Source organism: Rhinatrema bivittatum, chromosome 4, assembly GCF_901001135.1.
Source record: "Rhinatrema bivittatum chromosome 4, aRhiBiv1.1, whole genome shotgun sequence".
NCBI classification, from domain to species: Eukaryota; Metazoa; Chordata; class Amphibia; order Gymnophiona; family Rhinatrematidae; genus Rhinatrema; species Rhinatrema bivittatum.
Genome location: NC_042618.1, coordinates 146,335,136 through 146,479,314, shown reverse-complemented (window position 1 = coordinate 146,479,314; position 144,179 = coordinate 146,335,136). Strand labels below are relative to the sequence as shown.

At 43.6% G+C, this 144,179-nt stretch overlaps 1 protein-coding gene and 1 long non-coding RNA gene across 4 annotated transcripts in view; one reads left to right on the top strand and one right to left on the bottom strand.

Moving 5' to 3' along the window:
- Positions 1-8,580, bottom strand: part of LOC115090174 — an 18,128-nt gene extending 9,548 nt beyond the window's left edge. The window contains exon 1 of the long non-coding RNA XR_003856325.1: positions 8,283-8,580. This is a non-coding gene — a long non-coding RNA (uncharacterized LOC115090174). The remainder of the gene's footprint in view (positions 1-8,282) is intronic.
- Positions 8,581-34,573: 25,993 nt separating this feature from the next.
- SNX6 (sorting nexin 6) lies at positions 34,574-143,122 on the top strand. 3 transcript variants are annotated; one of them, XM_029598940.1, is made up of 14 exons: positions 34,574-34,710; positions 34,906-34,953; positions 46,089-46,193; positions 53,087-53,197; positions 53,807-53,928; positions 74,744-74,867; positions 76,114-76,209; positions 93,058-93,163; positions 101,855-101,930; positions 108,940-108,979; positions 121,997-122,083; positions 123,035-123,194; positions 136,919-137,004; positions 142,176-143,122. In XM_029598940.1, exons 1-14 carry the CDS (start codon positions 34,705-34,707, stop codon positions 142,227-142,229), a joined length of 1,221 nt encoding a protein of 406 aa, XP_029454800.1. In that variant the 5' UTR covers positions 34,574-34,704; the 3' UTR covers positions 142,230-143,122. The 3 variants fall into 3 exon arrangements, with proteins under 3 accessions (XP_029454800.1, XP_029454799.1, XP_029454801.1); XM_029598939.1 differs by having other exon boundaries at positions 34,903-34,953; XM_029598941.1 differs by lacking the exons at positions 34,574-34,710; positions 34,906-34,953 and adding exons at positions 47,685-47,826; positions 48,573-48,614.
- The last annotated feature ends 1,057 nt before the right edge of the window (positions 143,123-144,179 follow it).

Below are 144,179 nucleotides of genomic sequence, written 5' to 3'. Positions count from 1 at the left end.
TTTGCATGCATGCTGCTTCATATATATGCAAATATATCATGCACATTCATTAGGGATATCCTGAAAAACCAGGAAGATTGGTGTCCAAAAGGTTGGCTATCAAGCCTGAGCCCCCCAACACCAGAAAAGCAATAAACTACAGGCAATGGGGATATTTCCTGCTGGGTGATTTTCCTAGGCTCCTTCAATGCTGCTTCTATATTAGCAGAAATCACCTTTAATTGGGGCCAGATCTTATCACCCCAGTGACACATCTGCCCCATCAAGCTCCAAATGTCTCTCTGAAAAGACACCAGCTGCCCTTTGGGTACCACTTTGGCTTTTATTTATCAGACATATTTTGGATAGAGTACATGCTCATTTCTTCTAGTGAAATACCCAATGACACTATACACACTTTTTGGCAAAATCTGCACTAGATAAAAAGCAAAATTGCTTACCTTGTAATAGGTGTTATCCCAGGACAGCAGGATGTAGTCCTCACATATGGGTGACGTCACTGACGGAGTCCTATTGCAGGAAAACTTTCTGTCAAAGTTTCAAGAAGCTTTTGACTGGCCCTGTGAGGCCACTGAGCATGCCCAGCATGCCATGATATTCTCTGCCACAGGGGTCTCTCTTCAGTCTCTATGTAGCAATAAGCTTTAGCAAAAATAAAATTATAAACATATCGGACCCAACTCCGCAGGGTGGCGGGTGGGTTTCGTGAGGACTACATCCTGCTGTCCTGGGATAACACCTATTACAAGGTAAGCAATTTTGCTTTATCCCAGGACAAGCAGGATGCTAGTCCTCACATATGGGTGATTAGCAAGCTAGAGGCTGAGTCATTTTGTAGTGAAGCAACAGTGAAGTATTGTTGTTGAAAATGAGGCAGCTGAAGATCACAGCAGATTGGATGTAGAAGGAGTTGGAATTAAACTGGAAACAAGTTCTTTAAGAAAGATTGTCCATAGGCTGAATCTTATCATCCTTCTTTATCTAAACAGTAATGAGCTGCAAAGGTGTGAAGAGAACTCCATGTTGCTGCTTTACATATGTCAAGAATTGGCACTGAACGATAGTGTGCTACTGAGGTTGACATTGCTCTCACTGAATGTGCTTTACTCGCCCTTGGAGAGGAAGGCCTGCTTCTTCATAGCAAAACTGTATACAATATGCTAGCCAATTGGATAGAGTATGTTTACCCACTGCTTTCCCCAGTTTGTTTGGATCATAAGATACAAAGAGTTGAGTGGATTTCCTGTGGACTGCAGTGCGGTCTAAGTAAAATGCTAGCGCTCATTTACAGTCCAAGGTATGTAAGGCCCATTCTCCTTGGTGAAAATGAGGCCTTGGAAAGGATGTGGGTAAAACTATGGATTGGTTCAAGTGGAATTCCGTAACTACCATGGGGAGGAATTTTGGATGTGTACGGAGAAACCACTCTGTCATGTAGGAATTTTGTATAGGGTGAGTACGTGACAAGTGCTTGCAACTCACTAACCCTTCTAGCTGATGTAATGGCTATAAGGAAGATAGTCTTCCATGTGAGAAATTTAACATCACAGGAATTCATGGGTTCGAAAGGAGAATGCATGAGTCTTGTTAAGACTAGATTCAGGTCCCATTATGTGACTGGTGGCCGAATTGGTGGTTTAAGTTGAGTTAAACCTCTCATAAACCTGCTGACAAGAGGTTGTATGGATATTGGTGCATCTCCCATCTTGTTATGGTAAGAACATAAGAACATGCCATACTGGGTCAGACCAAGGGTCCATCAAGCCCAGCATCCTGTTTCCAACAGTGGCCAATCCAGGCCATAAGAACCTGGCAAGTACCCAAAAATTAAGTCTATTCCATGTTACCGTTGCTAGTAATAGCAGTGGTTATTTTCTAAGTCAACTTAATTAATAGCAGGTAATGGACTTCTCCTCCAAGAACTTATCCAATCCTTTTTTAAACACAGCTATACTAACTGCAGTAACCACATCCTCTGGCAACAAATTCCAGAGTTTAAATGTGCGTTGAGTAAAAAAGAACTTTCTCCGATTAGTTTTAAATGCTAACTGCATGAAGTGCCCCCTAGTCTTTCTATTATCCGAAAGAGTAAATAACTGATTCACATCTACCCGTTGTAGACCTCTCATGATTTTAAACACCTCTATCATATCCCCCCTCAGCTGTCTCTTCTCCAAGCTGAAAAGTCCTAACCTCTTTAGTCTTTCCTCATAGGGGAGCTGTTCCATTCCCCTTATCATTTTGGTAGCCCTTCTCTGTACTTAAATGTACTCTTACAGATGAAGTCTGGAGACCAGAGTCTGAAAGATGGCATAAGTAGTCTAGTAAATAAGTTGTGGGGCAGGAGAAAGGATCGATACTCTTTTGCATGCACCACAACGTGAATCCTTTCCATTTCGAAGAATAGTTCTTTCGTGTGGAAGGTTTACGTGAAGCTATAAGCACTTGAGATACATTTGTTGAAAGATCTATCTCAATCAAGCTTTCAACATCCATGCTGTCAGGGATAGGGCTTGAAGGTTGGGATGATGCAACCGACCCTGATCCTGAATTATGAGATTGGGAGCTACCCCCAGGTGAATTGGATCCCTGATCGAGAGGTCTAGAAGTGTGGGAAACCATACTTGTCGAGGCCAATATGGGTCTATGAGTATCATGGTCCCTTTTTCCTGTTGTAGCTTCACTAGAGTTTTGGTTATGAGCGGTATCGGAGGATACGCATATAGAAGGCCTGAGTTCCAAGGGCGAGTAAAGGCATCCTTGGCTGGCTGGTTTTTCTGTTTGTATAGAGAACAGAATCTGTCCACTTTGTGATTCAGTTGTGATGCAAAGAGGTCCATTGTTGGTTGTCCCCAACGTTGGAATATCCTGGTCACTACTAAGGGATCCAGGGACCACTCGTGTGGTTGGAACTGACAACTGAGGCGATCTGCAACTAAGTGGCCTGGAGAAACATTGAATGTGTTAGGGCCCAGTCCCAAATCTGTGCAGCTTCTTGGCAAAGGAGATACGAGCCCGTACCTCCCTGTTTGTTGATGTACCACATGGCTACTGTGTTGTCCGTTTGGATCAGAACGGTCTTGTGTGAAATGCAGACCTTGAACGCATGCAGAGCATAACATATAGCTCGAAGTTCCAGGAAATTGATTTGAAATATTGCTTCGAGTTTTGTCCAAGTACCCTGGGTTTAGAGATTTTTTATGTGAGCTCCCCAACCCAAGGTGGATCATCTGGAGTTAAAGTTATCTGTGGGACTGGTTGTTGGAAGGTTAGGTCCTTGCGCAAATTGTCCATGTTCGCCCACCAAAGTAGAGATGAACGTAGCTGGTGGGTTACTTGAATTGGAGAGGACAGTGGTTGAATGGCTTGGATCCATTGTGATCTTAAAGTCCATTGGGTGACCCTCATGGCTAATCTTGCCATAGGAGTAACATGCACTGTGGAGGCCATGTGGCCTAGTAAGGTTAGAAATGGATGAGCTGTTGCTTGTTTTTCGAGTGAATTGAGTGTGCCAGAAGGGAAAGTGTCTCTGCTCGATCCTCGGGTAGAAAGGCCTTTGAGAGGATAGTGTTCAATTCTGCTTCTATGAATTGAAGCAGGTGAGATGGAATGAGATGGGACTTTTGATAATTGATGAGAAAGCCCATGGAGTGAAGTAGAGTAATTGTTCGACTGAGAGAAGCCAGAGCTCCTTGTTGAGATTGACTTCTGATGAGCCAGTCGTCTAAATATGGAAAGACATGGACACTTTCTTTGTGCAAGTGTGCTGCTATTACTGCCAGACATTTGGTAAATACTCTGGGAGCCGAGGCGAGTCCGAATGGAAGTACTAGAAGTGCTGATGACCCACCATGAAGCGTAGGTACTTGCGATGAGGGGGGAATATTAGAATGTGAGCGTAAGCATCTTGAAGATCCAGAGAACAAAGCCAATCTTCTGTTTGAAGAAATGGAAGCATGGTGCCTAGAGAAACCATCCTGAACTTTTCTTTCTTCAGAAATTTGTTGAGATTTCTGAGGTCTAGGATGGGACTTAGGCCTCCGGTTTTCTTTGGAATGAGGAAATAACGGGATAGAATCCTCTCCCCTGCTGAGTCTGGGGCATGAGCTCTACTGCTCTGGCTCTCAGAAGGGTGGATAATTTTACTTGCAGGTGAATTATGTGATTTTCGCTTAGAAAAGAAGGTCTCACAGGAGAATCTTTTGGTATTGAGAGGAAATTGAGTTGGTAACCTCGAGATATTATTGCAAGTACCCATTGGTCTGTTGTTATTTCCACTCAATGATTGTAAAAGGAGGATACTCGACCTCTTACCGGAAGCTGTGGATGAGGATTGGAGAGATGGCTTTGGTCTCTGGGAAAAATCTCAAAAGTCAGCAGTCAGTCCCGTCTGTGGCGGAGGTTGAGGCCTAGCTGCCCTAGGTTGTCTGGGCTGAGGTCTTTGTTGCAGCCTAGAAGATCTGCTCCTAGATGTTGGAGGGTAATACCGCCTTTGTCGGTAGAAGGGTTTTCTAGGTTCTTTCCTTTGAGGCCTATGAGATGACTGTGTGGCTGGATCCTGTGGAATTAATGAGAGTTGTCGTAAGGTTTCGGTATGCTCTTTCAATTGAGCAACCGCATCTTGTACTTTGGAACCAAAAAGGTTATCACCAAGACAAGGGAGGTCAACCAATTTTTCCTGGACTTCAGGCCTGAGGTCCGAGGCTTTAAGCCAAGCCCAACGTCTTGCACTTATACCTGATGCAGCCACTCTAGATGCTGTTTCAAAGCCATCATAGGCAGCACGGACCTCATGCTTGCCCCCCTCCAGCCCTTTGTGGATAATTGCCTGGACTGCTTCTTGATGTTGTTGTGGCAATGATGGTATAAACTCCTGCATCTGTTTCCACAGATTTCTTTGGTATTGAGTCATGTATAATTGGTAAGAAGATATTTTGGAATTTAACATGGCTCCTTGATAAACCTTCCTTCCCAGGGAATCCAAGAATCTGTGATCTTTCCCTGGGGGAGTTGAGGAATGTGGTCTTATCCTCTTCGACTTCTTTTGTGCAGATTTCACCACCACTGATTGGTGTGGAAGCAGTGACTTTTGGTAGCCAGGAGCAGACTGCACCAAATACGTTGTGTCCATTCTTTTATTTACAGCAGGCACTGAGTATGGATGCTCCCAAAGCCGATGTTGTAGGTCCAGAAGGACATCATGGACCAGTATGGCTACTACTTGCTTTGGAGGGTCTACAAATTGGAGAACCTCCAATGTTTGTTGCCTTGAATCATCTTCTGTCACCAAGGTGAAAGGTATGGTGTCAGCCATTTCCTGGATGAAATTGGTGAAGGATAAATCCTCCGGTGGAGATTTCTTTCTTGGGTCTGGAGGTGAAGGATCTGACATGAAATCTTCGGACGAGGTATCTGTTTGTCCATCGTCCCAAGTATTGTATGGATCTTCTCTATGTGGAGATAATGGAGAAGGTCTAGGTGGACGAGGAAGCCCTGAAGGACCTGGTTGCAGGTCATCGAAGGGTATGTCTTCCGGCTGTTCTTTCTGAGGCATGGGAGGAAGAACACTGACTACCTCATCAAATCTTTTCATTAAGAGCTGATAGAGTGCCAGTTCTGGATGTCCTGGGTCTTCAGGTAAGCTTGGCATGGATGGTATCGGGCCCGGAATCAAAGACGGCGTCGGTGTCATCGATGGCCGTGCCGATGTCACCTTGGCTGGTATCGGTGTAGGCACTGGCATCGACGGAATCCTTGGCATCGGTATAGGTACCGGCATCGACGGAGTCGCTGGCATCGGTGTAGTCACCGGCTTTGGTGTAATCACCGGCATCGGTTCCGGAACCGGCATCGGTGAAGGCATCGGTGAAGGCGCCAGAATAGGCATCTGCTCCTTAAGGGCCTGGAGCACCGCTTGCCGGATAAAATCCGACAATTCCTGCGGAACAGCTGGTGCAGGCAGAGCAGCTGAACGCGGTGGCAGTGGAGGCGTCGATACCCCTTCCACAGAGCCCTGTGGAGGTTCGAGTATTGGTATTACCTCGGAATGTGAAGGCCCCGGCGTCGAGGGTAGCGGTGTTTCCTGTAGTTTAAGCCGCTTAGCGGTCGGTTCCTCCGGGGAGAGAAGCACCGCTGGAGTCAATGTATGCCGATGTCTGTGACGGTGTTTCAGCCGGTGTTCGATTACTGACCTTGTCGATGCCGTCGATGTCGATGGCGATGGATGATCTCCGGACCCCTCCGGATGACGTTTTTTCAATATTATTCTTTTTGAAACTCCAGCCGGAGACGATTTTGTTGATGTTGAGGGAGAAGGAAGAAGCTATAAGTGAAAAAGATGTTCCATCTTCTCTTGGCGAAGTTTTCTTCCTTTGGGAGTCATCTCTGCACATTTTGGGCAGGTTGAGACATCATGTTTGTCCTCCAAACAAAGGACACACTCGAGGTGTGGGTCTGTAATGGACATTGTCCAATTACAGACAGGACATTTTTTAAATCCGGTAGCCATTTTCTATCGACAGCCGTCAATGAAATGAGGGAAAATTTATGAGAAAAAAGTTTTTACTCAGGGAGTAAAAACGAGACTATGATTACTCACCAGCCAGTGGAAATCTAAGAGAGATCCCTTATGGGAGAAAAGAATGAGAAAATAAGTGACTTTTCAGTCAGCAAACTCTGTGAAAAAACTCACAAGGCTCCTTGCTCCGCGATGCTTACAGCAGCGCGGAAAAGCGAAGACTGAAGAGAGACCCCTGTGGCAGAGAATATCATGGCATGCTGGGCATGCTCAGTGGCCTCACAGGGCCAGTCAAAAATTTCTAGAAACTTTGACAGAAGGTTTTCCCGCAATAGGGCTCCATCAGTGACGTCACCCATATATGAGGACTAGCATCCTGCTTGTCCTGGGATAATAAGGTAGATTTTAAAAGTCTTGCCTGCGCAAAAACGGCCACATACACACGTAAGTGGGCTGCATGGGAGCTATGCAAATTTTAAATAACCAGGAAGGGAATGTACATGCGCCCAGAAAAAGTAGATGGAAAAGGGGCAGGGCCAGCACTGACTGTGTAACTCCTAAATTTCCTCAGCTGGTGTGCATAAGTTATGTGTGCCACTTTACTGCAACATGGGTGGGGGAGGGAGAGGGAGAGAGAGACAGAATCTTTATAAGGCTCAGTCTGATAATCTATATATGGACCATTGTAAGGGGGGCACTTTGATTTGGAGTGAGTTTTCGGGGGGTGGGTTGGGATTGGGGGGCTGTTGTTACAGACACATTCAGAGGTATCCATTGTAAAACTGACATCCGTAAAGAATTATAGCCTTTATAAATGATGAAAAGAAGTTGATTTGTACAATGCAGCTTGCAGACACTGCAGTGAACAAATCAACTCCTCTTGTTAGAATTTTCATCACTTATAAGGGCTATAATTCTTTACGGATGTCAATTTTACAATGGATACCTTTGAATGTGTTTGTAACAAAACCCCCCCAATCCCAACCCACCCCCCCGAAAACTCACTCCAAATCAACGTGCCCCCCTTACAATGGTCCATATATAGATTATCAGACTGAGCCTTATAAAGAGTCTCAGTCTCTCTCTCTCACCGGACTCCTGTGCCTAATGAAGAGCTGTAGCAAAGCAGCATGCATGAGACATGCACACGTGAAGAGCATTTTATAACCTACGCGCATAGGTTATAAAATAGCATGTATTTTTTTGGGTGTGGTGAGATACGCACATTTATGGCCCTTTCAAAATCTACTCAAACGAGTCTAGAATTGCATGCAAACTTAATAGAGCATGCTTTATGCCACGGGAAGAGGGGCTATGTGTCACAGCCACACAATTCTAGCCTTTTTTTACTTAGTCTAATTGTTTTTCTTTGTTTTGCTTTGTTCTTCTTCCTCTCACTCCCCACAACTTGCTCCCCTCCAGCCAAGTCCCCTTTCATCCCTTACCCTTCCCATCGGCCAAGACCCTCCTTACCTCTGTGGTTCAAAGTGCCAGTCAGGGTGGTAGAGGAGGACATGGCCTGAGGTACTGCTGCCCGCCTTCTCCTTCTGCCTGCCTGATAAGCTGGTTTAAGAGAGGTCGTGGCCGGTTGATCCAGTGGAAGTCTTCAGGCTGGGGCGACGTACTTCACTAGACTGCTCCACTGGTGGTTTTCCACCCCACCACTCGTGTTTTTCGCTTTGTCGCCTGAGTTACCAGTCTCCGCTTGTTACATCGGGTGTCATGGACGAATGAACAAACTGAAAAGATTGGAGAAATTACTTACCTGATAATTTTGTTTTCCTTAGTGTAGACAGATGGACTCAGGACCAGTGGGTTATGGGGAAAAGCACATTTTCATTTTCAGAAGATCTCGGCTAGCCTAGAGGACAGCGCTGAGTCTTCTTGTGGCCATAGGCATGACACATAACCTTCCATTGTCACGGGGACCGACTTATATTGTAACCCTCTGGAGCAGGCACCTAGCTATTGTACCTGAATTAGAACTCATCTTGAACACTGGTTTGGAAAGGCGAGCAATTCAATCTAAACTATGAATCTACATTACAACCTGTACCCATTGCACACAGCAGCAGCAGCAGCAGAGCTACTTTTCTGCGCTGTTTCTGTGCTGCAGATTCCAGGAATTCCATTGCCTTACATGGTGAAAAGGGAACGGAACTGCTGGTTTGACAAGTCTGAGCATTCTGGTCGGCAATTTGCTCCCCAGTAGGAGTCGGCAGTCGGCTTTTGGGGTGGAGGGGGTGGGTATTGGTATAGGATGAGCAGGTGCATGACCTGCTGATGATCTGCTCAGCTTATCCTTGGGGGATGAGTGGTCAGGCAGGGGAAGCTGTGTGAAATAACTGTGTGCTTGCAGGAGCTGCATACAAACTGGAAATTCTCTCCCTTGACTCAGTGTGTGCAAACTTCATGTGCTGCTGTTATCCACTCCAGTATGTCTAATCTTGCTTATATGAGGACTGGAACAAGGGAAAGAAGAGCAAATACTCTAGGACTAGTGGGGATATCTTTTCATACATTACTAGGATCCTTCGTTTTCAGTTTAAACCAATTTTCACCTTTAAATTCCTGGATTTTTTCCAAAGGTGATAATTGGTTTAAACTGATATTCACTCTAAAACTTCTCCAGAGCTGCAGATGCGTTTCAAAGCCTCCAGCCACTGCTGAAAGCCAATGTAGACCAAAGTGCCTGCTGTGTTTGAAGTCCCACTCTCCAGTGCTGCCCATGCCGTGTTTCAAGTCCTGCCTTCTCACCCCCCAAGCAGCCAAAGTGCCTGCTGTCTGGTGCCGTGAATGCATTTCAAGCAGGCCCTGTCCACCAGAAGCACATTTTTTTAAATCTGTTTTTTATTCAATTTTTCAACAGATAACACAAAGCACAATGTGGTTACAATAATATTGCTGATAAAAGTAAAAAGGATGTCATATAAAAATACAATAACCAAGAATGATCAGTTGCCACCCAAAAACAGTAATGTGTCCTTAAAGTCCAAAGAAATATCTGGAGTAAGAAAAAAAAATAAAAACAGAAAAACATTTGAGGTTGTCATTCCAAACAGACCAAAAGATCAAACAGCAGCCCTACGCCACTTCCAGTAGAGATCCCATTGCTGGTTGTACCATCTTCCTTTCAACAAGGAAGTAAGTCTCTCCATGAGAGCAATGTCTGCCAATGTCATCTTTCAAAAGTCCAGAGTAGGTGTAGATTTCCAAAATGAGACTCTCCTCAGGTATGCAGCAGCATTTAGCATGTGAGAAACTACGACTCATTATTACAGCCAACTCATGGTTGATCCCATCTGTTCAATAAACACAATGTGGCTGAAAAATCAAGCTGTTGGTTAATAAGCAGGTGAATAATTCTATGAGCTTCAGACCAAACACTTCCTACAAAACTGCATTCCCACCGCATGTGCAGCTAAGAAGCGCCCCTCCCATACCAGATGCACTTCACAGCAGGCTCCCTGGCCCTGCGTAAAAGCAGAACTGCAATGTTGCAATGCAAGGGAGCCTCAGAAAGCATGTTGCCAAAAGAAGGAGAAGCCTGGAGTCACCATGGGAAGGATGAATGCTGTTGGGGAGGGGGGGGGGGAGGGAGATTTTTGATGGGATGGAAGGAGAGAGAGAGGGGGGCATGTTAGGCAGGGGATAGGGGGTAGAGATGGGGATGCTGCTGAGTGTGTGGGCGGGAGAATCTGATAATATTTTATTATCCTGGCTTCTGTCCAACAAAATAAACTCTGATATTTACTTAGCAAAATGAGCCATTTTTTTCAGATGATTTTCTCATGTTTTTATTCTTAACATAATAAACCCTGATAAATTTGCAAGAGAAACAAAGAACGAATAAAGACTGAAAATGAAGGTCCCTATACATTACCCAACAGTGAAATAATGAATTAAATTTAACTTCACCTCGGACTGGAGGGTAATATGGAAAACACCATCCTCATTCTCTATGTGTTGTAAAAGATCAGAGCTCTCATTAGGCTGTTTCATAGAAAATATAGATAGCAAACATTTTTTTCCCAGATTCAGCTCGTCATCTAGTACACTGTGTTCAAGATACTATTGGAGAGGGGATCCCATGTGTACATATGGTGGCCATGCCATTACAGACGGTGGTTCTGGAAGTTAGTTCAAACACAAATTGCTTCAATCACAGAGCACTGAATCATCTAAGCTCTGTCAAATAGGATAAGTCTGTTCCTTGCTCTTCCAGGCAACTGATGGTGCAGTTAATACATAGGTTTTCAGCTGCCCAATTCTGGAAAACAGTACCTTGAATAGGGGTATGAAAATGCTGGATTTATGAAATAGTGTGCATAGAGAGGTGGACTATAATGAAAAAATATGAGGTCCTTATTGGAAAAAATGGGGGGGGGTTGGTACCTGAATATATATGTTTTATCATATCATGACTGCTTGTGGAAGCAGCTTAGACAAGTGGAAGTTCCTTTGTATTCAGAGTCAAATATGTATTGGCTACCTGTCATGTGATTATTCTGTTCTGGGTCTGATAAATACAGTTATTTTAAAAAGTGATGACTGGCAATGGGCCATAGCAGCTGGTGTCATTACTTACAGACTCATCATGCCCCATTAATAGTCCTGGTCATTTAGAGGGCAATTTTCGGGCTCAGGCCCGCCGGTACTTTGTAACCTGTGGAGTTTCCCTTTGAAAATCCCATGGCAGACTGGGGCCGCAGGGATGCTTTGCAGGTGCAAATTACAGAGGAGAAAGAACACATAGACATTTCATAAAGTGCTGAGCCACCCCAGCCTTGATACCCCGTTTTCCCACATGCAGGTGGCAGGTTTCAAAAAGAAATTTTTCCCTTAGAGACACAGAAACAGCCTCCTTCACATTTTGCAAATCCTGCTCCCGTTGAGGGAGCCCAAGCAAACCAGTTCTGTTCATCTGCATCCAAACCCTGCTGCCAGTGAGGAGCCCAAATGTCTGGTGCTGTGAGCTGTTTGCCATGCTGATTCCTCAGGACTGGAAACATGATTTGGTCTGTGCAGACGTCCGTGTATATCCTAACTAACTAAAACCAACCTTAGAATAGGGAGACAAATCCTAGTCTATTGGTTTGGGACTTTCATAATCTGGAGAAAAATCTCATTATTTAGCATGTATTTTCTGGATTATCCATATCTGACTGCACAGGGCTCTGAGGGTTGAGATGACAGACACTTACAGCAGTGAGGTACTCACACTCACACTAAGCCTCCAGCACAATCCAGTCAAATCACTTCACGCTCCCAACAAGTAGACCAGCAGGGCCATGGAATGCCCAGACTCAGTCTCTCACATCGGGCCCTCACCATACTCTCTCTCACGCTTCCCACACCCCCACTGCCATTCAGCTTTCCTGTTACTTCTCTCCAGCTCCTTTATACCACTTGCTCCCATCCATCATGTTTAATTCTTGCCTTATTCCCCTACCTATGGTGTTCAGTTATAAAAACTGAAATTCTCATGATGGTGAACACAGAAAATATTCAAAAAAAGATGCAAAATTTATTTTTAACTAACAACCAAGAATAATCTTGTCAAGAAGCAAACAAAAGAGAGGAAAAATCTTACAATAAACAAAGAAAAGAAAAAATGTCAAACATTCCCATTAGTCCTCAATCTTATTAGGGAAAGGAGAAACAAAGGAGCATAGGAACTCCAATTAGCAGAAATATTATCATGCAAAGGCCTATAATAAGCATCAGAGTATTTAATACCTATTAAGACTCAAGAAAAGAGTTGGGAATTTTATTTTGATCTAAGAAGAAACACAAGTGCTCAGGAGAAAGGAATTGGTATCTAAATCGAAGAGATTTCAGTATGCATTTACACAGATACCTAAGTAAAAATGAAGCCCCAAGCACTAATAGCTAGGATTAAAGTTTCTCACACACATCTTCAAGTAGGATTTTTGTTTGCAATTAAATGTACTGACTGGATTGACACTGGAGGTCAAGTACTAAACAAAACACACACTTCACCAGGACTCATTCATAGCTTGTTCTAGAAACCGACCCTGTAATGTAAAGTGTTCAATATCTATTTCTAAACCTTTCTATGTTTTGGTCTTTTATTCTCCTCTGATCTCATCTTTCTTCTATGTTTTCATTCTTGTTCCTGTCTCCTGAATTTCTCATTTTCTTCCTTGAGTATTCTTAATTTTTGCTATATTTTATTTAGATATATTACATTTTTCTGTCCTCTTCCTCCCCTCTCATATCCACTCATCTTATCTCATTTTACCCCTCTCACTCCCTCGCATAATCTCTTCCCCTATCTAAGCTAAGATTAATAAACTAATAAACAATGAAAAATTCCCAGGCAAAAATAAACTGAAAAAGAAGGTTCCTACTGACAGGCCAGGTTTAGATTATCCCCTGCCAAGTACACTTTCAGGCTAAAACAAATGACCGATTCTTTTCCTGTTCAAAGCCCCCCGAGTCCTGCTGTCCGTGTCATCCTCTGGGCCATGAAACACGCAGATACCTTTCTCACTCTAGGGCCTCTTCTTCCTTTGCCCAAGGTAGCGGCTCCAAAGGAAGGTGGCGGTTTCAGGGACCTGAAGCCATGACCTAACAATTCTTCTTCGATGTGGAATATAATTATCCAGCTTTCCAGGGAAGGGGGGGGGGGGGCATGCGATGAGGCAGGATATCTGCTTCTGGTTTAGATGAGCACCTCCTGGGTTTCTTTTATAATGCAGAGGCCCCAGTTTGTGTAAACCTGTGACTTTTCTTCAGTTCGCCATCTGGGTGCTTATGAAGTGGCTCCCAATTGGTAGGTCATGGCATGACAAGAGGGAACAGAAGGACCTGCTGGTCAGTTTATCAGTTCTTAGAAGCTGAGAAGTAAGGAAGGAAGCTATGTTATAGGACAGATACGAGAACATCTGAACTACAGAAAGTGAGCAGAGTGGTACAATTACAGAAGAACAGGGATAACGTAATTCAGTACAGTTGGTGCAACCCTACATACAGAAACAGACATCATGCAGAGGTATATAACATTTTGGGCAAATACTTTAGAGCCCCTGGCTTCTCAAATATAAATTCCCATCATTACCAATTCTACAACAATTCCTCCTAGCTTCCTTCTCCCGCAACTCCTCCTTGGACAATCACATCCACCTACAAATCTGTTCCCCTGCTGCTATTTACATTTCCCAAGGAAACTCCTTAAGAGTTGCAGCCTGACTGCTGCTCAGCCTTTTCAGATCCAAGCCTGAGATACACTCTTCACTTTAGATGGATTTTCTTAAGATGACTGAATTATGAAGATGCACTAATGGACAGTAACTTGGGCTAAAGCCTTGACGACAGGTATCACTGCTGACAAGTTTCATACTTGTGCTAATTCAATTCTTTTTTTTGTGTCCATACCACAACCAAATCCTGCACTACAGAACATCTCCCAATTCTAAGTTGTTAGATTTGGAGCTGACAGAAAAACATATGTACTAATAGAAGCTTTTAATTTAAAATTCTTCTTATTGTGCAGTAGAGTGATGATAAACAAATTTTATGACCAAAACTGGCAAGAAGTACTTCTCAGCCCTATAACTTTTGCATAGATGCAATTTCTTTCTAGCAAAGCTGACTGGCACCCTCTAGTGGTACTGGTGTTTGTATCTCACAGCAGTAACTTTAATCATGCCTCAAATACACCCTGGAACTCTGCTCCAGGACCCCACCCGAGTCAGAGGGTCTCTGATCCAAGACTCCCGAATTATAAGACCCTCTGCCCTTGAATCCCCACCACCCACTAAGCTCCCAACCTACCTAACTATCCACCACCCATCCACTAACAGGGATGTGCATTTGTTGGGCCATTCGTTTTATTCATTTAGGCCTTGTGCACGTATCTCATGAGTGGATGGTACGCACACAAAACTGATTGTGTACGCATAGTCAGGTAGGCACCCACATGTGCGCATACCAGAGGTTTTGTGCACGTACATGTCAATCGCAAGATATGTGCACAATAACTGAAACAAATGAAACTAATGGCTTAAAAAAAAAAAAAAAGAATGCATATCCCACCATTAACTCACCCCCAACTATCCTTTAAATCTCCATCCATCCTCTAACCCTCCCCCACCTCATACTTACATTGTCTGGATCCTCCTGACTTCACTGCCAGCCTTTTTAGTTTTATGCACACAAATCATAAGAAGTGCTATGCTGGGTCAGACCCAAGGTCCATGGAGCCCAGCATCCTGTCTTTGACAGCAGCCTATCCCAAAAAAGCAGTTCCAGCTTCTTGTTGCTTATTTCCAGGTTAAGTATTGAGTTTCATGAAGCCACCTCGTTAATAACCATTTATGGAATTTTCCCTCCAGGAACTTGTCCAAACCCTTTTTTAAACTCAGCTGTGCTAGTTACCTTTACCATATCCTCCAGTAACAAATTCCACAGCTGGATTATACACCAAATGAAAAAAATAATTTCTACAATCTGTTTCATATCTGCTGTTAATTGCAAATAGGATTAAGGGACTCTCCTTGAAAAGGGTAAACTGTTCCCTATTTACTTTTACCACCCACTCCTGATTTTTATAAATTTCTATAGTATCCCTTCTCAATAGTCTCTTCTTCAAGCAAAAAAGCCTTAACCTATTTATCCTTTCTTCAAGGGGAGCCATTCCATCCCTTTTACCATTTTTTTGCCTCTCTCTCTGTACCTCTTCTAATTCTGCTATATCTTTTGTGAAATGGTGGCAACCAGAACTGTACACAATACTTAAGGTGCAGTCACACCATAGCTCTATGCAGAGCCATTAAAACCCTCTCACTTTTATTCTCTATTCTTTTCTGAATAATTCCTGGCATTCTGTTTGCTTTTTTGACCACTGCTGCACACTGTACTAAGGATTTCAATTTACTGTCTACAATGAGTCTGAGATCTTTTCCTGGGTGATTACTATTAAAGCAGAACCCAGAACAGTGTATCTAAAATTAGGATTATTTTTCCCTATGTGCATCACTCTGTAATTGTCCATGTTAAATTTAATCTGCCGTTTAGATGGCCAGTTCCCCAGTCAGGGCTGGTGGAAGCACTAGGCGAACTAGGCAAATTAGGCATGGGCCTCGGGAGCCAGGGTCACAGGGGCAGCAGCCGCGGCACGCAGCAAGAGCCAGCTGCATAGTGACAATCTCACCGTCTCACGGTGGTGCGATAAATTAAATCAGGGGCTCGGCCACTCAGGGCAACTGACTGTCATGCTGTGCGCTGCGGCCCGAGCTGGAGAAGAGACAGCCGCTGCCGTGGTAGTGGCAGCTCAGCAGCTGCAGGTAGGATATTTTATGATAGCGATGAGCGACCGACCATCCGTCCTCATCCTCTACATACACTAAATGGATAGGCTCATCTTTATCTTCATGCTTATTTACACCTTCAATGAATTCTAATAGTTTAATAAAGCATGATTTTGCTAATCTGTTCTGGTTCTTCCCTGTTAAGCCATGTTTATCTATGTGACCAGTAATTAATTACATAGTAGTAATTAAAACTTCCACTATTTTACCAAGCATGGATGACATGCTCACTGGTCAGTAATTACTCAGGTCAACAATGAAGTCCTTTCTGAAAACTGACATTCAGGCCGATACAGTAAAGCGTGGCCGCGGTTATCCTGCTTCTAACCCGCTTTGTACCCACAATTTGGCCGCGTAAGTCCAACCCGCGATTCACTATCCCTTTTAACCCATCCTTACCGCTTCTTGAAATCAACGGGTAACCTTTTCCACCCGCGGCATGTATATGAGATGTAAACGATCGGATTAGCTATTCCCTCCAATCCAGTAACGTGCGCCCCGATTATCGCCTTTTTAACCTGCAGTTTTGCCGCGTGTTTAACCTGCTAATTTACCGCCTACCCTTACCCCCTGCGTTAGTGTGGAGCATCAGGCAAGCCCCAGCAGAGAGAGACGAAATTTCACGGGCAAACTTTCCTGTGAGGCTTCAGCAGCCCGGGGCGGATCGGGCGCTCCCCATGCGAGGCGGCTTCCAGCAGCCCCCGCCGGCGAAGGCTCCGGAGCTGCCAGCGCGCCCGCACGGGAGACCGGCACCCATGGACGCGGCCAGGGGAGGTGAGCAGGGGCTGGGGGAAAGTTTGCCCGATCCTGGCTCGGAGGGTGAGGGGGTCAGGCAGTGAAGCAATCATTTGCACAGGACAACAAAACAAACTGCACCAGCCCTTCTCTTGTATCCACTTCCTGGTACCTGTCATTTCAAATGTCATTTGAAATGACATTTGAAATGACAGGTACCAGCGCACCCAGGATACTGTATAGGCGCTGTATAGCGCCTATACAGTAAAATGGATTGCGCTTCATGGATGCGCTTTGGACGCGGCTTGCATTTGCATGCCATTTAAATACTATAATCGAGTGGTATGTGATCCGGACTGTGCGTGCGGCAAACGAGGTTGCGCCAGGCACTACCGCACTCTTTCTTCCGCGTCCTTACTGTATCGGCCTGATTGTGAGGCTGATGTAGTAAGGTGCCCTCAGCAGATCGTACTGTTAAACCCAAGGTTGTGCATATATTTTTTGCCACAAACTTTACTGCTGATATAACAAGTATTTCGCACAAAAAATGTGCACTTACAATGTGCGTATTCCTTAGTGCCCTCACACAGAAATACCATGCTAATGAAGACATTAGCTACTACTTTCCAATACAGAGAGATGCGCTGGCTTACCTTGTGTTTTCTTAGTGCTAGAAACTTAACATCTAGTCAGAAGTAGAGTAAAATTTCCAACACTAATGTTAATCTATGGAAGCTGGAGCCGGGACCTGTAGTTGGAATTTTAGGTTTAGGAAACATACTGGGGCAGATTTTATAAATCTGCGCACACGCGTGCTTTTGTTCGCGCACCAGGCGCGAACAAGAGTACGCGGGATTTCAATAGATACGCGCGTATCCATTAAAATCCGGGGTCAGCGCGCGCAAGGCTGCCCAAAATCGGCAGCCTGCGCGTGCCGAGCCGCTCAGCCTGCCTCCGTTCCCTCCGAGGCTGCTTCCTTCGCCCTCCCCCCACCTTCCCCTCCCTTCCCCTACCTAACCCACCCCCCCCCGCCCCTATCTAAACCTCCCCCTACCTTTATCACGAAAGTTACGCCTGCTTTGAGCAGGCGTAACTTTGCACACGCCGGGCCGGTTGCCGCGCTCCATGTTCCGGTCTGGGGGCTGGTCCAGGGGCCGCTGTCACGCCCCCGGGCCGTAACCACGCCCCTGAAACGCCGCGTCACTCCCGATAAGCCCCCGACACGCCACGTCACTCCCGGCACGCCCCCCGACACGCCCTTCCATGCAAGCCCCGGGACTTACGCGCGCCGCCGAGCCTATGCAAAATAGGCTCGGCGGCGCGCAGGGGGGGTTTGGGGTAGGTGTACACAAAAAGCATGTTTTCTGCACAAACAAATGTGATTTATGACCCAAAAAATGCTTTCTGCGCCGAACATTATTTGTGCACATATATCACTTTCTGCAGAGATAACATGCTGTCTGTTAAGACAAAAGGAAAGTTAGCAGAGAAAGGAATTTTGCCTGTAAAAGATAAAAAAACATATAAATAAGAATTGTTAACTATCTAAAATGCTTTTCAGCTGGAAATCAGTAGAGTTCCTAGAAAAATAAAATTTCGTTAATGTCCTCCCTCCACACTACTTTAAGAAAATTAAGTAACATTTAACTTTCAAAGGGATACTTTGATAAAATGAGGAAAATAGAAAAAAATAAAAGGTGCAGCTACAAAGGTTAGGAATTTACATCAGTCATGGTCACTGTTTAAAAATACTATCTTGGAAGCCCAGATCAGATGTATTCCATGCATTAAAATGGTGGCAGAAACAGACTACCAGCATCGTAAAAAGGTGAAGTGAAAAAAGCTATTTTAGCCAAAAGAACTTTAAAAAATGGAAAAAGGATCCATTCTGAATGTAATCCTCCATGTTCTTCAGGAGTCACCTTCCCAGACCTGGGGAGCACTGGAATGATTCTGCCTGGGTAGGGGAACTCTCAAAATCTCTAGGTAGCATGGGTTAGGGGGACAGGGACACTAGCAATGCCTATACTAGGATGAGAACATCTCACCAAAAAACTATTGTCCAGACACCCATTGTACTCCAAAAAATAGCTAGTTTATTTTAAAAAAAAGAAAAAGCTCAGCATGTGCATGCGATGCAAAGAGCTCCTGGCTCTCAGAGAACGAGTCCGATCTCTGGAGGTTAGAGTGGCAGACCTGGAGGAGCTGAGGCAGACAGAGAGGTATATAGATGAGACCTTCAGGGACATAGTAGCCAAGTCCCAACTTCAGACTGGCAGCCCTGGTGCTGCCTTGGAGGAAGAAGGTCTCATAATTGGAGAACATCAACCTGGTGCAGCAGGAAAGAATCCTGTAGCAAGGACCTGCTCTCCAGGTGATGCATTGTCCTTTCGCACTGAGGATATCTCCCCAAGGCCTACTGCCCAGGAGGGAAGGGTTAGGTCGGCCGTCATAGTTGGTGATTCGATTATTGGGAATGTAGATAGCTGGGTGGCTGGTGGGCGTGAGGATCGCCTGCTAACATGCCTACCTGGTGCGAAGGTGGCGGACCTCATGCGTCACCTAGATAGGATTTTAGACAGTGCTGGGGAGGAGCCGGCTGTCATGGTACATGTGGGCACCAATGACATAGGAAAATGTGGGAGGGAGGTTCTGGAAGCCAAATTTAGGCTCTTAAGTAGAAAGCTTAAATCCAGAACCTCCAGGGTAGCATTCTCTGAAATGCTCCCTGTTCCACGCGCAGGTCACCAGAGTCAGGCAGAGCTCCGGAGTCTCAATGCGTGGATGAGACGATGGTCCAAGGAAGAGGGATTCAGTTTTGTTAGGAACTGGGGAACCTTTTGGGGAAAGGGGAGTCTCTTCCGAAGGGATGGGCTCCACCTTAACCAGGGTGGAACCAGACTGCTGGCGCTAACCTTTAAAAAGGAGATAGAGCAGCTTTTAAGCTAGAACAAAGGGGAAAGCCGACAGTTGCTCAGCAGCGCATGGTTTGGAGAGAGGTATCTTCAAAGGATACTAATGAAGCATTAGAATTAGGGCATCCCGACAGTGAGGTTCCAATAATAAGAAAAGTAGTCCAAGTGCCTGTAACTAAAAACTCAACTGAGCTAAAAAATTCTAAACTTATCCCTATCAATTAAAAAGCAGAATGAAAATATAAACAAAAAACAAACTTTGAAATGTTTGTATGCTAATGCCAGAAGTCTAAGAAGTAAGATGGAGAATTAGAATGCATAGCAGTGAATGATGACATAGACTTAATTGGCATCTCAGAGACATGGTGGAAGGAGGACAACCAATGGGACAGTGCTATACCGGGGTACAAATTATATCGCAATGACAGAGAGGAGCACCCAGGAAGCGGTGTGGCGCTTTATGTCCAGGATGGCATAGAGTCCAACAGGATAAACATCCTGCATGAGACTAAATGTGCAATTGAATCTTTATGGGTAGAAATCCATGTGTGTCGGGGAAGACTATAGTGATAGAAGTATACTACTGTCCACCTGATCAAGATGGTGAGACAGACAGTGAAATGCTAAGAGAAATTAGGGAAGCTAACCAAATTGGTAGTGCAGTAATAATGGGAGACTTCAATAACCCCAATATTGACAGGGTAAATGTATCATCGGGACATGCTAAAGAGATAAAGTTCCTGGATGGAATAAATGATAGCTTTATGGAGCAATTGGTTCAGGAACCGACGAGAGAGGGAGCAATTTTAGATCTAATTCTCAGTGGAGCACAGGATTTGGTGAAACAGGTAACAGTGGTGGTGCCGCTTGCCAATAGTGATCATAATATGATCAAATTTGAATTAATGACTGGAAGGGGGACAGTAAGCAAATCCACGGCTCTCGTACTAAACTTTCAAAAGGGAAACTTTGATAAAATGAGAAAAATTGTTAGAAAAAAATTGAAAGGAGCAGCTACAAAAGTAAAAAGTGTGCAAGAGGCGTGGTCATTGTTAAAAAATACCATCCTAGAAGCACAGTCCAGATGTATTCCACACATTAAGAAAGGTGGAAAGAAGGCAAAACGATTAACGGCATAGTTAAAAGGGGAGGTGAAAGAAGGATCCAACAGAAGAAAATAGGATAATGCATAAATGTTGGCAAGTTAAATGTAAGACATTGATAAGAATTTGAAAAGAAGTTGGCCGTAGAGGCAAAAACTCACAGTAAAAACTTTTTTTAAATATATCCGAAGCAGAAAGCCTGTGAGGGAGTCAGTTGGACCGTTAGATAATCGAGGAGTTAAAGGGGCACTTAGAGAGGATAAGGCCATCGCGGAAAGATTAAATTATTTTTTTGCTTCGGTGTTTACTGAAGGGGATATTGGGGAGGTACCAGTACTGGAGAAGGTTTTCATGGGTAATGATTCAGATGGACTGAACCAAATCACGGTGAATCTAGAAGATGTGGTAGACCTGATTGACAAACTGAAGAGTAGTAAATCACCTGGACCGGATGGTATACACCCCAGAGTTCTGAAGGAACTAAAAAATGAAATTTCAGACCTATTAGTAAAAATTTGTAACCTATCATTAACATCATCCATTGTACCTGAAGACTGGAGGATAGCAAATGTAACCCAAATATTTAAAAAGGGCTCCAGGGGTGATCCCAGAAACTACAAACCAGTTAGCCTGACTTCAGTGCCAGGAAAAATAGTGGAAAGTGTTCTAAACATCAAAATCACAGAACATGGAGGGCGAGAGAGAAGGAGAAAGGAGGGAAGCAGCCTGTGTCATCTACCGCTGGAACTTGAGAGCAAAGCTCTGCCCCGACGACCAGCTGAGCAGGTATGTGACGCCGGAGGGCGAGGCAGGAGGCGGGACCGGAAGTGGCAATAACAGCAGCCAGATTCGCCAGATTCTGCAGGAGGTCGTTCAGCGAGTGTTCCCTCGCTGAACGACCTCCTGCAGTCGATCTGCCGGCGCCATTTTCCGTACGGAAACGATTCGCGGCAGGAGATCGCTCCAGGGCCCCCGCTGGACCCCCAGGAACTTTTGGCCAGCTTGGGGGGGCCTCCTGACCCCCACAAGACTTGCCAAAAGTCCAGCAGGGGTCCGGAACGACCTCCTGCGTGGAATCGTATTGGTCTATGGCCGCCGCCATTTTGCGGCGGCCATTTTGCAAAATGGCGCCGGCTGAAGACACCACGATTTAGGGTGCCGGATTTCCTGCTCTCCCCCTTCCCCCGATTTAGCTACGGACCCGGGGGTAATTTAAGCTACGGACCCCCAGGTAATTTAAGGCATTTGGGGTGGGGGATTTAATTTAAAGGGTCGGGGTGGGTTTTAGGGGGTTTTAGTGTGCCGGGGGTGGGTTTTAGGGTGTTTTAGTGTGCCGCTGGACCCCCAGGTAATTTAAGGCATTTGGGGGGGGGGGTTCAGGAGAGTGGGGGATTTAATTTAAAGGGTCGGGGGTGGGTTTTAGGGGGTTTTAGTGTGCCGGTTTTCCTGCCCTCCCCCTTCCCCCGATTTACGATTTTTTGACGATAAATCGGGGGAATTGGTATTGTATCGTGGCCCTAACGATTTTTGACGATTTAAAATATATCGGACGATATTTTAAATCGTCAAAAAACGATTCACATCCCTATCAGGGAGGACCTCCTGTGTCGGCAGAGGAGGCTTCCTTAAGCCCTAACATCGGGCTACCGCCAGTTCAAAGGATGAGGGAAAGTTTTCCTGATCAAACTGTGAATGAGAACGGAGACTCTGGTCTAATTGCGGGAAATTATCAATCCCGCAATGAAAGTCCAGATGGAAAAAATAACAATTTGGCTACCCCTCTAAACTTAGAAGGGGAAGAAGAAAAATTGTCTCAGGCAAGCCCAGTGATTGGGGAAAGAGATCTCTTGCCTAGTAGTCAGTTATCAGGCATCCTATCCCGTCCTGCGCTGGTAACTATGGACACTTTGTGGGATATGATGGCAGGCATGGATAGGTGCGGTTTCACCATGGAGAGATACAGAGGTATTATGACATTTTCCATTTTATTCACCATTCCCTTTCTAATAATTCCCATAAGAACATAAGAAATTGCCATGCTGAGTCAGACCAAGGGTCCATCAAGCCCAGCATCCTGTTTCCAACAGAGGCCAAAACCAGGCCACAAGAACCTGGCAATTACCCAAACACTAAGAAGAACCCATGCTACTGATGCAATTAATAGCAGTGGCTATTCCCTAATTATAATTGATTAATAGCCATTAATGGACTTCTCCTCCAAGAACTTATCCAAACCTTTTTTGAACCCAGCTACACTAACTGCACTAACCACATCCTCTGGCAACAAATTCCAGAGCTTTATTGTGTGTTGAGTGAAAAATAATTTTCTCCGATTAGTCTTAAATGTGCTACTTGCTAACTTCTGTTTGCTTTTTTGACTGCTGCAGCACACTGAACCGACGATTTAAATGTGTTATCCATTATGACGCCTACATCTCTTTCTTGGGTGGTAGCACCTAATATGGAACCTAACATTGTGTAACTATGGCATGGGTTATTTTTCACTATATGCATCACCTTGCACTTATCCACATTAAATTTCATCTGCCATTTTGATGCCCAATTTTCCAGTCTCACAAGATCTTCCTGCAATTTATCACAATCTGCTTGTGATTTAACTACTCTGAACAATTTTGTATCATCTGCAAATTTCATTATCTCACTCGTCGTATTTCTTTCCAGATCATTTATAAATATATTGAAAAGTAAGGGTCCCAATACAGATCCCTGAGGCACTCCACTGTCCACTCCCTTCCACTGAGAAAATTGTCCATTTAATCCTACTCTCTGTTTCCTGTCTTTTAGCCAGTTTGTAATCCACAAAAGGGCATCGCCACCTATTCCATGACTTTTTACTTTTCCTAGAAACCTCTCATGAGGAACTTTGTCAAACGTCTTCTGAAAATCCAAGTACACAACATCTACCGGTTCACCTTTATCCACATGTTTATTAACTCCTTCAAAAAAGTGAAGTAGATTTGTGAGGCAAGACTTGCCTTGGGTAAAGCCATGCTGACTTTGTTCCATTAAACCATGTCTTTCTATATGTTCTGTGATTTTGATGTTTAGAACACTTTCCACCCTTTTCCTGGCACTGAAGTCAGGCTAACCGGTCTGTAGTTTCCCGGATCGCCCCTGGAGCCCTTTTTAAATATTGGGGTTATATTAGCTTTCCTCGTCTTCAGGTACAATGGATTATTTTAATGATAGGTTAACATTTTTACTAATAGGTCTGAAATTTCATTTTTTGAGTTCCTTCAGAACTCTGGAGTGTATACCATCCGGTCCAGGTGATTTACTACTCTTCAGTTTGTCAATCAGGTCTACCACATCTTCTAGGTTCACCATGATTTGGGATGTCTATAAACTTGATGTAAAAGCTTGATCATTAGATTCACTCTCTTGGAGCAAATGGAGACTGAGCCTGCCAGATCATGTCCCAATCCTCCAACTTTAACTGGAGATCCAACTTTAACTGCAGATCTTTCTTCCACTTCTGTAAGAGGGAATGCATCCTATCTGGAATGCTGTCTATATCTGTTATGCAGTTATACAGGCGATAAACAGCTTTCCTCTTTTCAGTGAAATCACTTGAAAACCTTTCCAAAGTGCTCGGATTGCAAGTAATCCATCTTCTAGCTTTCAACCTCTCCAAGGCTTTTCTCATTTGCAAATACATGAAATGGGTATTATTTCAATGCAATATTTATCAACTAATTTTGCAAAAGGAATATCACTATCTCTCCTCCAGATCTGCTAAAGGAATCACAGCCCTTCAGCCTGCAAATTTAACATTTTGGGGAAAAAGGAACAGTAGGAGAGCTATGGATTTTTAAAAGGAGAGAATGCCGAGGTTGAAAGCCCCAGGTGTTTACATACTTTACACAATCTTTGAACCATGTGGGCTAGAATGGGGTAACTGTGAAACATATGCCTGGCAGCTGCAGATAATATAGGTAAGTCAAAAACAGTTTGCACTTGTTCCAAGTGAAGCCATCCACAAGATGGTTCAGGATTAAACCATTCACAGATGCAGGCCGTCCTTGCAGTCCAATAGTAACTTTCAATATCTGGTAGCACCCTGAAACTTAGGCCTGCATAGGGCAGCCATATTAATTCATAACACTTTATTTTGCCAAATGAAGCTCCCAATTTCTCCAATTAGAGAGGCAAAAATATTCTGTGGGACCAGACAGGGAACAAGCTGAAACACACTCAGTAACTTGGGTAATATACACATCTTAATAAGACTGATGCGGCCTGACCATGAAATGAACAGTTCCATTCAGTCCCTTAGAGCTTTCCTAACAGAGACTATTGTTGGACCATAATTAAGCGTAAAAAGGTGCCTCATGTTAGTCTTTATCTTAATACCTAAGGGGCTGATGCAAAACAGTGCACTGTTTAAGCTTATAAGGGGATTAGCGCGTCCAAAGCGTGCGTCCAAACCCCATCGAAACTAATGCATGCTGATGAGGCTATTAGTTATTCACACCAAATGTAAAAAAAAAAATGTGCGCCCGACCTGCACATGTAAAATTGAGCATCCGCTTTCCTAACCTGCGGACAGCCGACCTCTCCTGGGCGCCTGCTGCCAAGGATGTTCTAGGGGTGCGCAACTGACCCTAGCGCCTCTTTGGCAGCGTGACTCCTCATTTACATATAGCATCGCACACCCAGGAGAGGTGCCTGGGTACACGTTAGGAACTCTGGCGCTCAACACCGAGCGCCCACTTTCTGTGCTTATTTATTGCATCGGCCCCAAGTAAGGAAAGCCTCCAGGAACAAGCCTCGGAGGGAACGGAGGAAGGCTGCGCGGCTCGGCGCGCGCCGGCTATACGGAATCGGTAGCCTTGCGCGCGCCGATCCAGGATTTTAGCGGATACGCGCGGCTACTCGCGTATCTACTAAAATCCAGCATACTTTTGTTGGCGCCTGATGCGCCAACAAAAGTACGCCAAATTGCGCTTTTTGAAAATCTACCCCTATGTGCATATTTATGATACAGACCTTCAGAAACTTGAAAGGTTTTAATGATCCATGGTCATCAACAAACCTTTTCCATTGGAAACAATTTAGTAGAACTAGGGGTCACAATTTGAAACTCCAGGGAGGAACACTTAGAACCAATGTCAGGAAATATTTATTTTCTGAGAGGGTGGTAGATGCCTGGAATGCCCTTCTGGAGGAAGTAGTGAAGACTAAATCTGTGAAGGATCTCAAAGGGGCATGGGATAAACACTGTGGATCCCTAAAAGGCTAGAGGATGGGAATAAATAAAAAAGCTTAACCAGCACGGAGCGGCAGTTACTACCCTTAAGAGAAACATGGGGGTAACCTGCACGGAGCGGCAGTTACTACTTTGGGAAGCTTGTTGGGCAGACTAGATGGACCATTTTGGTCTTTTTCTGCCATCATTACTATGTTATCTATGTAACTCAAATGTATTTCAATTATGCTTATCTCATCTGTGTCATAGCATATAAAATGTACACAGACAATGATTCATTGGGGCATGTTTTATGATAATAGCCTATTTATCGCAATGTGCGCTATCTTAGCACTTCGCATAGGTATTACCACAAAGTGCGTTAACTTTTTCGCATATTGCCGTAATGCCACAATTATTGCATTTCCTACCTGCAACCACAGTTGGTTTCTTAAACAGAGTAATTCTTAATTGGCTGCTTGATGGACACGAAGCCAAATGTGAAAATCCTACCTAGAGTGGTGGAGTCACTGGTGTTTCCCCTGTAACTGGTAAGCATGTAGATAGCAGAGTTTGTGTCTTTACTCCTTGATCCATTGACCAAAGAAAGGAGGTATAATAGGGTGTAAGAAGAAATAGTTTGTGTTTTTAGTTCTTGATCCATTGGGCTCCTTGTGGAGGAACGTTGCCTCAGAAACAGAAGAGAACACAGGTGATAATCGGGGCAGTAAAATAATTTGCACACCCCTGTTGCTAAATGTTCCAGGAGAGAGGGAGAAAGAGGAAGAGAATGCTGGAAAGAAGTGGTGCCTGGAGGAAGGGGAAGGAGGACAGTGCCTGCTTTGGAGGCTGGGGCATATATATGGTGCCCTCTGATTTTTGGCTAGCAGCAGGGTCATGTCACATCTGAGTCTGCCCTTAAATGTACAGCAGTTAGAGGGCCTAGAGGCCTCTAACAATGAATCCACCAATAAAGCAAACAAAGAATTTTATTCTAACAAAATAAATAAATTTCAATATAACCCTAGAGTACTATTTTCATACATAAAAGACCTGACCAATCCCATTGAAACTCCCACATCAAACAATTCTTTCAATTGTAATACAATTGGACAATATTTCAAGGAAAAAACTTTAAACATTCTAAAAAACATATCTCCCCAGAATTCTAACCAAATTGGTACTACCAAGTAACCCTAAAGACCATTTAACCTCCTTTGACACAGTTTCATCCCTTGAAATTGAGGGTATAATTAAAAAAATGAACCCAGCTGCTCACCCAGTTGACCATATTCCAACAAAACTATTAAAGCAGTCACCAATATAGTCTCCAAACATATTGCCGATATAATTAACCTATCCATTACTGAAGTGAATGTCCCACACATTTTTAAATCTGCAATAGTGAAACCAATCACAAAAAAACCACAATCCAATTCATATGATCTTTCAAACTTAAGACCAATTTCTAATTTACCTTGTATTTCAAAAATTCTTAAGAAAGAAATTAACAATCAATTAACAGATTATCTTGAAAAGCAAAGTACCCTGTATCCGGCACAACACAGATTTAGAAAATATTTTAGTACCGAGACCCTTTTAACTTCACTAAAAGATATTATCCTCAGAGGAGCCGATAACAGCCAAACTTACTTCCTAATCATGCTAGATATTTCAGCAGCATTTGATACAGTTAATCATAAAATCCTTATTGATAGACTAAATGAAATAGGCATGAAAGACTCCGCACTGAAATGGTTTAACTCCTACTTAAAAAATAGAACCTTCAAAGTAAAATTTCTTGATAACGAATCACAGCCAGTCGATCTCCACTATGGAGTACCTCAGGGATCCTCTCTATCCTCAGCCTAGTGGTTGGAGCAGTGGACTATAAACCAGGAGACCAGGGTTCAAGTCCTGCTGTCACTCCTTGTGACCTTGGGTAAGTCACTTTACCCTCCATTGCCTCAGGTACAAAAACTTAGATTGTAAGCCCTCTGGGGATAGAGAAATACCTACAGTACCTGAATGTAAACCAGTGTGATATCTCAATTGAGATCAAATGTCGGTATATAAAAATAATAAATAAATAAACCCTTTTTAATTTTTATAAGCTCCCATTATGCAGAATTCTATCAGGCCTCGGTCTAACACATTTTGTCTATGCTGCCGAAGTTCAGATTTTAATACTGATCCAAAAATCTATCAACCGAACTCTTAAACTATGGGATATATACCAATCCGCCATTGAAAAGGTATTAACCCAAATGAATCTTTCCCTAAATACTAAAAAAAACTGAAATTCTATACATCTCACCTAAATTAAGCAAGACAAAAGAGCTTGAAATTCAAGAAGCAGCTAAAAATTACCCCATCTCCCTAGAAGCACGTGATCTGGGGATCCTCAGACTGTGAACTCTCAATGAAATCTTGCGTTAAAAAAAATCATAAGCGATGGTTATTTTAAATTAAATATCCTCAAAAGATTAAAACCCCTCCTATTCCCAAAAGATTTTAGAACTGTTTTACAGGCACTTGTCTTATCAAGATTAGACTACTGCAATTCACTATTTTTAGGCCTATCTGCAAATATTACAAGACCATTGCAACTTCTGCAGAACTCAGCAGCTAGACTTTTGACAGGAACTAGAAGATCCGAACATATCACCCCAATATTGAAAGAACTTCATTGGTCAAATACAGGGTCCAACATAAAATCTTGTCCCTAATTCATGAACCCTCTACAATGAAAAAATTGAATGGCTAACTTCATCACTTCATATCCACACCCCTTCAAGAATTACTAGATCAACCGGAACAGGGATGTTGCAAATTCCTTCCCCTAAAATTGCACATCTAAATAATGTAAGAGAAAGAACTCTCTCTATTGTTGGACCCCAACTATGGAACTCTATTCCACAGGAATTACGATTAGAAGCAGACATCAAATTATTTAAAAAGGGCATTAAAACTTGGATTTTTACACAAGCCTTCCAAGAGCTGTTAACATACGGGCGGATTTTAAATGCCCTGCTCGCGTAAATCCGGCCGGATTTACGCGAGCAGGGCCCTCGCGCGCCGGCTCATCTATTTTGCATAGGCCGCCGGCGCGCGCAGAGCCCCGGGATGCGTAAGTCCCGGGGCTTTTTTAAGGGGGCATGTCGGGGGGCGTCGCCAAATGACGCGGCGTTTCGGGAGCGTGACTAGGCGTTTGGGGGTGGGCCCGGGGGCGTGGCCGCGCCCTCCGGCACAGCCCCCGGGTCGGGTCTTGGCACGCCAGCAGCCAGCTGGCGCGTGTGGATTTACGTCTTCCTCCGGGAGGCGTAAATCCATGGATAAAGGTGTGGGGGGGTTTCGATAGGGCCGGGGGGGGGGAGTTAGGTAGGGGAAGGGAGGGGAACGTGAGGGGAGGGCGAAAGAAAATTCCCTCCGAGGCCGCTCCGACTTCGGAGCGGACTCGGAGGGAATGGAGGCAGGCTGCGCGGCTTGGCACGCGCAGGCTGCCCAAAATCGGCAGCCTTGTGCACGCCGATCCCGGATTTCATAAGATACGCGCGGCTATGCGCGTATCTTATAAAATCCAGCATACTTTTGTTTGCGCCTGGTGTGCCAACAAAAGTACGCGATCGCGCTATTTTTTAAAATCTACCCCATAATGAATTCAAACTACTTATTTTAATACCAAGGTAATGTATATATTTTTTATTTTATTATCTCTACTTTTACTATACTGCCTCTCTAATTGTTTAAATTTTATGATTATTTAGCCTACTAATTTTATTTTACTATTTTATTTATTCACATTATGAAACTATGTATCTACTTCCTTTCTTCTTTTGGAAATGCAAATATTTTTAAATGAATATTTGCTAACTACTGTAAACCGATTTGAAAAGTCAGTATATAAAAATTATTAAATAAATAAATAGAGGTGCTGGAATCACTGCCAGTCCATGAGCCTACTTAAAAGCATAAAGGATAACTAGAACAGGGATACAGTGCCCTTGGGCTAGTACTGTAAATGTTTGAGGCTATCAAAGCCTTTCTATTTGCTCTTCAGCAGCTTGTATAAAGTAGCTGCCATAATTACAAAAGAGAATGAGAAATAGAAACAGCCAGGGCAACGAGAGAGGGAAAGACAGACGACACAGACGGGTCAATGCAATATCGGTCTCTGAACTCAGCGCGCTGCTAAACATGCAGTTGGATGCGCATTTTGGATGCACTTGACATATGCCCAATGCAATATCGGAATTAGCACGCCCAAAAATGCATGTCCATACTGGCGTGTAGCTAATAGCAGTCATCACATGCACTCATCACCAGGCGCCGGCGAGCGGGGAGGCCACCTTCCATCTTTGGGCCCCCGCAAGAAATTAACACCAACATGAAAAAAGAAGGGAAAGGAACATCGGGAGGTGAGGGGAAATAGATGTGTGACTGTGAGGGAGATCGGGAGACCACGCCCCCCACCCCGACATCACTGAGAGCTTCGTCGGCAGTTGAAAAGCGCCTTACCACCAGGCGCCACGCGACAAAGGGGTTCTCCCCTTTGTGCACCCCTTCGTGCAACCCTTTGTGTTTCATTTTAAAACTCATTCATTTTTTCTGTTAAATAACCTTTTTTCCAAGTTCTTACCTTTATGGCTTGTTAACAATTTTAATTTAATTATAAATGTTCATTGTATTAGACTATGGAAATATATTTCCTGCTTTTTCTGTTTAATGTAAACCGGTATGATTTACATTTGATGTAAGAATGTCGGTATATAAAAGTTAAAAATAAATAAAAATGCCATGTTGATGAGGCTATTAGCTAGTACCTCGATGTAAAAAAAAAAATGTGTACCCAATGCGCACATTTTAACCCTTAAAAATGAATGCCAGCATAGAGCTGGCGTTAAGTTTTGAGGAACCCCAAGCCATGCTCAGAAAAGCAAAAAATACAGCTTTTCTGTGGTTCCTCCTACTTAATATTGTTGCAATACTAAGCAGGAGGAACCACAGTGTCATGATCCGCTATGCTGATGGAAGGAGCAATCAGATAGGAGTGTCAATCTGATGTATTCCCTAGGCGGACGTAGCAATCTGTTGTTATAGACTGTCGGAGATAGTAGTAAGTGGATCCTTGGGCCGGTGGCAGATGACCACGCCCCCGAGGGAAGATCCCGAGAGGGACCACCGGCTAGGCTTAGAGTATGGAGACAGACACACACTAGTTCTTTTATTAAACAGATCTTGAAACCACCAGAGATGGCAGTAGTGAGCTGAAGTGCCTGGTAGGGCTGAAGTCCCTCAGATACTGTAACAGCAATCCCTGGAAGGCTGAGCTGTTGAGAAACTGTAGACAATGAGTAGGTAGGGTATGCAGAGTTCATGAACAGAACTAGATGACAACACTCACATATTAGTCTCAGGGAGCTCAGGAGCTGGAAAGGATAGGCCCTTAAGGAGCGAGTACCTGGTTCCAGGGAAAGCTCTGAGAGAGCTATGGTAACTCACAATGATGTAGAAATGATGACTTCTAGGCAGAAGAGAATCAGCAGATAGTCAGGAATGAGGGCCCTCGAGGAGCGAGTACCGGTTCCTGTCTGTAACCTGAAAGGCAAAGAGAGAGCGAGGCCTCCGAGGAGCGGGTACCTCTGGTAAGTCAGAGGAGGCAGAGTAGCTTAGACAGGAACGGATTCGAGTCAATCTGAACCTTAGCCCAGCCCAGTCCAGTTCAGTCCTTGCTAAATCAACTAGAAGCGATATCAGAGACCTTTAAATATCGGAAGTGGATGACATCATCTCAGGGGAACGCCCCTGAGGTTCGCGCCCTTGCTGGTACTTCACTCGGAGCGCAACGAGCCGGCCCGGGGACGCCGGATGGAGATGGCAGGGAGACACCGCGGTAGCCAGCCATCCTTCAGACCTGGAGGGAGTCGCCACAGAGGTAAAGAGGGCGGAGTGAAGACGTCGGGCAGCGACGGTCGCAACACACAGAAAGCTGCAGCGTGAAAAAAAAACCTTGACAGTGGTCAGGGAAGCTTAATTTACGAGCTCCATTTCCTAACCCGTGGCTATGCACTTCCCTTTTACCGCACCAGCTCATTTGAGTATTATATCGAGCGCCCGAGAGAGGGGATGTGCGCATATTAAAAAAAAACATGCATCCAGGATGGATGCACGTTTTTTGTGCACATGATATTACAACGGCCCCAAAGAGTTGCCAATAATTAAAGGGTTTTGTAGTCACTGCTGGAAAAGATTGGGGACAAGATGGGGTGCTAAAACAGGCAAAAGACAAAACGGGAGCGTACTGCACGTTTTAAATCCCAGTGAACCACAGGAGAATGTGCAGAAAAATTGAATGTCCACTCTTTTTTTAAATGAAAAGGTAGTTTGAAGTTTATTGCGGCAACTCCACAGTGTAATACAAAGGGTTTGTATAATGAGTCCCCCGACACGGACCCGTGTTTCGCCACCAGGCTGCGTCGGGAGGGACGGGGAAGACAAGGCGTTTTTTTATTCTGAAAACGTATTCAACAAGAGTATCAAGATACTCTTGTTGAATACTCAACAAGAGTATAATTTATTCAACAAGAGTATCAAGATACTCTTGTTGAATACGTTTTCAGAATAAAAAAACGCCTTGTCTTCCCCGTCCCTCCCGACGCAGCCTGGTGGCGAAACACGGGTCCGTGTCGGGGGACTCATTATACAAACCCTTTGTATTACACTGTGGAGTTGCCGCAATAAACTTCAAACTACCTTTTCATTTAAAAAAAGAGTGGACATTCAATTTTTCTGCACATTCTCCTGTGGTTCACTGGGGTGCTACAACAGTGCCCATCTATGTTCATCCTAGCCGCCCCCCAAAAACATTCAGTTCTGGCTAAGCTCCTGCCAGAAGGGAGTGCAAGAAGCAGGGAAAGGTGGAAATAGCGTGTTGAAGGAGTGAATAGAAAAAGTAAAAATAAAGGGGGAGTTGATGTTGAATTTCATGCGGGAATTTGTGTGCACATATGCACAGGAAGGACAGGTTGCTGCTGGGCAGAATAGATGGGCCAGTTTGATCTTTTTCTGCTGTCTTAAAATATTTGGATTGGTGCCTAAGTTTTCTAAATATTTGAGTGCATTATTTTGTAACAAATCAAAAATATTTTGTAATTTTTTTTTAGTTTTTAATTTTTAAATTATTTATATTTCAAATGTTTAATTATTTAAAATACATTAAACTGATTTTATGTTATTATTTACATAGCACTTTTAACAAACATGCCTCTGTATCTCTACATGGTGCGACCTCATCTGGAATACTTGGTGCAGTTCTGGTCACCACATCTCAAAAAAAGATATAGCAGAAACAGAAAAGGTACAGAGAAGGGTGACCAAAATGATAAAGGGGACAGAACAATTCCCCTTTGAGGAAAGGCTAAAGAGGTTAGGACTCTCCAGCTTGGAGAAGAGATGACTGAGGGGAGATGGGACAGAGGTTTATAAAATAATGAGCGGAATGGAATGAGTAAATGTTAATCATTTGTTTACTCTTTCAAAAAGTACAAAGACTAGGGGACACACAATGAAGTTAATAGGTAAATACGTACATATAAAACTAATAAGAGAAAATATGTTTTTACTCAACGCATAATTAAGCTCTGGAATTTGTTAACAGAGGATGTGGTGAAAGCTATTAGTGTAGCTACATTTAACAACAGTTTGGACAAGTTCCTGGAGGAAAAGTCCATAAACCATTATTAAGACAAAGGGGCAGATATCCACTGCTTATTTTGGGAAAAGCAACTTGGAATCTATCTACCCTTTGGGATCCTGCCAGGTACTTGGAAACAGGATACTGGGCTTGAGGGACCCTTGGTCTGACCCAAGATGGCAAGTCTTATATTCTTATGTAAGTTATAGTTTAGGTGAGATATATTCTGTACAGTTTTAAGTAGAGCTAATGGTCAAAAAAGATGTAGGTGATAGTCCAACAAAAAAGTATCACCTACAACTTGTTTGTTAACTTTATTTTTACATATTGCTACTACTATACTTATCATTTTTACAATACTATTTGACTTACGCAGAGCTGTACAAAAAGACATAAAAGGCTATCTCTTTTCAGTAGAACTTACAATCTTACATATCCAAGCGGACTAATGCAGCAATCACAATACCTTACATATTAGGTGAAACCTATGTATTTAAGAACTCAGGAAATAGTATCTGATATGCATAGGCTTATCCCCAAACTTTAAGGTCCTAAAATACTGTATTATTAAATTCCAGCAAGCGCGTGCTTATTTTAAAGGAGGGTTCAACAAATTAAAAATGCCCTTATCAAAAGAGCAACAGAGCTTCAATGCGCATGCACGGGCTTCACGTTCCTATGGCAACCATACGCCTTAGATACAGAAATTACGATTTGCAATAAAGTTGACTCAATATTTCTTACCACCCTAAAGTAATTGATTAAAAAACAAACCCTGCTCGCTCGCTACAGCTAGGAAAAGCATTGATCAATGCAGAACCGGAAGCAACCTGTAATATTCTGGGTTGGGGGCGCATGCAGAACGATATGCTGTGCCTCCGCAGGGGCTGAGAGTAAACAGGAAGGAGAGACTCCGTCACGTAGCAGAAAAACCGCCCAGTCTGGGGGGGGTAAACTGCCTATTTGGCAACACCGTCTCTCTGCTCCAGCTCACGCGCAATTTCCCGGTCTCCAGGGCCAGCCATGCCGAGGCTTGCCGGCCTCGGTCTGAGCCCCGCCTCTTTCAGCCGTCCGCTCCCCGGCGCTGCCCAGGGTAGAGGCAGCTGGGAGGGGCCTGTCGTCGTCACATGATCTGCCACGCCGGACCCCTGCGCCGCCGCCGCTTCTGTCGCCTGCGCCCTGGCGTTCGGATCAGCCATGATGGTGGGTGTTTTCAACGGCTCTGAAAAGAAAAAGAAAAATAGCGCTAAAAGCCGTCTCCTTCTGCCTCTGCACTACCCCCACCCCCTCCCCCCGCCTCTGCAATAGCGTAAGCGGACAAATGTGCGTACCGTGACTAACGTCTCCCTCTTGTTCTTGTGTCTGTGCATCTGTGTCTGGCTGGTTCTCCCTCAGCAGGAAGGCCTGGACGACGGCCCCGACTTCCTCTCGGAAGAGGACAGAGGAGTAAGTGCCTCTTTCTACTCTTTGCCGCCGTCGCCCCTCTGCCCACCGCTGTTAACTGGGTCCCGGCCAGAGGAGGAGGAGGGGGGAATTGGTATCCCGAGTCTGCGGCCTCTCTGGGATGCCCTTCCCGCGCTCTCTCTCTTTTTTTTTTTTTAGGTCGAACGTGGCGTACTCACTGTTTGGGTTGGTGTCTTGTGTTTTCATCCTGGGAGGGACTGCTCTCCGCTCGCTGGCGTTGAATGAATTGGTTATTGTCACGGTGTGCCGGTGGTAATGGGGGGGCGGAAGTCTATTGTCCTGACCCTGATTGGGCATTTCCATTCTCCTGCTTGACATCTGGAGGAGGGGGGAGGGAAGAGATCGAAGAGAAGCCCCTCTGCCGATTATTGTGTGCAGTCGCTTATTGTGTGACAGTGCTACTGTATGCTGCTGTGAGTGAACAGACAGCAAAGCCCTGCCGCAGCACTATTGCGGTGAGTGTACATATCTTATTATGGAGCTCCTAGAATCCAAATTTCTAAGTATTTTTAAAATGTATGTTTAAAAATTGTGTAATCTATGGGGAAAGTGTCGTCCTTTATTTGCTAGAACAACCATAACAGGGGACTCTAATGAACAATCTAGCTGCGTGATAAGCTAGTATTTCCCTTTGATTTTAAAAACAAATTTTTTTTTGCAGTTTTTTTTTGTGATGATACAGAACTAGTTTTAAACCCCCAAGCAATAAGTAACTGTCCAAAATTGATACTTCAATTAGTTTGTGTGTGCCTGCTTTGTGAGTCCAAATTCATATCTACTCAATTTGTAACTTTAAATTACTTTTTTCACGTTTACAGCACGTGAAGAGGAAATAAAATAGACCATAGAATGCATTTTCTGCAGAGTTTGTCATTAAATGTTTTGACAGCTTTTGACAATGACTTGCCTTGCATTGACATTTGCTCAAGGAAATGCATTCTGAGTCTGAGATTCCTTCTTAACCTGCAATAACAGTGTGTATGTGAAAAGTGTTATTAACCTGTAAACAGAAATGATATGAACTGGAAGAGGCAAAGCACCTACATAAGAACCCATTTGCATAGTGACTTGTGTCTATGTGGAACACTTTTTATTTAAAGCATCAGTACTAAGCAAACAAAAATTAGATTTTCTAGCTGACAAAATCATTATTTTTATTTCAATATTTAGGAAATACTATTAAAGTTTGAAAATTTTGAATGCTCTTGTATAGCCTTGCTCACAGTCATGATCCTGAATAAAAGTGAGGTGGTTTGTTGAACACCATACTAGTATAAATTATGACTATATTGAAGTTTTAAAGTGGAGTAAGATTTTATGGGCTGTAATAAAAAATGTGCAGTTTATTCCAAAGAAGTATGAAAATATGCAACAGGAGAAAGAAGAAAGATGGACTATGAATATAACAAAGTGTAAGCAGTAGAGCTAAAAGAAAATGGGCAATAAATATTAGCCAGATTATGAAAATATTAACATTGTAAAGCAGTCTCCCTATGATTAGTCTGTTAGGGAGACCTTGCAGTTTTGTCTGTGTATTTATTCTTTTTATAGCCTACTCTGTTTACAGAATGGTGGCCAATGCTTTTCTAAAGGTTGTAATTGTGCTGCAATCCAATTTTTGTTGGATTTTTTTTCTTTTTTGGTTTAGAATTTTCTTCTATTCCTTTATACTTTCTCAGTTGGAACCAGGGGTTGGATCCAACACATGAGACTTCAGTTCCCCTCCTGACTCAGCTCGGCAGTCTAAAATGAGATTACAATGACAGTCCTAAACCAGAAGCCATAAACTATGGATGTCTCCAGAATCTGGTTACTAGGTATTGTTGAGTAATATCATGAAATGCCTTCCTGCCCTACGGAATGTGACTACTGCCTCTGCCGCATCTCCAGCTGGGAATGGAAGACCTGACTCAGGTCCTCTATACAACAGCATATTACCCATGTTATTGAGCCACAAAACCAGTCTCTGTTTAATGTTTTAAGGTTAATAGGCCTGAACTAGTGACTCCACTTCATATAGAATGGCATTTCCTAAACTGTTGTGACACACCTATCTTACTTCCCCCCCCCCCCCCCCCACTGTATCACAAATATTGACACTTTCTTGGCTCCTCACCATCCTCTCTTCCCTCCCACCCCTGACATCAGCACTATCTTCTGCCCACCCCCTGTTGTTTTCCCTTCCACCTACCTTCTTGGGTGGCCTCCAGTCAGCATGAGGAATCTGCTGCTACTTTATTACGTCTCCTATGCCTGCTTCCCTCCAAACTCAGAACTGCATGGGGCAGGAGTAAATGGCCTTGTGCAGTTCTGACTTGAGACAAAGGAAGCTGGCAGAGGAAGAGGCAGTGGCCGCAGCAGTTAAGGTTGCTGCTTGCTGATGATCCCTACCAGCGGGAGATTATAATGCTATGGATCTTGTGGTGGGAGAGGAAGAGAGAGATTTTGCTGGCAGTGGCAGCTGTGATATTCCTTCATCTTCTGGCTGCAGATGGCCAAAACTTCATGGCTCACAGATTGGGAACTTCTAGTTTAGAGGACTGGTGGAATGGAACTTTAAAATCTTTTGCCATATCTTTTATGCTATAATATAAATATAATTTTCCCCAAACTTCCTCATTGCTTGAGTAAAATCTTCAGTTCCCCCAACATTCAAGATTTTGAGAATACACTTGCCCACTTCCCTGGATAGAGTTCATTTTCTTGACTGAATGGGGTGCCAGGCAGGAGGTGGGAGAAGTGACTTTGTGCCCAGAAGCCAGAAGAGGTGGCAGAAGCATTTTTGGTTCTATTCAGGGCATAGGATGGAATGGGGATGGGGGATAGATACTGGAGCTTGGAAGGAAAGTAAGTAAGAGGGGGAGGGGTAAGAGAGAAAAAAGTGAGGGCTGTAGGATAGGAAGAGGTGGCACAGAATATGGTGCATGCATTTCATCCATAGCAAGTCCTGGAGGAATTTTATGATCCCTAGGAATGTTTTTGCTTGGTAGATTATACTGAATACTATTTTTAATATAAGTGAACATTGGTTTAGCCCATGGCTTTGAAATGCTTTAGTCAATATAGGGAAACCTGCTAGCTGTTTACAAATCACATTGTTGGTGGTTAGCATTACAGGTACAAAACTTACTGGAGCAATACTAAAGAACAATCTTTCATTTAGATGTGTTGGAACTTCATATGTTAGCTCACTTGTTAGTTGGTACTATAGGTTAGTGGCACTTAAGGAACCAGAGAAGTGACTGGAATGACAGCAGTAGCATAAGTAGTAGAAAGACAGTGACTAGCATGCTGGATTAATATGGTCCCTTGGGATTCAAGACTAGCATCTGGGACGATGGGTGCAAAGGATGTTGGCAAACCCTCTGCTAGCTAATCAAGGTCATGCTGGCATCCATGCTGTATTATAATTGCTGAGGGTCCATTGATTGTGTTCCACTTTAATCATTTTTTTTTAAACATTTAGCTTTTAGTCAGAGTTCCCATTAAAGTCACCAAGAGCTGTTTGTACAATTTACAGATTGTATAATGTGAGATTCTGAAAGCATAATTTTGTCAATGGTTGAGAGATTTTAAAAATTGTTTCCCAGAAAATGTTCTGTTCCCAATAAACTGGTTTAGTCTGTGAAACAATCATAACTATTTATACAGTCATGATTTTATGTAAAGATGGAAAAGAAAACAGTCAATAGTACCAACACATATTGTTTCCATCTGGAATGATTTAAAATCAGTTTGTTGAGGTATTAGATAATATCTGGACTGTGCCCCAGGCACATCTGCAGGGATCAAATATCAGCTTTTTTTTTTTCTCTCCTGGCCAGCAGGTCAGTAAGGGAGAAAAATGTACTGGCCTGTGTACAGATGCATACACAAATGGACTATTCACATACACATGTCTTTCTCCAGCCAGCCCTCAGTTACACACCCAAACTGATGCTACATTATCTTCTTTCTCTTCCTTTCACTTATACACATGTGCATTCTTATTTCTCTTGAGAAGAAGAAAACTCTGTGCCCCACAGTCAGCAGTGCTTCTTAGTGGTGTATCTGACAAGCCTGCAGCAATTGTAAGTAGAAAGGAGGCAGCATACCTGTGAGGTATGAACTAGACAGACAGCATTATCCTCTGTTGTCCCTTCTTTTTACCAATGCTAGAAAGCTTCCACACTGGGGTAACTTGCCAAAACTCTTCTGTCACTGATACTTATTTTTTATTTTTTTGGCCTGTCAGTTTTTCCCTTCTTCTTCCTGTCCATGAACCTTCATTTGCAACTACCTGGGGATTGTTTACCCTATTTTTGATAGATCCATTCTACCATATTGTTCTAGTCTGATCTTTGTAGAAGTGGTTCTGCATTTTGGAGCCATACAACACGGCTTCTGGAACCCTGTGTCATGGGCCTAAAATCCAGCCACCAGGTTTTGCTCTTGTAGATAGCCATGACTCCCTCCCCTGCAGGGACTGTGAATGCTGCCTTTGCAGAATTCCCAGCCCCTTCTCGTTTCTTATGCTGCCTGTCACTGTTATGCTGGCTGATCAGGCTAGCCCCTTGAGATGCTGGGCCACTGAATTTTGAGCATTGATCTAGATTTTACATATGCAAGTACATCTAAATACTTCTTATCTATCTGACTCTGACATAAATCACATGTTTGTATGCACCTTTCACATTTCATTTTATTGAGCGGTAGGTGTACTCTCTACTGAAACTGTGGGTGTAAAGAGTGTTGGAGTATTTAGATAAAAGGCAGTACTTTATGGAAATTGTATGTCACAATACAGTTTTGTGTAGATTAATGTAAGAATTTGATTAAAAAATCTGTTAGGATTAACTGATTTCCTGTCTACTGTACTGAACATTAAGGTAACAACTTGTAGCTTTTGAAAGGCTTGGCTGTTCAGGTCTCTGACTAAAAGTAGTTGGCCTATGTCCTGACATTATGTAGTCTCTTTAAGTAATCAAAGAAATAATTTTTGTACTTATTCTAATGTGTAAGAGCTGGAGCCTGTCTCAGGAATAATGCTAAGCATGTCAGTGGAACAGGAATTTCAGGCCTTCCCCCTAGAAAAGGTTGTTTGGACTCTGACTCTATCCTTTCTGATTTTTGTATTTGGCCTCCCACTTAAGAATACTTGCTGCTGAGTTATCATTTAAAGTAGGCTTGTGAAGGCAAGCATAAACTGTTAACATGTTTTATTTTATTTCCAACTGTGTATAATTAACTTGGCTTCACCCTGAGTGCACTGCTTTTACCCATAATGCATCGGTTTTGTTTTGCATTTCTGTGATGATAGGTTTTGAAAAGCTTGTTGCAAGTATGTGCTGACATGCATACTTTTTTTTCCCCCTGTGAGATATGGATAATTGTGTTCATTCAAACAAGATCACACAGTGCTTCATAGATTAATACTTTAGAAATATCTTTTCTCTTGGGTGAAAAATTTGACTTTGAGGATAACTTTCAAACACATGTGTGAAGCATATATAAACTTGTGAGCAGATATGTCCTACTCTCACATGCAAAATATGTGTGTATACTTTTATGAGAAGAAAAAGTATGCGTGTTCAGTGCATTATTCGTGGTTTCAAAGCATTGCATGTATTTACGTGAAAGCCTACATATATATGAATGTTGCAGAGTAGATACACACAGGTTATAAAATATATGTATTACATATGCACAGGTTATAAAATATTTGCTTGCTTCCGTAAGCCTACTAATTTTAAAACATGCACAAGTAATTGAAATTAATTACCAATTAGTCCACTGATTCACCCAGTTCTTCTCCAGGTCATTGAGACCTTCCTGGCTCTTTAGTCTGAGCTCGTCCAGTTTACCCTTATCTCCCAGTTTAATTAGGTGTAAAAATACGTGGGTAAGTTGGCAAATGTATATGCCTGACTGTCTTTAAAAGAGCAATTTATGAGCATGTGTCAGCCTTGCCCTGGATCACCCCTGCCCTGCCCCTTTTTTATGCGTGTATACATGCACATGAAAGTGAAAATACTGAATATGCAAGTAGAAGTTTCTTATATGCGTATATATGCTAATTTTTGTGTGTAAAATTTTTAAAATTCGCCCCTTTTTGTTTTTAGTGTCTAATTTTCATAAACATTTTCAGAGTGAAAGGCCATGGCCCCAGTTTTAAGTCTTCTCTCTTGCAACTCTGAGCTCTTTAAATGTTATTCATACTTTGTATCATTGTGATGCTTACACAGCTTTGATGGTAGTTAGCCCAGCAGCTGCCAGATTTATTGAGCTCTGTAGTAGGGAGAGGATCTTCAAACATTTACTGCTGAGGAATGAAATAATCACACATAGAATACGCACCATTTAGCAGATGACTGAATTATTTAAAACATATGTTTGGCAACATTGTTGCTTTAAATCATGTGGAAGTTAAAAGCATTTCTGGTCTAAGGATGATTTGCTGGGTATTGCTTCAGATAAGCTGTATAATGTCTTTTTGAAGAATCTGGATTAATGTCACTGTTAGTCATACTCCGGGACCCATTGAATAAAGCTGCACCACTTGCTGATGCAAATCACATGGCCAGTGAACCTTTAGTGTTCTGTTAAATTAGGTTTTATAGCTTATATTTTAAAATACATGAAGCTCTGACCAAAAAGAGACTCGCAAACACATGGAGCAACCTAATTCTATAACAAAACAACCCCCCCCCCAGGAAATACAATTTATGTGGAGTATTCGAAAAATCCACATACACGTTCTTTTGGTGGGCATGGAGGTTGCATCTTTGGCCCCAGTCAGGGCAGGATCAGGGGCGGATTGCCCTATCGGGGGATCGGGCATCCCCCGGTGGGCTGGTCGCTCTAATCACGTGATCTGCTGAGCACGGCTGTGACAGAACCACGCTCGGCAGACTATGTGGTATCTCCTGGGCCAGCCTGGGCGGTGAATCCCCGGGCCGGTTGTCTTTGGGAATCCGCCCCTGGGCAGGATAGAGAGAAGGCGACAGTAGGCATGGGTGGGAGGAGAGTGAAAGGGCTGGACGGGTTGAATAAAGAAGGAAAATTAGGGCATGATGGGGGAGGGAGAAGTCTTCATCTGAATAAGGTGGAGAGAGCCTGGGCTGCACAGGGGTTTCCAGTCACCAGGGAAGTAATGCACTTACCATGTGCTTCTGTCATTCACTCCCCTCAAAACAAATTGTTGGTAGCAGGAGTTCATGATGTGTTTACTTCCTGGCAAGTAAGTCCTGGAAAACCATTTTCAAACCCTAATTATATGAATATGGAGTGTATCTTTTTTGATATGGTAGCTTTCTTCTGTATCTTTTTGGATTTGCAACTTAATTGGGACCTGCCCCTATAATATGGGCAGCCGGTACTGATGGCCCCTCCCCTTGGCTCCTTACAGTTGATAACATTAGCCAATAACACTCACAGACAAAATTGGAGTTAAGGCCGCAGCTTTATTGCTAACATCAAATACCAGAACCAAGTTGCCATCACAAGTGCCCACCCCAAGGAATCATCTGCCACGCCCCAGCATGACGACGACTCCTTTGCAGGCCACCAAACCTGCAAATCTCCAGCGGCCTCCTGCTGTTAAACAGGGACCCCCACCACAGCCCCCAGCAAGGGGTCCCCCAGCCATGTGGCTGAACCCAGTCACATGAAACTAAGCCTTAGACAAGAAAGTCCGCCACCTAGTGGATTCCTTGCTCTACACCCGCCCCCAAAAGAATAATGGCTCTGGTAACTCTGCCACAGGGAGAGGGCAGGGTGGTCGAATCCACACGGCACAGTCACCCCCTACAATCAAGCTGCGACCTAAACAATGTGAAAAGTATATTCCAAGGCCTCCTGGATGGAATTAAGGAAGAGATCCTGTCCTACATCAGAAAGGTGAACGCCGTCCCTTCCGTACAAGCCGGGACACATATCCCAGGACCAGATATGTGGAACCTGTAAACCCCCATGCCTCGACAACCAAGACCCAATCTGTTTATTCAGTTTGATTCTACTGCGGCCCCAAATCCTTTGATCCAAACAGATAGGCCTTGGAATGATATCAGACCATAGCAAAGTTGTCTCAGGCAGCCATAACAACAGCACAACCAGATCCTTTCATACTGCATCCAATAGCTGCCTGGAGGACCAGTCCCCAGGTCATTGCCTCCAAGGTGAACAAGCAGAAACTCCGGAGGTGGCCATTTGGACAAAGACAACCACTCAAGAGGGAGTAGCTGGTTCCATCTCATTCCACGGAGACCAAGCCACTTCACCCGGACTCAGTGTCGTTCCAAACCCAACATCGTTGAGCCGAAAAGAGACCATACAGCCTGCATCTGTCCCCCTGTCCCCACCTGTCCCCCTGTGAACTCCAGCGCTTGAGAAGAAACAGAACTGCAAGGCGCACCCACTGCGGAGACAACTGGTACAGCAGTCCAGGATGATGAAACCGAAACAGTAATTGCAGCTATCGTTGAAGACACATTGATATCTGAGACAACTGGAACACCAGAAACTTCTGAAGAAAACCAGCCAGGTCTCTGATATTCAGGATTAACATAGGTAAATGACTCCACCCCGGAATCATTAGGAAGTACCTAAGGCATATTAGGAAATTAAGAAAAAACAGCAGAGGGGAGCAAAACCAGGATTAACGCGTGCATGAGACAGAGTATCTGCAACCGGCCCTGACCACCCAGTAAATCCCCGAACCCCATCCAGTACACCACTCCTCCCATTTAAATCACCTACTTTACCAGAAGGTGGTAAAGAGGAAACATTCCCACCAAAGTTCTCAGGAACAAGCAAAGTTGTTCCTGTGAACTTTGGGCCCTTGTAAGTATATAGACCCTGTAAGTATATAGACCCGGTAAGTAACCCATTTAAGCCTGTATATACAGACCTGTAAATAGCCTGTTACAGTTTTAATGCTTCTATTTCATTGTCCTCTGCTCTATGTATATTCCTCCCTGTTTCCCCTCCCCGTTGATTGTAATTTCAGCCTTTCAGTTACAATGTGAACCGGTATGATGTATGCTTACTAATGCCGGTATATAAAAGTTTTAAATAAATAAACTAATGTCCATGGAAAGAGGACATTGTGCCAGAGCCTGAAGCACAAGTAAGGATGGGGGGGGGGGGCTGGAGCCTGCCTGACAACCAGGGTGTTGACTGGTAACAAGAGACCCTGGAATCTGAGTCTTCCCCGTACCCATGGGGGCCCCCAGCAACGGGACTCTCACCACAGCTGCTCTGGAATCACCACCAGGCCTGGATGAAGCAGGAACTCCACTCGAAGTAGAAGTGGAAGGAGCAGGGGCTTATGCACGAACTCTGCCGCTCGCCGGCATCCTGAGACCAGCCCCGGTAACTTTACTTTTTCTTTAAGAAATTTAAAGAAGGTCTTGACTGGTCTCGAACTTGTGCACTAAGGGAAATGCTTCTACAGAGTCTGCTCTAAGAGATGTGCCAAAGAAGGGCCTAAAGAATGAGAGCAGGAGAGGCAGCGAAAGATCCGATCGCCATGGCAGCGTGAGCCAAAGGGGCGGAGCGGCCGGGTGCCACCCCCTTTTATAACCCCACCCAGTCGACAAATAATGCATTCCCTAGTGCATCGGGGCCGACCAACCAGACCCCGCTGGGTCCCGAGGGGTGGCCCCGACACACCAAAGTGGGGGGGGGGGGGCGGCGCTAACCGTCCCTCCCGTGGCAGACCGGAGGAGCCAGCCCGGCGCCCACACTATCTCGGGCCTCCAGGACTGTGCTCCTCCAGCCCTGCCACTGGTGCTGCAGTGCCTTGAGCTGCTCTCATTCGCAGATGCTTAAGAGGTTAATTTTTTAATCCTCCTCCTCGTTTCCTTCTTTGGGATGCAACAGCTAAACTAATCGTCTAGCTGAGAGGTACGTACTGCAGTTCATTCTAGAGCCTGGTTACATACAAGTCTGTTTTTGAGCCATTGGGAGGTGTTGCTATTGCAAGGTGATTGAGACTTTGTTTCTCCTGGAACCTGTGAAATACACCTCTCTGGCATCCCCTGTTTTTTTTTACTAAACCAAGGAGCGGAAAGTGGGTCAAGGAATCTGATGTCTCCCCCATGGCCACATACAGTCAGTGGGCCATCAGACAAACTCATGAAGTGCCTTTTTTATTTTTTTAGTCTTTTCTTCCAAAAGAGAAGAAGGGTTGTGAGATCTATGTCTGTGTGTGTTTTCTAATAACGTTTGTGTTTGGTGACCTGTCCACTCCAAATTTTGAGGATGTGACAGGGTGGGATTTTTTTGGTATGTGCGGGTTCGGGAAAGTAAGCTCTCTTGGTTCTTGGTGGAACACCATGTAAAACTAAGAAATTCATGAAGATTCCTTTTGCATTGAACTCCTTAATTTCTGTAGGAATAATATTTAAAGTTTTGAAAGCTCCTATTTAATTCTACTCCTTAGGGCACTATTGTGCTGATGTGTTATCCTGGGTGAAAAATTATTTAAAATAATTGGATGCCAGTCAATTTCTAGCAGCCAGAAAATATATTTACTTTTTTTTTTTTTGCTTTTATTGTGCTTCTTTATTTTTTTTTAAACTTTGAATACATTTCTATAATTTCAAATCCAAGAAATATTGAAATGCCATTGATATAAAATATCAACCACAAACAGAGCAAAAATTAAAAAAAAGAAAATTATATTCAGATATCCTATCCATTTCACAAAAACATCAGAGGACCAAGTTCTTAGCGCCTGGGATTTTTCCAGCCCTGCTTATCACAATACAGTGTAAGCATCACACTGTTTTAGGAGAGGTTATCTGCAGTATTTCAGGTTGTAATTGAGCTTTTCAGCAAGGTGTGTGTGTGTGTGTGTGACCTCCCATGAGCCCTTGCAGGAAACTGTGAAAACCTCTTCTTATTGTACTATTTGTAGGGAAGCTTCTTATCACTTAAGTTAATTTATGATTACAGAAATATAAAATTAATTAGGGCATGTACAATAATTTTCAAAAAATTGAAATGTATTTAGTCTAAGGGTTTTCCCTCTCATATATTCACAATTGTACATCATTAAATAATATCTAACCTTATAACTCATTTTCTAGTATGAATGTTCAGTTTTTCATTTCATATTAAATTTTCTTCTTTAGCCCAAAGCAATAAATGTAGATCTACAGACGGATGCCACTCTGCAAGTTGATATTTCAGATGCTCTTAGCGAGAGAGACAAAGTGAAATTCACTGTCCACACAAAGGTAAAACAGTCGTTTATTTTAACTATAGATATTGACTTCATTTAATTGGAAATTAGTACTTGTCTTTCAACCATGGTTTTGGAAGTATAATAACCACAAAGATAAGTAAAGTGAATGATTTTTCTTATACTATGAATATGGGGGTATTCTTAATGAATAGCAGATATGGCCACTCCACACTGATTTTTATCAGATTTGTAGTCCTGATTTATTCTTCCTATAAAATCCTCAGTTACAAATACTAGAATATTTTAGAAATTGGTGACTTAAATAGCCATCCATGATGCCAATTAATTCCAAGGTAAGTTTAGGAAACCCCTTCAGATAAGAATTTTGTCCCATTGTATACTGATTGGGAAATGTGTGCAGTGGTTGTGTTTAGATACTGGAATTTGTTTGATATAAGAGTTTATAAAACATTTATGTTGCTATCTGAAATTATGTGGTTGAAAAAATGTTTGATTTTACAATTTGTGTAGTGGAGGTATGTTTGAAAAACAGAGTTCTGATACAGAAGAACAGAATCCTGGCTTATAGGAAAACTTCATATACATAGGCTACTGTAACTTCGGAAGCTAAATTTTCAAATGAGGTCTTAAAGATTAATTTTCTCTTTAATCTCTAATTTTCAACATGTTTTGAAATGAATAAATTCAGTACTATAATTGTTTTTCTATGTGTGTTTAATTATTTTGTGCACTAATTTGTAAAGAAATTCGTGGCTGCTGTCATATTTATTAAGGAGTAAATTTTCAAAGACTTATGGTAGTTGCCTTTTATGGTGGTAAAATGGTTGTCATGTAAGGTAGCAGTATACAGGTAAGTGAATTTTCAGCCACCTTGAAAATATATGTACTATTGTAACATGCCACATTAAAAAAAAAAAAGAAAAAAAAAAAAGTGTCCCGGGGCTTGTCTTGCATGTATGCATGTAATTTACATTTTCAAAATATTTGTGCGTAGATAGCATGTTATTTTTACATCCCCGTTTTGCGTTGCTTAAGTGTATGCATGTATATTTAGCCACATAACCTGGTTTTCAAATTCAGTTTAGGAGAGAGAGTGCCAATAGATTGTACCCTTTGGTAAGCACTGTAAGACCCTAGTCTGAAAGGTCCCTTAGAGAATCAGCTCTTTATGTAGGGGGAAACATGCCCTAAGAGGTAGGGCAACTGTGTAATAAACGCACCCCAAATGCTTGCCCCCCCCCCCTACTACCAACCCCAGGCTCCAAGATTTGAAATCAATCAACAAAAGATCCAACATTTCAGCATACCAGAAAGAGATTGTGGGAGCATCACCCTTAACCCATCTAGCTAAAATACATCACCTCGCGATACAAAGCCCTTTTGCCAAAAGCATCACTTCTCCAGCAGAGCCAGTGGCATCATCCAAGAATAGACAGATGCCTGTTCTGGAACTGTCATCTACAGCTTAGTGTATGTATGCACTGTCTTTCTGACACCCCTTTGTGCTGTATTTCTGTGTTAGACAAAGAATGCAGAGGACTTTGACTACGTGTTGGAATGCAGCCAGCCAACACCCCAGACCCATTAGCTGATTGGTCTAATACATTCCCAAATCTGATGTCCTGCACTTATCTAGAAACAACACTCTGAATATGCTCTGATTGGTCAGTATGAAGGGTATATAAGGTTTTGCATATTACGGGAACATCGGGTGACTGGGTGATTATACCATTGTATAGACCTGTCGCTCCCCAGAACAAACTATCTCCTCGTGCTTTGTTTCGGTCCTTGTCCCTATCCCCTCTGTCTCTCTTTCTCTCATTAAAGTTTTATATTACATATTGTGCAGTGGTTTGTTTAGAATTAACATTTTTATGAATAAATTCCCTAACCTCTGTCCAGAATTGCCGTATAGACAAACACTCCCATAGACCGTGACTTAATGTGGCTTGGGGCTCTGAGCACCTTCAACATCCTGAACTTTCAATAAGCTTCATTTGGAATGCTCTATAAGGAGATATGTCTGTAGGTAACTTGCAAATGTTGCTCCCTAATCAGTATCAAAGGTATATTACTGTTGAGCATAATCAAACCTTCCAACAAATCATCTCCCTCCAAATCTGTCCCAGAGTCATTATTCTAGACTAACGCCAAGGTATCCAAAGTACAATATTTGGTGATAGAATGTAAATATATATATATTTTTTTAATTTATACTTAAGATTTTAAACAATACACTTGTAAAATCAAAAGAAAAATTTTGTATGCAAGGAAAACATTTTTCATAATCTTACATTATTTGTTGCATCAAAATTCTTAGTCCACATCATGGGAGGATATTTAGAAAGAAAAATAAATTTATAGAAATCTGTAAATCAAACTTACTAACTGGAGATATTTTTTTACTTAGACTATGCGTCAATCTCTCTTTATCTTCCAGAAAGGATTCCAGGTGGGTAGAATCTTGGAAAATAAATTTATTCTTATGGAGAACAACCACACATTTGCAAGGGAATTTTAAAAAGAACGTAGCCCCCAGAGTTATAACTCTAGGCTTCAAAATCAAAAATTGTTTTCTCCTTAATTGTGTGTTCCGTGACACGTCAGGGAATATCTGGACCCTTTGTCCGCAGAATAAGAAATCCTTATTCTTGAAATACTTTTGCATTATTAAACTTTTATCATTCTCTCTACACAAAGTAACCAAGAGAGTAGCTTTTTGTGGAATATCATCCACTGAGGATTCCAAGAAGGAGGTTAAATTGGGGGATTGCTGCTGGACCAGGTCCATTCCTTCCCCTTCCACCTGGTTCCTTAATCTTGAATTCATAACATAATAAATTTTCGATACACTTTTATCATCTATTGTCGAAATTGACAGAACCTCTAATAGGTATTTTTTTTAATAGCTCACTGGCAGATAGGAGTCTGGTATAGGGAAAATTCAAGAATCTTAAATTTCTAACCCTCTCTTAGTTTTCCAAATTCTCCATCTGTCTGTGAGTCACCAAACTATCCTTAATATGAGAGTTGTTAACAGCCTGCAAGGTCGAAATTTGTGCTATTGTTGTTTTACCCAACTCTTCTAATTGTTTTAAACGGCCATCATAAATTTCTAAAGCATTTTTAAATTCCATAGAAGAATGTAAATATTTGTATAATGTTGCTAAGGAGTGTTTTCCCCCCTTGTAGAGGCCAAGTAATATCTGAAAAGGACCTATGGAAAGAGATAAAGAGACTAGGTTGAATTGTTTGGAAATAAAGCTATGCAATTGAAGATAGTACAGAAAATCTTTTACTTGAAAATTAAAATGATCTTGGCAATACTAAAAAGAAAATATCTTTCTATTCTGGTAATCAAAGGCGCTAAAATGTCCCCAGCCCGATTGTGATAAATTCATAAAAAATGGATCGGTGTCACCCACAGGGAACCTCATGTTCTCACATAATGGCAGCCAAGGTGTAACTTTCCATGGCAAGGATAGCATCTTTTGCATTGTACGCCACCTATATTGTATATGTTGGATGAGCATGTTACTAGCTAGAAAACCAGGGACATTACCAACTCCTGCATACAGTAAAAAACAAACTATATGGGTGGGCAAGACAGGCTTTCGCAGAGACATCTGCAAAAGATACACCACCCTGCCAGTCGTAAAGAGCACGCTAGGTTTTAATAACGGATATTGAGAAATCCCCATCCCGTCCACATCATGGGGCTAGAAAGACCTCCAGGCTACTGGTACTATCCTGCAGGGACCCCTTCCTGACTATTTCTAGGTACATAGTAAAGATTTGTCCAGTCCCCTTCTTGCCCAAAGTAGTATTCGTTTTTATCTGAACCAAGCAATTACATTACCAACATTCAAGAAGTCAGAATGCATGGGGACAAGGAAATGCCTTTATTTTCTGAATGTATGAAGTGTTTTGCTTCGCTCCTTAAATGCTTTGTATAGTTGTAGAAAATCAGACAGCATTTTTGTCCTGTTCAAAGGCCATAGGAAAGACAGAATGGCATCAAAGGCTTGGATTAAGGAAATAAATCTCATCCTTTTCCATTGGAAAAGGTAGGCATGTACCAGAGGGACTAAAAGCACCATGCAACAAGGGCACAAGTGGTGTCCTGGGTGGAGCACAAACTAGTCTATCCACAGGATGTCTACAAGGCAATAACCTGGTCATTATTACGTTCCTTTGTAAAACGCTATAATTTGGATCTACAGCACTGCTTATACATGTCCCACTTGTCTGGACTAGTCTGGCAGAACGATGAGGAAGGTGAAATTTTAATTTCTTTTCCTTGAGTCCTGACAATCCAGTCCAGAGCCCATCTGGATTTCATAACTTGAAAAATATATATTTTTTTTCCACATTGTCCTTGTGAGCAGGTTAAGGTGAAGCAGAATCCCAGAGGAGGGAAACAGCGTTCCAAATGATAGTGAACCGGTGGGGGACAGCAGACATGGACCTTCTGGCAAACCGGTTCAACGCCCAAGTACCCAGGTACTTCAGCCGTAGTCGGGAACCTCAATCCCAGGGGATCGATGCCCTGGTACAGACCTGGCTACAGGGGACTCTATTATACGCCTTCCCGCCATGGCCCCTATTGGGCGCAATCATCCACAAGATACAGCTACACAGATACGCAGACATGAGAAGACTACTAGCAGGGACCCCCCTGCCACTACCTCCACACAGAGACCTGCTGCAACAAGGCCCGATCCTCCACAAGGATCCAACTCAATTCTCTTACGGCCTGACCATTGAGAGGGCTCGCCTGAGAGAGCGGATACTCGGCTGTAATCGACACACCACTCCGAGCACGCAAGTTCTCCATATCTTTAACGTACATAAGGATTTGGCGAGTATTTGAAGCCTGGTGTGAAGACCACGACATCATACGCTCAATTAAAGTTCCCGTGATCCTGGAATTCCTGCGGAACGGGCTACAGAAGGGTCTATCCCTCAACTCCATCAAGGTACAGGTAGCTGCATTGTCATGCTATGGCTCCAAGAGCAAGGGTGACAGCATAGCATCTCACCCAGACGTTTCACACTTCCTGAAAGGAGTCAAACACATCCGCCCACCACTAAAGTGGCCGATACCTCTGTGGAATCTCAACCTGGTCTTGGATTTCCTAGCAGGAGCCTCCTTCAGGCCCCTCTGAGGTCTGTCCCTCCACCTGTTAACCTTAAAGACAGTATTCCTGCTGGCAGTTTGTTCAGCCCGCCGCATTTCGGAACTACAAGCGCTGTCCTGCCGTGAGCTGTTACTCAGGCTCACCCCGGGAACCATGCACGGTCCCTTCGTTCCTTCCCAAAGTGGTGTCACACTTCCATCTTAACCAAACCATCTCGCTACCATCGCCGGATGAGTTGAAGAATTCAGAAGAGGCTCGTAGCCTATGCCACCTCAACATCGGCAGACTCCTATCCAGATATCTGGAAATGTTGGAGCCCGTATGAAAAACGGACCACCTATTCGTCCTTCACAGTGGGAAGAGACAAGGGGAAGCGGCCTCGCGGGCAACCATAGCCCGCTGGATCAAGGAAGTCATCAAGGCGGCCTACGTAGAAGCAGGCAAGCCATCGTCTTTATTTTCATTCACCTAGGACACCCACCCTACCGGGTGTCGACGCTTTCCAGTTGAGTATACTGGCGGTCTCCAGCTATAACCAATTCAACCAGATCAGGTTAATCAAGATATAAAGTTTAACCAAGTTATAAAGTTATTCAAGTTAATCAAATTAGTCAGTCACACATATATCCACAATGCTTTTCGAGGAGAATACTGAAGAGCTGCACTTCCTGCAGGGGTATATGTACTAGGGGCTGACGTCAGATTGAAATCTGATCCGTCTCCAACTGCTATCAGGAGTACACTATACCCATTGGTCCTGAGTCCATCTGTCTACACTAAGGAAAACGAAATTATCAGGTAAGTAATTTCTCCATTCTTCCTAAAATAGTTTCTGCCTTTCGCATAAACCAGTCAGTTGTATTCCGTGCATTCTTTTAAGACCTCATGCGCATAGAGGGAAGAAGGGCTTTCATGCTCTGAACTGTAATATGGCTTTGGCCTTTTACTATATAAAGAGAATACATTCACATTGACATGCCTCTCAGTTGTTTGTCTTATGATCCTAATAGACCAGGTATTGCAGTGGTTAAACGTAACCTTTCCAGTTGGCTAGCAGACTGTACAGTGCATTGTTATGCGCTGGCTGGCTGCCAAATCAGACTCTCAAGGCTCTTCAGGTTAGAGCCATGGTTACTTCACTTGCCCATCTGAGAGCTGTCATTATCAATGAAAATTTGCAAAGCTGCACTAGGGTTATCAGTGGATAATTTCACATTCCGTTACTGTCTGGACAATCTTGCTAACGGTAATTTGGTCAAGCAGTGTTATGCAACCTGTTCATCCAGTAGTCCACTCTCCATGGGGAGCCGGGTTGCTTTTCCAGTAAGTGCTCCGCAGTGCAACCCTCAGCTTGGGACTCCCCACGTCATGGCTTGTCAGTGGAGAAAAGCATGTTTATTTACTGTAAATGGTGTTCTCTCTAGTCGGCAGGATGAATTAGCTATGTTTAATACCTGCCCGCCTCCCTGGAGAGTTGATTACCTAGCTAAAGGTGAGGTCTACAGATGGACTGAGGGGCTTTTGAGGCAGTGCTAGAGTGGGAGCCCCCACATATGCTCAGAGTACTGAGAAGGGTCCATCTGGCACCATCGGATAATGCTGCCCATTTTACAGTAAGCAAACATGCTTTTCCCCCCTTTTACAGAAACAGGAAGCAACCAACACAGCAGCCCATATGAGGGAGCTGGAAATCGCCTGGTATATTTGTCTTCCTACACTGACAGTTTTCTGTGTCCGTAGGGCTCTACATATAAATTGACTTCCACTTATTTTTCTTTTGAAGAGTTCATTACCAAATTTCAAGCAGAATGAATTTTCAGTTGTTCGACAGCATGAGGAATTCATCTGGCTCCATGATTCCTTTGTGGAAAACGAAGACTATGCTGGCTACATTGTAAGTCCCAACATTTCATTTGCTTGAGTTGTTTTTCCTAGCACTTATTTGGAAGATTGTGGTTTGTTTTTTTTTTTTTTTTTTCCTAACATGCTTAAATGTATGGGATAATAGATATAATGCACAATCTAAAAAAAATATATACTACAGGACAGTTATTCAGATCTGCCCAGTTTTTGGACACTTATATTAAGGAAAATAGTCACTTTACAAAAATTAAACTTTTACAGAAATGAATATCTTCCTCTGCGTTTCCATAAATATGCACAAAGTAATAGAGTATCTACATCAACTTTATATTGTAAAACAAACCCATCATCTCATTGAAAATAGGAGCATTATTTTATGAAAGTGCTGACAGTAATCACAGCTGTACAGTGAGGAACTAGGGCAAAAAGCATTTAATAAATAAGCTGAACAGGTACTGTAGGTAGAAGTTCTAATCCTGTAGTGTTTTCATTCATCTATATTGACTACAGATTATATTTACTATAAATATGGTTACCATCATTTAAATAAAGCCTATGACTGCGTATTTACAATGACTTTTACAGAAATTGTTGGAAATTTCCATCTTCAAATTATGAACATCTTTACTCTGTTGGACAGATCCCACCTGCACCACCAAAACCTGATTTTGATGCTTCAAGAGAAAAACTACAGAAACTTGGGGAAGGTGAAGGATCGATGACTAAAGAAGAGTTTACAAAGATGAAGCAAGAACTGGAAGCGTATGTTATGCTTACATTTTTAACAATTGAAAATATTAGCTGAATGTAAACACTTACAGGATGTATTAGTAATTGAAGAGCAGTATGAACAAGCTTTATAAATGTAGTGGACAATATTTGTAAAGTGTCCCTGCAGCTCATAGCCAATCTTTCAGAAAGGTTGATAATCCATCAAATGTATAGTAAAATGCCTTTGAATCGCATGTAGATTTCATAACAGCACATAAGTTTAATCATGTACCGTGTTGTAAACAAAATTCTTTTCATTTTGTTTTTCATTTACATATAAAGTAGTCAGAAAACTGATACTTTCATTTCAAATAATTTTGTTATGAGTTTGATAGTTGTTTGGTTTTGATTGTAAATATTACTACCCTTAACATAAGGCTTGGGGGTAACCTGCACGGAGCGGCAATTACTACTATGGGAAACTTGCTGAGCAGACTGGATGGACCATTTGGTTTTTTTTCTGCCATCATTACAAGGTTACTCTGTTAAATAAGGTAATCACAAAGCTTTCCCAAACAATCCCCAAAACATCATAGCTGGGGTAAGACCTCCTGAAGAAGTCAATCTTAGAAAGCAAATCTAAGTAGATGCACAACTTTCTTTTACTTTTGTATACCCAGTACATAGTTCAGTAATAAATCTTGATACTGTAAAGGCATTTTCATCTTTGATGTAGATCTGTTGTGTGACAATGGGAAGAAGAAATACTGGAACCTTATATTCCATAGGCAGTAGCTTTCCCATAGCTGAAGAGCAATTGGAGATCAGATAGTTTGATGTCATTACAAATTGTCAGCCTGCTTTATTAATTATTTTTTTCTTATGCACAAAATGGATAAAGTCCCTTATGAGTCACTCCTAAGGAAATTTAAAAGTTATGGGATAGGAGGCAACTGCCTATTATCCCAGGACAAGCAGGATGCTAGTCCTCACATATGGGTGACGTCACCGAACGGAGCCCAGGCGGGAAAGCTTTCTGTCAAAGTTTCTAGAAACTTTTGACTGGCCCTGTGAGGCCACTGAGCATGCTCAGCATGCTATGATATTCTCTGCCACAGGTGTCTCTCTTCAGTCTTCATTTTTCCGCGCTGCCGTTCGCACCGCGGACCGATAGCCCTACCGTTGGGAATATCGTTTTGACTAAAAGTCAATTTTTTCTATATATTCTCTGTCACGGGAAGTTCTCTGCCTCGCCGGCTGGTGAGTACTGTCTGTTTCACAATTTTCGGCTGAAACTTTTTCACACGTTCGTTTCATCGACGGCCGTCGATCGAAAATGGCGACCGGTTTTAAAAAATGTCCGGTCTGTAATAGAACTATGTCTATTACTGATCCCCATTCGGAGTGTGTAATGTGCCTCGGGAAACAACATGATGTTAATTCCTGTGAAAAATGTGCTGAAATGACGGTCAAGGGAAGAAAGGCCAGACAAGAGAAGATGGAACACCTTTTTTCTCTTCAACTAATTCCTTCTTCCTCAAAAGCACCGAGTTCGTCTCCGGCTGGAGCTACGAAGAAAATCCTCCTTAAAAAACCGCGTCCGGATGGATCGGGGGACCGTTCATCCTCGCCATCTTCTGTACGTTCTGCCACGTCAACAGAATGCTCCAAAACTAAACATCGCCATCGATCATCCTCCGAAACACTGTCCCAGGACGAGTCGATGCCAAAGCGGTCTAAAAACCAAGAGACGCCGGTGATTGGGCCTTCGCCGCCACCGACACCAACACCGTCATCGATGGTCGTTGCAATACCATCGCATACACCATCGGCTCCTTCGCTCACACCACAGCTTGAATTGTCTGCACTGATTAAACAAGCTGTTTTCCAAGCTCTTCAAGAGCAACAACTCCCGACAGGCCTGTCGATGCCGATACCCTCGATATCGATGCCGATACCCTCGATATCGATGCCGATGCCCTCGATATCGATGCCGATGCCCTCGATATCGATGCCGGTGATAACACCGATGACAACAACACCTTTTCCATCAAGATCCTCGGCGGATACTATAACCACTACACCGAGAGTACTGACTCAATCTACATAGATGATTTTTCAAATTCCATCGACGAATCAAACGACTGCATCTCTGCAGCAACCTATTCCATCGGAGGAGGTCCGTGATGAAGCTTTTTATCATCGTCTCCTACAAAGATACCAAAAAGTCATCGACAAATTACCACCTATTACAAAAAAGAAGGTATCTGCTGATTTTTTCCTCGATGATCCACAACCTGGACCTTCCGGACTGCAAGCCTCTCCAGTTCCAACAACTTATAGAGAGGAATCAGAAGAATCCTGGGATGATGATGAACCCTCTCAATTTTCCTCAGAGGAATTCATGTCCAATCCTTCTTCTCCTGACCGAAGAAAGAAGTCACCTCCGGAAGATCTATCCTTCTCATCCTTCGTACAAACTATGTCTGATTCCATTCCATTTAAATTGGCTGCTGAGGAGGATACCAGAACACAAACTCTCGAAGTACTACAGTTTGTGGATCCACCCAAACAGGTACTAGCAATACCTGTACATGAGGTGTTACTGGAACTTCAAAAAAGAATCTGGGAACACCCAGCTTCCATACCTGCTGTAAACAAAAGAGTAGAAACTACTTACATTGTTCAACCAGCTCCGGGGTATCATAAACAACAATTGCCCCATCAATCTGTCGTTGTGGAATCAGCACAGAAGAAGTCTAAACGTGTGCGTCCACACTCCTCCATCCCACCAGGCAGGGAGCACAGGTTTCTGGACACATTAGGTAAAAAGATTTACCAGAGTTCCATGCTGAGTACAAAAATCTCTGCATATCAACTCTATATAACTCAACATCAAAGAAATCTCTGGAAAGAGATGGAACAATTCGTTACTTCCTTACCATCTCAATTCCAAGAACCTGCTCAAGAAATTATATCAAAAGGACTTGAAGCGGGCAAACATGAAGTAAGAGCAGTTTATGATAACTTCGAAACTGCTTCAAGAACAGCAGCAGCAGGAATCACTGCTCGCCGGTGGGCCTGGCTCAAGGCATCTGACCTCAGACTTGAGGTTCAGGATAAGCTTGTTGACCTTCCCTGTCTTGGCGACAATCTCTTTGGAGATAAAATTCAGGAAGCGGTTCAACAACTCAAAGACCACACTGAGACACTGAAACAACTGTCTCAGACCCCACAAGAACCTGCTAGTCAACCTTCTCGTCATCCTCCACGAAGAGATGTAAGACGCTCTTACTACAGACCACGCAGGTACTACCAACCAACAAATAGAGGTAGATCAACTAGGCCAACTCAGTGTTCTCAAGCCAGACAACCCAGACCTGGCCCGCCCACAACCACCTGCGCAAACAGGGCCTGCAACAGGCTTTTGAGGATTACACCAGAGAACAGACTCAACCTTGCAATCCCAAACCAAACCTACCAGTTGGAGGCAGAATATCCCTTTTTCACGAAAATTGGCAAAACATAACCTCAGATCAATGGGTTCTTTCAATAGTTGCCCAAGGTTACAAACTAAATTTCACTTCAATTCCTCCAGAATTTCCACCAACATCATGCCAACAACAAAGATCTCAACTTCATCAATTACAAACAGAATTATCCACCCTTCTGAAATCCAAGGCCATTCAACCAGTGCCTCGGAAGCAGAAGGGCAGGGGATTCTACTCCAAATATTTCCTCATTCCAAAGAAAACAGGAGGCCTACGTCCCATCCTAGACCTAAGAAATCTCAACAAATTTCTAAAGAAGGAAAAGTTCAGGATGGTTTCTCTAGGTACCATACTTCCACTTCTTCAAGCAAAGGATTGGCTTTGTTCTCTGGATCTTCAAGACGCTTATGCTCACATTCCGATATACCCCCCTCATCGCAAATACCTGCGCTTCACAGTGGGTCCTCAACATTACCAATACAGAGTTCTCCCTTTTGGACTAGCATCTGCTCCCAGAGTCTTCACCAAATGTCTAGCAGTAATAGCAGGACACTTACACAAAGAAGGTGTCCATGTTTTTCCATATCTAGACGACTGGCTCATAAGGAGTCCATCTCAACAAGGAGCAATAACTTCTCTCAACCGGACAATTGCTCTACTTCACTCCATGGGATTTCTCGTCAATTATCAAAAATCACATCTCACTCCAACTCAAATGCTTCAATTCATAGGAGCAGAGTTGAACACAAACCTCGCAAGGGCCATTCTACCCATAGAACGGGCGGAAACCCTTATTCAGTTAGCGAGGTCCATTTCCTTACGGACGCAAACCACAGCTCATCAGTTTCTGATTCTGTTAGGTCACATGGCATCAACAGTTCATGTTACCCCTATGGCAAGACTAGCCATGAGAGTAACTCAATGGACTTTAAGGTCACAATGGATCCAAGCAATTCAACCATTACACTATCCAATTCAAGTGACCCACCAACTAAGATCGTCTCTACTTTGGTGGACCAACAGGGACAACCTGTGCAAAGGCCTACCTTTCCAACAACCGGTCCCACAGACTACTTTAACTACGGATGCCTCCACCTTGGGATGGGGAGCTCATATAGACAATCTCCACACACAAGGAACCTGGACAAAACTCGAAGCAACATACCAAATCAATTTTCTGGAACTTCGAGCGATACGTTACGCACTGCATGCGTTCCAGGATTGCCTTTCGCGCAAGACTGTTCTCATTCAGACAGACAATACAGTAGCCATGTGGTACATCAACAAACAGGGAGGTACGGGCTCGTATCTCCTTTGTCAAGAAGCTGCACAGATATGGGGCTGGGCCCTGACTCACTCAATGTCTCTACGAGCCACATATCTGGCAGGCATCCACAATGTAGTGGCGGACCGCCTCAGCCGTCATTTCCAACCGCACGAATGGTCCCTGGATCCTACCATAGCAACCAGGATCTTTCAACGCTGGGGTCAACCGACAATCGACCTCTTTGCATCACCTCTGAATCACAAAGTGGACAACTTCTGTTCTTTACACAGACAGAAGAACCAACCAGCCAAGGACGCCTTTGCTCGCCCTTGGAATTCAGGCCTGTTATACGAGTATCCTCCAATACCGCTCATAACCAAAACTCTAGTGAAGCTACAACAGGACAGGGGGGCCATGATTCTCATAGCCCCGCATTGGCCTCGACAAGTATGTTTTCCCACACTTCTAGACCTCTCAGTCAGAGATCCAATTCGTCTAGGAGTAGCTCCCACTCTCATTACTCAAGATCAGGGTCGGTTGAGACATCCCAACCTCCAGTCCCTGTCACTGACAGCATGGATGTTGAAAGCTTGATTTTACAACCACTCAATCTTTCATCTCATATATCTCAAGTGCTTATAGCTTCACGTAAACCTTCCACACGAAAAAACTATGCTTCTAAATGGAAGAGATTCACTTTGTGGTGCTCAGCAAGGGATATAAATCCTTTCACTTGCCCCGTAACTTCTCTTTTAGATTACTTATACCATCTTTCAGAATCTGATCTTCAGACTTCATCCGTAAGAGTACATTTAAGTGCAATATCTGCTTACCATAACAAGATAGCAGATGCACCTATATCTACACAACCTCTCATAAGTAGATTTATGAGAGGTTTAACTCACCTCAAACCACCAATTCGAAAACCCGTCCCAAGCTGGGACCTGAATTTGGTACTTGCAAGACTCATGCGTTCTCCTTTCGAACCCATCGACTCATGTAATCTTAAATTTCTCACATGGAAGACTATCTTCCTCATAGCTATTACCTCAGCTAGAAGGGTTAGTGAGTTACAAGCACTTGTCACATACGAACCTTATACAAAATTCCTACATGACAGAGTGGTTCTCCGTACACATCCTAAATTCCTTCCCAAGGTGGTTACGGAATTCCACTTGAACCAATCCATAAACTTACCCACATTCTTTCCAAGGCCTCATTCCCATCCAGGAGAAACAGCCTTACATACCCTGGACTGTAAACGTACACTCGCTTTCTACTTAAACCGTACTTCAGTCCATAGGAAATCCACTCAACTTTTTGTTTCTTATGATCCAAACAAACCGGGTAAAGCAGTGGGTAAACATACCCTATCCAATTGGATAGCGAATTGCATAGAGTTCTGCTATGAACAAGCAGGCCTTCCTCTTCAAGGGCGAGTAAAGGCACATTCAGTAAGAGCAATGTCAACTTCAGTAGCACATTTTCGTTCAGTGCCAATACTAGACATATGCAGAGCAGCAACATGGACCTCTCTTCACACTTTTGCAGCTCACTATTGCTTAGACAAGGAAGGAAGACATGATTCAGCCTACGGACAATCTGTCTTAAAGAACTTGTTTCCTGTTTAATCCCAACTCCTTCTACATCCAATGTTCTGGAATCCTCGGCTGACTCATTCAACAACAATACTTCCATATTGCCTCAATACAACATGACTCAGCCTCTAGCTTGCTATTCACCCATATGTGAGGACTAGCATCCTGCTTGTCCTGGGATAAAGCAAAATTGCTTACCTTGTAATAGGTGTTATCCCAGGACAGCAGGATGTAGTCCTCACAGAACCCACCCGCCACCCCGCGGAGTTGGGTCTCATACCTTTTATTATTTTATTTTTTGCTATCGCTTCATGCTATATAACAGACTGAAGAGAGACACCTGTGGCAGAGAATATCATAGCATGCTGAGCATGCTCAGTGGCCTCACAGGGCCAGTCAAAAGTTTCTAGAAACTTTGACAGAAAGCTTTCCCGCCTGGGCTCCGTTCGGTGACGTCACCCATATGTGAGGACTACATCCTGCTGTCCTGGGATAACACCTATTACAAGGTAAGCAATTTTGCTTATGGATTGGTGACTGGTTAAAAGATAAAACAAGTAGTACTAAATGATCAGTTTTTTTAATGGAGAGAGATGAAAAGTGGCATGCCCCAGGGATCTATACGGGGAGCATTGGTGATTGGGGGAAATTTTCGAACTGTCTGCACTGGCACGAAGTCTGTGGGTACTTTTTACATATAGATTTTTGTTCCAAGTTTTAAAGAGAAAGTAACTGTGCATTTACCTTCACATTGAAAATTGCTGTGGGGACAAAATACCTAAGGAAATTTGCACTTCCTATTTGTGTGGCCACATTTTCCATGGAGTTAAAATGAAATCTACACATACAACTTTCTTCCTCCCCGATCTAAATATCTCTGAATCATTGAGGGAGGGCAGGTTTTTAGATGGCTAATATACCTATATAACTGTTTTGAAAACTGTCCTCTATACATATTTAATATTTTGAAAATGGAAGCAATAAGTGAAGTACTTATATTTGCCGATGACACAAAATGATTCATACATGCAGACTTGGGCGCATAGGGAAGGGAATGGTCAGTAGAAAAAAGGTTCTGGTATTGCCCCTGTAGACATCCTTGGTGAAACACTTGGAATACCATGTACAGTTATGGAGATTGCATCTTCAAAAGGATATAAACTGGTTGGAGTTGGTTAGAGGGTGGCAATTAAAATGATTAGTGGTCTTTGTCCTAAAGGGGACAGCTAGATTTAACCATGTGTACCCTAGAGGAAAGGAGGGAGATAGTATAGAGCAGGGATCAGGAACCTTTTTGGCTGAGAGCCATAAACGCCACATATTTTAAAATGTAATTCCATGAGAGCCATACAATATGTTTAAAACTAAATACAAGTAAATGTGTGCATTTTATGTAAGATCACACTTTTAAAGTACAATAAGTCTCTGAAAATATTACACCAAGCCTTAAGACACCAATACATCTCCTATTAGGAAAACCGACCAAGTCAGGCTGCTATAGAGTCCTACACAGAAACTACACACCAGCAGAAAACCTCACCTGAATCACGTGCTGTCCCTCACCTATCATAGAATAAAGAGACCAAAACGCATAACAAGAAGCATGCAGAAAAAACTGAATTGGAAACTGCAACAAGCCAGAGTCTCTGTATGCAGTGTAACAAAGGAAAAACATCACCCATCCTTATAAAACAAATCAAGAAATATAAAATCATCAGCAGTAAAACTACTAACAAAAAGAACATATTTCGAAACAGCTGATGAGTGGAATATCCAATAATTAAAAACGCATATAAAACATTTCCAGATACCAACAAAATATTTCAAAATAGTAGACACAAAGACCCAGTAATGAAAAATAATAAGGATACAAAACTTTTTTTGCTCTTCATACCTGGGAACGTTTGATATCCAGGTGTCCTGAGATTGTTCTGAATTAGCAGGAGGCGGGGTGGTTTGCTTGGAACTTTCTCCTCTCTGTCACATACCAGCGCTCTCTCTCACACTGGCTCTCAATGACACACCTATACACACATGCTCTCAGTACTCACATATACACATGTTTTTTCTCTCTCACTTATATAGGCTCTTAATTACACATTTACACACATGCTGTCTATCTTTTCACGCTTACACACACACACAGGCTTTCAATCACATAAATACATGCTGTCTTTTTCTCTCACACACAGACTCTCATTCACATGCTTACAAACATGTCCTCTTTCTCTCATTTACACACAGGCTCTCAATCACATACTCACATGCTCCCTCACCTAAATCAGCTCTCAATCACACACAGACACACTTGGTCTCTCTCTTACTTATACACACAGGCTCTTAATCATACATACACATGATTTCTCTCACACACAAAGGATCTCAATCATACACACATACTCTTTCACACAAACAGGTTTTCAATCACAAACTTACACATACAGGTTCCCAATGGTAAACTTACATTCATGCTCTGTCTCTCTCACAGGCAGGCTCTCAATCACAGACAGCGGCTCGGAGGAAAATGAAGAGGTTCAACCGCGGCCAATGGGACTCCGCCTCCGCAAGGGCTGAAAATGAAGGAGGTTAGCATTGGGAGGAGGCTGCTGCTGCTGCCGTGAGTTCCCGGGGTGGGGGGGGGGGAGAGAGAGAGTGAATGAACTTCACTCTCTCTCTCTCCCCCCCCCCCCCCACCCCGGGAACTCGTGGCAGCAGCCTCCTCCCAACGCTAACCTCCTTCATTTTCAGCCCTCGCGGAGGCGGAGTCCCATCGGCCGCGGTTGAACCTCTTCATTTTCCTCCGAGCCGCGCTGCAGTCTTCTTTTCTTCGGGCCGATGCCGAGCGCACTAGCGTGGCCTCTTCTTGCCGCGCACGCACCCGATACTCTCCACTTCCTCTTCCGGAGGGGGGGGGGGGGAGAAGAGAGCACGCCGGTGCCGCTGACTCCAGCTGTCCTGCCGCGTTCCGCCCGGGCTGACAGCATTTTAAGCCCGGGTGGAGGAGGACCGGGGAGCAGCTGGATCAGCGGGAAAGTGTGGCGACACTTGTCTGCGAGCCAAATGCAGCCCTCAAAAGAGCCATATCTGGCTCGCGAGCCATGGGTTCCCGACCCCTGGTATAGAGACATTTAAATACTTCTAAAGTTGTCATATGCAGGAAGCAGCTTTTTTTAACGAGGGGTCATAGGATGAAGGTGAAAAGCGATAGACTCAGGAGTAATCTAAGGAAATATTTTTTTTAGAGAGGGTGGTGAATGCATTGAACAGCCTCCCAGTGGTGGAGTCAAGCACAAGATCTGAATTCAAGAAAGTGTGGGTTAACAGAGGATCTCTGAAGGTGTGGTAGGGATTATAAAGCTGAATAGTTTCTGTGAATGGGCAGAATAGATAGGCCATATAGTTTTTTTCTGCCAGCACTTCTGTTACCAACCTTGTGCTACTTTTATCATTTCTAATGCGCTACTAGACATAACAGTGCAAACAAATACAAACTTTCTCTGGAATACATTTCATTTTTATCTCAGATCAATCCAGCTATGTTTTGCCACCCTATCAGCAGATGGAGACTGAACAACTAAATTGCTAACATTACCCCTTTATAGGGTCTCATGCAGCCTGCAGCACTTTAGTGTGTCTGGCTCCAGCAGATGGAAGATATCCAGGCCCTTGCAGCTGCAGAAGGAGAGAAATTGCATCAGGAGGGATGGGCTAGGTCCTCCCTCCCTCCTGCCTTCAGTTTAGAGTAGGGGGTTGGTGGCCACTGATTGGCATTGGCCTGCCAACTTTGGGGGCATTTGAGCCTGGCTCCTTTTTCCTCACCCCCTTCCTTAAGAAAATGCCATACTGGTTCAGACCAAGGGTCCATCAAGCCCTTCCTCCCCCTTCCTTAAATGAATAGGTAAGGGTGATCTGGAAAGCTGCCAGGTTGAACTCTATGGTTTGTCCTCTGCACAAAACTTAAAAAAAAAAAAAAAAGAGAACCAGTGTGTTCTCCTGAAGGCCTGGGGGGTGGGGGTAGGAAGCAGCCTTGTCGGGACCTTGCTGGGAGTGCTCAGGAAAGCAGCCTGACCACATATATAGTTGCCCTGGCTGAGCATGGAAAGAGCTGTTCAGCCTGTGGTTGTGCCACAGGAGTGCAGCAACTTCCTCTTTCTGTCGCACTTGTGTTGAGAGGATCCCCTGGATTTGGATCAGGATGAGCAATCCAAGGTTTCTGTATCTGATTTTTTGTGAGTATGCTCCAGAGCGACAGGAGGATCAGCATAGGGGAGGGGCCATGGAAGAGGGTGTGATTCCAGCAAGAGCAAGTTAGCCTGCTGGTAATGCGTTTTGACAAGAAGGAATAACTACGGTTAACGATTTTGCAACTCAGTGGCCTTGGGCAATCCCGAGGAACTGGCAAAGGACAGTAAGGATGGGAAGATCTGATTCTGGAGGGACTTTGGAAGCACACAAAAGCTTTTTCTATACATTGAGCAGTTGGGTCTCTGATCTTGATGGAATGGGATGCTCCAGAGGCTAGCTTCAAAGTAGGTAGAGCAATGGGCAGGTTATATTCTCTGACACAAAGGAAGAGGAGAGATTTTGGGTCCTGAAGATGGATGCACTGGTGTTGGCAGTCACACATAAGGCCACATTCTAGTGAACAGCACTGAAAAATTCATAGGACAGAAGGATTGAGGATTTGCTCAAACAGTCCAAAGTTTCTTCCCTAGTGCTGCTGCAGACATCAGTATGCAGTGGTTACATGTCCAAAGCTTGTTTATGCTGAGCACAGGAGCTTCTCTAATAATCTGGAAGAGAATAGTGTGGGTTCCAAAGAGGTCGTGCAACTGGAGGCAGGGGTGGTCTTCATGGCAGATCTGCTCTTTGTTCCCATTAAAACGTCAATGAGAAGAGTGGTTACCACAGTTTTTGCTAGGTGCTTGCTTTGGCTCCAAAACTGATTGCTTAGGTGTACCTTACAAGCCATGTTCACCAAACTCCCATTCCGGGGGAAGCTTTTGTTTGCAGAGGACCTCAGAAAGCTGGTAAAGGACCTGGGGGAAACTGAATCCCAGAGATTGTCTGAGGATAGACCCCGTAGGTCTCTTGTGCAGGACCAAATACACTCAGGTTTAAGTAAGCAAAACATAATCCAGACAGAGGAGGCTGGTTCTCAGTGTGTTGTCATTTCATTAGCAAGTGTCTGCTCTTTCATAAGGCAGAAAGGGCCTTGGAGAAGGGAGGTATAGGGAGCACTAGAGAGTAGCATATTGTCAACTTTGCACTCAGTTCCTAAAATTAGGAACATAAGTTGCCTTACTGAGTCAGATTGCGGGTCCTTCAAGCCCATCATCCTGTTTCCAACAGTAGCCAATCCAGGTTACAAGTACCCAAACATTAAATAGATGGTGATGTTGGCCCCTAGAGCCTAGAATTATTTGCAAATTCTGGAGTCAGTGGCAGCATCCTTGAATTTGATTCCAGGGTCTTGAGTGTACATGAGGTCTTTTCAGAGATCCCTCCTCTCATTTTGGTGGGCTTAGTCTCAGGATTACAAGGCAAGATTGCTGTTATAAATTGAAACTAAAGCCAGCCTGACCTGGTGGATATCTAAGCAGAATCTGGCAAGGCAAATAGAATCCCCCACTTGGATAACTGTGATGACAGATACCCATCTGAGTGGATGGGGAGCATACTATCAGGTTCAGATGAATATGATGGAGGCAACTGTTGGAAACAAAGGCCCATAAGAGGCCTTAAAAGAGTTCTTGCTGGCGATCCATAGAAATGTGGTATGAATTTTCTGTCAGTACCACTGCAATGACATATGAATCAACAAGGAGCCACTAGAAACCTTCAGGTAGCTCCTAGAGATCGATTTTTTGCTTTGGTGGTCAGATAGGCATCTACAGGCTCTTAGCAGCCCATATTGCAGGTAGACTCTGAGTTGATACATGCTAGACCCAGGGATTAGAGACTGGTGAGATGGTGGAAACTTATGGATTTCATGACTATCCCAAGGAATGCTAAAGTCGTGTTGGAAAAGGGGGCTGGGGTCTTCAGGATTGGATGTTCTATCTCAACCAGGGCCTCTTCACGGTCTACTGTATGTCCTTCCCTCATGGCTACTAGAAGGATGTGTTCTACAGAGAATTGGGGCTCATCGGGGTCTGGTAGTCCTTGTAGTTCCAGATTGGCCCAGACTACCTTGGTATGCAGATTTTGATGAGACTAGAGGTCAGGAATCTTCTGAAGTTTCCTAACAGCAAGGGTCTCCTGCTCCAGGATCTGGTTTGGTTGGATGACCCACTTCCATTTTGTCTTATGTCCCGGTTATTGAGAGGAGAAGGCTGAGAAAGAGAGGTTACTCATAGAAGTTCATACCCACTTTGCTACAGGCACGGAAGAGGTCCATCTCTCTGGCCTATTTCAGGGTAAATTCTGATCTTTGAGACATGTTGTTCTGAGAGGGGAGTTCCTCCTTTTGAGGATGCAGTTCCATGGATTCTGCCCTTCTTGCAAAATGGGCTGCAAAAGGGCTTAGTATTTAATTCCTCATTGTTTATAGCAATTGCTGGTTCAGTGTGCCCTTAATATCCTCATCTGGATATTTTGAGGTTTCTGAGAGGAGTAAAGTATCTCCACTTTCCAGTGAGAGTGATCATGTCACCATGATCACTTAGTACTTTGGGCCTTACTTAGTACTTAGCTCTTTGGGCCTTGTGTGAATCTCTGAATTCATGAGGATGACATGCTCAAGACTGCCTTTCTAGTACCGATTTGTTCAGCAAGTTGCATATCTGAATTGTAAGCACTTTCTTGAGAGCTTTTCAGATGTGGGCGTATCTGCTCCTGGATTACCATTCTTTTCACCCAAGGCAATATTGTTTCACGTGAGTCAAATAGTTTTTCTGCCAACTTTCAAGAAGGCAGTCATTGGAGAACTGTAGGTTACTTCACCTGGTAGGTATGTGTAGAATTCTACTGCAATACATAAAGGTCACAAATGGTTTCAGATGATTGGATTATTGTTCGTTCTTTTCAAAGGTCAGAAGAAAGGCAAAGCTCTGTGGAAGGCAACAATAGCCTGGTGGCTCGAGGCGACAGGTTTTGCCTATATATCCAGGGAACTTGTGGCTTCTAAGGAGCTCAGGGCTCATTCAACCAGGGTACATGCACTTTCTTGGGTGGAATAGCACATGATTCCATCAGAGGAAATATGCAGAGCAGTGACCTGGGCCTCGTTGCATTCGTGTGCTAAGCATTACTGCTTGGACATTCAGGCCAGAGACAATACTTCTTTTGGGGCAGATGTCTTGACAGGCATAGCAGGATCCCACCTAGCTCAGGGTTGCTTGGGTGCATCCCATGCATCTGGACTGGTCTGGTGAGACAAAAAGGAAGGAAATATTTGGTCTTACCTGCTAATTTTCTTTCCTAGAGTCTTACCAGACCAGTTCAGGAACTCAACCAGTTTATCCTTCTTCCTGCCAATCTGAAGAGAGGGTTTTTTGTTTTTTTTTGGATTGTTTTTTGATCCCTCAGTAGGTGGGGGAACCAGTGGCGGTCAATGTCAATTAACTCGCTGCTTGTTTAGGGGCGAGAAAAGGTTTGTTCTTTGCTTTGATAAAGAAATACTGATTAGCTGCAGGCTGCACAAAACACTATATGGGGTAATGTCTGCAATCTAGTTCTGCCTCTGTATTTATTATTTATTTATTTATTTATTTAAGTGTTTTATATATTGTTCCATGTGAGAATCACTAGATCACAATGGTATACAGGTTTAACACTCACAGACAAAGGGTGAGTTACAAAGGCAGGCACACATACAGGTAAATATGAAAGGTAAACATTCCAATGAATGAGAGTATGGGGTAATGTGCAGGACAAAGTTGGTTATCGGAGTGAGGGGGAATTGGTTATACTAGTCAGAGTAGGTATTATTGAATAGCTAAATTTTCAGTTCTTTCTTAAATTTCTTAATGTCAGTTATTATTCGAAGATTCTCTGGTATTGAGTTCCAGAGCATTGGGCCAGCAATTGAAATTGCCCGGTCTCTCTTGTTTTGTGTTAGATGAGAATTTTTTATGATCGGGATTTCTATCAGGCCTTTGTTCTGAGATCTAAGCACTTATGTGGGAATTTATTTATTTTATTTATTTGCTTTTATATACCAATATTCATTGGGGCACATCACATCGGTTCACATGTTAGCGTGGAGAAATAGTAGGATCAAAGTGTCTTACTATTTTTACATGGAACGGAGGCAAATCAACAGTTAATACAATTACATTTTTGCAATGGTGAACATTGAAAGAGAATTGATTCAAACAACTCAACAGGGCAATAAGTATAGTTAATAGGGAGGTAGGTATCCCTAGTTATTTACATATGGGGGGGGGACTTTGCACATAGGAGACATAGTGGGGCTTATTGAGGTACGTGGGCATGCCTAAAGGTTAATTAGGATTGTGACGTTTCCATTTTATTGTGAGGTTGGGGTGGGGAGGGGGGTGGGGGGTTAGGCTTGAGTATGTGGTTTGAATGTTATTCCCATCAAATCATTACTTTGGATTCATGTTGTATATTATTGTTAGTACTTTATATATTGTTCTCAACTGTACAGGTAGCTAATGCAGTGCTATCAGGGTTGGGGTGGTGTGGTCAAATTTTCTTTTTCCGGTTAGTAGTCTGGCTATAGCTTTTTGCAATAGTTGGAGCGGTTTAAGGTGACTAGCTGGAAGCCCTAGAAATAGAGAATTGCAGTAATCCAAGTTTGAGAACATTAGAGATTGTAAAATGGTTCTGAAGTCAACTGTGCTGCTTAGAGGTTTCATTTGGAAACCAGATTTGATCAGTTCGCTAATGTGGGTCTTCATGGTTTTGTCGACTTTGACACCAAGATCCCTTACCTGAATTGCTGGAAATAGCTGGCAGTTTCGAAGATCAATACCGGGTGGAGTAGATTTTAGAAGATTTCGGCTCAACCACTTTAGTTCAGTTTTTTTCGGGTTCATTGATAGTTTGTTGTGCACGTTTTTCTTTTATGGTGATCGTATATTCAAAAATAAGCGATACAATTTTCTCAAATGATTTTGATAGAGGGCTATAAAATTGCAGATTGCATATAGAAAGAAGTTTATTCCAAGGTCAGTTAACAATTTGCACAGTGGCAGTATGTAGATATTAAATAGGGTTGCTGATAGCTCAGAACCCTGTGGAACACCAGTTGTGCACTGGTATGTTCTGGATAGGTGATTATCTAGTTTTACTTGGAAAGATCTGTCAGCAATGCAAGACAAACCATTTTAGTACATTTCTGCCAATCCCTATGTTTCTCAGCTGGTGGCATAGAAGATTATGATCAACCGTGTCGAAGGCAGCTGTTAAATCGATCAGAACTAAACAGAATGATTTTTAGAGTTGAAGCCCTGCAGTATAGGGTCTATTATAGATTGTAGCATGGTTTCTGTTGAGCAATTCGTCCTGAAGCCAAATTGGTTAGGGTATAGGGTTTTTTTGTCTTCTAGATGAGACACTAATTGGGGGAAAAACTGCCTTTTCAAGAATTTTCGCAAGGAAGGTTAAGTTAGAGATTGGTCTCTAGTTATCCCAATCGTCAGATCTTCCTGATTTATTGTTTAAAACTGGTTGTATAACTGCCTGTTTTAGATTTTGGGGCATATATCCTTCTGTGAGGGCAAGGTTGACAAGCATTGTGATTGTGGGGGTTATTGTTTGATTTACTTGCTTCAGCGAAGAGGCTGTAATCAGGTTGAGAGGGTGAGTAGCTAGTTTTAGTTTTATGATTTTGCTTATTTCTAGTTTCAAGACTGGGTCAAAGGATGACCATTTATCATTTGTATCAATAACTTCCGAATTGTAAGGAGAAACGTGTTGGTGATTTGTTTCAGTCTCTGGATTTTTTTCGGTTAGAGCTGTTGTGTAATTATTGCTTGATGTTTTAGTGGATGAATTGTTAGTTTGGAATGATGAAGGGTCTTTAATCAGACTTAACTGTCTCGATTATAAGTTTTGAGTTGAAAATTACTCCATGTATTCTTGTGTAGTAGTCTTTTTGATTTATTCGTTAGGGTTCATTATTGAGATAGGTGAGATTTGTATCTTCTTAGTGATTCTCCTGAAGGATTTTTTTCTCCAATGTTTTACAAGTTTTCTTAGGTGTTTTTTTGATTCTTTCAGTACTTTGTTATACCAGGGGTTGGGGTTTTTTTTTTTTTTTTGTGATTATTTTTGTTTGGGCAATATTTGTCTATTTCCTTAGGCATTTTTTCCCATGAATCGAATACATTATTGCAATTGTTTAGGTTTAGGTTGCAGATTTTGGTCTCTAGAGCAGTGCTTCTCAGCTGGTGTGTTGCGACATACCAGTGTGTTGCCAAGCCACCGGCAGGTGTGTCGCGTGCTCCCGGACTCTCCCGCTGCTCTTACTTCCCTGCTGCCATTGACGCCGGGCTATCAGCACGTTCAAGCCCAGTGGGAATGGCAGCGGTACTAGAAGAAGCTGTGGCACCCGCGGCTGGCCTTTTCTTCTTCCCGCACCTGCCCCCCCCCCCCCCCCCCGTGACCTGGAACAGAAAGTGATGCACAGTGCGGTGCGCGGGAAGGAGAAAGAGCCATGCCGCGTGGAAAAGTAGCAGCAGCGGCAGCAGTATCGGCCCCAGAGCAGTCGAAGCAGCCTGTAATCAGGAAAGGAGACAGCAGCATGAGCCTCCCACAGCCGATGGGATTCTTCTTTCTTGGCCTGCGGGGGCTGGAGGAGGATGCTGCTGCAGCTACCATTTGTGCTCTGGGGGAGGGGGAGAGGAAGTGAGTGAGAGAGAAGCAGCCAGCCTGTGTGTGAGAGAATGTGTGTGTGATTGAGAGCCTGTGTGTAAGTGAGAGAATGTATTTGATTGAGAGCATGTGTGTGATTGAGAGAAACTGGTCAGAGAGCTGATGTGTGTGTGTGTGTGTGTATATGTGAGAGACGATGAAAGTGACTGCTCAGGGAGATGACTGATGTGTATGTAAGAGTGTGAGACATTGGTCAGAGAGGTGCCTGTGTGTGAGAGAGAAAAAAGCATGAAAGTGAGAAATCTGGGTATGTGAGAGAACATGGGAGTAAGAAGCCTGGTGTTGTGGGGGTGTGTGTGAAAGAAAGCATGGGAGTGAGAAGCCTGATTATGTGAGAGAGAGCGCATGGGAGTGGGAAACCTGTGTGTGTATGCATGCATGCATGAGAGAGAGACTGGTTGGTAAGGTGACGGTGTATGTGAGAGAAAGAGACTGATGTATGTGAATGTGAGAGAGAGAATGTGATTCAGGGTGAGAAGCCTATGCAGGTGGAGAGCGAGCATGGAAATGAGAGACTGGTGTGTGTGTGTGTGTGTGAGAGAGAAAGAAAGTGATTATGGGAATGAGAAGCCTGTGCATGTGAAGAGTGAGCATGAGAGTGAGAAACCTGGGTGTGAGTGAGAAGCCTGTATATCTGAAAGAGAACATGGGAGTGGGAAGCCTCTGTGTGTGCGCGCATGAGAGAGATCAAGTGACTGGTGTGTGCTTGTGTGTGTGAGAGAGAGAAAGTGATTATGGGAATGAGAAGCCTGTGCATGTGGAGAGAACAAGCATGGGAGTGAGAGACTGGTGAGTGTGTGTGAGACAGAGAAAGTGATTATGAGAGTGAGAAGCCCATATATGTAAGTAGAACACGGAGTGGGAAGCCTGTGTGTGTATGGCATGAGAGAAACTGTTCAGGAAGGTGGCTGGTGTGTGTGTCAAAGACTGGGAGATGATTGGTAATGGGGGCATGACTGGTATGGTGTGTGTGTGTGAGAGACATGGGCCCTAAGGAAGAGGACCATGAGTAGAGAGCTTAGCCTCTACTGCTGCTTCTGGTGTGTGCTGCGGCCTGCATGGAAGAGGAGTAGGAGAGCTGCTGGAGGGAGTAAGTAAAGGTTGCTTTTTAAGTTTATTTTTCTTGATTGACTGCCATTTTAATTATTTAATATTATTTGATGTCTGCTTTTTTGAAATATTTTATTGGTGTTTGGAGAATGTTTAATAGTTTTTATGAGTTTTTAATTGTTGGATGTTATTCTGTTCATAGCTGTTTTGAAACATTTATTCTGCTTATTAGTATAGTTTTACAATTATTTCTGTGTGGTGATCTGTAGCTGCTTGCTAGTTCTGTTTTCCTAATAAGAGGTGTATTGGTTTTTAGGGCCTGATTTAATATTTGTAGTGTTGCCTTTTCATAGATAGGGTTGCTCCTGTTTTGAGTGTATTCCATAATACAAGTGTAACTGTGTGCGGATTAGTTTGTGCATTACTACAGATCCTGGGAGTATGTTAGGTCGGTTCTGTGTTTGTTACCGAGATGAGAGATTTTACTAGCATGTAAGCGTTTGTATCAGTCTTATTTATTGTGTTTTCTCAAGAGGACATGCATTGGTGGTAAACTGCTGTCTTTTCATAAGTAGGGCTATTGAGCCTGGAAGTAGAAGGAGTTTGAGTTGCTGTTACTGAGATACCAGAGCCAGAATATCTATTTTGTAGGGTGAGTTGTATGGGGAATGTCATAATTTTGCTTTACATCCATTATTGTGGGTCAGGGGGGTTCCCGTGGATGCAAACTGTACTTTTACATCTAGCCCCGAGATAGTCACATGTTCAGTGTGTCACGCATGCGAGAACCATCTGTCAGGTGTGTCCCGGCCAAAAAAGGTTGAGAACCACTGCTCTAGAGCATTAGTTAGCATTCCGGATTTTATTTTCCTTCTGAATGTTTGGGTGGATATATTTTCAAAGTTTTTATGTTTTTTGTATATAAGATCTGCCTTGATTAAATGGTGGTCAGACCATGGGATTGTTGTTTGTTTAGTCTTTATATAATAATTATTTGCAAAAATGAGATTGAGTGTATTACCAGCTTTGTGGGTGGCCTCACAGATGTGTTGGGTCCATCCTAAGGCTTCCATTGCTTCTAGGAACATGTCGCATAAGATGGTCATGGTGACTCATTTACATGAAGATTAAAGCCTCCTAAGATGAAGGTTGTCTCCAGGTTAGGGAATTCTTTTGTGAAAAGTTTGATTATTGGTGAGCAGTCTTTAAGGAGAAGACCAGGAGAGCAGTATACAGTCTGATATTGATTTGTTTCGATTTTAATATGGAAACTTCATATGGAGGGAAGAGATCAGTTTTTTTTAGTGTTAAATTGAGTTCTTTTTTGCAGATTTAGTAAACCTCCACTTTTTCTTTTTTTGTCTTGGTATGTGGAATAGATTGTAGTTTGGATGAGAGAGTTGATTTAATAGTTTATTATCCTTGTTGTTTAGCCAGGCTTCAGTTAAACAGAATATAGTTGCTTGTTGCTCATTAAGAATATTATTTATTAGTGGGATTTTTCATGAAATAGATTGTTTAGCAGTATTAGGATGAACCAAAGGCCTGTTTTGATGTTTTGATATTTTTGTAAATTGCTGTAGAGATTTATTAGCTTTGGTAGGATTTTGTTTTTGTTGCTCAGTCGCCTTTTTTTTTCCCTTTGATCTGTTATTGGTTAAACTTTGCTTTCTAATTCCACATCTAATTGTGATTAGACGTTTGAGGTAGTGGTACCTTCAGGTTGTGAGGACGGTGGGTGTCAAGGACTGCAATTCCACAGTAGGTGAGGTTAGCAGGAGGTGCAGTCCGCAGGTGGTATGGACAGAAGATCCACAGGTGGTAAGGTCTGAAGGAGGTTTGCAGGTTGATTTGGGGGTGGTGGGGTGGGTGGTCTCAGCTGTCCCTTGGTACTGGGGACAGTGAGTGGTGGTTCTCAGTGTAGGGAGTGTTTTTGCTTGGGTAGTCTCCTTTTGGTTGTTGTCTCGGCGCAGGGTAGTAGTTTCCTCAGTTGGTGGTGTCCTTCAGGAGTTGTAAACAGATGTAATCTTCTGGTGAGGGAGTGGTAAATCAGAGCGATAGAATCTTTAATCTTCTTACACTTCAGGCACGGAAGGGAGGGAGCACCTTTAAGATGCTCCTCGCACTGCGGTCTGGTGCCAGTGGTCAGGCTGCCCTCCCCTGTGTTGCGCGGTGTTGCAGCCGCTGTCTTGTTCCTGCCGGTGGTGGAGGTGGGTGGGCTTTGGGTAGGGAAGCAAAACCCATGCATCTGAATAGGTCTGGCAGGACTCAAGGAAAGAAAATTAGCAGGTAAAATCCAGTTTTTCCATACAGAATCTCAGTTCTTTATACATTAGCCTCCCTCTTGCACAAAGAGCCACTCACAACTGTTGCCTCTCTTGACACACACAAAATCGATCTCTGTCTGTCTCACACTGGCTCACATGTACGGCTGTGGAAAGTTGCACTGAGTGTAAAGAATTCCTTAGGAAATTTTGAGTGCTTCATGGAATTCATATTTCCAATCTTATTTCAAGATTTTACCACCAGAATACATTTTCTTTATGGCTGTGAATTAGTTTTCATATGATCTTCATGTCCTTTCCACAACTGTCTTTTGTTCTTTTTGTTTCCAGTGAGTATTTGGCTATCTTCAAGAAGACTGTGGCAATGCATGAAGTTTTCTTGTGTCGAGTGGCAGCACATCCTATTTTGAGAAAAGATTTAAATTTTCATGTATTCTTGGAATACAATCAGGATGTGAGTATATTCATTGTGGTGGTTTGTGTTTTGCATTTTAATACAAAAATGACATGAGAAAAGGGTTTGGTTTTTGACAGGAAGGTTACAGGGAGCTCTTTATCCAATGATGGTTGGGTGTAAGATTTAGTTTTGTGTTTATGAAGTTTTGCCTAGAATCCTCTAAAATCATACCTTCCAGTTCTAGAAACAAGTAAACTACTGCACTTGCGATCATCCTGCAGTCTCATAAAATCTGACTCGCTAGACATTTGTCAAGTAGTTTGCAATTTGTGGCAGCATTTGTGGATCTAATGTTTTTTTTCCCTTGTTTAGTTTTCAAAGGTCTTCACTATTTTTAATTACAACCCTGCACATTGCAGTTTTTAACCATCCTTCCCTATTTATTGCAATTTTTTTAACATTCTCTGAAAACAAGGTGAATCACTTAGTGATAGGTAATATAATCTTACACTGACATAAAATACTTTTCAGAGGTTTGTAGGAAAAATCTGAAGGGCTTATGCAGCAGTTCCCTCAGCGGCTCATGTTTTTCACTGATATGCTACATTAGTTTTTCAGATTGGGTTTTCAATGTTCTGGTTAGTAAGCTCCATTTTTGCTGAGGCCTCTTTACAGGCCTTTCTGACTGGGGATCTCTTCCCCCCCCCCCCCCCCCCTTCCCCAGACTGTCTGATGTTCAGTATCCACTTTCTGCACATAAATATTGCATTGGCCCCATAGACTCCCTCTCTGTGGCACCCACGCACCGTCACCCCCAGGGCTCACAGTCTTACACACACTCACTCTCTCACATGGGCTTGTTCTATCTTTGCTGTGAGTGGGACAGCCTCTGCTCGCGGATTGCTGGTGCTTGCTCCATCTTAGCTGCGAGCGGGTCGGCTTCTGCAGAGAGTGAAGGGGAGGAGGGAGGCAAGGGAAGTTTGAGGATGGAATTGTGTGGCAAAGATATGGTGAGGGTTGGATGTAAGAGAGTTTGTCAGAAGGACATAGTAGTCTTGGTGAGTTCAATAGACTGGAAAGTGGTCAGCATGAATTTGACGTGTATGAAGTCTGCATGGGATTTTAGCCAGAGATGCTCTTCAGAGCAGGTGCAGGGATGTAGGTAGTGAATTCTAGGGGTGAGCCAAGGCTGGGGTTTAATGCACCTTACAGGATGGGTAAGAGGAGGGGCAAGAGTGTCTGAAGAGAGTATAGTGTTGTAAGAGTGAAATCGCGAGTTATGACATGTATTTGCATCTTTCAGTTGAGTGTTCGAGGGAAAAACAAGAAAGAAAAACTTGAAGATTTCTTTAAAAACATGGTGAAGTCAGCAGACGGAGTCATGGTTTCTGGAGCAAAGGTAATATCTTTTTACATTACTATAGGGAATAGCTAACTATTTTTATTTCATTTAGGTTTTATACCTGAGGCAATGGAGGATGAAGTGACTTGCCCCAAGTCAGAAGGAGCAGCAGTGGGATTTGAACCATGGCTTTCCTGGTTCATAGCCTGCTGCTCTTATCACTAGGCTACTCCTCCACTCTGAGGCAACCAGTTGTTTCTATATGCCACTGACTAGGGCTTAAATTCAGCTGGAGCTGTCTAGAGTTCTGCTCCCATAAATATTTTCAGTAATAATGCTAGCAGTGCTAGTGAGCGTTTTCAAACTTCTCAGGCCAGCTGTGCTGATCTTCCAATGCATTAGATCAGCACATCTGGTTTGTGGGTTTTGAGAATGCTTGCTTGTGGTGCCAGGTATTGTGTGGGTGAGAAGAGCAGCATGTGGTAGAAGGATTGTGCTGGGGGGATTCCTGCTAAGATGGCCTGAGTGCACTTTCCTTCCCTTTCCTTTGGAGCGATTTTGTTGTGTGGAGAAGGGGGAAGCAGATTCCGGGGAAATTATTCCTGAGAATTTAAGTCCTGCCACTGACTTCCTTACTGTGGGAGCATATACTTTCCTTTGCTGGTCTCTTTCTAGATATAAAAACTACAGTTGTGTGCAAAAGTTTAGGCACCCCTAGTCAAATTATATGTTTGAATAAATTTCTATGTGAACAGAAGCTAACACCTTTACATAGTACAAAACTAAACATAACATATTTATGCAGTGTTTAATGCAAAATTATTTATTTGCTGATTTTAGTAGATTGAAAAAAAAAGTGAATAAGGTATATGGAAAAGTTTGGAGACCCTTCCCCTTGATTCATTACTACTCTTTTTTTTTTTTTTTTTTAAAAAGACCCAAAACTCGATTGACTGCTTAGGCCTTCTGTTAATCAGGTGAAGACAATTGCGTAATTTAACAAACTCTACTGATTGTTTTGTCTACCTTCAGCATCTATGGGCTCCTCTAATCAGCTGTCTGAGCATTTGAAAACGAAGATAATACACTCTTAGAAAGCAGGGGAATGCTATAAAAAGCTCTGTAAATGTTTCCAGTTAGCAATTTCAACTGTAAGAAACATTAAGAAAAAGCAAGTTTGTTTACGGTAAGCAATGTTTCCGTAGTTAGCAGGATGAATTAGTCATGCTGTCTGGGAAGTGTCGTGACCCGAAGTAGGTGGAGTCTCCTCAGCTAATAAGAGTTTTGACTCTGTGTGTCTGCGCGGTGTTGTTCCCGCGTGGTTCCCTCTTCTCCTCAGTTTCTTTGTAGCCAAGCGAGAGGTAAGGTAGGTTAGTGTGTCCTGTAGTTGACTGTCTAGGGAGGAGGGAGGGAACGCATGGCTAATTCATCCTGCTATCTATGGAAACACCGTTTACGGTAAGCAAACTTGCTTTTTCCCATCGATAGCAGGGCTGAATTAGCCATGCTGTCTGGGAGTCCCAAGCTCCCTGGTTGTGTCCATGTATAGTGCTTTTTTGAAGGTTTGGACAGCAACCCTTAAAGTGGTAGACAGTCTCATAGCTTTTGTGTAGTTGATAAGACTGCTGTGCCCAGTGCTGCATCAGAGGTCATTTGTTGTTGAAGGGAATAGTGAGATGTGAAGGCATGAATGGAGGACCATGTTGCTGCCTTGCAGATATCCAGTAGAGGGACATTGTGCAAGTGAGCAACTGATGCTGCTGTGGTGCGTATCTGATCTGCCTTTGGCTTACTTTCCAGTTTGATAGAATGTTTGTTGTAGTAAAACAGAATGCACTGTGATAACCAATTGGCTATAGTCCTTTTTGAGACTGGCTGGCCCGGATCGTTGGGGTTAAAGGAAAGGAACAGCTGAGAGGACCTAGAAGTGGACTGAGTCCTTTGTTTGTAGTAGGCTAGAGCTCTTTTACAGTCTAGAGTATGTAGAAGTTTCTTCCGGTCATTGGCATGTGGCTTTGGCATAAAAATGGGGAGAGTGATGGTTTGAGATGAAAGGGGGAAACCACCTTAGAGAGAAAGGTAGGGTGAGGGTCGGAGAGTTACTTTGTCATGGTAAAATTCTAGGTAAGTGGTGTAGTGAACCAATGCTTGTAGCTCACTGACATTCCGTGCTGATGTAATAGCCACAAGAAAAACTGTTTTCCATGTCACATATTTTATGTGGCTGGTCTCTAGTGGTTCAAAGGGTGATATCATGAGTTGTTCCAAAACTAGAACCTAGATATTAGTGGGTGATTTGATATAGGCAGATCGTTGTGCTGTTCATGAAACGCTGCTATAGCGCTAATGTGAGCTCTGACTGAAGTGGTAGCTAAGCCCGCTTCGTACAGGATGTATAGATATTGTAGTAATTATGAGACAGTAGCAGAGAGAGGATTTATGTTCCCAGGAGTGCACCAAGTTAGGTAACGATGCCATTTGCCTATATAGTTATCTGGTGGAAGGTTTCCTGGGTGCGATGAGGATGTCTTCCACATTTGTGGGTAAATGAAGATGATTCAATACCTACCGTTCAATCTCCATGCTGGGGAATGAAGCGATTGATTCAGCGGGTGAAGAAGAGAGCCTCCTTCTTGTGTTAGTAGATGTGTACTGTTCTGTAGCAGTATTGGTGAGCGTATGGAAAGCTGTATCAGATACGCATACCATGGCTGCCTTGGCCATCCTGGAGCGATGAGTATCATGTCCACCGCATCTTGTGTACACTTTTGAACTGTCCGAGAAATTAGTGGAATGGGAGGATAAGCATACATCAAGCCTGTCGTCCATGGAATGAGGAAGGCATCTGGGGCGAACCGTATGCTGCTGGGATAAATGGAGCAGAAGGTTTGAACTTGTCTGTTGCTTTCTGTGGCAAAAAGATCTATTGACGGAAAACCCCATTGCTGAAAAATGTTTTCCGCTACTTCTGGATTTAGGGTCCACTCGTATGGATGAAAAACTCTGCTTAGACGATCTGCTGTGATATTGTCTAGGCCAGGAAGGTAAGTGGCTTGGAGTGAGATTTGAAACTTGATAGTCCAATGAAGTATTCAAAGTGCTTCCCAACGCAGAATCCAAGAACCGGATCCTCCTCCTTTGTTTATGTAGAACATTGCTACTTGGTTGTCTGTATACCCCATGAGGTTTGAGTGTTGGATTTGAGTGGAGAAGGTTTGAAGTGCTTTCCAGATCGCCCAACGCTCTAAGAGATTGATCTGGTACATAGACTCTTGGGAAGTCCAGAGACCTTGTGTTTTTAGGTCGCCTGGGTGGGCTCCCCAACCTTTCCTGGACGCGTCCGTAGTAGACTGAGCTGATGCGGAGGTAGACAGAAAGGGGCTCCTGTTGATAGGTTGGAAGGAGAGATCCACCATCGAATGTCCTCCTCCATCGTGCTGGTAATGTGAATCTTGGAGTTGAGCGGTTGCAGAAACTGAGACCACTGTGTCTTTAGTCCCCACTGTAAGCGGCGCATGTGCAGTCTGGTGTGGGGAACTACATAGAGGGCTGCCGCCATATGCCCTAGAAGTTGAAGGATTTGGCGTGCAGGTGCTTGATGTTTGTTGAGTAGGCTGTGCCCTAAGGTCATAATAGTGCGCATCCTGTCTTATGGAAGATAGGCCTTCTCCTATCATATTGATGAGAGCTCCTATAAACTGAAGAATCTGTGTAAGTTGTAGTTGGGATTTTTTGAAGTTGATCCAGAATCCCAACGTTTGAAGGCAATTGATCATACGTAACGTGTGCCTCTGGAGAGTGGATGGATCGGAAGCTACTATTAACCAATCGTCCAGATAAGGAAAAATTTGGATCGATAGTTTCCTGAGATGAGCCACCACCACTGCTAGACATTTTGTGAATACCCTTGGGGCTGAAGACCGACAAAGGGGAGCACTTTGTATTGGTAGTGTGAACTCTGAACTTGAAAGCAGAGGTATTCCCAAAAGGAAGGGTGTATTGGTATATGGGAATACGCATCCTTCAGGTCGATGGAACATAGCCAATCTTGGGGTTGTATCAGAGGTAGGATATTTTTGAGAGAGGTCATTTTGAACTTCTCTTTCTGAATATGTTGATTCAGGAGGCGGAGATCCAATATAGGCCGGAGTCCTCCCGATTTTTTTTTTTTTTTTTTTTGGAATGAAAAAATATGGGGAATAAAATCCCTGATTCTGATGTTGAAGAGGAATTGTTTGGATAGAATTCTGAAGTAGGAGGTTGGATAACTCCGCATGAAGGGATGATGAATGGGTAGTTGCATCTTGTACTGGAGACAGATGAGGAAGAGGTGGAATCCCTTTGAAATTGAGATAACCCTCCCTGATCATGCTGATCACCCATTTGTCTGAAGTGATGGAGTCCAGTGGTTTAGAAAAAATTGGAGACACCCTCCTATAAAGTCTGGAGGTGGCTGTGGCTTAATGGTACTCAAAAAGACGATTGCTGTTTTTGCTGTGTCATCGTTGCTTGCTTCTGTTGTCTTTGTTTAGGTCTTTCCCTGGGTGTAGACTGGGGTGTGGACCTTGGCGGTACCTACGGATGTTGTCTATATTGTGCATATGGTCTAGAATATGACCTTGGGTAATACCAACGACGGTAAGGTTGAAAATACCTCTGCTGAGATTTTTGAGATTCCGATGGGAAGGTGAGAGATTGTACTGCTGCACTTTGTTCTTTCAAACGGGAGACCGTATCTGTGAACTGGTCACCAAAAAGATTGTCTCCCCCGCATGGAATGGCTGCCAGCTTGTCATGAACATCGGTGCGAATAGTGCTTGCTTTAAGCCAAGCCAGACGCCTGGCGGCTATGGCTGAAGCGAAGGTTCTTCAAGAGGACTCAAATGACTCATAAACTGATCTGAGCAAATGTCTAAGTCCTTCCTCTAAATCCAGGAATGGTTGTGGGAGAATATTATCTTGTGAAAGACAGTGGGCGAAGTTTTTGAAGAGTCTCAAATAAGTATTGTGTAGTATAAAATTGATGGTGTCGAATCCTAGATGTCAACATGGATAAACCTTCTTTGCGAAATCATCCAAACATTTGTGTTCTTTGTTTGGAGGGGCGTTGGAGTGTAATTTTGAGCGTTTTGCTTTTGCAAGAGCAGACTCTACTACCACTGACTGATGAGGAAGTTGAGGGGATTTGTAGATGGAAGAGTTAGGGATCTTATATTTAATGTCAGTCTTCCTAGAGGTTGCAGTCGTGGAAAATGGGGTTTTCCGATTTTTTTAAAAGGAGGTTCTGCAATACTGAAATAGGTGGTAAGGCAGTTGGTTCTGCCGGGTTTTCAAAAACTTTTAGATTGCCCATCATTTCAGTTCTAGGATCTGGGATTCTTCCTGTTGGAACTTGGAGGAGGGTACCTATTTTCTCGATGAATTTGGAATAGGTTAAGTCCTCAGGAGGAGAATAAGGCTCCTGTAATCCCTCTGGTGGGTCCGATGGTAATCCGGTAGAAGAGTTAGACGAAACCATAGAAACATGTGAAACAGGGCTCGTTGGATAGTGTTTGGGTTCTGAACTAATGTCCCCTGTAAGAGGATCCGGCGAAGGGGGTGATGAAGAATGTGGAGAGACCACTGGTGGAACCTGTTTTCCTTGTTCCGGGTCTTGAAAAAATGAGGATAGTGCCTCTGATATTTTTGACATTGCAGATGCTGCAAGAGTTCCCTGCGGAGGGATATGCAATTTTTGACTTTTGTGTGGAGGATAGCTAGTCTGTAGTGATGTATCCTCCTGTGAAGTATTCCCACTGTAAATGTTGGGAATTGCATGAACTTGCTTTGGTGTAGGCAGAGCTGATCCTGCTGAGAAGGAGTGTGTACTGAGAGGAGAATGTTGTGAGGGAACTGATTCTGCGTCTGAGAGAAGTTCCACTTCAATTTCCCGGCTAGATGTAGAGGAAGTAGGAGAGTGTTCCAGATGCTTCCTCTTTGTTGTTCTTTTGGAAGGATTATGTTCCAGAAGGGAAGGCTGTATTTTACTATGAGATTGCTTGAGAGAAGCATGCTCTGTAGGTGTTTTCTTGGTGGCTGTTTCAAGTGTTGATAAATGTTTTGAATATACAGCCTGTTTGGCACCATGAGTTAAAGTGGCATTGTCTTTTAACTGTATGATGTGCTTTATGGCGGCCCCGTGCTTCGTTATGGAGCATTGCGTCGAAGCAATGTCCTGCTTAGGAATGATTGACACAATAGAATTTGCCACATGCGAATTGTGCAAGGGTCAGACTAACTTAGAATTCTGAGAGTATATTTGATCCAACAGTAATAATTTCGTTCTGCGAACAGAGCTTGTTTAAATGCTTTTTTTAAATATAGGAGAACAGATAACCCTCTCACTGAAAGACATGCGCTTAAATCCTGTGCTTGAGTTATAACAAAAAAAAAATCTATTACAGAGCAAATACGCCAGATGCATAAGAATTGACCCACCAGCAGGTGGGATTTCAGTCTGTTCAGATGAAAAATTTTAAAATGTAACAAGTTATTTCTCCTTCTGTTTTCGATAAAGTGCTGTACCTAATGTGTCTTAATATTTGTAAATCAAAATATCTAAAAACTGAATTGAACAAATATCGAACTATTAAGTGACCTGCAAATTAGTCTGTGTTAAGCCAGTTCACAAATGCTTGCAACTGGTTTACTGTTGACAACTGGAGGAAAAATATATCTGTATATTTCGAACAACACTTAGTGTATGTTAAAAAAAAAAAAAAAAAAAAAAAAGGAGCAATATGAAAATTGCTCTCCAAACTGCGCAATATAATGTTAGCTATACTTGGCTCCATCATCATTCTTATCGCAAAACCATAGTGTTGCAAGTAAAACTCATGTGAATGACAAAAATTTTGTAACACAATCTCCGCCAATCTTAGGACAAATTCAGAAGGAATGCACTGAGGTTTTGGATGCTGATCTAAGATAGTGGCTATTGATCGCAACGCAGCATCTTGTGGAATGTTAGTATATGGGGAACAGATACTTAAAGTCACTAAAATGTCAGGTGCTTCCAAATAAACTGTAATTAAAATATTCATCATAATTTTGGAATCCTTTATGTAAGATTTTGCTTTTGTCACTTCATCTTTAAGAAATACATTCATAAATAGTAACAAGGCTCCCAATACTGATCCTATTGATGCCAAACTTGGTGATTTCAGAGGGTCTATTACTCATTTGTGTATTTTAAGTATGGTATAAAAGACTGGAATCTTGGGTTGATTAGGAGTTAGAAAAATCTCTCGTCTTATCCCAGGGCAAGCAGAATGCTAGTCCTCACATATGGGTGACATCACTGACGGAGCCCTATTGCGGGAAAAACGTCTGTCAAAGTTTCTAGAAACTTTTGACTGGCACAGTGAGGCCACTGAGCATGACCAGCATGCCATAATATTTTCTGCCACAGGGGTCTCATTCTAGTCTTTGTTTTTCCGCGCTGCTGCAAGCATCACGGTTATCGGAGCCCTCTGAGACTTACACTCAGTTTCTGACTAAAAAAAAGTCATTATTTGAAAATCTCTCCCTCACGGGATCTCACTCTTTTCTCTTCTTCACCGGCTAGTGAAGTTTTTCAGCGTTTATATTTTAATAACGCTAATTCAAATTTTTTCTCTCAGTCATCGACTGCCGTCGATATCACAATGGCGTCAGGTTTCAAAAAATGCCCGACCTGTAATCGCACCATGTCGATAACAGACCCGCATCTAGAATGCGTCGTCTGTTTAGGTGAAAAACACGACATTTCCTCCTGTCAGCAATGCCAAGAGATGACACCAAAAGGAAGAAAATTGAGACAGGAAAAAATAGAACAACTTTTCCATCTACAATTGATTCCTTCATCATCGACTTCTTCAAAATCATCACCGGCAAGAGCTCCAAAGAAAATTTTGCTGAAAAAGCGCCGACTGGACAGTTCGGGAGACAGACACCCGCCAACTCCATCGACTGTATCGATACGTTCGGATACAGAGGTAAGGCCTAGACATAAACACAGTCATCGGCATGCCTCGACATCACCGACCGTTTCCTCCCATGAGGAACCGAGCGAAAAACGGCCTAAACACGGATACCTCGCTGTCGCCTAGGCCTCCCTCGGTAGAACCGGCTCCACCACAAGTAATACTATCTCCGCCTCCACCGGTGCTGAGTGTTACCCCAGTACCACAAGACTTGACATCTTTCATAAAAGAAGCGGTACTGCAGGCCATAAAGGAGCATATACCGGTGACTACACAGATGCCGGCGATATCGCCGATGCCGGTGACGTCTTCTTTACCTGTGACGTCACTGATGCCGGTACAGCCGATACCGATGACAGATACGGTGCCGATGCCGGGGGAATCCCTGATGCCGCGGACATCAAGAACACTTACTCCATCGACCTGATTTGATGGATTAAACCGACCTGATTAAACCGACCTGATTTGATATTTGTATCGAATGTTGGTATATAAAAATCCTAAATAAAATAAATCGATGCCGATATCTATGCCTCCTCTCTTTTCGGAGATCACATCGATGCAAACCACATCTTCTGTTCAAATATCGGTGCCTATTGTCACCTCTGCACCGTCACAAAAGAAAACTGGAACATCAACGATGCCATCGAAACATATCAATCTTCGATACCATCGATGCCACACACTTCATAGACGATGCCGCTTCCTACTGGGGCCCCATTATCAGAAACAGCATTGTATTCCATTATACAGAAGAAATACCAGGATTTATTGGACTCTTTACCTTCAAATCCACAAGAAGAGGACTCTTTTTTCTCCTCAGGACCCTCTACCAGGGCCCTCTGGTTTGATTCCTCCACCAAAACCTGTGCTGAAACACAGCACACTCCAGATTATGACACATGGAGTGATACTGCATCAGACACTTCTTCTGAAACCTTTATGTCTGATCCTTCACCACCACACCCTAGGAAACAATCCCCTCCAGAGGATCTTACCTTTTCCACCTTTGTGCAAGACATGGCTGATTCTATCCCCTTTAAATTGGAATCAGAGCAGGATCTCCGCCAACAGACCCTAGAGGTCTTACAATTTGTTGATCCTCCTAAACAAGTAATGGCAATACCCATACATGATGTCCTCCTACTACTGCAACATCGACTGTGGGAACATCCCTGTTCTGTTCCCTCAGTAAATAAAAGGATGGACTCCACATACTTGTTTCAAGCCCTATGCCTGGCTATCAGAAATCACAACTACCCCACAATTCAGTAGTTGTGGAATCTGCACAGAAAAAGGCTAAAAGAACAAGAGTTCACTCATCCAATCCTCCTGGAAAGGACAACAGGTTTTTAGATTCTCTTGGCCGCAAGGTATTTCAAGGTGCAGTGCTCAATTCCAGAGTATTCCAGGTATTTCAAGGTGCAGTGCCCAATACCAGAGAAACCTCTGGAAGCAAATGGAATAAATTCTTCCATCTCTTCCACAAGAATATAGGGAGCCTGCACAAAACATCATCAACAAAGCTTTCGAGGCTGGTAAACATGAGGTAAGAGCTGCATATGATGGTTTCGAGACAGCTTCACGGGTGGCGGCCTCAGGCATTAGTGCCAGAAGGTGGGCCTGGCTCAAGGCCTCAGACCTTAGGCCAGAAGACCAAGATAAATTGGACCTCCCCTGTACAGGGGACAATTTATTCGGTACAAAAGGACAAGAGGCAGTGTCTCAGTTGAAAGAACATAATGAAACCTTGAGACAACTTTCTTCCCTTCCCCAGGACCCCACTGCACATGCCACCCGTAGACCTCCAAGGAGAGACATGAGACGGCCTTTTTACCATCAAAAAAGATATTATCCTCCTGCGTCTAGGCGCAGGCAATCCAGAACCCAGCAAAGAACACAATCACGTCAGCAAAGAACAGCTAGGCCCCAACCTGCTCCTCAGACAGGACCTGCGGCAGGCTTTTGAAAATCCATCCAGGGAACTCAGCCTCTCCATAAATCCTCGACCAGAACTCCCAGTAGGAGGGAGATTATCCAAATTTTACCACAATTGGGTTGCAATAACAACAGATCAATGGGTTCTGTCCATAATATCTCGAGGATACCAACTCAACTTTCTCTCAATTCCCACAGAATTTCCACCGACTCAGGTTCATCTCAACAAACATCACATGTTTCAACTACAAGTAGAATTGTCCACCTTTCTGAAATCCAGGGCTGTAGAACCGGTGCCCCGGTCTTAGCAGGGCAGAGGATTCTATTCCCGGTATTTCCTTATTCCAAAGAAAACCGGGGGCCTACGTCCCATCCTCAATCTCAGAAATCTCAACAAATTTCTCAAGAAAGAGAAGTTCAGGATGGTTTCTCTAGGCACCATGCTTCTACTTCTTCAAACAGGAGATTGGCTGTGTTCTCTGGATCTTCAAGACGCTTACGCTCACATTCCAATATTCCCTCCTCATCGCTAGTACCTGCGCTTCATGGTGGGTCAGCAGCATTTCCAATTCAGAGTTCTGCCATTCGGACTTGCCTCTGCTCCCAGAGTATTCACAAAATGTCTAGCAGTAATAGCAGCATACTTGCACAAACAAAGTGTCCATGTGTTTCCATATCTAGACGACTGGCTCATCAGAAGTCCATCTCTACAAGGAGCTCTAACTTCTCTCAATCAAACAATCACTGTTCTCCATTCGATGGGTTTTCTCATCAATTATCAAAAATCCCATCTTACTCCATCTCATCTCCTTCAATTCATAGGAGCAGAATTGAACACCACCCTTGCCAAGGCCTTTCTACCTGAAGATCGAGCAGAAACACTATCCCTATTGGCAAACTCAATTCATTCAAACAAACGAGCAACAGCGCACCAGTTCCTAACTTTACTAGGCCACATGGCATCCACAGTTCATGTCACTCCTACAGCAAGACTAGCCATGCGAGTCTTTCAATGGACTTTAAGATCACAATGGATCCAAGCCATTCAACCTCTGCATTCTTCAATTCAAGTAACCCACCAGCTACGTTCATCTCTACTTTGTTGGGCGAACAAGGACAATTTGCGCAAGGGCCTACCCTTCCAACAACCAGTCCCACAGATAACGTTGGGTTGGGGAGCTCACATAGACACTCTCCAAACTCAGGTGACTTGGACAAAACTCGAAGCAACATTTCAAATCAACTTCCTGGAGCTTCGAGCTATACGCTATGCGTTGCATGCGTTCAAGGACTGCCTTTCATACAAGACTGTTCTAATCCAAACGGACAACACAGTAGCCATGTGGTACATCAACAAACAGGGAGGTACGGGCTCGTATCCCCTTTGTCAAGAAGCTGCACAGATTTGGGGCTGGGCCCTCAACCACTCAATGTTTCTCCGGGCAACTTATCAGGCAGGCATTCACAATGTAGTGGCAGATCGACTCAGTCGTCAATTCCAACCACACGAATGGTCCCTGGATCCCTCAGTAGTGACCAGGATATTTCAACATTGGGGACAACCAACAATAGACCTCTTTGCGTCACATCTGAATCACAAAGTGGAAAAATTCGGTTCTCTACAGAAAAGAAGAACCAGCCAGCCAAGGACGCCTTTGCTCGCCCTTGGAACTCAGGCCTACTATACGCGTATCCTCTGATACCACTCATAACCAAAACTCTAGTGAAGCTACAACAGGACAAGGGGTCCATGATTCTCATAGCCCCGTATTGGCCTCGACAAGTATGGTTCCCCACACTTCTAGACCTCTCAGTCAGGGATCCAATTCGCCCTGGAGTAGCTCCCACTCTCATAACTCAGGATCAGGGCAGGTTGCGCCATCCCAACCTTCAATCCCTATCCCTGACAGCATGGATGTTGAAAGCTTGATTTTACAACCACTCAATCTTTCAACCAATGTATCTCAAGTGCTTATAGCTTCACGTAAACCTTCCACACGAAAGAACTATTCTTCCAAATGGAAACGATTCATCTTGTGGTGTAGGCAAAACAATATTGATCCTTTCACTTGCCCCACTACTTCTCTACTAGACTACTTATGCCATCTTTCAGATTCTGGTCTCCAGACTTCATCTGTAAGAGTCCATTTCAGTGCAATCTCATCTTACCATAACAAGGTGGGAGATGCACCTATATCCACACAACCTCTTGTCAGCAGGTTTATGAGAGGTTTAACTCAAATTAGACCACCAATTCGACCTCCAGTCACAGAATGGGACCTGAATCTGGTTTTAGCAAGACTAATGCATTCTCCTTTCGAACCCATAGATTCCTGTGATCTTAAATTTCTCACATGGAAGACTATCTTCCTCATAGCCATTACATCAGCTAGAAGGGTTAGTGAGTTACAAGCACTTGTCACGTACTCACCCTATACAAAATTCCTACATGACAGAGTAGTTCTCCGTACACATCCAAAATTCCTCCCCAAGGTAGTTACGGAAATCCACTTGAACCAATCCATAGTCTTACCCACATTCTTCCCAAGGCCTCATTCTCACCAAGGAGAACAGGCTTTACATACTTTGGACTGTAAGCGTGTTCTATCCTTTTATTTAAACCGCACTGCAGTCCACAGGAAATCCAATCAACTTTTTGTTTCTTATGATTCAAACAAACCGGGTAAAGCTGTGGGTAAACATACTGGGCCGGATTTTAAAAGCCCTGCGCGCGTAAATCCGGCCGGATTTACGTACGCAGGGCACTCGCTCGCGGGCGCGCGCAAGTCCCTGGGCTTCGTAAAAGGGGCGGGGAAGGGCACGTCCGGGGGCGTGTCCATGGTCAGGGGGCGGGACCGGGGGCGTGGTCGAGGCCTCTGGACCAGCTGACGGGTAGGGTGATGGCGCGCCAGCAGTCTGCTGGCGCGCGCAGATTTACACCTGCTTTCGGCAGGCGTAAATCTGCCAACAAAGGTAGGGGGGGGGGTTTAGATAGGGCCAGGGGGTGGGTTAGGGAGGGGAAGGTGAGGGGAGGCGGAAGGAAAGTTTCCTTCAAGGCCGCTCCGATTTCGGAGGGAACGGCAACGCGCGCCGACCCCGGATTTTAAATCCAGCGTACTTTTGTTCACGCCTGGTGCATGAACAAAAGTACACGCGCGCGTAAATTTATAAAATCTACCCTACTCTCTCTAACTGGTTGGCAGATTGCATACAGTTTTGCTATGAAAAAGCAGGCCTTCCTCTCCAAGGGCGAGTAAAGGCACATTCAGTAAGAGCAATGTCAACCTCAGTAGCACACTATCGTTCAGTGCCAATTCTTGACATATGTAAAGCAGCAACATGGAGTTCTCTTCACACCTTTGCGGCTCATTACTGTTTGGATAAACAGGGACGACAAGATTCAGCCTACAGACAATCCGTTTTAAAGAACTTGTTTCTAGTCTAAACCCAACTCCTTCTACATCCAACTTGCTGTGATCTTCGGCTGACTCATTTCAACTACAATAATTCACTATTGCCTCAATCTGAAATGAATCGGCCTCTAGCTTGCTAATCACCCATATGTGAGGACTAGCATCCTGCTTGTCCTGGGATAAACAAAATTGCTTACCTTGTAATAGGTGTTATCCCAGGACAGCAGGATGTAGTCCTCACGAAACCCACCCGCCACCCCGTGGAGTTGGGTCTTATTCCAATTCTTGGTTTACTATTTTAATTTTGCTAAAGCTTATTGCTACATACGAGACTAGAGTGAGACCCCTGTGGCAGAGAATATCATGGCATGCTGGGCTTGCTCAGTGGCCGCACAGTGCCAGTCAAAAATTTCTAGAAACTTTGACGGAAGTTTTTCCCGCAATAGGGCTCCGTCAGTGACGTCACCCATATGTGAGGACTACATCCTGCTGTCCTGGGATAACACCTATTACAAGGTAAGCAATTTTGCTATATCAGAAAACCCATCTCTTCTGCTATTTTTAGTTCTTACATGATCAGTCACTAAGTTCGAAGTGAGATCTTTGTCAAGCTTGGTATAAAACTGTCAATTAAATTGTCTGCTTACTTGATAACAAAACAAGTGTTATTTTAAATCTTCCAGTGCAATTCTTTCCTCTTGGCTCAAATTGTGTCTAACACAAGGTTATGTTTGTTTTTAAAGGTCATCCAAAAAATACCCAAGGCACAATGGTAATATTTATTATAAAAGAATCCAAAAGAATTTTTTATAATTTTTATAGCATTTTTTATTTTGAATATTTTAAAATCTTATATAAATAGTGTCTAATCTAATCATTTATCCCAAGCATCCATCATTTGTCTCCCTTAATAAAATTTCTGAATTTATCCTGAAGAATTTTTATTCATAAAAAGGGGAAACGTCAGAAATCCACTACAAAAAACCTAAACTACTGCAGTTTCTAGCATCTAGCTTGCATTCAAGCTGCCATCATAGGACTCAAAAAATTTCCAAGAAATTCTTAAAAACTTTTTTTAGCTAGCAATGAATTCTTGTCCTCCCATAATATTCAATAACGCTTGGGTTTCAACTCAGTATTTAGCAGTTTTGTATTTTTTTTTTTAAGTCTAATAGAGCAACAATATTATGTACCTTGCTAAACAAAGCACTTGTTTGCTTGGCAGGATAAGTAACAATATTACTGCTTTATTGAAGTTTAAAATAAATAATTAAAAAAAGATATAAAATATAATATAATATAAAAAATTTTTCTGATTATTTTATAATTATTACCAGTGTGTCTTGGATATTTTTGGATGACTTGTAAATACTAGGAAGCTTTTTTGATAGTGTTTATCAATTCTTAAAAATCTACATCATGAAAAACTAAATTCAAAAAGGTCTTGATATAGGGATCCAGGCAGGATCCCCCTCGATTTTTACTATGCTACTAAAATGTACTCATTCGTTAATTCATGTGATTAAAAAAAAAAATTGTAACAAGCGAAAGAACCTATATAAATCCACTCTACATTGGAAAGAGTAATAAAATTGAGAAGTCACAATATATATAGTCTTGTTTAAACTTTCTTGAGCAGAAGTGGTCATTGATGTGGTATGCCCTTTACTGGTCAGGCAACACCATAAGCAAAACTATCAGAGCAGTTTACAATAAAAGCGTCCATAAAAAATTTAAAAGCAAAGAACAAACATACTCACCATCTTCACTGCTAAACCCTTTACTTCTGCAGCCCAACCCACTCAAGCACTTTGTAACGGAAAAACCTTAACATGTTTCTGGAAATTGATAGTTCAATTCTGTCTGCATTGCAATTGGTAATATATTGTGTAGTTGCGCAGCTATACTGATAAAAGCTTTTTTACAGAAATGCATCTTATGATGGTAACTTTTAAACAGCCGCATGGGCGCACATGTGCGCGTGTATGCCGGCTCGCACCAATGGATGTGGCCATTTTATAAACATAAGTGCATATATGCACGTATAGTATAAAATAGGCTGTATGTGCATACATGTGTGCACAATTTTATACAGATGCACACGTGTGTGCAAATGCCACCTCTACCGTATAAGTGGTGGGATATTAGTAGACGCGCTGATGCAATTACCAGTTTCCCCGTTCATCCAGGTAAAGGATAGGACTTCCTAACCCCCCCCAGTTAACTAGCCTACCTTTTACCTAGTTAGCCCCAACCCTTAAATCACCGCTAATCTCTTTAGCTTTTTGTTTCAGGACTTATGCGCCATCCATAGCAGAAGTAAAGTTACGTGGTAGGGGACCCCGGTGCGTACTTGTGCACGTAAATACTTATGCGCAGATTTCATTGAGAAATCTAGAAATGCCCATGTCCGCCCAGAGCATAACCCGCCCTTTTATGCAAAATATTTTTGTGCACCTACCGAGAGATATGGGAGTACTCGCGCATTTTTAAAAATCCATGCGGCGCATGCCAGCCCGACTTCTGTGCATATATCCTGGCTTGGTGCACATAGGGCTTTTAAAATTCACCTTTAAATCCATTCCTGCTGAAGTTAGCAATTGGAAACTGTGTGAAGACTGCAAAGCCTGACCTGAAACACACCATTCCAACTTATCATGCAAGTACTCTGGATCATTACACTGTTGGAGAGAATAAAGATTTTAATTACTAACACCAGTAACCAATGGAGGTAAACTAACAGTGGAGCAGTACCTTCATTTTTACTCTTATCGCAAGTTAACCTAGCCCCTCACTATTTTGAATAAGTTGGACCAGTAGATGTTTTGTCTCAATGGTTTGGTATACTATTTATGATCCTGATGCTTAGATATTTTAGGGAAGAGTCTTTGTGCTCACTCATGTTGGTAGATTGTACTGCAAGGTTCGATCTCCTATTTCACTGGGTTCGGGAATGACTCATGTTGTATGGATGCCCCTTTGCCAGGAGAGGGCACTGAGAATGAAATTTTGGGGAAGCTTCCAGCCCTGAGTCATCAAGAACATCATATGGCCAGCGGTATCTCCCTAGTTTACATTTTCACATGCTTTTTCTGATCTTATGCTTTAGAGGAGAAAGTACTGGTTTCTGTCGACAAACTCTGCACCTCTTCCTGACGTGAAGGTCTTTATCTTCTTAACCAGCCAACAGTTTTCCCTCGGATTTGCCCTTTCCACTCACAGGGGTGATAAAGCATTTTTAGGAGCAGCAACTGAAAATCAGCCCTCCTTGTGTATAGCTTGTTTAAATACCCATACAATTTAAGTAGCCAGTTCTGTATATTATTGAAAACAGTCTGAACTAGGAAGCACAACTCAGCTGTACCTTCCTGAGTACTAGGGACTAGCATAAGACCAGGCATTGGCAATACTTAAGAACTTATAACTGGTTTTTACTGCTGTGTTTTTGTGGGGTTTTTTGTTTTTTTTTAATTGGAGAGATTAGGTGACCTTGACCAATTGGTAGACAGTTGTATATGTGTACTGACTTTTCTCTCTTTTTTTTTCATTAGGATGTAGATGATTTCTTTGAACATGAGAGAACATTCCTTGTAGAGTACCACAACCGGGTGAAAGATGCATCTCTGAAGTCTGACAAAATGACAAGGTCGCACAAAAGTATGTTTCTGTTCTGAGTGCAAACTTTGAAATTCTGTATGTAGATAATTATGTCCACTCTGATAGATATCTAGGTCCTTTTTGTACCCAAACTATAGTATGAAGAACAACCTGATTTTCAGCTTGTAATCACATGATAGTTCCTAAAATGTTATTATTTTATTGGTGCTCTTCAAGGTGTCTTTAGTCACTCTCCCAGCATAGTGAAATGATCATTTGCCATTGTGTTGCAGAAGAGCTAACTTTATACAGACTAAGTTACCAGTGTTTTGAGCCAAATAGTTAAACTGGTTGGTTATCTCTCCCTTCCACCCATCAAATGCTTATTAAATATAATGGGGAAAAAAAAATCTTCTTCCAGTTATACTGTTTTCTAAGTATAATTAATATATTGGACTAAGAGATTGGGAGTTATGCTGTTACTACTCTAGGAAATAAGATTGCTTTCTTGAAGTAACTATGGGAAGAACTGAAAGCTATTTTTAATATATGCATGACCAGCTTTATTGCTTTCTATTTGTGGGAGTTTAATATTGTCAAATCTTTTTTTTTCTCTGAATAATGCATGTGGTTAGAAACAAACCTTTTTGAGAATTGGATAGCATTGTATCTGAGTCCTTACTATGGAGATTGCACCTGCATCCTAGAAGAAAGTTGTCAAAGGAGAGAAGGCGAGAATGAAATAGCTAAGATGCTCTATAGTTATGAAGTGCTTCTTGGGACATGTTTTATGGGTGACATGTTCAATGTTGATGACCTTTTAGTTTTGGAACTTTTGCTAGTTTATATTTCTAGCTGTAGTATAAAATAAATTTAGGTGGGATTTATCTTTGCTCATTTGGATTTATAATTTATATCTCAGATCCCATGCATAAGGGACATTCCCTCAACCCTCTAATAGATGACTTGAGTCTTATATTGTTAAAGATCATGCATTTTTCTCTCCTGCTAAGTAACATCAAAGAGACACTTTCTTATGTTAATTTAAAATCTAAAAATCAGAAGGATTAGCTGGTTGTTTCAATGGTCTCCATTTTACAGACAGGCGTAGAGACCTGAAATGATTTTTCAGATGTGATTAGATTATAATGGGAGACTAAAACATTATGTAAAAGATTTGAGCAACAAGATAATTTGTTTCTAAATGTGTTCAGAGGAAATGTTTACTCAACATGGGGCCGATGCAATAAAGTACACTATGCTGTGCGCACAGTTTAACTAGCAATTTTGCACACATTTTTTGTGTGCAAACTTTACTGCCAATGCAGCAAGGAGTTTTGTACATAAAAGATATGCATATAAACTGTGGGTAATATTTAGCGCCCTCACATGGGAATCTCATGCAAAAGAAGCCATTAGCTATTATCCCCAATGTAGAAAGGTGCACAGGTTTAACTCCTGCTGTTTCACTCCTGGTCAGAAATGGGATAAAATTAGTTCACTTTCATCTCTGACTAGAGCTAAATTTCCAGACCTGCAAATTGGAAATCCATGTTGTGTGTGCATAAAAAATGTTTTATGAGCACAAATCTGTTTTATGCGCAAACAATGTATCAGCACTTCTCCAGACTCCATATTTATTTTATGAGCCATTAGATCAGAGTTCCTTCCACCAACTTGAATGGTGTTTCTTCTGCTTCCCTTCCCACCCCCTCTCCACAGACCCAGAGCTCTGCCAGGAAACGGTAGGAAAGGTAGGCGATCGATTCACTTTGTCATTTTTAATTCCTTTTTATTGGCTGCTTCTTGTTCCTTTTTTCTGCCATAGTTTGCGTCCATTGCGTGTCATCTGATTGCACTTTGTTTGGTTTTTTTTTTCTTCAGTTATATTGCTAATGAATTTTAGTCTCAGGTTCAGGACAGCACCAACATCCATGGCCCCACTGACTTCCTTTTTTTCTCGCATGTCCAATCAGCAGCAGAGAAAGGTGCATCTGTATGAACACTACTACCTTGGAGAACAGTTATTGTGTATGGTAGCCTGCATGCACCCTAGAGATGTGTAGGTAGAAGCGCTGAGTACTGAGTTACTAGAAGGAAGCTGATTTCCTATGCCACAGTTCTTATTCTAAGGACTTGCTGTTTTGGAATTGTGGAGGGGAGGCAGAAGGAATCTTAGTGCTATGCAGAAAACATGATTTCCTAGCGTGTAGCAGATGGACTCAGATCTAATGGGTATAGTGTACTCCTGCTAGCAGTTGGAGATGGATCAGATTTCAATCTGACGTCAGCCCCTAGTACATATACCCCTGCAGGAAGTGCAGCTCTTCAGTATTTTCCGTCTCCATAGCAGTTAGGGACTATCTGCACGCTCTCACAGCGTTCGAACAAATTCAAAAAAGAAAATCCAAATTTAAAGAACAAACCTACCTGAAGACGAGCCCTGCTCTCCTGCGGTGATACCCTAGGGTCCCTCCCCCAGTTGAGATTCCCGAGGTGATTTCCATGGTCCCTCGGAGGTAAGCCTCGGTCCGGCGGCCGAATCGTGGCGAGGACCTAGCCCCCAACCCTCGGGCGCAGCTGAGAGGCAGCGGGTGCATCCTTGAGCGTGGCGGTGAAGGTATTTGCCCTCTCCCCCCGCAGCCGGAGACAGCCCGGGACACAACCGGGAAGTGCCGAAGACAAGGTAAGGTAGAAATCTTCTGCTTGAACCGGTCTCCGAGGATCGAGGAGGAGCACAGGTTGCCGGCCAGGACCAGTGCCACCGGGTTGATCCGCCCTAGGAGGGCCAGGCCCCGGTTACTTCCAAGGCTCTACCCACGTGGAGACCCTCCGAGGGGGGTCGCTATATTGCCCGCATGCTTGCCGTCGCCATTTTGGCCCTATTCGCCGCACCATTCGCCGTTTGGCCTGAGCGCACAACTCCGACCTAGGCGCACAAAGCACGTGTACGCCTAGCCTTACATGCACATCAGGTCTTGCGCGCATAAGTTACGCGCGCAGAGCCGGGCGCATATCTACGGCTGGGCGCACAGCTATGCGCACAACTACACGCTTACCTTAAGCGCACCGGTGTGCATAAGTTTACGCGCCGACAGCCATGGCACCTCCAGAAACAGAGATAAAAGCTCAAGGCCCCTGCCCAGCATGCCACATCAGAGCCGCACAAAGCGAGGAGGCTGACACCCTGTGCACCCATTGCGAGGAGGCCCTGGGAGATCCAGTTCAGGGCCAGTCCCACCCAGGGCCGAGTTCTAGCTCCTCAGGGGGTACCCCAGACCTAGCCAGTGGGACCCCTCCACAGACTGGGAACCCCAAGGATCCAGCACTCCTCAGCTTCGACCCAGCTTCGATCTCATGTGTGGAGTTCTTCAAGGGGATTCATATGCAAACTGAACCTCTGGCTGTCTAGCCACATGCTCCACCGGAGGACCCTCATGCCCCAGGCCCTTCAAGACCTAGGCACAGGCTTCCACTACCCAGAAGCCCCACCTATGGGGACTCGGACATCTCTGAAGAGGAAGCCGAACCCCTAGAAGAGGGGGAGCTCCCCCTGGGGACTTAGCCTCACCGAACCATGAGATGCTTCTTCACAAGGATGAGCTCCCGGACCTGGTCAACCAATGCCTGACGGAGCTCGCTATCCTGGGCCCAGGGTCTTCAGGGGAACCTAAACCGAACCCCCTGCTGGAGGGTCTCCGACAGACTTCTTGACATTTCCCTCTGTTACAAGCAGCACAACAGCTGATTGACCTGGAATGGAGTGCTCCAGATTCCACATTCAAAGGGGGACGAGCCTTGGCAGCCCTGTACCCCTGGACCCGGCAACCAAAGATCTTCTCGCATGCCCAAGAGTGGATGCCATGGTCTGCGCGGTCTCTAAACGCACCACTATCCCAGTAGAGGGAGGAGCTGCGCTCAAGGATACACATGACCGGCGTCTGGAGTCCATCCTTAAACAGTCATTTGACGTAGTCACTATGTCTCTACAAATTGCGGCCTGCTGCACCGTGGTGACATGTGCCTGTTTATCACAAACCAGGAACAACACCCCTGGAGAATACATGGAACCAGCAGTATCATTCTTCGTGAACGCTGCTTCCGACCTAGTGCGCACAGCGGCCAGAGGAGTGTCATCTGCGGTGGCGGCCAGAAGGCAACTCTGGCTCCAAAGCTGGTCGGATGATGCATCTTCCAAAACGCGCCTCACAAGGATGCCCTTCAAAGGATCCCTCCTGTTCGGCAGCAAACTAGAGAAACTGGCCGACAAATGGGGCGAATCCCCATTGCTGCACCTGCCGGAGGATAAGACGAAGAGAGACCAGCGACCCTTCCCCAGGTCCTCTAGGGGCAGAGGTTCACAGCACTTCAATCCTTACAGGAGCAACTATCAAACCCCCCACCCTTCGGGCAGGAACCAGTCCTTTCGAACAAAGCACAACAAGAGGAGAACCAGCTCGGGTGTAGGCCCCAGCCGCACCTCACAATGAGATTCAGCCGACCCATCCAAGGGAAGAAGCCATAGGGGGCAGACTAGCCCTATTCTACCGCAGATGGGTCAAGATAACATCAGACAAGTGGGTCCTAGCCATCATTCGGGAGGGGTACGACCTGGATTTCCTACAAACCCCTCCAGACAAGTTCGTGGAGTCCCCCTGCCACGACCCCTTCAAGAGGGTGGCAGTGGAAGCTACACTGTCCAGACTACTGGGCCTCGAGGCATAACACCAGTGCCTCCACAGGAAATAAATACTGGACATTATTCCATTTATTTTATCGTCCCCAAGAAAGAGGGAACATTCAGACCCATCCTGGACCTCAAGTCGGTCAACCGCCACCTCAGGATTCCCCGCTTCCGCATGGAAACCTTACGATCCATTATAAGGGCGATACAACCAGGAGAGTTTCTCACATCCCTGGATCTTTCGGAGGCCTACCTGCACATCCCAGTTCATCAGGAACACCAGCGCTATCTACGCTTCAAAGCCCTGAACCGTCACTACCAGTTCCGGGCACTACCCTTCGGGCTAGCCACAGCACCCCGGACGTTCACCAAGGTAATAGTAGTGGTGGCAGCAACACTGAGGAAGGAAGGAATCCTCGTTCACCCTTACCTAGACGATTGGCTGATCGGGGCAAAGTCACCGGAGGAAAGCCACCAAGCAACCAGCAGAGTCATAACTCTACTGGAGAGCCTAGGATGGGTGGTCAACACATACAAAAGCTCCCTACAGCCCTCACAGTCGCTGGAATACCAAGGAGCCCGATTCGAAACCAAAGAGGACAAGGTCAACCTGACCCCCACAAGGAGATCAAAATCGTGGAACCGGCTGCAAACCTTGCTGATCGATCCTCATCCCACAGCATGGGATTACCTGCAAGTCCTCGGGCTGATGGCATCCACACTGGAAGTAGTGCCATGGGCAAGAGCCCACATGAGGCCCCTACAGTGCTCCCTCCTATCACAGTGGAGCCCACGGTCCCAGAACTACACCGCACGTCTATCACTCCTGGGCAGATTTTGGACCCAGTTACGGTGGTGGCTGCAGGCCAGCCACATGAGCCTGGGATCAAGCCTATCCTCCCCAACCTGGACCCTACTCACCACAGATGCCAGTCTACGAGGATGGGGAGCACACTGCGAGGAATTAACCGCCCAAGGGCAGTGGAACGCAGAAGAGGCGGGATGGAACATCAACCACCTAGAGGCATGGGCAGTCAGACTAGCCTGCCTGCGGTTTGCCCACAGACTTCGAAACAAAGCGGTCAGAGTAATGTCTGACAACACCACGACAGTAGCCTACATCAACCGGCAGGGGGGAACCAGGAGCCAACAGGTGTCTCTAGAAATAGACCCCCTGATGGCATAGGCGGAAGCAAACCTCCAGGAGATATCCGCCGTCCACATCGCCGGGAAAGACAACATCACGGTAGACTTCCTCAGCAGGGAAAGTCTAGACCCAGGAGAATGGAGGCTATCGTCTGCAGCCTTCAAGATGATAGTGAATCGGTGGGGGACACCGGACATGGACCTTCTGGCAAACAGATCCAACGCCCAAGTATCCAGATACTTCAGCCGCAGGCAGGAACCGCAGTCCCAAGGGATCGATGCCCTGGTACAGCCCTGGCCCCCAGGGACTCTACTATACGCCTTCCCGCCGTGGCCCCTACTGGGCGCAATCATTCACAAGATACAACTACACAAGGGACTAGTTCTTCTGGTGGCTCCAGATTGGCCAAGAAGACCCTGGTATGCAGACATGAGAAGACTGCTGGCAGGGAACCCCCTACCCCTGCCCCCACACAGGGACCTGCTACAACAAGGTCCGATCCTCCATGAGGACCCAGCTTAATTCTCTCTTACGGTCTGGCCATTGAGAGGGCTTGCCTAAGAGAGCGGATACTTGGGGGCGGTAATCGACACTCTCCTGAGCACGCAAGTTCTCCACATCGCCAACGTACATATAGATCTGGAGAGTATTTGAAGACTGGTGCAAAGACCACAACGTCAAGCCACGCACATTTAAAGTTCCCGTGATCCTGGAATTCTTACAGAATGGACTACAGAAGGGTCTGTCCCTCAACTCCATCAAGGTACAGGTAGCCGCATTGTCATGCTACGGCTCCAAGAGCGAAGGCGATAGCATAGCGTCTCACCAGGACGTTTCACACTTCCTGAAAGGAGTCAAGCACATTCACCCACCACTAAAATGGCCGGTACCTCTGTGGAATCTCAATCTCATTTTGGACTTCCTAGCGGGAACTGCCTTCAGACCCCTCCGAGGCCTGTCCCTCTGCCTCTTAACCTTAAAGACTGTGTTTTTGCTGGCGGTGTGTTCAGCCCGCCGCATATCGGAACTACAAGCACTGTCCTGCCGTGAGCCGTTCTCAGGCTCATCCCGGGGTCCATCCAACTACGCACGGTTCCCTCCTTCCTCCCCAAAGTGGTCTCACACTTCCACCTTAACAGACCATCTCGCTACCAACGACGGATGGCTCGAAGAATTCGGAAGAAGCCCGTAGTCTGCGCCACCTCAACATCGGCAGACTCCTATCCAGATACCTGGAAATGTCCGAACCCGTACGAAAAACGGACCACCTTTTCATCCTTCACAGTGGAAAGAGGCTAGGGGAAGCGGCCTCGCGGGCAACCATCGCCCGCTGGATCAAGGAAGTCATCAAGGCGGCCTACGTAGAAGCTGGCAAGCCACCACCTCTACAGGTCAAGGCCCATTCTACTAGAGCCCAGGCAGTATCCTGGACAGAAACTAGAATGCTGTCACCTGCCGAGATCTGCAAGGCGGCTACATGGTCCTCCATCCATATCTTCTCCAGATTCTACCGTCTGGACATTCAGGCTCAGGAGGACACGGCATTTGCAAGGGCAATACTAAGTGGGTCACGGGCAGCCTCCCACCCGGTTCGGGAGTAGCTTTTATACATTCCATTAGTCCTGAGTCCATCTGCTACACGCTAGGAAATGGAGAAATTACTTACCTGATAATTTCGTTTTCCTTAGTGTAGACATGGTCTCAGCATCCCACCCTTGGCTGCCGTCACGCATAGTCCTTCATATGATTCAAGAGTAAGCCATGTTTTCATTTACCTAGGGCATCCACCCTGCCGGGTGTCGACGCTTACCAGTTGAGTACACTGGCGGTCTCCAGCTATAGTCAATCAACCAGTTCAAGTTTTAACGTTTAAACAAGTTATGAAGTTATTCAAGTTAACCGAATTATTAAGTTAATCAATCAATCAGTCACACATATCCACAATGCTTTTCGAGGAGAATACTGAAGAGCTGCACTTCCTGCAGGGGTATATGTACTAGGGGCTGACTTCAGATTGAAATCTGATCCGTCTCCAACTGCTAGCAGGAGTACATTATACCTATTAGTCCTGAGTCCATCTGTCTTCACTAAGGAAAACGAAATTATCAGGTAAGTAATTTCTCCATTTATGCACATTGAGGGTAGATTTAAAAAAAGGTGCGTGCAGGTGTACATGTGCGCGTGCCAGGTAGCGTGCGCGCAAGTTATAAAAGTTATAAAATCAGGGGTCGGCATGCACAAGGGGGTGCACCTTGCGCACACAGAGCTGTGCTGCCTTTGTCCGTTCCCTTCCCCCTAACCTGACCTTCCCATTCCATCCGCTAACCTTTCCTCCCCCTAGCCCTACTCTAAACCCCTCTGCCCCCAAAATTTTTATTTTACCCAGAGGCAGGCGCAAGTTGCGCACGCCGGCAGACGATCCTTCAACACAGTGGCAATGGCCCCGCCCCCGGACTACCCCTTTAGTAAAGCCCCTGGACTTACACACTTCGCCGGGCCCTTTAAAAATAGGCCCGGCATGTGTAAACCCCCCCCCCCTCCCCCCCACGCGAGTAAATCCAGCTCATAGGTTTCTGCATGATTTTATGCACGCTGAGCCTTCTTTTAAGTATATTTTTGGATTAGCGTGCTTTTTTTTTTTCTTTTTTAAACTTCTGATGCATTAGCATACTATTAGATTACTGCATTGAAAATGAACATTATTTTTACTGTGCAAGTTAAACTGTGTGCTGAATTTCTATGCCCAATTTTACTGTGCACTTTATTGCATCAAGCCCATCTGGTGACTTTTTAAACAGTATGATGTTAATTTAAGAATAGTATATCCAGTATCCAAAGCTGAATTAAATTAACATGTTTTTATACAAGGAAGAAAACTAACTTGAAATCTTGACTGCAATTTTTGTTCTCCCCTCCTTAGATACGGCAGATGATTATAATAGAATGGGCTCTTCATTATATTCATTAGGAACACAAGATTCAACAGATATATGCAAGTAAGAACATTATTTTATAGAAATCAGATGAAGCTTGTCTATTAAACTCATTATTCAACCATACTTCATTGGATTTCTTGGGTAAATGGTTTAATTATTCAGATAAAGGGAGGCCAGGAATAATAGTTGATTCGGTTTGAGCTAGTCCAAAACACAGCAGTTAAACTTATCTTTAGTAAATGTAAATACGACCACGTTACTCCATTGATGAAGGAACTACACTAGCTTCCGATAGCACTTTTGCTTACAATTTAAGATTGGATGCCTAGCTTTCAAAGCGCTGCACTTGGGATACCCCTTTATACCTCAACAGTCTTATCATTCCTCACTATCTAAACCATCAACTTCAATCTTCCTAACAAGAACTTTTAGTTCTTCTATCACCTAGAGAGGGAAGACTTGAGGCCACAAGAGAAACTAATTTCTCCTACCTTGCTCCCAGTTTGTGGAACTTTCTTTAACAATTTAACTTCAAAAGGACTATCTTAAATTTAGAAAGACTTTGAAATCTTTTCTTTTTCAGAAGGCCTATCTATTATTTGAATGATCTAGGCAGATTTCACATGGATTTAATTGTTTAGACTATTCTAAGGTTTTAGTGTTTGAACTGATTTTATATAACCTGTTTTCTTGTATATTTTAAGGGTGTGTTAATGGTTGACTGTCTTGTTTTCTATTTATTGTGTAATTATCCCACTTTTATATTTTATTTATATATTATGATTTCTTCTCTTATTTGCTGTTAACTTTTAATATGATTTTAGTTGTACATTGCTTTGATTGATCGCAGTGTCATACTGGAGTTAATCAAATCTAATAATAATTCTTTAAAAAAAAAAGTAAAGAGCCAGGCATTTCAGAGCTTTGTCCATCACAAGAAATATTTAAAAGTAGACTTGGGGGCTGTCGTGATTGCTCAGTAACAGTGCATTGTTATATGGAAAGTGCTCAGTTTGATCCCAGAGTCAAGCATTCCACTCCCCAGGTCTGCTGGGATTGCTGTGGAGACAGGGTTCACAATGTCCCTGATGGGAAGGAGTCATGATTATCACTCAAGTTTGGCACCTAGTGACTGAATTCAGGGCTCATGACTGCATGCTTATAGAAGGAGCCATGGTTCATGGCCCCAGCCCAAGGCAGACGTGTTGGAGGGGAGGGGATATAAAATCCTTTGGTAGTTGCAAATGAGGGCTCATAGTGCCAGAATCCAAGCCCTGGTTCTGATTGAACTAGAGATCCAAAGGAACAGAAGGAAACTGCTGAGTTAAAAAAACAAAAAATGTAGAATATTTGATCTCTGTTCTACAGATTACTATTTTCAACAGCAAAGAAAACAAATAGCTTTTTCCTTCAAAGCCAAGAAGAAATCCAACCAATGTCATTGACACATACTAAAAGGGAACAGTTTAATTGTGTTGTTCTTACACAACATGATAGAATCTCCAAATGTTTGTATGAAAACTCTTCTTTCATTACCATCATCTTCTGAGCTAGTAGATGTGTTGTGGCAGCAGAGAGTAAGAAAGTTATGTGGCAGGTTACCATAGCAATTTGGAGTATGTTAAGAATGTGAGAGCACCCAATTCTTGTAACTTGGGTTTCCCTGTACATACCCAGATCAGCCCAGACAGTGGGTTGAGCCTCCTGACAAGCATATGGAGACAGAGAAAAACTGAAAGGGTATCCTATATCAGGACAGAGCCCTCCCTGCATCCCTTCAGTATTTCTCTGTCTCCAGCAGATGCAGGCAGCTGAACCTGCAGTTCCCTCTTTTCCAACTCCCCCTGACCCTCCCAGCCTTCTCCTACCCCTGATCTGGATACAGATTTACTTCTTCCAAATCCACCTATTGAGGGGGACGACCCGTGGGTCCTCAGGTTGTTCCAAAGAGAAGAGCTAGATCCGCTCATCCCTTTTGTGCTCGAGTTGCTGGGAATTGAGGTCCCACCTGAAGAATCCACTTCTGCCTCTACTCCCAGGAATGTGGACCCGGGCCTGGCGGGACTTAGGGCTCCTCCACGTACGTTCCCATTCCATCCCATGCTCATGCAGCTTCTCCGGGAATGGGAGTCCCCTGATTCAGGCCTCCGAGTAGGTAGGGCAATGGATAAACTCTATCCCGTCCCTGACCAGTGCTTTGAGATGCTAAAGGTTCCCAAGGTGGATGCTTCGGTCTCCGCAGTCACCAAGTGAACCATCATCCCTGTGGTGGGAGCTACGGCGCTGAAAGATACTCAGGATCGCAAACTGGAACTGCATCTCAAGCGGATTTTTGAGGTCCTTGCTTTAGGCATACGGGCGACAGTCTGTAGCAGTCTCATGCAGCGGGCAAGTCTCAGGTGGGTTCAACAATTACTCAGCACCCAGGACCTCCAGTCTGCAGAGGCGGAACAGGCAGAGCGACTGGAAGCTGCGGTGGCATACGTTGCCAATGCCCTCTATGACTTACTCCAGGTGCAGGCCAGAGCTATGATTTCAGCAGTATCAGCCAGACGATTTCTCTGGCTGCGGAATTGGTCAGCAGATCCTTCCTCTAAGTCACAGTTGGGCACACTTCCCTTCAAGGGTAAGTTGCTTTTTGGTGAGGACCTTGAACAGCTTATTAAATCTCTGGGAAACAACAAGATTCATAAGCTGCCTGAGGACCGCCCTAAGCAGTCTAAGTCCTTCTTTTTTCCCTCGCGCTCTCGTTTCAGAGGACAGCGCCGGTATAACACCAGAATGTGTGATCTTTTCAGAGAGGTACCTCCACCAGATCACAGTCGTGGTCTCATTCCTTTCGTGGCCGACGGCCCTTCTGGGACGGTAATCTGCAAGGCTCGGCCGCAAAGTCCTCTTCACAATGAAATACTGCCGGCCCATTCCTCCGTTCCCTGTTTCTCGAGGAATGGGTCAAGATTATGACGGATCAGTGGGTCTTCGATGTGATCGAAAAAGGCTACGCATTAGAATTTGCTCGGGACCTCCTGGACTGCTACCTAGTCTCCCCCTGCGGAAGTCGGAAACGCCCAGCGGTATGTCAGACTCTTGTCGTCTGCAAGGCCTCTGAGCCATAGTCCTGCTCCCTCTTGGGAACAGAGGTCCGGCCAGAATTCCATCTACTTCGTTGTACCCAAGAGACTGCTCTCTTCGCCCCATTCTGGTCCTCGAGAGAGTCAATCATGCCCTCAAGGTTCACCATTTCCGAATGGAGACCCTGAGGGCAGTTATTGCGGCAGTTCGCTCGGGCCATTCTGGCCTCTCTTGACCTGACTGAGACCTACCTTCACATTCCGATCCGCCAGGAGCATCAGAAGTATTTCCGTTTCAGCATCCTGGGGCAGCACTTCCATTTTTGGGCGCTCCCTTTCGGTCTTGCCGCCACGCACTTTTACCAAGGTCACCACGACCAGCGTAGAGCTGCCGCCACCACCACCACGGTGGTGGCGGCAGCTCTACGCTGGGACGGAGTCCTAGTCCATCCTTACCTGGATGACTGGCTCATTCGGGCAAAGTCTGAGTCACTCTGCAAGACAGCGGTCAACAGAGTCTTGATGTTGCTCACTTCCCTCAGGTAGATAGTCAACTTCTCCAAGAGCAACCTTCAGCCCTCTCATGTTCTGGAGTTCCTGGGAGCAAGCTTCGACACCCGAGTGGGCAAGGTGTTGCTGCCAGAGTCTCGGGCGCTCAAGCTCATGGATCAAGTGCAAAATCTGCTATCCCTCTCTGTGCCCACGGCCTGGGATTACCTTCAATTTCTGGGCTGTATGGCTTCAAATATCGATTTGGTTCCCTGGGCTTTTGCGCATATGTGTCAGTTACAGAAAGCTTTACTGTCCCGCTGGAAGCCGATTTCTGAGGAGTTTGACACCCCTACTGCTCTCTGACTCTACCATTGCCAGCATGCAGTGGTGGCTCTTGCTAGCTCACTTCCTAAAGGGCATGCCCCTGCAGACTCCCCAGTAGATTATTGTTACGATGGATGCCAGCCTCTCCAGCTGGGGAGCGGTATGTCAGAATCAGTGTACCCAGGGCCTGTGGTCCTCAGTTCAATCCCAGTGGCACATCAATCGTCTGGAGGCACGAGCAGTTTGTCTGGCACTCAAATCCTTCCTACCCCGGTCCGCCACAAGGCAGTAAGAGTCCTTTCAGACAATGCCACCACGGTAGCTTACATCAACCGCCAGGGCGGAACCAGAAGTCGTCTGGTAGCCTTGAAAGCCAGCAAGCTTCTCTCCTGGGCGGAGTGCCATCTGGATCGCCTGGCGGCCTTCCACATTGAGGGGAAGGAGAATGTTCAAACCGACTTTCTCAGTCATCAACATCTAGACCCCGGAGAGTGGGAGTTGTCCGATGAGACAATAGCTTTGGTCGTGCGCGAATGGGGAGCTCCCCACTTGTATCTGATGGCCACCCTGGGAAATGTAAAAGCTCCCAGGTTCTTCAGTCGCAGAAGGGAGCACTGTTTGGAGGGCATGGATGCCCTGGTCCTCCCCTGGCCTCGTGACATTCTTCTCTACGTGTTCCCACCCTGGCCTCTAGTGGGAAAGGTACTCGGATGGATAGAACTGCACAAAGGACCAGTCATTCTTATAGCTCCAGAGTGGCTGTGGAGGCCATGGTTCGCGGACCTTGTAAACCTTGCAACGGAGGGTCCTCTTCGCCTCTGTCACCTCCCAAACCTACTGCGCCAAGGTTCCGTATTTTTCGATCAGGTGGATTGCTTTTGTCTAGCGGCCTGGCTTTTGAGCGGTGGCGACTGAGGAAGAAGGGTTGTAAGGAGGAAGTTATTTCCACGTTGTTACGGGCACGTAAAACTTCTACCTCTCACGCTTATATCCGGGTCTGGAGAGTGTTTGAGAATGTGTGCCGAGTCTGGTATATCGGCACGCAAGGCCCCGGTGTCCCAGGTCCTCTCCTTTCTTCAGAATGGCCTCTCGATAGGTTTGTCTTTCAGTTCCTTGCGGGTGCAGGTCTTGGCTCTCTGTTCCCTCCTCGGAAGGGTCGATGGTTGTGCGGTGGCGGCCCATCCGGATATTGTTCGGTTCCTCAAGGTTGCCAAACACTTGAACCCACCTGTCCAGGCTACTTTTCCGTCGTGGAGCCTTAATTTGGTGCTTCAAGTTCTCTGAGAGGCGCCCTTCGAGCCTCTCCGGCGGGCAACTCTTAAAGATCTGACTCTCAAGACTGTATTCCTTGTCTCTATTTGCTTGGCCAGGAGAGTATCCGAGCTCCAAGCCTTGTTCTGTAGGGAGCCTTTTCTTCGTTTTTCTGACTCAGGTGTGTCCCTCAAAACAGTTCCGTCCTTACCGAAGGTTGTGTCCTCTTTCCACATGAATCAGTCTGTAGAGCTTCCGGCGTTTTCTTCAGAGGATATTGCCAGCTTGCCGGGAGGAGAACTCCGGAGACTGGATGTAAAGAGAATTCTACTGCAATATTTGCAGGTCACAAACGAGTTCCGTGTCTCTGATCATCTCTTTGTCTTGTGGAGCGGACCCAATAAGGGGAATAAGGCTTCTAAAGCTACTATTGCTAGATGGCTTAAGAAGGCGATTGCGTCGGCGTATATCTGTTGGGGCTGGCTGGTTCTGGAGGGCCTAAAGGCCCATTCTTTACATTCACAGGCTACCTCTTGGGCAGAGAGTCAGTTGGTTTCTCCACAGGAAATATGCATAGTAGCTACCTGGAAATCTTTTCATACCTTTGCTCATCATTATCGTCTATGTACAGGCGCCAGTTTTTGGTTCTTTCGGCAGACAAGTGCTTCGAGCAGGACTATCTAGGTCCCACCCTACTTAGGGAAGCTTTGGTACAGCCCACTGTCTGGACTGATCCGGTTACATACAGGGAAAGGAAAATTGGTTCTTACCTGCTAATTTTCGTTCCTGTAGTACCACGGATCAGTCCAGACTCCCACCCGAGCTGCATTTATGTCTGAGTCGTCTGCTCAAAAATTTTTTCTTCATTCACATCATTTTGCATGTAGTTGCTGCCTCTCAGAACTTTAAGGCACCAGAAGTATCTACCCGATAAATATATATGTAAGAGCAGTTCTTTACAGTGTTTTGCATTGTTCAAATTTCCAGTTAATTGTTGCTTGCTTGATCTTATACCAGTTATCTTTATATTTCTCTGCTTTGATAGTGTTTATACTGAGGGGACGCAGGGAGGGCTCTGTCCTGATATAGGATACCCTTTCAGTTTTTCTCTATCTCCATCTGCTGGGCAGGAGGCTCAACCCACTGTCTGGACCTATCTGTGGTACTACAGGAACGAAAATTAGCAGGTAAGAACCTATTTTCCTTTAATTATGATGATTAGCAAGTGATTTTAGTTGAACTGGCATAGCAAAAATTAACTGTGCTTTTTAAGTCTATGGTCAATTCATGTACATTTTTGTAGTGTGAGAGCAAGAGGAAGAGAGAGAGGGAGGTATCCAAGGACAGGACCTTGGGCTTTTGCTACTTGAACATCAGTACAAAGATCTTCCATCAGTGTGTAGAATAAAAACATGACTCATTACCCTGTAAGTTGTTTGATTGCAGTGCTGTGTAGTTGATAGAAGACTGAACAGGGGAAAGCTTGGGGATAACATTCTCTTGTCACTCACCTCATCGGACTCGTAACCTGGCATTGGTGCTAGAAGAAAAGTGGCTTTCTGTTTTTATATTGGGTAGTAGGGAAACGTAGAGAGAGAATCACACTTGTGCCCAAAAGAAATTGGTGTTCCCTGCAGCAGTTGGAAGCCCACTTAGGACCAGATGTACTATTGGGTTTTTCCCCCATTTTTATGTCTCTGGGGAAAAATGCTTAGTACATCTGACCCTTAAAGATGACACAGCTCATGGCTTACTTGTTTTATCAGGCAAGTGCAGACTTTTGCCTTGATTCATACCACCTAAAATTTGTAAGAAGTGCTGATCCTAGTTACAATTATTAAAATAGGATGTTTGGTTTCAAACTTTATTGTAATTAAATTTGAAAAATGTATCTTCATTATTTAACTGTCACTTTAATTTTCTTTTTCCAGATTTTTCTTGAGGGTATCAGAATTATTTGACAAAACAAGAGTGAGTATAATAACTTCATGCTTAAAAGAAAATTGCCAGCAAAAGATGTATTTATTTGATATATAGTAAATATGCTTTATAACTGTGGTTCCCTCTGCTTGAATTAACTTAATGAGCCTTGTAAAAGTATTTACACCCTTGCACAATTTTCACTTTGTTGTCTAAAAAGTACAATCAAAATGATTTAAAGTAGGTTTCACTGATCTATACAACATACTCTACACTTTCATCATGAAAGAACAATTATAGAAATATTACAAAATAAAGAATACTGTTAAAAAGAAAAAAGTTGATTACATAAGTCTTTCTACCCTTTGTCATAGCAAATCCAAATTACCTCCAGTTCAAAAAATTGCCTTAAAGCCCATAATAAGTAAAATAGAGCCCACCTCTAACCAATCACAGTTGAGTTGATTCAAATATTCGTAGATGAGGAATCCATTTTCTTCTATTGCACAAAGTGAATTTGAAGCAAAGGTCAGAACGTGCCAAGTCAAACCAGGAGCTGCTGAAAGAAACCTGGGATAATAATATTCAAAGATATAGATTTAGGGGAAGGCTATAAGAAAATGTCCATGTCTGAATATCTTTTGGGGCAATGTTGGATCCATCTTTATAAAGTGGAAACAGTTTGGCACAACCAAGACACTGCAGTGATCAGGACATCCCTCCAAAGTCTATAGCTGAGGATTAAGGAAGCTGCTGTGGAAGATCACTGTGAAGCCTAAGATTACTTTAAAAGAGGTATCTGGCTAAGACTAGGGAAAATGGTGATTTTCTACTGTGTAGCTATATGGATTCAGGACCAGTGGGTTATGATTCCCTGCCAGCAGATGGAGATAGTCAGATTTCAAAGCTGACATCACCCTAGATACTCCTCGGCAGTGACCTCAGCCCTTCAGTATTTCTCCCATCTCCCGCAGATGGTGGACGTACCTCTCCCCATGGGGGATTGCTGTACTTTTTGCAAGGAGAAATTCTACATTTAAATTGGAGAAAAAAAAAGCCCTGCTCTCTTGTGGTGATACCTAAAGGACTCTCCCCCAGTTGAGAATCCCTGAGGCGATTTCAGAGATCCCTCAGCGGTGTGCCTTGGTTCAGTAGCCAGTTCCAGGCGTGGATTTTGCTGCTTCAGCAGCTGAAAGGCAGCAGGTGCAGGAAGCCGGGCATGGCGGTGAAAGCCAAAGCCCTCTCTCCACTGCAATTGGAGACAGTCTCTGTACTCAGCCAGTACGTGCTCAGCCAGTACGTGCTGAGCCCAGGTAAGTGTAAAAAAAAAAAAAAAAATTTACCTTCTGATTCGGAGACATTGGAGGGGTTTCATTAAGACTTCCTCCAGTCTCCTCGCTTGGCGCACCGTACCGACGATGTTCCAGATCCCGTTGGGGAAGTGGAAGTGGGCTTCCAAGCGGGTTGAGCGGCCTCCCGGTGGGCTAGGCCCCAATTTAGGCTTGGTCAGCACACTGCATGGTAGACTACGGCGGTGCCATCTTGCATGCGTCTTTTTGCATGCCATATTGCCCTCCATAGAATGTCAGTATGCGCAGTGTGTTGGCTCTGCGCACTCACTGTGCGCATGAAATCACATGCGTACATACACACACAACCTACTAAGTGCAGAATACAGGTAAAGCCGGGCACACGGGCTGTGCAAGTGCCTTATTCGTCCTGCCTAGGTGCCCGAAATCTGTGTGCATAAAATTTTAAGTGTGAGCCGACAGAACACACATTTACTACCTCCAATGGCTCCAGCAGCCAAGAAACATAAGCACCTTTCTCTCTGCGCTGCTTGTCATATTAGGGCTTCACAGTCTGACCTGGATTCCAACTTATGTCAGCACTGTGAGGAAGCCCAGGGAAAATTGGCCTTCCCAGATTTTGCTAAACCTGGCTCCTCCCATTCAGAGGATGAATTAGCCACAGCCTTAACTGGAAGAACCCTGGATCTGAGTAGCCCCGGGACTGGGTCATCCATGGGAGAGGGAAATTCAGCGGCATCTACCCCAGTACCTCCTGGGCTAGGCATGGACCCAGCTGCCTTCTTGGATGCAATTTTTCCAGGGCCTTCAAGCCTTCGTACAAGTGTAGTCTGCTACCTCTCTTGCCCCTGTCCGGATGGAACCTCAGCCAGTAAGCCCTCCCTCTCCCAGCCCTATTGGCAGACTTCGAGGCATGCCTCGCCTCACCAAGGGTATCCCTGGCAGGGACCCGGATGGTACGGGCGAAGAGGAGGATACAGATTCCTTGGAAGATGGAGAAATTCCCCCTGGTTTAGAACCATATCGGACCATGTTATGGTTTTTCCATAGACGTGGTTTCCCAGACCCTGAAGATGATGGGAGTTTCTGGGGTGAACTCTGATGGAACCAAAGAAGAATCCCATTCTGTTTTCCCTATGGAAAGCCTCTTGCTACATTCCAGTACTGGAAGCCATGCAGGATCTGATTGACCTGGAATGGGATGTCCCAGAAGCAAGTTTTAAGGGGGATGAGCTTTAGAAGCTCTATACCCACTGGATCCAGCAGTGAGAGAGTGTTTGCGTTTCCCTAAAGTGGTCTGTGCCGTCTCTAAGTGAACTATCCCAATGGAGGGAGGAGCGGCTTTAAAGGATGCACACGATAGACAGATGGAGTCCATCCTTAAACAGGCCTTTGACGTAGTAGCAGTGACCTTACAGATTGCTTCTTGTGCTCTGGTAGCTCGTTCATGCCTACTCCTCTCTCAGGAGGTGGATGATTCGGGGGTGAATTCCAGAGCGGTTATGGAACCCGCTGCCACCTTTTTAGCTGACGCAGGCTCTGATCTATCCATACTTCAGCCAGAGGAGTGGCCTCAGTGGTGGCAGCCAGAAGACAGCTATGGCTGCGGAATTGGTCAGCAGACGTGATCTCCAAGGCAAATCTTACAAAGATGCCCTATTAAAGATCACTCCTTTTCGGAAGCGAACTGGAATTAGTCTGTCCCTACCTATACAGGACAGGGACAGAGATGGGTGTGCATATTGTCTGTTGCATGCCTTTGATGTCCAGCAACATCGGAGGCGGTATTGGACGATTACTAAATTTTTCAGACAGTTTGAGTGATTGTGCTCTGTAGTGAAGATAATCAAGGTCAACCGGCGACGTGAACGATTATAGCCCATTGCATAAGAGAAGTCATCACTGCCATCTATGTGGTTGCCGATGTTCTGTTGCCTACACGGGATAGGACACACTCCACTGGGGCTCTGGTGGTATCGTGGGCAGAGCTTCGGTTGTTGGCTTCTGTCGAGGATTGCCAAGCAGAGACATGGTCCTCTTTGCACACTTTCTCCAAGCGTTACTGCTTGGACATTTGGGCTAAGGAACATGTCACCTTTGTGCATGTGGTGTTGACAGCACCACTGGCAGATCTCCTGCCCTGTTCGGGAGTAGCTTTGGTACATCCCACTTGCGTGGATTGGCCTGCCTTCCTTAGAGGAAGGATAAATTTCTACTTACCTGATAATTTCCTTTCCTCTAAGGAAGGCAGGCCAATCCACAATCCGCCCTCAACCTTTAGTTCATCCTTATATGCGGATGATGCTAAGCGTTGTTCCTGTTTATTTGTTGAAAGACTGGTAAGTGTCTCAAACAGCCTCTAAGTTTAGTGAATGTTAATTCTTTTGACAGTGCTCAATGTTCCAAATCGGTTGGAAGCATGAGTTGTTGGCTATTAATAATGTTCAAATCTAATCAGTTTGTCCATAGTTTGGCTTTTTCAGAGAATACTGGTAGGCTGATATTGGGGCAAGCTGTAAGTCCATGACATCAGCTTTACTCTTTCATCTGCTGGTAGAAGTGTATAACCCACTCATGTGGATTGGCCTGCCTTCCTTAGAGGAAAGGAAATTATCAGGCAAGTAGTAATTTCTCCATCCTCTGGTTTAGTAGTGATTCCATTAGTTTGCTCTCCACAGAGGTCAGACTAACTGACCTGTAGTTCCCATCCCTTAATTCCACTTTTATGAATAGAAACCACATCCACCCTTTTCTAGGGATGCTTGTGAAGATAAAGGGAAAGATGTATGCTGCAAAATACAACAGACCTTGGAGGAAAACCTGTTCCAGTCTGCCATATGGAAAAAGATTCAACTTTCAGCAAGACAGTGATCCTGTTATGGAAAATTATCTGGGAAAGGCACTATCAGGTGGTTACTTTAATAAGCATCCAGTGGGCAGACTTTCATATGTATGAGGCAAGGACAAGTGTATGAGCACTACAGACACTGTAGACCACATATATAAACTATACAGTGTGTGAGTGTGGAAGTGATTTATTTATGATGTAAAGGATTCAGGTAGTCCACTTCTGGAAATACATGCTTCTTATACTTATCTATTCCATATGCTTTTTCTTCCTCCTGCTCTTGGTCAAGAGAATCTTAAACCAGACAGACAACCAAGTGAACCATGTTCTATGTAAACAAGTAAAGGAGGCACAGGCTCATTTGCCCTGTATGAGGAGAGCATTCCGATCTGGTCATGGGTCAATCTTCACAATGCCCATCTCCAGATGTCTTGCTTACTAAGTATCCAGAATACATTGGTAGACCATCTCAGCATAATTCTACGACCATATGAGTGATCCTTAGATCAGGAGATCACAAATGATTTATTTTGTCAATGTGGAATGCCAGTGATCAATCTGTTCACCTCAGAAAACAGGAAGGTTGAGAAATTCTGTTCCATGCATCCAAGCAACTGCAGATTAACTCCAATGCTTTTCTGCTAGACTGTAGCATCAGCCTGCTCTATGCATACTTGCAAATTCCTCATTACCTGGACTTTCCAGAAGGTCCTTTAAGACCAGGCCTGGCCACATCAAATGTTGAATTCATACCTTTTCTGTATGTGAATTCAGCTTCTGATTTACTTGGTGATATCTCAGATTCTCAGTACCCAGGAAGATGGTAGACTCTGCCATCCAAACCTGCCAACATTGGCCCTCACAGCCTGAATAGTGAGCCCTTCCTATTTCTTCTTAGGGAGATGAAGGATGTGCCATTTTCAACCTGGAAACTTTCAACCAGTAGATCTTACAGCTTGAAAGAGGTTCTCTGCATAGTGTACTAGCTGGCTGGATCCCTTCTCATACGGTCTGAGGAACTTGCTTGAGTTTCTATTCTTTCTTTTGCCCTCAGTAGCTCTTCTGTTAAAGTTCATCTCCGCACCACTGTGGTGTATCAGCAGGTGAGAGAGGCTCCTATCTTTTCCCACCCTTTAGTATCAAAGTTCACGAAAAGCCTGTGGTATTACAAACTGTTAACTTCTAGTGCTTGTTCATTAGTGTAGTCCTAGCTCAACTCATGAAACCGTCCTTTGAACCTCTCAAGTCAAACTTGAAGTTTCGCACCTGGAAATTTTCTTGTGGCCATTATGTTAGCAAGAAGAGTAAGTGAACTTCTTCAGGCTCAGGTTTCATATTCCCCATATCTGCAGGTTTTTCACAACAGGGTTGTTCTTTCTGAAATTGGTGTCTACATTCCATATTGACCGAGCTATTTTGCTGCCTACATTATTTCCAAGATCACAAGCACACAGGGAAGAATGGGCTCTTTACTTTTCAATATGTGAGAGCCATGATGTACTACCTAAGGAGGAGTCAACCTTACTGTCAAACTTCTCAGCACTATTGGATGTGCAAGAGCCAGCAGATGTTGAATCCCAATAATACAGAGGTTATATGCTTTTCTAGGAATAAAACTTTTTTGGCGGATTATCATCTTTCCATTCTTTTCATTGAGTATGTTATTTCCTTTCAGAGATTCTATACATAGTCTTGGAGTTTTGATTCCAGCTTATTCTTTAAACCTCAGTTACAACAGGTCTTAAAAGGTGGCTATTACAAATTGAGTTTGAGACACGTAAAGTACATTCTTGAACCTCATGACTTTAGTACTATTTTACAATCTTGTGTGTTAAACTGTGTAGATTATTGTAACTCGCTGTATTTTGGTTTAACAAATTCTTCGTCAAGAGATGTTGTTGAATTCCACTACCCACCTAATTTCAGGCAGCTGCTGAGATGAGTATGTTTCACTGGTGTTAAAAGAATTGCATTGGTTACCTGTAAAGGACCGGGTAAGATTTAAAGTTCTAGATCTATTTAAGGTGTTTAAATTTAACGGATCTAAATGTTTAAAATGTCAGCTGGCATTTTATATTCCAGGAAGACATTTGCGATCTAGTCACAAAATCCTGCTTACTGTACCCCCTGTGAAATCTGCTCATCTTGTCAGCACTAGGAATTGTCTTTTCCTATTTATGGTTCAGATTTTTGGAACGCTCTGCCAAGCTATATGAGAGATTGATGACATTAAGATTTTCTGGTGGCATCTTGACATTTTTTCAAGATGCATTTGTAGCAATGTAATTAGGAAATTTTATAACTGTATAGTTTTTACTTTTTTGTTTAATTTTGTCTGTTTTTGTAGATTTTGATGATTGTTTTAAGTTATTTTTTTTTAAATTATATTTATTCAAATGAACCGATAAAACAGAACTACAATCAAAAGCCGTTACATTGACATTTGAGTAATTTTTTGAAGCATTTTTCCACCCGTTCCCCCCCCCACCTCCCTTGTCATGGTAAAGTAATAAGTCACAAGAGGGTCTCTGGTTGGTGTCCATTAGGTAGTCCAATAAATCTTCATGTAGAGGACAGTGTCATGGGTCACGCCTCCTCTGGAGCTCCAGTTAAATTGTGGTCGGGATCTGTTACAGAATACCAGGGATCTTGTATAATTCCAATCCTAGGAGACAGGTATTTAGTAAACCCTGCCCATATCAAGGGTGTATCCACCAATCTCTTTGGCGTAGCTATGGTAGCGAGATCATATTCCATGGAACAGAGATTTAACATTTTTCGAAACCAGTGTTCCGGTTGGGGGCCGCTTGCAGTCAACCAATCTGTTAATATAACCTGTTTCCCCACGAGACCTGCCTTTTTTAAGAACATAATCTCGTACGGGGTTAAGTGCAGGTAGGGTGGTATGTCAGAGCCAAATAACCAAAGATTTGGGTTTAGAGGTAAAATCTTGTGAAGATATTTGGAACATGCTTGACTCAAGTGTCTCCAATATTGAGAAACTACTTCACATTCCCAAAAACAGTGAAAGTAATCGCTATCTACCTTTGTGAACTTGGGGCAGAGAGCAGTTTGTTGGCTCTGATAGGAGTTATGTAGCTTTGCCAAAGAAACTTGTAGTGGATTTCCCGTAACAGGACATTTTCTGATAACCTAGGTAAGTCTTTAAAGCATGTCACAAACTCTACAAACGTCAGTGAAAAAAGGGCCCAGATCGCCCACTTATTATATGCGAGATCTAAGACCAGTGTATCATCGAGGTCTTGTACTGCTTTATAGTAATAGGAGATAGTCGATTTATTTTTGTTACCCAATTGTATAACCTCCCTTAATTTTTGAGTCTCCGGTGTCTCCCGTAATTGGGGTTGCATAGCCTTTATAAAATGGGTGACTTGAAGGTACGCAAAATAATCTGAGGAGGGTATCGCAAATTTTTGTTATAGGGTGTTAAAAGAAATTAACTGCCTAGATTCCGTATCATATAAGTCAGTTATGAATGTAATCCCCTCTTGAGTCCACCTACGGAATGTGCTGTTTTCTCTCCCTGGGGAGAACAATCCATGGGCCGTTATGGTAATCAGGGGAGTTAGACTATGTTCTACACGTCCTTTCCCACAGAGCATCAGCCAAGCTTTCCGGCATGTATGGAGAAGTGCCTGAGGTTTTATGTGTAGGGAGCATCAGGGCCTCCAGCTGTAATAGGGGGTTGAGAGATGTTACACCGTACCACTCTAAAAGGTGATGATATGGGGTAATCCTAGAGGTTGCATAAATCCAATGTTTTATGTGTCTCAAAACACAAGCTAGATTATACACTCCCAAATCTGGGCAGCCCAAGCCGCCCCTCTCTACTGGTCTGGTTAAAACATCTATGGGTAATCGTGCCTGTTTCCCCCTCCAGAAAAACGATCTGAGCTCTTGTCGGAGAAGTTTGTGGTCCCGTTTTGTTATCCAAATCGGGGCCATCTGTAGTAAATAGAGCCACTTTGGCAACAATACCATCTTATATAGGTATACCCGGCCCATAAGAGATAGCGGTAAAGATGTCCACCGTCTCAAGGAGGTTATCGTGTGGTTCATGATAGGCTGTACGTTAGCGCTATATAGTTGGTTAACCTGTATGGGGATCTTGATACTCAGGTATTTGAGACTATATGTTAACCATCGGAACGGGAAAGAACCAGGCCAGGTGCTGTGCAACTGTCCCGTGATATCTATCGCCTCAGACTTATCAAAATTAATTTTTAGGCCTGCAAAGAGACTGAAGTGATGTTGGATGTCCAAAAGTGCCGGGAGCGATTGCTCGGATTGTGTAATGAAAACTAAAAGGTCATCTGCAAAAGCAGCAATTTAAAAAATTTGAGTAGGACCCCCGAAACCTTTCACAGCCCTACAGGCATCAATTTTCCGTAGGAGTGGGTCTATGTATAATATATTTAGTAACGGGATAGCGGGCAGCCCTGATGCACCCCTCTTTGAATTTTAACTTCTCCTGATAAACAATTATTTGCTAAGATCCGCGATGTCTGGTTATCATATATAATAAGGAGATATATTGGAGGAAGTCCCCCTGGATGCCAAATTTTCTGTAGGACTGAAAAAAGATAAGGCCATGCAACATGATCAAACGCTTTTTCTGAATCCAGTGCAATAGCTAAGGCCGGGATATGCTGGTGCTGGCAAATGGTCATGGCTGTTAATAGTTTAATGATATTCCCATTCGGCTTTCGTCCGCGGACAAAACCTGCCTGAAATGGAGATATCAACCTTGGCAGCAGGACACTCAAACGTTCAGCTAACACTTTGGTCAAAATCTTGAAATCACAATTGAGTTGAGAGATGGGCCTGTAGGAGGCTGGGTATAATGGATCCTTTCCCTGTTTGGGCAGTACTGTGATATGAGCCTCTTTAAAAGGAGCAGGAAAACGATTTTGGGTCAGTCCCGCTGTAAAATAATTAGTCAATGGGGTTGTGATACTATGAAGAAGTATCTTGTAGAAATCGTAGGGAAGACCATCGGGGCCGGGTGATTTCCCAGGGGGAGCAGCAGTGATAACTTGGGATACTTCAAACATTTGTATAGGCCGATTTAAAAATGCCCGTTGAGAGGCTGTAAGCTTAGGAAGTGGTAAGTCCCGAAGGAATGCGCCCTCTTCCTCAGGACTTCCGCTCTGCTCGGCTTTATAGAGCGTGTTGTAGAATTGGCGAAAAAGTTCACTTATGTCCTGTTCCCTAGTCTTTAGGGTTCCGGAAGAGGTTGACAGAGTGGGAATAATGGATTTCTGTCTGTGTGGTTTAATGAGATTAGCTAATAGGCGGCCTGGCTTGTTCCCAAATTGGAAAAAGCTCCATCTCCCTTTTTGCAAGTAAGCTTGTGCTCTATTATTTAATAGAGTATTCAAACGACCCAGGACACTATAAAATTCTTTACGATTAGTAGAAGAATTATGCTGCCTTAGGGACGTCTTTGCTTGGTGTAAGAGTGCTTCCAAATGTAATATATCTTTGTTCAATTGCTTAGTACGCCAATGTACATAGGTAATAATTTCTCCTCGAAGTACTGCTTTCCCTGTATCCCAAAATAAATGTGGCGTAGTAACATGTTGACTATTATTCCAGGCAAAGTCTTTCCATTTCTCGCGAAGGAAGGCTTTAAACTGAACATCATCTTTAAGATAACCTGGGAAGCGCCATATTCGTTGTTTAGATACAGGGGAAGTGGGATACAATTGGATAGAAACTGGGGCATGGTCAGAGATAGCCTGGGGTTCAATAGTGGCACTTGCAACAACAAAAAATTGTTCCCGCGGGATTAGAATATAATCAATTCGGGTCATAGTTCCGTGAGCCCTCGAGATGTGAGTATAGTCCCTTTCATTGGGATGTAGGGTACGCCATACATCAGTGAATCCTAAATGGTGACACATGTAGGCTATTCCCTTTTTATTTTGTTCAGGAGTGGGGTTGTGCAAAGGATTTTTATCTATTGATAGGTCATGAACACAGTTAAAATCCCCTGCCACATATAGACTGCCCTGGGTATGTATATGGAGCAGGTTAGTTAGTTGGGTGAAAAATAGGTGATTATATGTATTTGGTGCTTACAGTTAACAAATAGTAACCTGTTTGTGATTCCAAACCCCTGTAAAATAATGTAACTGCCTTTGGGATCGGGGATGGAGGTAACTACTTGAAAATTTTCAGATTTATGAATCAAAATTGCCATTCCCCCCTTTCTATGGGCCGCTGCAGCATATACACAGGTTCCGACCCAATCCCGTTTAAGTTTTTGACTTTCCAAGTCTGTCAAGTGAGTTTCCTGAATGCACGCTACAGCGGCATGTAAATGCTTTAATTGAGTCAGGATTTCTTTTCGTTTCACAGGGGTACCCAAGCCGTTTACATTCCAAGAAATTAATTTAGTCATGTTTCATTAGGGAGATCTTGTCAAAATATCCTGTACTTATACTTAGAGAGGTGGAAGCTCCCAGCCAGGCTACCCCTTTCTCGTTTTCCAATCAAGGACTCTAAACCATACCCACTCCATTGAAACAGAGGAGAGACAGAGAAATGCATTGACTCTATACCTTAGGACTATTGCAACAAGGGAGGAAACCCTTTGCCAGTAAAACCAACCCCTCAAGTTATACCATGAACTCAATATATAAAGTTGAAATAACCCCGTCCATTTTACCCTTCCCCACCCTCCCCAAACCTCCCCTCTCCCCCTCCCTAAAGCAACCCCAATACCCATACAAATGAAAAAATAATACCCCCAAAATAGCATCAGACCTCTTTCTCCGGCTGGAGACGAGGAGGATCACACGCTACTATCGGGTGGCCAGGCCCCGCGCTCTCTTATATACAAGAACTTAATGACTTAAATGCTGTAAAAGTAACTTTTAACCTTTAACTTGAACTAAGAAGAACCTCCTTCTTTAGTCATTCAAGCAAACCAAACCCAGTTTTATATTGATCCATATAGCGCTCTGAATAGTGATTGTGATGTCACTTTATCAGTCCATAAGTCCAAATCCGCGATTGCAATCTGTACACTGGAATGCCCTCTTCGGCTAGGATCCTTGTCCACGTCAAAAAATTCTTTTTTTTTTTTCTTCCTCTTTTTTTTTTTTTCTTTTTTCCTCAAAAGATGGATCGTTGTGGCAGTCAGAAGCCTCCGTCTCTGTGCAGACACGTGCCATGAAGTACAGCTTGTTTCTTTCCTGGACTCTGCTAAGACTGTGATTGCGCCATAAACTTTTGAGATTCTTCAGGGCTTTGAAAAGTATAAGCTTTCCCAGCTCGCCATATTTTCAATGTAGCCGGGTATTGAAGAGCAAATTTTTGTTGTTTCTGAATCAGTTGTGAGCAGATCTGTGAGAATTGCCGGCGTTGTTGAGTTACTTTAGCAGAATAATCTTGAGTTATTCTTATTTTGTGGCCTTCATAGGTCAGATCTGGTTTTTTGCGGTATGCCATCCAGATTTGCTGCTTGTGATTATAGTTCAGTATTTTAGCGATAGCAATACGTGGGCGAGAATCCGCCATTCCTCTGGAGCCCAAACGGTGGGCTCTTTCTATACAAAAGTGTTCCTGCAGCTGTCTTAAGCCCACAGCGCTGGGGAGCCATTTTTCTAAGACTGCGCCCAAGTTACGGTCATCTACACCTTCAGGTAAGCCCAGGAATCGCAAGTTCGCTCTCCTCGACCTGTTTTCCAGGTCATCTAGTTTAGCCTGACAGTCTTTTAGGGCCTTTTCGTGGGCAGAGAGTTGTACCGCTGCTGCGGTAATATCATCCTCTGCCACAAACACCCTCCCCTCTAGCTGTTCTATGCGGGGGGAAAGTTCTGCAATCGCCGTTTTTACCTCCGAAAGTTGAGAAGAGATGGCAGCTAATTTGTCGTCTAGTGCTTTCGCAAGAGTTTCCTTGAGTACCGCTACTGTGAGAGGAGATGCAGGAGCTAATACAGCGTCACTCGTGGCCGCCGCCATTTTGAGATCGGCGGCTCTCCCTTTTTCTTTTTCTTTTTTTCCGGTTCGGGATGCCATCTGCTGGGGCGATTTTTGCATGTAGTGGACTATCGACATAAGCCAGTTGTAGTCCCAGGGTTTGCGATCAGACAGGTTTGTCTTAATGAGGGATGCTGGTGGATTTTGAGAGCGCGGTGCCCGGAGCTGACAGGGAACCCGTCTGCGTCAGCGCATCACCCCACGTGATCCCTTAAGTTATTTTATATGTTGTACTTCGCCTAGCACTATTTGTGCTAGAGGCAAAAAATAAATACTTGAAATAAATATCCCATGGTCAAGACACAAGCTAGAATGTGATGAAGCTTTTCTTTAATTGTACTTTAGAGGTTGTGTTGGGAATAGTGGCCAACTCTTCCCTCCTGAGGCCTGTCTTTATTAGAGTGCCTTCAAGTTTTTCTGTTTTAGCTTTTCTGGTTAAAAAAATTATTGTTCTTTATAAGTTCTTCTCTCTTGTATGCATTAGCACTTGTTTAATAAGATAGTCCTATCAGTGTGACTCTATTCTACCTGTTTGCCTTTTGGGAGAAAAGGTAATCACCTGCCATTTATCTGTTCTCTAAAGTTAACATTCTAGTAGTTATCCAATTCAAACACATCCACTTGTTGGGAGGTGTTTACTTTCCTATATCACTATCAGGAAAGAATTGAGAACAGTTATCTGTCATCTAGTGGCACAAAAACTTTCAAGTAATTTATTTTGACCTATCATGTTACGATCAGTAGTGTGACTATTAGAATGCTGTGTTCAGAGAACATCGGTTTCAGGTAAGTAAATACCTTTTACTGCTGAATAGTACCTGATAGTAATACACAGTTTAAAATGTTTCCTGAAGTGATCATGGTGCTTGGTTGGGGTTTTTGGGGTTTTTTTTCATACAGAAAGTAGAGGCCCGAGTATCTGCTGATGAAGACCTTAAGCTTTCGGACCTTCTGAAATATTACTTGAGAGAATCTCAGGCTGCTAAGGTGAATACTGCTTTTCTTTGCTCCTAGAATTAGTTCTCTTTATAATGAACAGTGTTTGTATAGAGCAACACAAAGGGGCCAGTGCAGTAAAATGAGCATCCAAACTAGGTGCCTGTTCATAACGTGTGTACAGTCACCTCTCTTGGGTGCCCAATGCAATAGGTAAATGAACTGCTGTGCTAAACAGGACACACTAGGGAAAATTGGATGTCCCTAGTATGTCCTTGGCATCAGGCACCCAGGAAACGTGGCTGTGTTCGGGGTAGGAAAATATATGCTTAATACAAGCTTCTGTTTTATCCTGCTACTGGCACAATATACACGGCCTAGAGCGTGTCTATTGTGCACCCAGAATTTTTTTCCCCTTCTCATTTTTTCATGTTACAGCTTTCTGTGGTTCCTCCAACTTAGTATTGACATGATACTAAGTAGGAGGCACCACAGAGAGGAATTTTGGGGTTTGTTTTTTTTTTTGGAAGCCCTTGACTCGTGGCAAGGCTTAACGCCAGCTCCGGGTCTGGCGTTAAGTTTGCTGCTTTAACAAGGGTGCATTGGGCAAGCAGTAATTTAGTGCATGGCAGGGTAATAGCTAATACCTTCATCTATATGAAATTTACATGTGATGAGTGCTATTAGCTATGCATGAGTTTGGAAACACATTTTGGATGCACTGATTCCCTTATTGCATATAGGGTTATGGACACGCGTCCAACCACTCTCGTTAGTGCACCCAGCATAGCGCACAGCTTTTTTTACATTGGCCACAAAGAATCCAAGTTACAAGCTCTGCCACCAGTTTCCTTAGTCTAATTGAACCCACAAAAAATCCTCTTGTTCTTTCTTTTCCTCACTTCAAACCGTGTCCAAGTTGCAAAGGAAATCTCTCTTAATGTTTATGCTTTCCAAAATAGATACTATAGATTGAAGGCATCATATGTCTTTACTTTCTAGGATCTCCTGTATAGAAGATCCAGGTCGTTAGTAGATTATGAAAATGCCAATAAGGCACTGGACAAAGCAAGAGCCAAGAATAAGGAAGTGCTTCAAGCTGAAACTGCCCAGCAAGTTTGCTGTCAGAAATTTGAAAAAATATCTGAGTCTGCTAAACAAGGTAGACAAACTATCTTTTAAACAGCTTTATAATGAGGGAAAAATGCTTCTCTATAGTGAGATACATTTTTAGAAGAAAACACTGTTCACTCTTTGTGGAGATGGTCCAACCTTCTGCTCAATTCTTCCAAAGAATTGATGTTTCTGATTGGGTCAGAGGCTGTGTCTGGAGTATAGCACTCAAAAGAAACATCTTATTCATGAATGAAAATAACTTTTAATATATTTCTTTTTTCTGTAACATATATCATGCTGTATATCAGTTAAATCTCACTAGCTTTTATTTGGTAGGTTAAAATGGAATTTCTATAAGCACATCTATATTGTAGCATATGTGAAACCATTGTAGAGGTATGCCCTGTATGGTGAGTTCCTTTGTTAGGAACACAGTGAACAGAAGAGAACACTGTTCCCTAACTCCTATCTGAAGCTAGTGAAGATATAGAAGCAAGATGCACAGAATAAATAGTACATCCACACACATGTAGTGCTTTTGTGTATCAATTATGGTTATTGATGATAGGTTTATGTAGCAAACATTTTTTCTCCATAGACAATCAGGATGAAATGCAGCCATACAAGTGGGTGATAACCATCCAACAGTGCTAACATGAGCTATGCTCTCCCCATGCCCAGAAAGATCCAGAAGTCTTTCTGAGCATGTATGTTATACATATATTTCTCCGAGGACAAGCAGGATTGTAGTCCTCACACATGGGTTACATCATCGGATGGAGCCCGGTCCAGAACTTTGATCTCAAAGGTTCTAGAACATTCAAACATGCCCTACTGAGCATGTGCAGCTTTAGCTATCACCCTGCCCCCAAGGCAGAGTCCCTCAGTCCATGATGTAGCTCGTACGTGGAGAAACTAACTCCCAGGGGAGGCAGTTGGGTGGGTTTCGTGAGGGCTAACATCTGCTGTCCTTGGAGAACACCTGTTACAGGTAAGCAACTCTGCTTTTTCCTTCATTTTTTTTCTCCTCCATCCAAAAAATGTAGTGCCGTATGTACTCATGTATAAGTCGAGAAATTTATGACAGAAAATAAGCCCAAAAAAGCTAGGTTGACTTATACACGCATACTATTAGTTTTTCTGCGTATACTATTACATTTCCGAGGTATGTGCATGCATATGTGCCAACAGCTGAAACAGAGGAGTTAGCCGCATAAGTTAAGTGCTAACTCCAATATTAGCAGTTAGCCACTTAACTTATCTGGCAAACTCTGGTCATGCTGCTGACCTGTCCGTGACTGTTTTTTTAATATTGACATGGCTTTTCTTGAATTCTTATCTTCCTTATAGATTGCTCATTTTAAATCTCTATTTATACATGGGTCTATGCATTTCAATGGATTTTGGTCTCAAAATCACCCATCGACTTATGCATGAGTATATATGGTGATTCCTGTTCATATCCCAGATCAGTCCAGACAAGTGAGTTTTGCATACCTACCAGCAGATGAAGGCAGAGAATAAAACAATTTTCATGCACTGCTACATAATTGAGTGTCACCTGCAGTCCCTCAGTATTTCTCTTTCTCCAGCAGATGGTAAAGGTGTAAAACCTGCAGTCTGGAGTTTGGAAGGGCTTAAAAAAAAATAAAAAAATGAAAGAAAGATAAAGAAAAGGAGAGGATTTGGCTCCCTAAGGTGCTAGGTTCCTTAGTGGGCCATCTCAGGTCAGCCAGGTGAGTTGGGGGGTTGATGATCCCTGGTTGTCTTGGCCCGGAGTAAACAGAAAACTTAAAAGTCAAGGGTCCAGGCTATCTCTGTTCCTCTGGATCCCCCTCACCTGTTCTGGGCTGCAAGACTCAGGGAAGTAGTCCCTTATTGTCCTATTGTGTCTAAGACTGCTGCCTTGGTTTGGTTGTGTTTTTTTTTTGTGGAAAAAAGGTAAATTGTAAGTGGGATGGTGATCTGTCAGAGCTTGTCGTGTTGGCTCTCCTAGTACTGGAAAAGGGGGTGAGGAGGGAAGCCGCGGCTGCATATATATGAAGTCGGGGATGGCTTATCTGGCTTTTGTGCAGGCAGTGTGGCACACATTGGGAGACCGCATTAGCACATCTGGGACCTGGGAGAGCTCAATGGGTATTGTTTGATCGGTGTGGCATGCATCAGGAGGCCGCATTACTTTACCTGGGGTCTGGGAGGGCTCTCAGAGGAAGTGTGCTGTCGGTGCAGCGCACGCACGTGAGGGCAGCATGGCATTGACTGTGCAGCGTGCCAAATCTTACAAGCCTGCAGAAAACAGGTTTGTGCCTAATTGCGAGTACCCTCTGTCCCGCTTATGCCTCCGTGACGAAGGCAACTCCTCAGGGGCAGCAGGCAAGCAGGTACTGGCAAGGAGGCTGCCAGAGATAAGGAGGAGGCAGCGGCCATCTTGTTTCCACATTGTAGGAGGCAGATGGAGTCTGGGGATGTCAGGGACTTTCCGCCCCCACTTTCATGGTTGGTGCAGGGTGCTCCTGAGGACCGGGAGAACAGGGAAGAGCTGGCTGAGGAGAGCATAAGGCTTATTTAGCCAGGTGTGCAGGGGAGAGCCTCACAGATAAGTCCATCTCTGCGTATTGGGAGGAACCTCAAGAGGGTGCTGGTTACCTGAGGGAGGTCCCTGGTGGCCACCCATTAGATGACGTTCTGGAGGTGCATCAGTCCCTGTTGGAACTGGAGTAGTTTCCATTTGTGAAAAGGTCTGAATCCTGTGCAGGAGGAGGCATCGTGCCCCCTAATCCCTCCGGTTCTTGGTAAGTCCATATACGTTGGAGGAGCCTCAAGAGGGTGCTGGTGACCCGGAGGAAGTTTCATCAGCTGGTTTGGGTCTTCCCCAAACCACCACTGTCCCTTAGAAAGGGAGATTACAGAGCAGCATCTTTGTCCACACAATTGCTGATCAATTTCACAACCACAGGAGTCAGCTGCAAGTACTGAGACCATGATTCTGGTGGACAAGTGGACCAAATCCTACAGGGCCACTCGTTAGAGGAGGTTGCGACGATGGATCAGTCCCTGTTGGATTAGGAGGAGGTTCCAGTGGTGAAAGATCTGCTGCCTGTTCCGGAGGAGGAGGAGTTGCCATCTCCTTGTCCCTCAGGTTCTTGATGAGCCGTTTTGTGGGGTGCAGAAGGCTCAGGATAAGGATTCTACCTAGACAGCCAGTTTCAAGCAGGCAGCCGGGTTGGAGGCTGGGATAGCCTATGTGGCATATGCACTGTAGGATTTGGTCCGCTTGTCCACCAGAAGCATGGTCTCAGTACTTGCAGCTGACTCCTGTGGTTGTGAAATTGATCAGCAATTGTGTGGACAAAGATGCTGCTTTGTAATCTCCCTTTTTAAGGGACAGTGGTGGTTTGGGGAAGACCTAGACCAGCTGATGAAACATTTGGGGGGGTCAAAGGGGAATGAGTTGCCAGAGGATAAGAAGGGTGGCAAGAAAACATGCCCATCCCATCCCCATTTTAGGGATATGAGAAGGTTTTGCTCTGGCAAGCGATTTTGGCAGGTCAAGGAATGGTGTGATCCCTGGTTTGGGGGATAAACCTGATAAAGTATTGTCTGATGCCAGCCCGGTCATCGGGATACTTAAGAGCGCAGTTCAATGCCTATTTTGGCAAGGTGTTTTCTTTCTTCAGAGAGAGAGCAGCAAAGTTGTAGGCACAAGTGACTTGTTTGCGCCTATGGGTGCTCAGGGTCTGGGATTATTTGCAGGTCCTAGGCTGCATGGCTTGCATGCTAGTTTTGGTACCATGGGCATTTGCTCATGTGTGACCCCCCCCCCCCCCCTCCAGATGTTTTTTGGCCCATTGGACTCTGTTGTTGGAGTTTCTTCTGCCATTGCCACTGCAGGTGGCCTTCAGATCAGGCTCTCTTGGTGGCTTTCGTGCCACAATTTGGAAAAAGGGGGTGATCTGGAGGCTCTGGACTGGGTGGTGCTGAAATTGGATGCCAGCCTCAGAGATTTGGGTGGGGGGGGGCAGTATGTCAGGAGCGGACAGCTCAAGGTCTTTCGTCGCCAACTTAAGCATCCTGGTCTTTCAATCATTTGAGAATGCGAATGGTTCACAGAGCATTGTCGTTCCTTCCACAGGTCAGAGGAGGAATGGTTAGTCTTCTTGGACAATACAACAACAATGGCTTATTTCATTCATCAGGAGGGACGAAGAGTCATGAGATGGCTCCAGAGGCCCAGGAGCTTTTTGTTTGGGCAGAACAACATCTGACGGGAATAGCGTCACAGCATGTCACAGGAGTGGATAATGTGTACGCAGATTATCTCAGCAGGCCTAGTTGAACCTGTGTGAATAGGAGTTCTCAGAGTCCTGGAACCTAATTTGCGACAGGTGGGGGAGCCCCAGTTTGCTCTGATGGAGCAGGTGACATTATGTGCGGCTGTGTTGAGGCTACTTGACTTTTCAGTCACAGATGGGAGGTCGAGTCCAAGGGAATAGATACTTGGGTTCTTTCTTGGCTAATGGGGATTCTGCTGTACGTGTTTTCTCCATGATCTCTTGAGGCTGCCTATAGCTATGCATAGTGCGACACCTAGGAGCAGTGGTTCTGGTGGCTCCGTAGTGACCACTGCATCAGTGATTTGCGGATCTGGTGCGTATCACAATAGGTGGGCCTCTCATTGGCAGAGCGTATCTAGACAAGGACCCATCCAGATCAGGTGGGTCATTTTTATCTCTCAGCTTGGCTTTGGAGAGACTGTGTTTATGGCTGAAAGACACCTTACTTCAGCCTTCTGTGTCTCTGATTTGTTAGTGTGAAAAGTGTTTGAATTCTAGTGTTTGGAGGAAGGTCTGGAGCCATCATGTGGGGACAGCCCTCTGATCTTGCCCTTTTGTTGCAGCCTTGGGATGTCTTACAGGCAAGCTGGGGGGGGTGGGGGGAGATTGTTGGCCTCTTCCAGATGTCGTTCATTTTCTGAAGGGAGTCAAATGCTTGTGTCCTTAGATTCGTACGTCATGTCCGAAGTGGACCTTAGCTTGGTTCTGTGGGTGCTGTGTGGATCTCCATTGGAGCCTTTGAGGGGGGCATAGATGAAGGACCTCTCCTTGAACACAGTTTTGCTGGTGACCATTTGTTCAGTCAGGCGGATTTCGGAGATTCAGGTTTGGTCCTGCAGAACTCCTTTCTGGCAGATTGCGTATGATGCTGCATACAGTTCCCTCAGTTTTACTGAAGGTTGCCTCCTCCTTCCATGTTATCCAGACAGTGGAGCTTATAGAGTTCTTAAATTGGTCAGTAGCTGTGTTGCATGCAAGGGAAATTTACTTATTTGGATGCTTGTCTGATTCTGTTGCAGTATCTTACGATCACTAACAGTTTTTGTTGAGTGGATCATCTCTTTGTATCGCTCAGTGGAGCACAGAAAGAATGTAAGGCATCTAAAGTCATATTTTTTCTTAAGTTAAAGAGGACTATTTTTTCTGCTTATCTCTGTAAAGATGGAACGGCCCTAGAGGTGTTACAAGTGCATTTTTCCAGGGTACAAGCAGCCTCCTGGGCAGTGTCAGTTGGTGTCACCTCGAGATATGTAGAGCTGCGACTTGGCCTTTGCTTCTTACTTTCACTAGACATTAGTGAGTGCATGTTCGGATGCCGGAAGATGTTACATTTGGTGAGGGTGTATTGCAAGCGGGTCTTTCAGGTTCCCGCCCAGTGTAGGGGGGGAGCTTGGGTACATTCCACTTGTCTGGACTGATCTGGGGTATGAACAGGAAAGAAAAATTGGTTCTTACTTGCTAATTTTCGTTCCTGGAATATCACAGATCGGTCCACGGGCCCATCCCCTTGGTTCTGAAAGACTATTGTAGCTGCGATTAGGGTCTACTTCAGAGTTTCTATGTGTAATTATGATGAACCGATACGTTGAACTAATGAAGCTAACTGGTGCTTTGGTTACTGTGTTGGCTGTTGAGGCTCCATTTCAGGAGCCTCCAATCTGGGGTTCTGTGTTTGCCCTTGAAGGGAAAGTTTGAGCTGGGAGTTTTCTTCCTCTGATAGCTTGGAATACAGGTCAATACTGAGGGACTGCAGGTGGCGCACTGTTATGTAGCAGTACATGAAAAGTTGTTTTATTCTCTGCCTCCATCTGCTGATAGGGGTGCAAAACCCACTTGTCTGGACTGATATGTTGTTCCAGGAACGAAAATTAGCAGGTAAAAACCAGTTTTCCTTTAATCACTGGTTTTTGACTTCTCCATCAATTCAGGGGAAAAAAGCTGTTTAAAATCTGTGCTGCCTGTATGCACAAGATGGCTAGTGTGGATATCCATGAAGTTTGTGTTCCCTGCCTAAGCCTGTGTATGGGAGAATGTCTCCTAGAGCCCTAATGTTCAGAGAGTTAAAACTCAGATATAAAATATGGCCTCAGACAAAAAAAAGTCAGCATCTTGAGAGACCTCAGAACCTAGGAAAAAAAGGTCTGAGTCTCCTAAGTGCCACTACTGCAATCCTTCTCACTCTGAGCAAAAGAGAAAAAGTTCTATGGCATGGAAATCCTTGACATCATGTGACATAGCACCGAAACATTAATCGCCATCAAGTTCAATTCCTGCAACAGAGCCAATTCCTGCTCCAAAGTGGTCAGTGCTGAAACTCATGGTATAGTTATCACATAAATCTGAGCCAAAGACATTGGTGCCATCCTGATTTTCTGATTTATGGTGAAAATCTTCTATGCCAAAGGATTCTTCCACACCTATGTTTGTACCAGTGTCAGATACATCATCTGTCACTTCTGTCGGCTGATAGTCATGCATTTTTGCAAAGAATGTGGATAGCTACATGAAAAAAAATTACCAAAGATCCCTCCTGAATCTTCTCAGATGGATCCGATTTTGCAGAGATTTTCTTCTCAGATGGAATCCCAATCTTCGATTCCTCCGTACCAGCAACCACTGGGACTCTTAAGCGCAGTCTGAAGCTTTAACTTCATTAAGAGAGAAACCTCCATTGTTAGAACACCTATTAACAATTTCGGAGTCTGATGGAGATTCTTCACAGTCAAGATTTTTCAATTCACACTCTGGAAGATTCACTGGGATTACCTGAAGAAGCATATCCAGAACCTGTAAAAAGCACTCCTCCACCAGAGGATTGATGCATATGCAGCTTTCTTACAGAAGATATCACAAACAACTGTATCTTTTGTTGCAAGAAGAAATGGAATCTATTGAAGATTTCCCAGAAGTGCTAAAATTTTATAAAAGCATATAAATAGATGCTAGTTGTTCCAATTCATAAGGTATTTCAAAATCTTCAATCAGAAGTATGGAAAACACCTATTTCAAATTTGCATGCAGTCAGTAAAATTGACTTAAAATATAAAGTCCAAAGTTGTTCATGAGTCCAGCATTAAAAAGAGCAAAGAGAGAAATATATTCTTATGCTCCTCCAGGAAAAGAATCAAGATTACTAGACAACACAGATCCAAAATTTTTCCAGTTTTCCATGCTACAAAATAAAATTTCAGCTCATCTGTTCCAGATGGTGCATTACTTATTTAATTTTACACAAACAAGTCATCAGAAGATTTCTCTCCTGAAATACACCAAAGTTAACATCTCTTCTAAATGATGCCGATGAATGCTTAAAGCACCTAATTAAATCAGTGTGTGATGCATTTGGTATTACTTCACAATAGGTACAAGAAGACTAGCATGACTTAAGGTATCTGGGATCAGAAGAACAAGTTAATGAAGAACTTTGCTCAGGAGATGACCTTTTTGATGACATTAAAAGAAACAGTGAATATCATAAAAGATCACCATTTAATTTTACAAGAGTTAAGTATTCACAACTGAGCCTAATCCATACCATAAAAGATAGCCTCAATTCTGCTATTCTAGAAGGAAAATATCTGCATTACTCACTATAGAAACAATATTCATCTCAACAGCAGTCCAGACCTTGGCACTGTCAGAGTAGTACATGCCAAGAGAAAAAAGCCCATCAGAATTCTAATCAACAGGTTTTTTCAGTCTATCTGTTTTTGACTACATCAGACCAAAATCTCGTAAAGGATCTTTAGTGGAAGGGAAGATGTTACTTTTATTACCAATGTGAGCTCATCACAACATATCAGTGGGTCCTCTATATAATTCAAAAGGATTACTTTCTGAATTTCCAAACTTTACCTCAGATTCCTTTCTTAGGCCAACAACACTTGAGTCTAGACCAACTGCAGATATTTAAGAATGAAGCACAATCCTTGTTATTAGCTGAAGCAATAGAACCAGGACTGAAAAAGGACAGGGTTTTATGTGAGATTTTCTAACCCCCCAAAATCAAGAGAATTGTGTTCCATTTTAGATCTAAAGAAGCTAAACCAATTTTTGAAGAAAGAAAATTTCAATATGAACTTTCAGTACAATTTTTCCTCATCTAGAAATCAACGAATATTAACCACATTGCATAGGCACATCCTTTAGGTCCAAATTCACATTCACAACAGTCATAGGAAATATCTCTGATTCACAGCAGCAGATAATCACTTTCAATACTGTGTTCTCTCATTCGGGCTCTCAGCAGCACCAAGAATTTTCACAAAGTGTATGGCAGATGTAGCAGTTCACGTAAGAAAGAGAGCAATATCTTAGTTTTTATATCCTTAAACAATCAAGCAGATCCTCAGAAGAAACCATTTGTCATTCCACTTTCATAATCCAAACTCTTCTGTTTCTGTGGTTTCTAATATATTACAAAAAAAAACCCCCATCTTATCCCAGCAACACAACAGAAATTTATAAGAGCCCATCTCAATATTTGGGAAGGAAAAGCCTTCCTACCTCTTCAAAGAATGAATAAGCTATTCAGCTAGTTCAAATTATGACCCACAAGCAAGCAGTCTCTGCAAGGGCTTACTTGGAAATGTTAGGATAAATGGCAACCACAGTTCATATCTTACCATTTGCACAACTACCCATGAGGAAGCTTCAATGGCACTTAAAACTCCATTGGAAGCAGCATCTTCATTAGTTATTGTATAAAATACCTAACCTAAAAATCGCAGAAGATTCCTAAGCTGGTGGACTTGTCCACCCATTTTAATATATGGCCAGTCATTTCATCCCCAGCAAAGATAGAACTTTTGACTATGGATGCCTCCAATCAAGATTGGGGAGCATATTTCAAACAACTGAGTTCCTAAGAGACCAGGTCCATACAGGAAAAAGCATTTCATATAAACCTTCTGGAATTAAAAGCTATATTCAATCCCTATCTCTGACAGCCTGGATGTTGAAAGCTTGATTTTACAACCACTCAATCTTTCAACTAAGGTCTCTCAAGTGCTTACAGCTTCACGTAAACCTTCCACACGAAAAAACTATTCTTCAAAGTGGAAAAGATTCACCTTGTGGTGTACACAAAAAGACATCGACCCTTTTTCCTCCCCCACATCATCCTTACTAGACTATCTATGGCACCTTTCAGACTCTGGTCTCCAGACCTCGTCTGTAAGAGTACACTTAAGTGCAATCTCAGCTTACCTTCATACAATAGATGATGCACCAGTATCCGTGCAAAATCTTGTCAGTAGATTTATGAGAGGTTTAATTCACCTTAAACCACCAATACGGCCACCAGTCACAGAATGGGACCTTAATTTAGTGCTAACAAGGCTCATGAATTCTCCTTTTGAACCCATGACTTCCTGCAATATTAAATTTCTCACATGGAAGACTATCTTCCTAATAACCATTACATCTGCTAGAAGAGTTAGTGAGTTACAAGCACTTGTCACATACTCACCCTATACAAAATTCCTCCATGACAGAGTGGTACTCCATACACATCCAAAATTCCTTCCCAAGGTAGTTTTGGAATTCCATTTGAATCAATTCATAGTTTTGCCCATATTCTTCCCAAGACCTCATTCTCACCAAGGTGAGAGGGCTTTACATACCTTGGACTGTAAACGTGCGCTAGCATACTACTTAGACCTCACTGCAGTCCACAGGAAATCCACTCAACTCTGTTTCTTTTGATCCAAACAAACCGGGTAATCCAGTGGGCAAACAAACTCTCTCCAACTGGCTAGCAGATTGTATAGAGTTCTGCTATGAGAAAGCAGGCCTTCCTCTCCAAGGACGAGTAAAGGCGCATTCAGTAAGAGCAATGTCAGCCTCCGTAGCACACTATCGTTCAGTGCTAGTTCTTGACATATGTAAAGCTGCAACATGGAGTTCTCTTCGTACTTTTGCAGCTCATTACTGTTTGGATAAAGAAGGAAGACAAGATTCAGCCAATGGACAATCTGTTTTAAAGAACTTGTTTCCAGTATAATCCCAACTCCTTCTACATCCAACTGACTGTGATTTTCGGCTGCCTCAATTGTTTCCAACAATTCTTTCAATGTTGGTTCAATGCAAAATGACTCAGCCTATAGCTTGCTAATCACCCATATGTGAGGACTAACATCCTGCTTGTTCTGGGATAAAGCAAAATTGCTTACCTTGTAATAGGTGTTATCCCAGGACAGCAGGATGTAGTCCTCATGAAACCTGCCCGCCACCCCGCGGAGTTGGGTCCGATACGTTTTATTTTATTTTTGCTAACACTTATTGCTACATACGAGACTGAAGGGAGACAGACCCCTGTGGCTCGAGAGATCATGGCATACTGGGCATGCTCAGTGGGCTCAGTATGCCAGTCAAAAGTTTCTAGAAACTTTGACAGTTTTCCGTGATAGGGCTCAGTCAGTGATGTCACCCATATGTGAGGACTACATCCTGCTGTCCTGGGATAACACCTATTACAAGGTAAGCAATTTTGCTTTACATACTTTGGACTGCAGAAGAGTAGTATTTTATTTAGAAATAGTAGTATTTTATTTAAATTTATTAGAAAGTCATAACTGTTTTGTGTAATCCAGCCAACCAAGGACTTCCAGTTTTGAAGCAAAGCCTATGAAAATGTTCATCAAACTGCATTTCCTACTGTTTTGCCACTTCAGAAATTAGCCTTCCTAAAAGGATGATAGCTTATCAAATAAGAGCAACATCAATACAGTATTCCACCTGCAATCTACATAGAGCCGTTAAATGTGTGAATTGAAGACCAATTAAGTGGTGAAGACCAATTAGTGGTGAAGACCAGAACTGTGAAGGACTTCAAAGGGGCGTGGGATAAACACTGTGGATCCATAAAGTCAAGAGGCTGCCAATGAAGAGTGGGTGACTCGCCAGAATGATGGCTACTGCCTGGAGACAATACCCTTATTAAATAAACATACACATGCTTACTGTGACTCCAACATCGCTCTAAGCTTCAACAGCAAGAGGAAATGTGGTAAAAAGGATTCACACTCACAAAGAGGGGAGTAGCTGGCTTGTTACGGCGGTTACTACCCCAAATCAAATAAGCCTGATACTTCACTTTCAATGTATATACAGCATAGTTCTCTGCTTCAATGGCAGGGGAGAAGAAAAACAACCAATAAGGGCTGTATAACATAGTCTGGGTAAAACAAATAAGCATGGGTGTAGCTTGCTTATTGCGGCGGCTACTACCCCTAACTAATCAAGCTAGATATTTCACTTGGATGCAGCTCCATCACTGCTCTCTACATTAAAGGTGGGGGTGGAAGGGAAATAGAACCAAGAGCTAAGAGAAACAGATAAGTATGAGAGAAAAAAATGTGTGAAGCTTGCTGGGCAGACTGGATGGGCCATTTGGTCTTCTTCTGCCGTCATTTCTATGTTTCTATTAAGTGTTACTACTTAGAAGAAGACTCGTAAACATAGTAATTTTGATCAGGAGGTTTGCCAATGTTTGTTCAGCTAATAACTTCAACTCTCCCTCCTCCTTGTGTTCGGGTGCAGTGTATATAAAACAGTAAATATATATATATATATATATATAAATAAAAAAAAAGACAGGGTGTTCTGATGCAGTGCTTAGCTTGCGAATGCCCATTTATGTGGGTGCATTTCATCCTGCTTGTCTGTGGAGAAAGCTGTTATCACCTGTAGCAGGTGTTCATGCTAGAGAGCAAGATAAATCAACCACAAAACACCTCCCCATAGAGTTGAAGCATTTTCCACTGAGGAGACTCATTCAGGAACACATGCATGTTGAGAGACTTCTGGATCTTTCTGGGCATGGGGTGAGCATATTCCCTGCCATCTGATGACATCACCCACTTGTATGGATAATTCATCCTGTCTTCAGGGAGAACCTAATACAGTTAAGCAACTTAGTTTTCTATCCTGAACAGTTTTATAAATCAGTTTGTGCAGTGTTACTGACCTTTCCATTGTAATTAACTGTGGTCTGGATACCGGATTAAGACATCATGCAAAATTGATTAAACAGGAAGAAAAACATGTTCTGAATTCGAATCTTTGTAGTAGATGGTATGGTATTTACAAGATGGGCTAATGTAAATTGGTACACAAAAGTAATGTGTCCAGATGTGCAGAGCAATAGTACTATACAATAAATATAGAAATCCCCACATGTATTAGTAGATAATATTAAATACATCACCATACTGTTTCAAAATATGATCATTCATAATAGGCAGAACAAACCACAAGCAACTGAGCTGCGGCCAGCATTCAGTCAAACTGTAGACACCCAAAACAAATGCTGGAATATAATGATACAGTCCCAAATTAATACAATGGCGTTGCCACCCTTTTGAATAAAAGAAATTTGGATTTATACACTCATTTAAAATTTGGGACTGTATCATTATATTCCAGGATTTGTTTTGCCTGTCATTCATAATAGGCACCATGAACATCAAAAAGCCTTTATTGCCTTATTCTTAATCATCAAACATACTTTCAGTTATTATTTTGGATATTTTTTGCAAATAAAATGACTTAGCTTAGTGCTTGCATCATTTATTTATTTAGATTTATATTCTGCTTTTCAAACTTTTTTTTTTTATAGTGCTTCAAAGTGGATTACATTCAGGTACTGTAGGTATTTCCCTATCCCCAGAGGGTTTACAATCTAAGTTTGTACCTGAGGCAATGGAGGATCATCCAGCTAAGTCATTTTATTTGCAAAAACAAAAATATAAAAAAAAATAATTGAAGGTATGTTTGACTGATTAAGAATAAGGCAAAGAAGGTTTTTTTTTTTATGATGAATAGTGCCTAATATGAATGGTCATTAAATTTTGAAACAGTATTATGGTGTATTTAATATTAATCTGCTAATACATGTAGGGTTTTCTAATGTAACTTGGTTTATGCATTTAAGGATGTTTATGCATTTAAGGATGTTTCATAGGTTGAAACATCCTTAAATGCATAATGGGGTATGTAGGTACATTCTATAAAAGGAATAGTGGATTGTGGGCACAGGCATATATGTGAAAGATTACCCTAAAGTAATTAAGCTCCAGAATAGTTCTCCTGCGCCATGAAGGTTCTTCAAATATACGGCTCTACCATATCAACTATATTTTCTTTCCTATATTTGTATATTCCAGCTTACATTTTGTGTGGGGTATGTGTGCTGTATTTAGTTTCTTCATACATTTCATGAGTTTCCATAGCTGAAATTGGTCATTTTATAAAGATTTCCTGTGCTTAAATTGAATGTCCTTGTACATAAGTTGCCAATCAGCTTGTCATTGTGGACACCTTAGTGAAAAAATATGGGAAGAAAAGTACTAAATCACAGCTAACAGTCATTGTTTAAAGATGCTTAGTGTATATGGAAAACCAGCTTTTAACAGGGAATTCATATTCTGTTTAGAACTCATAGACTTTAAAACAAGGAGAGTTGCTGCATTCCGAAAAAATCTTGTGGAATTGGCAGAACTGGAACTGAAGCATGCTAAGGTGATTACACGTGTTTTCTTGTTTTAATCTAAAGATCTCAATCTTTTCCCCTCAAAGAAGGTCTTTTTAACACTACTTGCCTCATACAATGTTAGTCTTATGTTAAATGTGGAAATGACAATAGTGTGCCAGCATACTCTGATCCCCCTCCAAAGAGGAGCAGACTGCTGCTTAATGGTGATACCCTTGTTGTAGAAAACCCAAAGTGTGATGCCCTTATCTATTGTTACAACATGACAGTTCACCACCCACTGAAGTATCATGTAGTGTAATTCAGATCCAGATTTTAGCATGCTGGGAACAGTCATTTATTACTTCTCTTTGGCTGGTGGTGTCTAGATACCATGGTGAAAGCTGCATACAATAAATTCAGATGAACTATTCTTATTGAAATGAAACCTTTTGAATGCAAAAGTGTAATGGATGTTAATAGCAGATATCCTGAATATCAAATCAGTAAAAGTGTTATGCAAAATTATAATAAAATCAAGTAGCAGCTAAACTCCAGGCCTGGCTAAGATGTTAAGTACTGCCAGATTATGTTCTGATCATATACAAATATAGCTTTAGTTCCTGTTCGTACCACAAATCAGTCCAGACAAGGTTTTGCATCCTATCAGCAGATGGAGGCAGAGAACTAAAAACTTTGAGGCACTGCTACTAACTGAGAATGTCCACCTGCATTCCCTCAGTATTTCTCTGTCTCCAGCAGATCGTAGAGGTGCAAACCTGCAGTTAAGAAAGAAAGGACAGAAGAAGATAAGTTAAACACTCCCTGAGGTGTTAGGTTCCTTTGTTGGCCATCTCTCAGGTTGAGCCGGGCAAGGGGGGTGGAGTTTGGTATCCCTGATCAGCTTTAGCCCGCAGTAGATCCCAGGAGTCTGACAGCCATGGGTCCTGGTTCCTTATCCCCTGAAAGCTCTTTGCCAGAGGTGTTGCCAGCAGCAGGGAAGTATTCTTTTTTGGGTTGAATTTTTTCCTTTGCTGTGGCTGCTGTTTCTTTAAAGAAAAAAAGTGTTACATTTTTCTTTCCACAGCAACTACTCCGGGCTGTTCCTGGTTTGATCATTGGGGCAGGCCCTGGCTGGGGAAAGGAGCAGTGTAGCTCCTCTGTTCACAGCTTTAGGCTGTTTGGGGAGCTGGAGGCTGTGTTGGGCTGTGTTCCCTTCCTCTCCTGCGCGCTGCGATTATGCAGTTTCTGTTCCTCTGCAGCAGGCCCAGCTGCGTGGAGACAAGATGGCGCCAACAGCGGTTTCCCAGCGTGAGAAAGCTTGTCGGGCCAGTGGCCTGGCTCAGGGACAGCTGAATGCAGCAGTGCTATGCCACAACTTGTTTCTGGAGGGGAGGGACCGTCCGGGGGGGAATGAAGCTGGTAGGAGAGCCACAGGTTCCCAAGGCCCTGTCAGGATCAGTACTGGGAGCCTAAACAGCTTGTCAGGCAGAAGAAGGACTACAGTTTGGAAGATGACGGACTCCTGGGAGCCCAGGGACTCCCCTGCCCTGTTGTCTCCAGCAATCCCGTTGGGGGAGATGCGAACTCTGGGCCGGAAAGGGGAGAGGATGACGTGGAGCTTTCCTCAGAATTTGTCTTGCTTATGCATAAGGCCTTTTTAACCAGGAAAAGCACTGGCTATAAAAAGGGCATTTCTGTTAGCCATCTCGTCCTGCTGCAAAGAGGCCGAGGGGTTCCTGGGTCAGGGGACCATCTTTGCCGGCTGGGCCTGGACCATCCTGAGGGGCCTGGCAGCTCAGATGATTCAGACCTGGATGACACAGAAGATGGTCTTGGGGTTGGTCTGGGAGTGGATCAGGATGACCCAGCAGATCTCACAGCGGATGTCGATCAGGTGGCTGATCTGGAAGAGGTCCCGCTAACGTAGGGAGATGACCTGCGGGTGGTTCTTCTGTTTCATAAAGAGGAGTTGAGGCCCCTTATTTCCAATGATCAGAAGGAACTGGGTATTAGGGTGGTCTAGGAGGAGTCTGACAATGAAAGGGTGGATCCAGTGTTGGTTGGATTCCTGGTCCCACCGAAAGCCTTTCCTCTCCCTAAAAGGATCAAGAAGCTGGTGAACCAGGAATAATGGGAATTCACGGAGGCGAGCCCCAAGGTAGCTAGAGCCGAAGCAAAGTTGTATCCCGTCACAGAGGATATCCTGCAGCTGCTGATATTGCTGAAGGTGCATGCTTCAGTCTCGGCGGTCACTAACAAGACAACCATTCTGGTTGCGGGTTTGGCAGCATTAAGGGACGCACAGGACCGTAAGCTAGAGATTCATTGGGAGAGGATGTTTGAAGTCTTGGCACTGAGCCTGCGAGCGGCGATCTGTGGAAGTCTGATGCAGAGGGTCTGTTTACACTGGGTCCAGAAGTCTCAGGAGAAGTCTTCAGCAGATGCTGGTGTTAATAGCCAGGCAGCTGGGTGGTGGTTGGGATTGCATATGATGCTGTGTTTTATGATTTGAGCTGGACTTCGGCCAGGAATATGGTCATGGCAGTCTTGGTGCGACGTCTGCTGTGGTTGCGGAATTGATCAGCTAGTATGTGGTCCAAGTCTTAGCTCTGTAATCTTCCCTTTAAAGGAAGGAAAATTGTTGTTTAGGGAGGACCTGAAACAACTGATGAAGGTTTTGGGGGGGAGTCTAAAGGGAATAAGCTGCTGGAGAGGATAAGATGACAGGAAGTCTCTTCCGCCTCACTCTAGGTTTCGGGAAGTGCAGTGGTTTTCGTCCCAATAAGGGTTCTGCTCTGTCTTCATGGCAGAACCAGGGGTCCAGTAGGCAGCATTCCTTTCGTGGCACCCATAGACTTCCTAAGAGGGCTCTGACCAGGGGGCTGGCAACGGTAAGACTTCACAATCAAGCCAGGCTGGTCCACTCTCGAGATGGCAGTGGGTCTGCTGAGTCACTGGAGGCAAATATCACAAACAGTTTTCTGCAGTTTATCATTTGTTTGTATTGTTTGGAAGTGCCAGAAATGGATGCAAGGCCTCCAAGAGCACGATAGTGTGTTGGCTGAATGAAGCTATTTTTTCGGCCTACCTTTGTAAAGGGAGAATAATTCCAGAGGGTTGCATGTGCACCCTACTAGATCGCAACCAGCTTTGTGGCCTGAGTGTCAGTGTCACCACAAGAGATTTGTAGAGCGGTGATGTGGTCTTCTCTTCACACTTTATCTTGCCATTACCGTTTAGATGTTCAAACTCCAGGAGAACTGACCTTTGGCAAAAGTGTGTTGATAGGGAGTCTTTTGCAGGCCTGCCCCATGAAGGGGTGCTTTGGTACATCCTACTTGTCTCAACTGATCTGGGGTATGAACAGGAAAGGAAAATAGGTTCTTACCTGCTAATTTTCGTTCCAGAAGTACCCCAGATCAGTCCAGAGATCCAGTCCCTTAATGTTCTCAAGACCGTAATAGCAGGTTCATGTTCTGGCATGCTTACTGGGAAGAAATGTCAGAATGTATACGTACAGAACCTAAAGAAGTTTGCCAGGTTGTGGTTATCCCTTTGGGTTGATTTGTGTTATTTTCTGTTTGGGAGGGGCTCCAACCTTTGGATTTGGCATTTGCCATCATTTAGGAGGTTGCTGAGGAGTTGTTAATCTATAGTTAGCTTGGGTACAGCTCAATACTGAGGGACTGCAGGTGGCACTCTATTATGTAGCTGTGCCTCAAAGTTTTTAGTTATCTGCCTCCATCTGCTGGTAGGGATGCAAAACCCACTTGTCTGCACTGATCTGTGGTACTTCAGGAACAAAAAATTAGCAGGTAAGAACCAATTTTCCTTTTATACATAAAGCACTTTATGACTTGAAGACAGGAATTAGCTGTCCCGGTTCTCTGGACTTCTGGAAAGAAAAGAACTTGTTTTATGGTCAATTGTATGCATTTTTTGCAGAGCTAGGTTCCTTGTATATGCAATTCAAGTGTACTGAAAAAGTTTAGAATGTAATACCCTTGATAGTGCCGTAGAAGGTGTATGCATAGTCCCTGGGTAGCTGCTGTTATTGGGTTCCAGTCTAGTTTTTTGTCATACTGTAGCCACAACAAGCGCTAACGAGGCATTTGTGTTCTGTAAACTGGTATCATATGTACCTGTACAACTGCACTATAGCAGGCAAAATCCTCAAACTAGTGTAAATACAGGAATAAAAATCATATACCAGTAAATGTCCAATATTGGAATCCAAATTTTTTTCATTTTTTCACATTTTTCAACTGCAGATAAAAACTAAACCTGAAATATTATCTAATGTTCAGGTATATGCATTATCGGCCAAATTTCAACACCCCCCCCCCCCCCCCCCCCACTGGTGCGTAAAATCTGGGGATTATGTGTGTGGCCGGGCCTTGTGCGTGCTGCGCACATTTTTAGAAGGGGCCCAGCTGCGCGGATAACCCCCGTTACACGCACAAAAGCCAGGCCTCTTCCAAGGGGCGGGGCTGGAGGCGACTGATACAGCGGCAATTTGCCGCTGTGCCTGGGGATTGCGCGCTGGCAGCCTGCTGGGCGCGCACAACTTACTTCAAGTCAGGCCCTGAAGTAAGTTGTGAAATAAGGCAAAAAGTAGGAATTGGGGGTTGGGGAGGGGAAGGGAAGGGAGGTTAGGGTAGGGGGGAGGGAACTGGGGAAGGCCAGGATGCGTCGCTGCGCGAAACTAGCAAAAATCTACCCCCTCCCTTGCAAGCGCAGCCAGCCGATTTTAAAAACATGCGCGCACACCTATTAAAATCCTACCCCATGTGAACCATTTTTGCACCACATTAAGCTTTACATTTGAAGCATTTGCAGCATTCTTGTAATTTAAGCATAGACCCAGGATGGCATCAATAGTACAAAAGACTGCCCAGCACTGGCAGTGTTTCAGTATAGAATACCTGACAGGAGCTGCTTGAATCATCAGTGTTTATCTGAATGTATACATCTGTGCCATCTACTGTAAAGGTAGATAAAAGAGAAGGGACTAGAACTATTGCATGTACCATCTGCCATTTACTGGCTTCCATGTAAAGATAATCATGAATGAATAAGTCAAGGATTAACACAGTTACTATTGAAGTGGCATCATTGGGTCACTTAGTGGACAGAAAAATTTTCTTATAGTTTGTGAACATTAATACTGCAGTTATTACAAGCAAGCCAGTAATACTGTTCTTTTCCTTATCTGCAGGGTAATTTACAACTGCTGCAAAGCTGCTTGGCAGTGCTAACCAGTGATGCATAAACAGCTACACTTCATCCTCTTGTTCCCAAGGGCTGCTCCACAGCTGGAGTATGGGCATTTACAGCTTAGTAGAGAAACATGATGTGACAGTGAACTGATACTGGCTCCTCTCCTGGAAGAAAAACAAGCAATGAAACCAGCTGAGAACAGATCTGGAGCGCAAGAAATACTCATATATCCCCCACACATATTCACATGTACCTTTTATTTAATCATTGTATGTTTTACCTGTCCAGAAACCAAAACTTGTTGGTTTTTTTTTTCTGTGTGAAGATAACCAATATTCAGACCATATTAAGAGTAACATTATGTAAAACTGGGCTGTAAGTAAGCTTCACAAGCTGAATTACATAACTTGAATGGATTGAAGGAAACTTATTAACGGCCTGCAAATCACCCTTGTTACACTCCAAAGAGAGGCACAGTGACAAATTTGCAGCAGGATGGCCCATGGCACAAGTCTTCAATGTGTTCAGGCACTGAAATTTGTTTGAAAAGCCCAAAGACAGGCATCGGGACAAGCAATTGTTACGGTACAGTACTGCATAGTAAAAGTGATTTTTTTTTTGTCCTGATTATAAAGTGGAAGATTCATCAGCCAATCTGTCAGTTTCCCTATTAATAAATTATAAGAATGAGTATATTATGGTCTGACACCACAAAGTTATGTAGTGTAACCGGAAACAAAATGTTTTTTGTCATCTATAAAGCAAAAGCATTCCTTTATCAGATTTTCTTTCAGAGCACCTCATGGGTGCCTCTTAACATTATAAAAGCAGTTCAGTAATCTTATGGCTAAAGAATTGCTTAGCCTGGCAGTTCCTACACCCTGAGCATGCATGTGAGCCTATTATTAAAATGGGGAGAACCTTGCTAAGAGTCCATAATACATTGTATAAAGAATGATTATAATTCTCTTCCTCTCAGACTTCACACTATATGCTGGTCATTTTTGAGACCATTGAGGTGTCAGTGTCCCTTTAAAGTGTGTCTCTTTTCTGTTGCACTGCATCCCCTTCCTGCCTTCTCCTCCCCACTCACACACACATACAGAGAGACAACCATTTACTTTAATAGAGCAAAAGTGGGCCCAGTGAAAACCAGAAAAAGGGTCATTTAAAAAAAACGTGCTATTATATAATGAAGCAGGGACTAGAATCAAGTCTGTGATATTCTGGGCAGTTTCCCATAGAAGTTCAACAGGGAATAGCACAGTTCAGGTCCTCGTGTCATTTTCATGTACAAAGATCACTGATGCTATTCCTTGCTAGATCAGGCACATCAAAATAATGAGAAAAGGATTCTTTTTAAATGGACCCTTTCTGGTTTTTCCTTATCTTTTAACAGGGAGAAGAGAGATCACATGCCACCATTAGCTCTCTGGGTATTACTACAAAGCACAGTATACATTGTCCTCCTTTTTCCATGTACTGATTTTAAAACATCTTAACCTTATATATATATTTTTTAATATCGAACATTTCATAGAAATTTTGGAGGAAATCTTCTGTTAAATCTTTAAATATAATTTCAGAATAAAAACAAATGTATTATGTTTGCCTTAACTTGTAGACTAATCCTAATTATTGTAAAATAAACTGTGAAGTCAATTTTTAAATTATTGTCATAGTACTGTCTGTAAAGATATTCAGGCAAAACTGTTTTCCAATACATCTGTGATCACTTGTGATTTAGAACACAATAGCAGTGGAACTGCTTTCAAAAGTATTTTAAGGATTGTTAGACCCCATTTATAATCCAAGTAATATGGAGAGTGTTTATTTTTGACAACATCCAAAGTCTCGCCTCTAAAACAGCATTTTTCTTTTCTGTTCTGTATGTCAAAGAGCTTGACTTAAGAATGAAAAGTAAACTGCTGATACTGAGGTAAGACTACATGAGTAGAAGGTGCACACAGGTTCATACAGCTGTTATAAAATATAAAACTTA

Excerpts from the sequence above, each read along its gene's own strand:
- SNX6 (XM_029598939.1), top strand. Across the intron at positions 53,929-74,743 it reads ATGAAGCAAGAACTGGAAGC|TGAGTATTTGGCTATCTTCA; the intron begins GTATGTTATGCT and ends TTTTGTTTCCAG. Across the intron at positions 137,005-142,175 it reads TGGAACTGAAGCATGCTAAG|GGTAATTTACAACTGCTGCA; the intron begins GTGATTACACGT and ends CCTTATCTGCAG.